This window comes from Mastigoproctus giganteus, chromosome 6 (assembly GCF_048544385.1).
Source record: "Mastigoproctus giganteus isolate SK-2022 chromosome 6, ASM4854438v1, whole genome shotgun sequence".
Taxonomy (NCBI): Eukaryota; Metazoa; Arthropoda; class Arachnida; order Uropygi; family Thelyphonidae; genus Mastigoproctus; species Mastigoproctus giganteus.
In genome coordinates this window covers 16244026-16388204 of record NC_143580.1, presented here as the reverse complement: position 1 = coordinate 16388204, position 144179 = coordinate 16244026, and the positions used below count along the sequence as shown (strand labels likewise).

The window sequence follows — 144179 nt, the reverse complement described above, 5'->3', positions numbered from 1 at the left end:
ATCCATAAAAAGCTATACAGTTAGTGGGACAGGGACATAAACTGAGACTGAGAAATTTCACATAACCATTAATTTACTCAAGCATGTAATCTTACAGTAAATGTCAGTGTGTAAAAAAGGCTTGAGACGAGAATCAAAGTATAAAGTTCTTGTAGCAACCGAATTGCCAGACAAAACACAGACAAATAAAAATAAAACATAGTATACTGATGTAAGAAAACAAAATATAATTCAACATCTGGATGTATTCAAAATACTCTAATAACCTACATCTGTAAAACTTAAAAAACATAATTAAAGTAGACTGATAAACTGTAGTTAATCAGTTACTGGCTTATAAACTGCAGAGAATAAGAGACGTTGACGATACATCTTATTGTTAAAGTTTACTAAAGTCTCATGTAAGATTGATTTTTGAGCTGTTGTTGTTTTAGGCGATCAGCAATTTAGGCCATATTGCGCCGTATAAAATATATCTGTAAATTGCATGTGTACCAATGGCTCGTTTGCTGTTTGCTGGATGAAAAAGAACCATGTTACCCTCATCTGAAAGCGATTAACTCATCACGTTGTAAAAAAGGTCCATAAATATTCTTCGTATGATCGACGGGATTCGAACTCACTTTTTTTCACCCTGTGTGGTGAAATACCGTGATCATATTAAATGCGCTACCTACGAGAACTGTTTATGGGCAAACACATCAGAAAAAATTGTACTATAAATGGATTGCATTCGCATATATGAGCGTATATTCGCATATACCCAGCAACATATTCGCTGGGTATATTCGCATATACCCAGCAACACAATTCTTGTTATTCATAGTGTTTTTGCGCTGTTGTTGCGCGGTTTTAGGTGCATCAGCGACTCAGCCCGTATGCCGCCGTATGTATTGTGTTCTGTGATCAAATTTCCTGTTTGCTGGATGAAACGCCCGATTTTCCGGGAGAAAAAACCATGTAACCCTCACCTGAGATCGATTAAAGATCATGGCTTCATGGAATTTTCTTTTATGGGCTCCCCCCCCCCCACACACATTATGAAAAAAAAGCCAATAAAAATTCCTTTTGTCATTATTCAAACCTGAGCCTTTTCCACATGGTTTGGGGAGGATTGCTTATATGTATTGTGCTACTCTCGAAGGTTGCGTCTATGCTAAATTAATCTGTCACATAAGAAATTCTTATACTACCAAAATAATTGTAATCACACACATTCTGGCATGGATTGGCATACACTACAGGTGCATTTTTTTATTATTATTGATGGTCCGATTGCAATATATCTTGTAATTGTCTCCTTACCAGCTCAATTGAGATAAAGTAAAATTCATTTACTGTTTAGTTTTTCTGTATGCTAGTGTTCCCCCCTTAAGCTACATGGTGATATATATTAATTGAATTATTAATTATCCATTTTATTCTTTTTCAAAATATTCTTAATGACACGATGCTATAGTCTGTCGCTGGTGCTATTTAACTGATCAAGGATTTTGTGTATTTTGTTAGATTTTCGGATAAGGAGTATGGAATCTATGAAATCCCCTAAAGTTTTAAATTCTCTTAATACACAAAATTTAGCCAACAAGTAAGTATTCTAATATCATTCCATCCATAGATTTATTGATAAAATTAATTTTAATTTTTCACGATAAAGACTTAACGTCGTTGCAGATAATTAAGTGGATAAAGAAGATACTTTATATCACATGAGATAAATAAACTTCGTTTATTTAAAAATATTTTTATGATATCACAAGGATTATTCAACCTATTACAATGTTTTTTAAAACACCAAACTAAACAATGAGTAGGCAACATTTATGGATAAGCTTTGGAATCCTATCTTCAAGCCAAAGAAAGAAAATGATCAAACTGGTTATTAAATTGAAAATAGTTTCCTACCAATCAGATCATATAATTGTTTTGTAATAATTAAATCATAATAATTATAAAACATCAATTTAGATCGACAACGTATGATTTGTATTTTCACTGGTGAGCCTAGATAACATTTTATTAGTTTTTTTTTTTTTTTTTTTTGTAATATTTTACTGTTATAAAACATTATGCCCGAAAGCGCGCAGCTGATGGAGGACCATTTCTCTGTGCAAGATGTCGGGAGTGCGACGATCTGAATTCAAAACTCGACGTACTGGTGTGACTAAATCTCTGAGGAAGCAAGTTGATGCCTATAAGAAACTTTACTCTGAAGACTCATCAGAGACTCGCGTATCTGAATCAATGTCGGGGGGGCACTTTCGAATCCGAAAGTGCCCCCCCCCCCAAAAAAAATGGATCAGTAGGGTAAAGGATGTTTTGGTTCCGCAGGACGTAGTCTTAATTGGGGACCCACTTGTAAGGGAGATAGGGAACATATTCTGTAGGAAAGACAGATAGCATAGAACTAGAGTATGTCTACCGGGTGCAAAAATTTATGGTGTAACCATTTATGGTTAAGGCGCATCAGCAACTTAGGCTATATTGCGCCGTATATATTATGTCTGTAAATTGCGTGTGTTCTGTAGTCGATTTGCTGTCTGCTCAACGAGAAATCTGAGTTTCTGGAATCAAAACCTTACTACCCTCGCCTGAAACCGACTACCTCAGCCACGCTGTGAAAAAAGCCCTTAAATTCATCGCGTCATTAACGGGATTTGAACTCGGGTCTTTTCCACTCGGAGCGGGGAGGACGATGACTCTACCAACTGTGCTACCTACGAGGGCTTATCAGCTCGTAATGGTACTCGTGGGTGCATGTTAATACATCTGGGGGGGGGGGGTGATAAATAATTTAAAGCTTAAACGAATTGGACTGGTTATTAAAAAATTGTGGATTAACTCATGGCCGTCCTTGGTTGATAGCCAGGAGTATTGTGCTTTTTATCAAGTATATACAGTAATGCCAGCAGTATTATAATGCTTTTGATCAAGTCAACTACTGCTGATGTAGTTAAGCTTACTGAGACTTGGAGTCATTCAGGGATATGAGATGACGATGGAATTTCATTTTGGTTTGTTCAGGAGAAATAGGGAGAGACATATGGGCGAGCGAGTGATGCTTTTCATGAAAAACTGCCTGACATCGGCAAGATTATTCCAAGTCAGATCAAGTAATGCGGATGTTCAGTCAGTATGGTATGAAATGACTCGAATGCAGTAAAGGGAAGATGATAGTAGGGGGGACTAGCCAAATGGCTGTGAAGAGCATGACAAAAATGTCTTTAGACAGATTGAATTGGCTAGTAAATATGTTTGTCTTATTAGCGGCTACTTCGGCCATCCTCGTATAGACTAGAAGGTTAGACCAAGGTGCACAGTATAAAATCTCATGGAATAACAGAAGGTTGGATCTCGAAGAGATCCAACCTTCTGTTATTCCCTATTCCCTAATCTCGAAATTCACCTATGCACAGCGGATTGGCAAACAGTGGAATAAGTTGCAAGGGGCACTGAGTCTTGCTAATTTCAGAGCTGAATTGCATGGCTACCTTGTGGGAATTTAAACAGCATGAATATTCTGATTTATTTTATTATTGTTTTTCATGTTTGGTAGATACCGATATATAACAGAAGGTTGGATCTCGAAGAGATCCAACCTTCTGTTATTCCCTATTCCCTAATCTCGAAATTCACCTATGCACAGCGGATTGGCAAACAGTGGAATAAGTTGCAAGGGGCACTGAGTCTTGCTAATTTCAGAGCTGAATTGCATGGCTACCTTGTGGGAATTTAAACAGCATGAATATTCTGATTTATTTTATTATTGTTTTTCATGTTTGGTAGATACCGAAAAAGCTCTCTTCTTAGCTTCTTTGCTCTTGCCAACCTAATGTTATTCTGTCATGACAATAAATCGATTAAATCAGAGGATTACAACGCTATGGTAAAAGGATTTATTTCTAACTCCTCCTTTTCCTTTATTTTACAGTAGAATTTTGATGCAAAAGAGTACTTTTCATCCTCGTGGACGTTCGCCCCTCCTTGCTCTCCGATCTGTACGCTTCTGATTTAAATACAAGAAGTTTTTTGACCCCCAGTATAACAGTGTTAGTCATGCTTTCCGCTTTCAACGATAATAACAGTGCTGGACCGCAGAGCCGGTTTCTTCCTCTTCTTGCCCTTCACCAAGTCAGTGTGACCCTGAAAGTTCGTACTGTAACCACGTACGGGAAGCAGAGGATTCGGTTGTGTTGCCCAGAATAGCAATTTTCAAGACTAAAAATAACATCGTCTTGTTTAATCACTTCAATCTTGGTGTGTGAATTTTAATTTTTGCAGACTACACATTTTTATAGTCTGTGTATATATTCTTAAAGTTAGACTAACAAAATTCAAAAATTAAAGTGTAAAGTTGGTTCAGAGAGAATATCTTTCCTAAACCAAAATTTCAGGTTATTTGCATGTATTATAAATGTTGTTTTTTTCGATATTTTTAATATTTTATGTCGATCTCAAACACGAAAGGTTACTAAACTATAATCACATACTTGCAAGTACAGATTTCGGATTTTGGCGCCCAAAGACACTTAATCAATAATCACTCTCTCTTTCCCATCTAAAAACCTATAAATCATATTTTTTATTTTACATAAGTCGTATAACCAAAAAAAAAAAAAAAAAAAAAAAATGGAAAAATACAACAGAAATCTACAAAATGTTAAAAACAACTTTCAGAGAAGATTCTATTTGTCCTTCAACGACTTTTCAATGGTTTGCAAAGTTCAAGAAGAGCCACTTGTCCCTCGAAGGTGACCATCGCTCTGGTCGCCTTCAACTTCAAAATCCAATGACTCAATCGCTGTTGTAGATGATCTGATCAGAAGTGATGGACATTTAACTGTCCACGAAATTGGTATTTCTTATGGGGCATGTCAATCAATTTTAACAAGACATTTGAGAATGCGACGCGTTTCAGGCAACTTTATGTCTGTCATCCCGCACTGATGATCACGGAGAGCGACGAGTTCTTTCATGTCAGGATCTTTGGCAACATGCTGATCCACACTTTGTTTCTTTCATCGTTACTTGTGATGACTCGTGAGTATATGGCTATGACTCGGAAACAAAGGTTCATTTTCTCAATGGAACACTACATTTTCTCCAAGAGCCAAAAAAAAAAAAAAAAAAAAACCCAAGACAATCTCGATCAAATGTGAAGATCATGCTTATCATATTTTTTTCTGAATCACAGAGTGTTGTTCATCATTAATCTGTCCCTCGTGGTCAAACAATGAACCAGGAACACTGCAGAACAGATCTATCAATTTCGCGACTTTTGGGGAAAAAACACGAAAAAAAAAAAAAACGGGGATCAGCGAACTGTCAACAAACAAAATGAGTTCATATCATCTGCAACGCGTCCAATCATTAGAGCCTGCGGATTATCCACTCCAGAGGACTTTTGCTACTTGGTTTCTTCAACAGAAACGGTTCGCAAATGCTGACTTCCAGCGGGATCGCTGTTCACGCGACCTCCCATTCAACGTCCTCTACCGCATGACGAAGGCATTTCGGACACTGCAATGCTATGTGATTCCGATTCGTCTTTGTGCCCCCTACACCTCCTGCAAGTTTGTCGCACTGGTAGTGAATCACCCTGTATAGTGTCCAGGAAACTACTTCAAAGGAGATTCACGGAATAGCTAGTGGACTTCACCTTACCCATATTTAAGCTCCTCGAACATTTTGGCTATACCTTATACATCGTCCTCTAATATGGTAACTTTAATTCCAACTTTTTGTTCATGTTGTCTACAGGGATGGCCAAAGATGTTTTACTTGCCTAGCACCCAATTAACACATAATCCGGGTTTCGGGATTGTGAAGGACCTGAATTTGTATTTTATGCATTATAAAGTATCAAAGGAGGTTAAGCTGGAGAAAGTTTTTTTAAACCGTATAGAATAATTTTCACAAGAAGCTGTAGCACCCTATTACCCTTGACACCATGATAAGCAACCCGAATGTGGGCGTCAGGTATTTTTAAAGCGAGATCTATAATCAAAATAAGAAAATTAGTATTAATTTTATATTTTGATACGCTGTATGAGGGGCGTAGAAAATCATCTTCCGGCTCTTGGGCCTCCAGGAATACATCTACTGCAGAAATGATGTCACTGTTGGTGGGGAAATGGACTCCAGCCAGATATTTTTTAAAATTAGGAAATAGATGAAAGTCTGGTGGTGTTAGATCTGATGAATATGGGGGTTCAAGATTTCAAAGCCGCACTCATGCAGTGCAGCCATGGCAATGGTAGGCTTGTTACCTGGTGCTTTTCCTGGTGGAACAAAACACCTTTGCTGAGTTTGCTCTTTGATGTTTCACGCAACTGCCTCACAAGGTATGTGTAATATCCCCTTATTATTATCTGGCCTTTATGAAGGTAATTCACTACTAACACTCCATCAGCATCCCCCAAAGCTGATGTCATCACCTTGCCAGCAGAAGGAATCGACTTAGCTTTCTTTGGAGGAGAGAAGAGCTGCGTTTCCACTGTTTGGACTGCTCCTTTGTCTCTGGCTAAAAGTGGTGAACCCACGTCTCATCCATGGTCACAAAACCTTGCAAAGAAATTTACAGGATCTGCTTGAAAACGATGCAAATATTCACATGTTTTGACAACTCGTGCGTTTTTTGATCTGCTGACACAACTTTGGGATCCATTTTGCTGACACCATTCTCATAGCGAGAACCTCTATTATTATCTGTTACACACGTTCAGATGAAATGCCCAAGACGCTGGGCTTGTACCGAACTGTCACTCATCAGCAGATCATGCACACTGTCAACAACTTCTAGAGTGATAGACGTTGCAGGTCATCCACAACGTGATTCATCTTCCAGCCCTCCCTCGTTTTAATTCTGTTGCCCACGTCTCAACTATGTAGTAGGAAGGGGCATACTCCCTTAATGTTGTAACCTTATCCTCATGAATTGTCTTTAGCATTAGTCCCTTTTTTCCCAAATATTGAATGACTGCATGATGATTGATTTTATCCATCTCTCCTCAATGGGACTTGTAATTAAAAAAAATACGTTATTGAAACTGCATGAAACCTGGTAAGTTACTATTTGAAGTGTTATACATTAAGTATAGAAATTTTTAACACTGTACCTCTACCCTTTTGTAGGGTAGGAGCAATATGGCTTTAGTTGCTGATGTTCCTAAAACTCTACAACAACCGAAAAGTAATATTGAAACGGACTAGTTGAGTAAAGGTATTTCTTCCAAGTACTCCCAACAGATTTCTGATTCTTTTGTGTAGCTGTTTTTCGACACGTTTTGCAGATAGTGTGTTCACCTCTGGCATTGAGCTACTTTAGTTTCCTTTTCGCAACTGAGGCTTGACGCCGTAATGCTCTGAACTAGTTTCAGATGACTAATATCGCGTAGCTTCGTTTTCCCACACTGACTTTCGTCTGCTTCTTTCTACAACCGACATTTTCATTTTGTCGACGTCAGCAGACCAAATGACACAGTTTAATGAACAACGAAATACTTTTCGTACGAAACCTGTCCATCTGAAAGAAATCCCAATGTTTCGTCAGCTTAGTTAATTAGGATTTAGACGAAAAGACACCAGCTGAAGAAGCAGCGCGTTAAAAATATCGCAGTCCCCTTTGGGCATTGTGCCAAATGACGTTTGTTATACACCGTTGCGATCCAAATGAGATCAATCCTTGAGCGAGCAGTAATTTCCATTACGGTGACGTTACTGAAACGAGGAAAATTCCAAAAAAAATTTACAATATTAGCAAATGAGTAAGCGCGTTAAGGATACCACAGATCAAAATATATCTTGTTGTTGTTGTTGTTAAAATTCTAAAAGTAGTAATAATAATAGAAAAATAGCCAAAATTAGTCGGCAGCTACTTTTAATACTCGAATGGTATTTTAATACACACGCATATACAAACAGGAATTTACAAATAAAAAAATCTCATCCTTATTTTTTGACTGCACCCCGAACTGCATTTGCAGTTCTAATGTAGCTTTGTTTTCACCGATTTGGGTTCCATGGGTTGTTTGAGTTAGTGCATAAGATGCATAAGAAACTCTAGATCTTCTCCAGAGATCAGCTAATTTAACTCAGTTTGAAAACATCTTAAATTTCTGGCATCATCGATGGGATTCGAACCCGGACATAACCAAACGAGAAAATATTAAAAATGATGGATGATGACGAAAAGTTTACAAGGTTAGGGTTCCTAACCTTGTAAACTTTTTCCGAAATTGCTTGAACAGTTTAACATAAGTGTTTTGTATCCGAAAGGAGTGATTGATACGCATGCGTCCAATATCGCAAAGGAAAGTGCAACAGCGCGAAGCATTTCATTGGCACATTAGCAATTTCCTGCTGGATAAGATCTTACGGTGTTGCAGAAGCGTGACATTGCGTTTCCAGGTAATGGCATATACAGAGGTATGCTATACTGCGGTCTGTATAACATGGAGCCTCTCTTAGTTTTCTTTTCTCCCCTTCTCCACCCTCTAAAGTAAACTCAAACTGGTATTGCAATCTACCTGTCGTGTGACTTATGGACTTCACCATTACTTCCAAGGGGTTAGGTGTTCCAGTCCACGTCTATCATATTTGTATTAGCATGTCAATACAGGCAGTGTTACTTTTGGAGTTATCAGGATAAAAAAAAGTAGTGAATCTGCCATTGCCAGCCCAGATCTGAATCCAATGGAACGTCTTTGGAATGTTTTGGAACAACAGTTAAGAGTCAGAACAAGTAGGAACTAGCTGCAGCCTTGCGGAAAGAGCGTAGCAAGATTCCACTTTTCACATAGAAAAAACTTGTAGATAGTGTTCCCAAAGAGGGTAAAGGGGAAAAAAATAAGTTTTTTTATATGTATTGTCTTCTGACATGTCTTGGGAAACTAAATGAAAAAACATCTGGGTAAAAAATTTATTTTTTTTTTTTCATTTAGTGTCGAAATACATGTTATGGTATGGGATGATTTTAAAGTCTACCAATTTTTATAAAAATTATTGTTGGAGCCCTATGTAATAACAAATTTAATCGAGCTTTGTTTTTTAGGCAGTTTTATACCATTTACTTTTCTTTTCAAATCTCAGTATATAAGTACCAGCTGTCAGCAACCTTTCGAATCTGAGTGGTCAAACGCGAGAGTACAGTAATACACGCGTTTGTGTTAACCATGATTCTAGTCCATGACTGCTTAATGCTGTGATGTTCGTATATTCTCTCTATAATCTTGTAAATTTGTCATATTGTTAGCCACAGATCCTGTTTCATCAGTTTTTGGTGATGACAACAGGTTCTGTGACATCAGAACCTAACCATTACCCTCGTGTGTAGCACAGTGGTTATAATCATCATCCTCCTACAGTGGGTGGAAAGGGACAAAGTTCGAATCCCGTTGGTGCGGCGAGGAGTTAATTTGGGTGCTTTTATCACAGCGTGGCTGAGTTAGTCGGTCTCAGACGAGATTTGCATGGATTTTTTCTGCCGGAGACTTTGGTTTGTCATTTTTTTTTTTTATTATTATTATTTTTTTAAGGAGCATTAGCAACTAAGGCCATGTTGCTCCGTGTATACTGTCGGTAAATTATGTGAGTTCTGTGGTGGATTTTCTGTTTGCTGGATGAAAAACCCGAGTTTTCGGGAGAAAAACTATGCTAACCTCGCCTGAGACGACTGACTCAGCCACGTTGTAAAAAAGGCCAATAAAAATTCCTCTTTTCATCGACGGAACTCGAACCCAGGTCTTTTCCACCCGGTGTGGGGAGGGCGGCATTTCTACCAACTGTGCTACCCACGAGGGTGGGTTTGTTTATCCACTAAACCGACTGAAGAATTACAGACAGACTATACTACCTGGCCATAGTTCCTCTGGCATTTCGCACACATAACCTCACAGTTATCAATTACTCAGCTAAAACAAAAACAAAACGCAGATACCGAGTGGTATTCTCTCACAAACATAACGTAAATAAATATTCCATCTGATTTTGCGCTCCTACAACAGCATTTTAAAAATACATAGCAACTGTCTAATCCATCCTGTACATGTACTATTGTTATTTTATTTTTTAAAATGACATAAAATTTGCAGATTTCTACCAGCATAATTTAGTGAGAAATTAGGAGTTACTCCAAAGCTTTTTCAAAGCGGTTGCTAATAATAATCTATTAGAGATTTCTCTGGATATTTATAATGAAACGTTTGTACCTCAAACAATTTCCAGAAAAATTTAAGGGTGCGCTTACTAAAATTTCGTTGACAAAAGTAAATACAATGTGTGACATTGCGAAAACGTAACATCGGTGATCGTAAAATCGCGAAAAAGCAGTGATCGTAAAATCTAGAAAAGGCAAAAAGCAGTTTTTACGTTTTTGTTTTCGCAATTTTACGATTGCGAAAACAAAATTAGTGATCTTAAAATAGAAGTTCCATTATATATATATATATATATATATATATAAAGCACACAAATAGGGAGAACAAGGTTTTTCTCATAATACTATAACATTATCTTAACAATGGACCGAAAAGTAATGAGTCATATCTTAAAACCTGCAAACTTGCATCATTTTCATACTGGCAACATTGACCTAATAACTTAAATGGAATGGAAATATGCCCGTATTAAATTTACAACAGTAATTCATTTGGTCATGAAGAAAATAACCATAATCGGTATTTATAAAACGAAGGCTGAGCGTCATAATTGTTTCTCTATTTGCAAACGCTAAATTTTATTTTTTCATACCTACATCTACTTTGTTTACATAAGTAGTTGAAGGTGACCAGTCAAGAGGGGGATTATTTTTATGCCTAAACGATAGCAAAGACGTGCTTTTCTCCCAAATGATTCAAGGTTTCTTATTCATCTACACTTCAGCCGTGATATGACACACCACTTGCAGGTAGCAACACATGTTATTGAGTTTATTCAGATACTGTTGCAAAATCTGATTTCATCATGCGTATATTCTTCTAACGTTAGTATATATAGCTTTAAATTGTTTTATATCAATAATAGAATTGCATGTATCACTTAGATTTGTGTACTAAATGTAAATCTTGTTTTATCCACAGTTTTAACTGATTTAAATTAGAAACTAGTCGAGCCATTTGAATTGGTTGTTTTAACTTACCACAAGTATGTCAGGTTTTCACCGTGTCCTAATTCACAAGTGACTTTTAGTCTTATATCAAAGACCTCTACTCCTGTACAGATATATTTTGTAGACAATGTGTAATATGTGCCAATTCTCATGCCAATTAAAATTACCATTTAAATCCAGTGGTAGATGGACAATTGCGATCCGCAGATCGAGTTATGATAATGATCGGACCTATATTTTTTAGTGACTGGGATATATTTGCGGCAGGGAGATATGTCTCTCCATGCCCTGGTTTAAAAACATATCAATAAAGTTATTATGGCGTTTTTAATCGTTTATATGACAGTTTACTTTAAAATGGTGCCCTCGGGTCTTTTCCACACCCAGTGTGGAAAAGACCTGAGGGTCTCTCCGTGCCCCGATTTAAAGACCTGAGTTCGAATCTCGTCAATGACGAGAGGAATTTTTAGGGGTCTTTTTTCACAACATGGCTGAGTTAGTCTGGCGAGGGTAGCATGGATTTTTCTCACCGAAACTAGGGTTTTTCTTCCAGCAAACAGAAAATCAACCTTAGAACATGCAATTTACAGACAATACACACGGAGCAACATGGCCTTAGTCGCTGATGCTCCTAAAGCTCAACAACTTTAAAATGGTGACCAGAATAAAGATAATATACAAACGTGCAAGGTGCTACCCAAACGTTATGAGGATGTATTTAAAAAAACAAAGATTCGTTTAACTTACCCTATATCCTCGTACTTGGGACTTTAAAAAAAAAAAAAAAAAAAAACACCGAGCCTAGCAATTTTTTCAGCTCTGGTAGCATATTTGAATTTTTTTAGTAATAACGTCAAGTATCTCCTTCAGTTTTTGCTGACTATAAGATATTGTTAAATCTGTTTCCTTTGAGTTTCGATTTTATCTTTGAGAAGAACGAATCGCATGGAGCAAGGTCTAGGGAATAAGGAGGAAATTACCGGCATTTGGTTCTAGGCCAGAAAGTGTCGGACAGACAGAATGGACCCTTTTGTTTGGACAGTTGTGTTTTTGATAAAGCATCTTCTCCGATGTCTTTTTGTAAGTATCATATGTTTCAAAAGATAAACTGTTAACATTCTATGCAGAAATAGAACTGAAAAACTGAAAATTTAAAATTTAAATCGATCATTTGTTAAAAAGGTTTTCTTTTTTATTGCGTTAGCCAGAATTAAATATTACAGAAAATTCTAATAGTGTCGGAGTACTTTTCATGTATACGCCCGCCTAAAAGTTTGGAATCACGGCGTATGATAACAGTTTTAGTTAATTAAGTTAAAGGATTCATATTCACAGCACACCTAAAGAGGGTTACCATTGAACTCAATGGAGTTTTTCCTAATCTCGCGGCATACCAATGTGCCGGGGCACACAGTTTGAGAACCACTGGTCTAGATGAACTCATAAAAGCACTATTGGGTTTAAGTCAGGCGATTGGGGTGGCCACACAATTTGCAATACCCTCTCCTGTTGTTTAATTGCTAAACACAAAGTTGAAGTCTAGAGTACAGTGGGGCCCCAACATCCGATAGTAATTCGTTCCACAAAACCCATTGTATGTTGAAAATATTGTAAGTTAAAACGAATAATACATTGATTCCCTGTGATCGTCCCCCAACAACACATAAAATAGGTATTTCTTATATGTTACACTTCATTTTTACATTAAAAATGAGGTTTTATAAAGATTATTAAATAAATAATCGTAAAGCATCTTAAAATAAAACACAAACAGTAAATTAGCATTTACCTCAGACTTGAAGTGCAGAGCTGATGAAATCAATGGTGGCGTAGTGGTGGTGAGACAATCAAGCGTCAGGTGTCTTTTCAGTCTTTTGCTGCTACAGCAAAGAAACTGTTCAAAGTGGACTATTTCTGACAACATTTTTGTAGCTTCCTGAAGTAAGAAATTACTTCATCTTCCATTTTGCCCATCATGAGTTCAGTGTTTTCAATTTCGGGGTGTTTTTTTTACCACTTCTCTTAAACGCTCCCAACAAGAAATGACAGTCTTCAATTCTTCAGGTGACACTTTTTGGGTGTCTTTTTCTTCCTCGTCCTCTCCAGTGTCACTCTCCGCAATTTTCTCCAACTCTTGTAGCTCCTGTATTGTTAGCTCACGCCCATGACGTCAATAAGGTCCTCCACGTCCTCTTCGCCAAGCTCCAGACCCATTGATTTACCAAGAGTGATAATATCATTTGTCAAGGCACCATCATCTTCAAATCCGTCAACGTTATGGATAATTAAACGCCAGATGTTTTCCAGGCTGAATTTAAGCACCTTGTGGAAACATCATTCCACGAACTTACAATCAGCCTCTCACAGTCCAGCATGTTGAAGTTCGATCTCCAAAAATCTTTGAGGGTGACAGCATTTTCACCAGAGGTTGCTGAAAAACAACTTGCGAACATTTCCGTGGTGACTCAGAGGTGGATCTAACGGCGGGCGCACCGAGCGGGCGCCCTGGGCCCCGACTTCTGAAGGGCCCACGCAAAACCCCAACAAATTAATTGAACATATTAGTTCAAAACTTTGTGATTATTATTATGCTATTATTAATTATATTATACATATATTATATTCAAATTTTATTGGAAATAAAACATTAATAATACATAATATTTTTTATTTATTTAAAAAATTGGTTAACATGTATTTTTATTTTCCCTGTCTCTCTCTTTTTTTAAGGAGCCCAATATTTTCTTCTGCGCCCGGGGCCTCAACCGATCTTAATCCGCTCCTGCGTTGGTGTAGATTTTCTTGAAGTTTGCAATCACTTGCTGGTCCATTGGCTGAAAAAGAGGAGTGGTGTTGGGTGGCAAAAATTTGACTTGAACAAAAGTCAAATTGTGCCTCAAGAGATTCAACAAGTTTGGGATCATGGCCTGGTGCATTATCCAGCAGGAGCAGTGCCTTCACAGGAAGCTTAATTTTTATCAAGATAACTCTTCACTGAAGGACAGAAAACTTCAAGCTCCCCCTCATTACAATCAGCCAAAATACTCCCAGCATGCCTTTGTCGACCTTTTGTTTTTTAAATACTCTGGGGGTGTTAGAGTGATACACGAGCAAAGACTTCAACTTAAAATCTCAAGAAGCATTGGCACCCAACAAGAGAGTGAGTCTGTATTTCATAGGCTTATGCCCAGGTAAACTAGCCTCATCCTTATGATGTATGTTCTCTGGGCATTCGCTTCCAGAAGAGGCCAGTTTCGTCAGTGTTAAAAACTTGCTGGTGAAGATAACGCTCCTGATCCACAAACTCAATTTCAATTTTATAGAAATTTCAACAAATTCAATTTTAAAGGTTTCAGCTGCTTTTTTTTTTTTTTTTAAACAGCACTGGATGCCTCTCCATGCCTTTCAACACTTGTGATATACGCCCCTTTTTTAAAGCGCTCGAATCAGCGTGTGCTGGCTTTAAAGTCTTCAAAGCGCACAGCACTGCCACTGGTTGATGGAGCTTTAAGTTTCAGATCGTCATAGATCAAAAACAATGGTACGAGTGACGTTCCGCGCGCCACGCGTTGAACAATAACGCTGTTGAACAATAACAAAGACTCTAGTTGGTTGAGAATTGTACGAGTGATGTTACGTACGCCACACGTCTGAAAATTTCCACCCATGTATCGTTCCAACTATATCGGAAAGCCATCGGTACCTGCAAATATCATCGATCCTTAAAATAAGAGATCGTATGGAAGATATATCGGTTCCTGAGAATATCAGATATCGATGTCATCATAAGTCGAAGCCCCACTGTATATTGTATTATGTTCAAGAATGTATTTATAGCCTCAGATCATTAATGTACCACCACCGTGCTTGATTGTAGGCACTAAACAACGTGGCACCATTTTTTCTTAATTGATCTTCTCACGTAAACTCTACGCGTGGATCCAAAATTTTCATTGGATTCATCCGTCCATTTTTTCAATTGTCCAATGTTGATGGCCCTTAGCTGAAGCCAACCGTTTCTTTCGATTTTCCGGTTTTAATAAGGTTTTCGGACCATTACACGACCGTGTAGTCCTGCTTGTTTAAGACGAAGTTTTACAGTGGATGTAGACACGGGAGTTTCTCTGTTCTTATTGAACTGAGCTCGGATTTCAGTTGCAGTAAGTCATCGATTGCGTTTAGAAATCAGCCTTATCTTGTGCTTCCATTCTTATGCGTGGTTGTCCTGATCGAGGTTTGCCCTTTAAACTACCGGTCTCCTTCAATCGTTAAATATTTGTTTGTACTCCTTTAAATGAAACACTTAGTTTGTTTGTTTTTTTTTAATATTTTTAATGGGATAACTTTCTTTTATATAGGGTTATAATAGCATTTATTTTTTCCATACTCAGTTCCTTATTTCTTGCCATGATTATCACGAAACACACAAAACTTACACTAAACACTCTTTCCGAAAAGAGTGTTTAGAAAGAATGTTTAGAATTCGGAAAGAGTGTTTTCTTCTATAATATTGAAACAATACTCCCATTCCTGGAATACATGTATTCTAGAATCGTATACAACTTTCTCACACATTCGGGAATCTTCTACAATACTCTACCACATTCAGGTGTCTTTCTTCTGCACTTTTCTGGAATATTCAATACAGTATTCTAGAAATGTCTTAAATATGTCTTAAATATTATTTAAGTTTTTTATGCATAATAGAAAAAATTTAAATAAAGATTGGTAAACAAGTTTGCCCTATTTTAATAAAGCTTTGAGCATTAAGAAAAATGAAACGTGATTCCAAACTTTTAGGCGCTAGTGTATAAATCGTTCATGTATTAAATTTCCGAAACTGTATCGGCTAATAAGGCACAATTATATTTCTATTTGTTTTCAGGTTTATAATAAAACTTTTTGGAGTGTTTAGTTTGGCTGTATGAAATATGAAACGAGATGTATTAATATAACAGAAAAATATTTCTTGAAATTCTGAAAACCAGGTTACAATCGACACCAACAAAGAAAATTAGAGCACCACCAAGCTGAGATAAAGAGATCTAGCAAGATGAATTACAAGTGAAATACAATGGAGACCTTTTAACATAGCGCCTACACTTTGAACGAAACACGCAATCTCGGTCACCAGCAGGTAGACGGATCCTTGCATTCATCAGACTGTATTGTCTGCTGGATGTCTCAAGCAACCAGTTCAGTCATGACGTAAGAAATGAGATGGTGCTGACAAGTCACGTTAAGCAGAAGTCACATATGTGGTATGCGTTTGTGTGAGGTCATCTGTTTAAGAAGCGCCATCTCAGTCCTTTTATTTTTATTTTTTTTTAAATTGTTGTCCACTGCCTTCGAAATGTGATATTTTCTTTAATCCGTATTTTTTAAAGATATCCTTCATAGGATATCTTTCTATTCTATGAAGATAGGAGATATCCTCCATAGGAGACGGGCAATGTATTATGCAAAAAAGGATAGAATTAACAGGACCAGGGTATATCTGCCAGGGGTGAAAGCTGATGATGTTGTAGGGCAGATATTATCTTTTAAGGGTACAAAATGTGATATTGTTGTACATCTTGGTACTAACGACCTTAAGAGTAAGAGATCTGCGGATTTACTAAACAAGTAATTTACTTAACAAATGAAATCAAGAACTGTTGCTTAAATGTTGTTTAAATTTAGAAATGTTATTAGGAATGCCTGTTGCTTAAATTAGGAATCAACTAAGCATATCTTTAAAATTCGCTCTTTGAATGAATTGTAATGAATTCTGAAGAAATTTAACTAAAGTTCACGGATACGTTTAGTACAAAATTATTTCAGATAGCAATAATTCTGTGTTGTATATCTCATACTTTGTATAAGAAATTTATTATAGTTACACACAGAGCGTACAAATAAAGAAGAAATATATAAGCTTTATGTCACCAGGCCGTCAGAGAATCAGATCTTTATTGTGCCCGACAGAAACGTAAGTTCAATAATTTGATTAATGAATCCCGTCAATTTCGCAGCCAACGTAATACCCCTCTCACAAATTCCACGGACTTCGTATTGAACCTAAGCAGCAAACAGTTATCTGCAGACCAAATAGCCGACCGGGCTAGCCAGGTGGGTAAAGTGCCTGCCTGGCAACCCAAAGGTCGCGGGTTCGATTCCCGCCTCGGGCTTGGATCAAAGTACTGCAAAAACCTTGAGAGGTGCATTATGGCCACAGAAGCCTATGCGCCAACAACTACCAAAAAAAAAAAAAAAAAAGCAGACCAAATAAACTTATTGACTCTTGGCATGACATTTGCCGTTCTTCCTAAACACCCGCCGATCACCGACATCGCCTTAGGTGTGGAAGCCAGCTTATCACGCCTCCCAGAAGATGTAGCCAACACAATCCGCTTGAAGACTGCAGCAGTTCTACACCGTGCTCGCCCCGTCTCTTCAAACCTCAACCGTACACAGTTTTCTGCCCTCAAGGCATTGAAACAGGATTCGTCCATCGTCATTCTACCGGCAGACAAAGGCCGCCGTACGGTTGTAATGGACCACACTGATTACATGGCGAAAGCCCTACTACTTTTACGAGATACTACCGTATACAAACCCCTGACCATCAACCCCAACAGAGTTTTAGAACGATGGGAATCAGAGGTGAATATCCTCATCAACAGTTGGCTGAAACAAGGGAAGATCACACAGTCAACCCGTAATCACCTCCATGCCTCCGGATGTCAGATCCCACGGTTTTACGGCCTACCGAAAGTGCACAAAGAAGACACACCACTGAGACCAATTGTATCCTGCTGTGGATCACCGACTTACGAGCTGTCTAAATTTGTCTCGAGACTTCTTTCTCCTCTAGTTGGCAAGACCACCCACACCGTCTCCAGCAGTGTTGAATTCATAAAAAGGATTCGCACTGTATCCATCTCGCAGGATCAAGTTATGGCATCGTTCGACGTCATATCGCTCTTTACCTCCATCCCTGTGGAACTTGCCATTTCTTGTGCAAAACAACTCTTGGACAATGATAGAACCCTCAACGAAAGAACTGGTCTCACACCCGATGACATTTCCGCCGCCCTCAGACTGTGCTTAACAGGGGGTGCGATCATATTTAATGACTCAGTCTACCAGCAGATACATGGCACGGCCATGGGTTCCCCTGTCAGCTCAGTCACAGCAAACATCGTGATGGAGGAGTTAGAGGGACGTGCGTTTACACACGCACCAGATCACATCGCCTTTTGGTGTCGCTATGTTGACGATGTGTTCGTGGTCATCCCTAGAGACTCAGGTCAGCGACTTCTATCATACCTCAACTCACTATCGCCCTTCATAAAATTCACGATTGAGCTGGAGTCGAACAACTCTTTACCATACCTAGATACACTTGTCCGACGTGAAGACACATACCTGAGGACTACAGTTTATCGAAAGCCCATGTGTGCTGGCCAGTTTACCAACTTCCGGTCAGCACACGCGCGAGGCCACCTCCTCTCCACTGCCCGAACCTTGCTTACTCGCGCCTGGACACACTCTAGCTCCGCTGATGAAAGACGCAAAGAGATCACCAGGGTCAAAGTAGACCTTACGAGGTGTGGCTACCCCATTGACGTCCTCGACAGGTGTGATCTACAGACACGTGACATCGTGACGACCAGCTACAACACCAACAGTGACGAGCCATCCACGAGGGCATTTATCCCATACTACCCCAACCTGTCACAACAGATCGGTAGAATCCTAAGAACACACGGGATAAAGTGCATCCAACTCCCAGGCAAGAAACTGCGTTCTTTCATTTCCAACGTGAAAACACCTGTCCCCACCCTTCTGCAGAGCGGTTTGGTCTATCGCATCTCTTGCCGTGACTGCACTAGCTGCTACTTTGGAGAGACTGGACGTCGACTCGAGAAACGTCTCTCGGAGCACAAAAGAGCGATCCGTTTAGCGGATGTAGAACACTCAGCTATCGCCGAGCATGTCTGGACAACCCACCACGACATCGACCCACACCGCGATGTCGTGGTGGTAGACAGATACCACCATTACCTAAAGCGTACCTGGTTGGAATCGTTAAATATAAAATCTTCGGATAAATCCTTGAACAGGAACAGTGGTTGCCAAGTCAACCCGATCACAGAGTCAGTAGTTCTATCATTGGACAAACGCTGGCCACGTCATCATGCGTCACAGCCACAAACGTCAACAAACAATTAAATCTCGCGTCTCACGCACCTGGCAGTGCACATCTCTATTCCAACTGCCATTCATGTATTTTTAATTCTGATGAAGGCTACCATATAGCCGAAAGCTTATATATTTCTTCTTTATTTGTACGCTCTGTGTGTAACTATAATAAATTTCTTAATGAATCCAGAGCGCGTAGGCCTGTTCCATTATGTTCATACTTTGTATATTCATATTTTGTATTGTTTAATCTCAAAAGAAATTCTGTGTACTTATTGTTAATTATAATGGCTCCGCAAGTTCAAATTATTTGCCAATTGTGCAAAAAGAAATGCAAAGACTTCCTTCAATGCAATGCGGTCTTGTGTACTGCATAAAATGCATAGATATGTCAACTGCGAACTGGAAAAAGATGTCACAGGCAGCGATCGACTCGTGGAAGGGCCCTTGTTGTATAAATCACAGGCAATCAAAGAAAAAGCAGACGAAACATGAAAATAACTTAGGCTCCAGCCCAGCTGATCCCTCAAGCCCTCCTGACGTTGAACCTCAGTGTTTTAACTGTCCCTCGTCGTCAATGGATACTCGGCAGAGTGGGCTATCCGAGGCCATTCCTCATGATGTGGCATCAGAGCAGACATATCGCTCCTTCTCTCACCTCCTTAACCAAGAAGTTTCACAAGATGAAAATCCAAATGAGCTGACCACAAAACTCATTTTTTAAATCTTGGACACTCACAAATCCATGATGGTCGCTCTTCTTGATGGAACTAAAAAAATCAGATTGGAAAACGAGCAATTTCGTGAATTTAATTATATTTTACTAAAGAAAATTTCGGATTTGACAGATCTTATTCGAAACTCCAGCAGATCATTAAGTCCTACATACAATTGGACGAAACCCATGGAAAATTCTACTTTCCAGCCAACCCCTGCTCCTGTTGCAGAAGCCACTTACGCATCTATTATAAAGCAACCTCCATACCCTCCAGTATATGCTCCTGTCCCCAGTCAATCTCAGAAAACATCTAAGGATGTCAATCGAACTGCAATTCTACTCCTAGATGTCATTTCCTCTAGGCGGCGGACAGATCTCATCGGAAGACAGCGGAATCTATCTGCCTCTAATCACACAGGCAGACGTTGACATCCTCCTCCTCCTGTTGTGGGAACAGCCACCAACTCTACAATCAGAGCAATTCCCAGAACCAAAAGTTCGACCAAGGGTATTTTTGTCTCGAGACTCGAACCCCAACTCTGCGATAGAGAAGTAGAGCAGCACATCAGAACGCGGCTGCAGATAGAAACAAAGGCAATAAAAATGATTTCTAAACACGAGTCGTACAGCTCTTTCTACATTCAATGCCAGTAAACAGATTTTGATGAATTACTGAAGGGCCACTGTTGGCTTGTGGGAACTATCATTCGGCCTTCCTATGAACGATCCCCGTTCCTGGTCCTAGGTTACCAGCTAATGACTTAGTTATCGAAACAAGTGAGCATGAATGACAATCCGTGCGTTTTTCAGATATCCAGAAATCTCTACAGGAAATAACGTCTACAAATGATTCATCTGTCTCTTCAGCCTACCAGAATTTGAATGACACTAACTCTTGTGAAAACATCTTTCTACCCTCTCACTTGCCAACAATTAAGCCAAACAACTTATGCCTTACTGCAGAATCAAAAGATGCAATTACTGTATTCTATAGGAACGCACGCAGTCTTGTAAAACATAACGATGAAATCCTCGCTCAACTGAATCTGCATCCAGACCTGATGGTTTTTACCGAGACCTGGTTCTCTCCTGAGGTTTCAATCCAAATTCCAGACTACTGTCTTTTTCAAAGTTGCAGAGGTGATTCAAAAGGTGGTGGAGTTGCTATTTATGTTCATAGTCATCAGCGATGCTCTGCCTTTCATATCTCAAATCTGCCTGATAAAGCTTGTGAATTTACTTTTATCCACATTGCCGCCGACCGGGCTAGCCGAGTGGGTAAAGTGCCTGCCCGGCAACCCAAAGGTCGCGGGTTCGATTCCCGCCTCGGGCTTGGATCAAAGTACTGCAAAAACCTTGGGAGGTGCAATATGGCCACAGAAGCCGATGCGCTAACAACTACCATCCACATTGCCTCTTTGGTGATCGGGTGTCTATACCGACCTCCCTCAGCTTCAGTTAACAGCTTCCTTGTAACTCTTGACAACACTCTATCTCATTTCACATGCAAATCCCTAAGCTTTCTACTGATTGGTGACTTTAATATTAACATTCTTCAAAGCTCTTCCTCTTAGGTGCAAGACCTCCTAGATGTCATTACTTCAAATGGTTTCTCTGTTCTTACTGACGGAGATATCCCGACTAGAATGGGAGTCCCACAATTCCCTTCTTGACTTCGCAATTGGGGAATGCTCTCTCACGTATGCAATACTTGATATAACTATTTCGGATCATCGTCCCATCTTAATGGCAATCGAAAACGAAATAAATGAAGCAGAGATCATGCACACGTTCAAATCTGTCACTCCAGACTCTCTCAATCAGCTTTGTCACGGCCTGCAGCAGTCAACGTGGAATGGAGTGCCTGCTACAAGTGATCCTGAAATTGCAACGAACTGCTTTTTTAAGCATATCCTAAATAGCTATGAAAAATACGTGTCATATATCGGGAGCCCAGGGAATAAAAAGGCCACCAGGACAAGAGGGAAAATATGCCAGTTCATCTCAAACAAGATTTGTAATATGTTAAAGAAAATAGACAACCTTGCAAGAATTGCTAGAGCAACAGGAATCGAAGCAGATAAAATTAAATACACAACGTACAGAAACAAAGTCACTGACTGCATTCGGTCAGAGAAAAGAAAATACTATAGTTCTCAACTTACAGGTATCATAACAAGCAAGAAAAAATGGACAGTTTTGAACAAACTATTACCGGGAAGGAAACTGAAATCACGGAGCTACGTTGGAGATGTAGTTGAAAACGAGGTACTCATTTCAGATGATGAGCTAAAAGCTACTGCCTTCTGTAACCACTTTATTTCAAGTGTGAATGAAATGAGAGAATCTGCCAAATACCCAATCAGAAACTCTTTTTTTTCTCGCTCCTCTCTCCGATCAAGAGATTTTAGAGGCAGGGAATCAATTGAAAGAAAAGGGAGCCCCAGCTTTGATGAAATATCTCCGTTTCTGCTGAAAAAGGTCCTTAGCTCAATTCTTACGCCACTGAAGTATATATTCAATCTCTCCTTTCAATCTGGTAAATTCCCTTCTCAATTCAAAAAAGCAATAATCATCCCTGTTCCAAAGGGAAACCGTTGTAACTCCATCCACAACTTTCGCCCAATAGCTCTACTCTCAGTTTTTGCAAAATTATTCGAAAAAATTCTTCATAACAGACTCATGGGTTTTCTAGAAGAAAATCAGCTCATCCATCAACAACAGTATGCTTATCGCTCTAAAAGATCCACTTATCTTGCAATTGTTGACTTCTGCTCAAGGATCATTAATAGTCTTGAAAAGAGTCACTATGCTATAGCACTGTTTCTTGACTTATCTAAAGCTTTTGATTGCATAAACCATACTATTCTACTTAACAAACTCAATAACCTTGGCTTGAGAGGGAAAATTAACCTTCTCCTTGAAGACTGCCTTACCGATCGGCCATTTGTCGTAAGAACAAATCAATCATACTTCGACATCTGTTATTTCTCCAGGGGGGGGGGAGTACCTTAAGGCTCACTTCTTGGACCTGTCCTATTTGTTCTTTACATCGATGAATTTCTCTCTCTTCTTCCATCTTCTCACCTAGTAGCGTATGCCGGTGATATTTCCATCCTAATCACAGATAACGACCCTAATGAGCTTCAACTCAAAATCTCTGCCTTGCTTTCTGTGATGCATAATTGGCTTCAAAAGAACCAGCTTATACTGAATCCAGAAAAATTAAAATATATGGTGTTTAGAACGAAAAACAAACCACTAAATATTGATTTAGACGTAACATACAAAGAAAAACAACTTGAAAGGGTGAATGAAACCAAGTTTCTCGGAATCTGGCTAGATGATAAGCTAAGTTAGGCAAAACAAATGATAACCCTACGAAAGAAAACTTCGTCACTAGCGGGAATACTCGCCTGGGCATCTGCCTGGGTGTCTCCTTCTCTTCTCAGACTAGTATTCCTTTCTTTAATTCAGTCGCACCTCACTTATGGAATCATCTCATGGGGTACCACCAGCCAAGAAAACCTTGCGAGAATCAACTCCATTCTTAATCGATGCGTTCGTTCAATTTTGGGCCTTACCTGGAACGCATCGGTTAGTTCGAGATAAAAGGAAGTGAGACTCCTAAGCATCTACCAGCTATTGCAGAAAGCCGAGGGGATCCTTATTTACAATGCTGTGAGGACAGCAGACTTTCCCCCTCTCTTCAGATCCTTTTTCATAACCACAGACGAAGAAGAAATATCGTCAATCTAAGAAATGAAGCCGACCTGAAGATTCCGCTTTCAGAAAAGCCATAGGTCAGAAAAGCATAAAATACAGAGATGCTAAAACCTGGAACAAACTTCCTGCAAAAATAAAAAATGTCACTTCACTAAATCAATTCAAGAAACTACTAATTGAACACATCACCAGGGATGTCTGATTCAAATTACCTTCCACTCAACTCCTGGATTTTAAAAACACCAACATGGAAATAATGTACAAAATTAACCCCGGGGGGCTCACATCTGGTGAGTATGGGCTTGGCATACCCAGGGCCCTGAGCTGGATATCATCATTCTTCTCTTTCTTGGTGATTCCCTTCTACTTTTGACTCTCTCTCTCTCAGGTTTACTCGGGAACTTTCTTTTTTTTTTTTACTAGTGCAGCAAAAGCCTCAGGCTTCCTTGCATCATATGGATATTAATAATAATAATAATAATAATAATAATAATAATAATGATGTTAAAGGAAGCAGTTGGCAAATAGTTTGTAAATTTCTGTGCATGTATCTCATCATTTTTCTTTTCTCTCCTCATTTAATTGTAAAAATGTTCATAATGATATTATAAGTAGTGATGCTTTTCGAAGTCTTCTGTAAAGAAATGTACAAAACACTCCAATTTATTTATGTCTTTCCTGTTGAACATTACCTGTACAATTTCAGTGTACATTTTTCAATTGTATATTTGTATATTCATCATTTTTTAAGGGAACACCGCCTAAAAAGCCATTGGTTTATGTGTTCTCCCTCCCTTTTTGCTGTTATCTCCCAAAAAAGTATAACATAAAATAGGGATAAATAAATTATTATTATTAAGTACAGGTCAGTGCAGTAAAAAACGTCGCGAGTTAGGGTTAAATTTGAAAGTGTCTGCAATTCTGCCCAGACACGATAGGAGGGAGTATATGATGAGAGCCTTGTCAATCAATTTGGCCCTGGAGAGTTTGTTCAAGTCTCATGGGATAGATTTTTTTTCAGCGTGGTCTGTGCTTGCTAACAGGAGAGACTGCTTCTACAGGGATGGAATACAATTAAATAGAAAGGGTGCAAGAATGTTTGCTGATTCTATCGAGACAGTGTTATGTGGGTCGGAAAACTGCTAGCTTGAGGGTGGATTCACAGACTAAAAGATTAACAGTGAAAGCAGGCAGAGGCGAAAGCGATTCATACAGCGCTTCTATAGAGCAGTAGCCTAGAGAGCTAGTTGCTGGGGATTTCAAGCGCTGCTGGGAGTCATCGTGGAACAAGTAAATACATGGGCTGTGTTAGGGTAACTAAGAGCAAGAACAGGTGCGTGTATACTTGCATGTACACCATTGCTAGAAGTATAGTAAATAAATTTGATGAATTTGAAATGCTGATCAAGGCATCAAAGGTAGAAATTGTTGGGATATCAGAGACATGGTGTCACAGGTATAAACAGTGCAGAATTGGAATTTGGGGAGTACAATGGGTACAGAAAGGATAGACAGGATAGAAAGGGAGGAGGGGTTATGCTTTTAGGTAAGAAATACATAAAATCTGAGGAAGTGCATCCAGTTGACATGGGTGGATAGTACAATGTTGAGTCTGTTTGGTGTGACATAAACACTGGGAAAGGTAAAATGAGAGTAGAAGTGTGTTATAGACCTAATGATTCTGATGAGTACAACGAACAGTTTTACAGAGAAATAAGAGTGGCCAGTAAATCAGAATGTCTTGTAATGGGGGATATTAACTTTCCAGATATTAATTGGAACTTGTGGATTGGTCAATCGCACGCTAGCAACACTTTTGTGGATTTATTGGAGGATTGTTTTCTACAGAAACATATTCGAGGAGCAACCAGAGAGAGAGAGAGAGAGAGAGAGAGAGAGAGAGAGAGAGAGTGTGTGTAATACTCTTGATCTGATTATCAGCAGTGATTATTCATGCATAAAGAATTTTCAGATAAAGGAACCACTAGGTGACAGTGATCACAGTGTACTGATGTGGGATTTACTTAAAAATGTAACTACCATCAAGGGTGAATGGAAAGGTTTTTGTTTTCGTAAAGGTTACTACAGTGGTCTCAGACAGTTTTTAAATTCTATACAGTGGGATCAACTGAAGATGTTACCAACGGTGAATTCTAAATGGAAAGCCTTCAGGGAGTTAATTTCCTCCATTCAGGGAGGATACTAGGCTTTTCATGCCACTAAGAAATACCTGTTCAAAGTTGAGGCCTAAATGGATGTCAGATGAATTAATGAGGCTTGTGGCAAGAAGAAAAATGCATGGGACTGATATAAATCAGGCAACACAGAAGCATACGGCAGATATACGCTAGTCTGTAATCAAGTCACAAGTGAGATTAGGCAGGAAAGGCAAATTACGAGAAATCTTTGGCAAAGCATGAAAAGAAAAACAGCAAAGAGTTCTTTACTTATGTAAACTACAGAAGGAAGAGGATGAATCAGATTAGTCTACTTAACATAGATGGTTCGACTATTAATGATCCTGCTCTAATAGCTGATAAACTCAATGAGTATTTTGCATCTACATTCACACATGAGGAGTTATTGAAGGAGGGGCATGTCAGAAGTTTATCAAACTTCAACAGTGAGCTAAGTGATTTTGTAATAACTGAGAGCAAAGTGGAGGAGAAATTTTTGAAGTTAAACATAAAAAAAGGCACCTGGGGCGATGGAATCTATCCAGTTATATTGAAGGAGGCAGAAAGCAATCCCTTGGGAGCATCCTTAGAGTCCGGGGAGGTCTCCATGGACTGGAGATGTGCAAATGTATCCCCAATTCACAAAGGGAGTGCAAAGGGTGACACAAATAATTCTGGACCTGTTAGTTTAAATTCTATTCCGGGGAAAATAATGGAGTCACCGCTTAAAGAGGTGATACGGGATCACCTAGACAAGACTGCAGTAATAGTTCAGACACAGCATGGGTTTGTTAAGGGGAAGTCTTGTCTGACCAATTTGATTGGATACTACGATGTGGTCACAAAGGAACTGGATGCAAAAAATAATTTTGATATCATATACTTTGATTTCAGGAAAGCTTTTGATACTGTTGCACATGGAAGACTGCTGTACAAATTGGAGTGGTATTGCATTAAGGGCAAGTTGCTGCAATGGATAAAGGGATGGTTGAGTGGGAGACGGCAGAGAGTGGTAATAAATGGACACTGCTCTACGTGGACTAATGTTATTAGTAGATTCCCCCAGGGTTCGGTGCTGGACCCATTGTTGTTTTGTGTATTTATTAATGACATCGATGAAGATATATCAGGCTTAATGTCCAAGTTTAAAGATGATAAAAAGGTTGACAAGGTTGTTAGTGACAGTAAAGACAGTATGCTACTACAACAGGATATAGAATAGTTAGGCAGATGGACTGAAAAGTGGCAACTAAAGTTTAACATTGACAAATGCAAAGTACTGCATATGGGTAGCAGTAACCCAGGAGAAACGTACCAACTGTGTGGTACTACACTCAGGGAGGTGTAGAATGAAAAAGATCTGAGGATAATTGTGCAGTCCGGTATGAGTTCTCTGAGCAGTCCAGACGGGCTGCCAAAGCAGGTCATGGAGTTTTGTCAATGATATATAGAAAATTTGTTAGCAGAAACAAGGTGATTATCCCTTTGTATAAGGCAATGGTCAGGCCACACCTTGGTTACTGCGTACAGGTCTGGATGCCTCATTTTAGGAAGGATGTAGAATTGCTAGAACGAGTACAAAGAAGGGCAACAAGATTGGTGAGAGGAACAAAGGAGTGCGCTTACGAAGAAAGGCTTAAGTTCAGCAAATTTCAGCATTTGGAGACAAGGCACCTGCGAAGTGATCTGATTGAGGTGTATAAGGCCCTGAATGGTTTGAGCAGGCTCAATGTTGACGGGATACTTCCGCTTGCTCAGATTAAGGACCTGAGGGTGCATAGATTAAAATTAAGGAAAGACAGTTCTAGAATAGATGTGCGGAAGTTTGCCTTTAGCCAGCGGGTAGTTGATTGATGGGACAGACTTCGATCTGTTGTTGTGAAAGTTGATAGCTTAAATAAATTTAAGGCTAAACTAGACAAACATTTGGAGTGACCGGATAGGTGAAATGGGAAGGGGTTTTTTTTTTTTTTTTTGGCTGATGCTGTATATGCTTGCTTTTTTTGCATCATAAGCTTCAACTATGCCAAATGCTAATGCTAATGATAGGTGTGTGAACAGAAGATTGGAGTGGAAAAACAGATATGTTTGTTGTTGTGTTTTAGGCGCATCAGCGACTAAGGATGTATTGCATCATCTATATTGTCTGTAAATTCGGTGTCTTCTGTGATTGATTTTCTGTTTGCTGGACGAAAAACTTACGGGGATTATGGGTTTAAAAACTAAGTTATGGGCTATAAAAATTTTGCTTTCGAAATCGTCCTCAGTTAGCTATGGGGGGGGGGGGAGCGCGCTAGTGTGTTATATACGGGTTGGGTTCCGGAAATGCATTTCAATGCACGTGGGTTTAAAAACTAAGTTATGGGCTATGAAAATTTTGCTAAGAAAGGAAAGTGCACCTTCCATTCTATGGTTGCCTAATTAAAATAAATTAAATGAAGAAAGATAAAAGCTAATAGCCGCGCACGAGCGACTTTCGAAATCGTCCTCAGTTAGCTATAGTGGGGGGGGGGAGCGCGCGAGTGTGTTATATACGGGTTGGGTTCCTGAAATGCATTTCAGTGCACTTGGAAACTTATTGTCTAAATTCCAAATGGGGGAGAAGTTGGCGGGAATCTTTTTGTTTAATACGTTGAGTGATGTATGGCGCTTAAACCACTCAATGATGAGGGTTTCGTTTTGAAGGATTTTATAGCTGGAATTTAATTTGACTACTGTGATGGCTGAATCGATGAGTGGGTTATGATTATAAGATTTGACTTGTTGTGTTAGTTCCGTACTTGCTAAATTCGATTTGAAGCTATTGAAGTGGTAGTATGCACGCGTGTTGGAAATTTTTGATGTCCCGAATTTTGCTGTTGTACTGCCTATGTAACATGCTTGGCAATTTGATTGGCATCTGATCAAATATATGATGTTGTTATGATCTTGTGTCCCATATTCGTGTGTTGTCTTGTATGAATTGCATTTGGAACTTAATTTGTTATAAGATGTGAATATTAATTTGATATCTGTATTCTTAAAAATCTGTTGAAGTCTTCTAGCATATTGTTGATGATATGGGAGCGCGATAAGGGGTTTATGTATCTTATTCTTATTCATGTGGTTATTAATTTTGCTTGGGTTATTAGTGTTATTATGAACTTTAGTGATGGTTTCTTTTATTAGTTGTAATGGGTATTTTCTGTCGATGAATTTTTTGGTGAGGTATTGCAATTCTACAGATAGGTCTGTTTGTGTGTGACTATATTTTACAGCGTTGTATATCTGGTTGTATAGAACTGCTTTTTTTGATGTATAGAGGGTGGTGTGAGTTGTAATGTAAGAATTTACCTGTATGTGTGTTCTTTCTGTATATTTTGATGCCTAAAGATGTACTTATTTTGTATATAGTGAGGTTTAGAAAATTAATTTTATTATCGATTTCTACTTCGAGGGTAAATTTGAGTCTTTCATGTGGTGTATTAAACGTGTTCAGTAAAGTATCGATGGTGGTTCTGTTGCCTATTAAGAGGACGTCATCTGCATATCTCATGTATAGTTTAATTCCTGGGGGAAAGGGTTGGAGTATTTTTTCTTCAATAGAAGCGAGGTAGATTTCGGATAAAGGGGCAGAGATACCGAGGCCCATGGGAAGGCCGAAAATTTGTTCGTAGATGTTATTTTGGAATTTAAATTGTTTGGCGTCAAGTAACAGTGATGTGAGTTCTAAAATGTCATTAATGTTTAAGTCGGTACGTTTTGTCAATGTGTCGTCTTTAATTAATAGTTCTTTAAGAGCCAGTAGCATGGATTCGATGTGTACGTTTGTGTATAGGGAGACGACGTCGAAGGACGCGAGAATATCGTTTTCAGATATGGTCATGGAAGTTATACGTTCGTGTGCTTGTTTAGTATGTAGACCCTAAACCGAGATAATCTCATTAAAGGTGAAATAATTTTGACGAGGAATATGGATAGGTTAGCATAGGAAGACTGTTTATAGGAAACGATGGGCCTTAAAGGATAATCTTGTTTGTGGAGTTTGACTATTCCAAAAATGTGTGGGAGAATGTTACTGCGTATGCCTATTTGCTGGAGGGTATGTAAATTAATTTGTTTGTTGGTTCTGAGTCTTCTTAGGATCCCATCAAGTTTATTTTTAAGTTTGTTAATGTTAAACGTGTTGCAAGCTCTGTATGTTGTTGAATATAACAGGATGTGTAACATTTTATTTATATATGTGTTTTTGTCCATGATTGCGATGGTATCGCCTTTGTCTGCCTTTTGTATTATAATGTTCGGGGTTTTCATAAAGTCTCGTATGTGGGTTAATTGTTATTGGTGAATATTAGGTTTAGAAGAAGAAGAAGAAGAAGAAGAAATCTTTATTGTGTACAAAATGCATATGCCGTACACAATACCTTTTTTTTTTTTTTTTTTTATTTGGTAGTTGTTGGCGCATCGGCTTCTGTGGCCATATTGCATCTCCCAAGGTTTTTGCAGTACTTTGATCCAAGCCCGAGGCGGGAATCGAACCCGCGACCTTTGGGTTGCCGGGCAGGTACTTTACCCACTCGGCTAGCCCGGTCGGCTTACACACAATACCCTTCACGGCTAGAAGCCAGGGGTTTACAGTAAAGGTTAACACAAGGTAAAAGTCTAATATAAAGGTTACAAAGGTTAATACACTGCAATAAACAAGGATGAGATAGGAGAAAAAATAATCTTATTACTAATTATACAAGTGTAATGAAATGAAAGCAAATGGAAAATTTACATATGAACGTAAATATACAACAGCATGTTATCATGCTAATTTATCCTCCAGGGAGCAGGCCTCTTACAGTGTTGGAGTCATCTGAGCAGGCGCAGAAAGTTGGAGCAATGTAGTGAGGGATCCATGGGAGTGATGGACAGGTCCTTGGGAGCAGGTTCTAATGCCCTGTGACATGGTCCTGAGAAGGAAGTCGATGGAGTAAGTTCTGCCTGTATTTTTTATCCAATGCGAACTTGTAGAGGTCGCCATCCAAGGAGTATACGTACTGCAGCATTTGCACGGGTATGAAGCGATCGGATAACTTTAACCGGTTTGGGGTGGCCTGGAGGACTGGATTGGCCCGAAGGCTTGGGACCGGGATCCTCCAACCGCTGTTGGCCCAGAAGTCTGGGTGCGAAATAATGCCAACCATCATTTTTACAGAAAAGACGAGTCTTCTCTCATGGATAATGGCAGGAAGACGTCTGATGTTTAGAGATGCTGCCATCTGGGTGGTCCTTCGTGCAGGGGGAAGTCGGAATTTCCATATGGCCCACTTCAATAGCCAAAATTCGCCCGCAAAAATCCGTCTTAGATGCGTTGCGGCAGTTGAGGTCCAGACTTCTGCTCCATAAAGAATGACCGGATAGACACACGTCTTAATATACCTGCACCCAACGGCCTGGTCATGGACATGCATATGTTGTTGCTTAAGCATCCACCGGAGTCGACAGAATTTTTTTTGCAGGTGGTCTATGTGTGGAATAAAGGAGAGCTTCTGGTTAATTTGGAGTTAAAAACAGCATTGGTTTCATGTATGATTCGATATTTATCTGGGTGGTTATCAAGTTTAGTTTGTATTTCAATCATGGTGTCTTTAGCTGGGCAGTGGTTGCTGTTAATGGCGAAATTGAATCCGTATTATAGAATGGCAAGTTCATTAGGGGAAAATGTTTGTGTAGAGATGTTAACAACCGAGTTAGTGAGTTTTTTTTTTTTTTTTTTTGTGTCTCCTGGTGAGTGTATCCCATTTCTTGGAGTGCTTTTGTGTGATCTGATTTAGAGTTGCCTGAATTCGTGTGTTGTTCTGTTGTACGTAATTGTACCAAGTCGTGGGGGTTAGTTCTCTTTTAAGTTTGAATTTGAGGGTATGTATTTGATCTAAAAGGAGATATTTTTCTCTGTACCTTTTCCTTAATTCGGCTTTAATTATGGCAATAGAGGCTTGGTGTGTGATAAAAGGGTATTTTTTAACAGTGTTTTTGGTGCAGATACGAGCGAAATTGGGGATTATGTCATACGTGAGACATTTCTTTAAGAATGTAATGTGGAGTTTGTCGGAAAAGTATTTAACTAATAGTTTTGTGAAATGGAGTTTCCTATCGTGCAGATCTGAATGCATTGGGGAATGTGGAAATGATAGGCATACGGAAGAGGTGTAATATATAATGAGCTAGTTTGGGAACGAGAGTAACTGCATACAGGCGCATGCGTGTTGTATATTTGACTAATATATATCACGCGCTGCTGCGATTGCATTAATGGCTCTGACAGAGATAAAACTTTTTTTTTCCTACTTTATATTTCTAAATTGTCAAGATGAAAACGAAACGATAATTAGATTAAAGAAACACGGAGGAATTTTGTAACGTTAATTTATACATTATTTATTTATATTTATACATTAAAATAAAAATTTAAAAAAGTATGAAATATAAATAAAAACACATTTCAAAATCAATGTAATTTATAAAATACAGTTAATTCATTTTTATGCATAAGCTAAAATATTAACTGATATAATAATCAAGCGTAAATATTTAATTTCGAAGCCAAACAGGAGAGGAGAATTCTCTTCTTAAACGTATCCCTCTTTTCACTCAGATGTTCCCCTTAGCCGAGTGGGCAGGCGCGAGGGCGCATAAGTACACGCGCTTCGAGTGACCGTGGTTCAAGATTTTCTTTATCTTGTGAACTTTGACCGTGTGGTCGTCCTAGAATATAAAAAGAAAAATTATTTATAACTAAAAGAAATATTATAGTGAGTTCGTAATCAATTTCTCAAAGCAGAATAGCTTTTAAAAATTTACCGAAGCGCAACTTATTAAAAAAAAATCCATTAACAAAAAGAAAAAAAATATTAATCGCTACGTAAAATTATAAAAATTTAATTCTTAGGTCTTCTTGAAAGCCTTGCCACTGCTGCAATTTCGGTTGCCAGGATAATCTCAACTATCTGATGACAGGATTGTTATAAGTGAAAATACGCATGCTCTCAATGAGCTAGTTTGGGAACGAGAGTAACTGCATACAGGCGCATGCGTGTTGTATATTTGATTAATATATATCACGCGCTGCTGCGATTGCATTAATGGCTCTGACAGAGATAAAACTTTTTTTTTTCTACTTTATATTTCTAAAATGTTAAGATGAAAACGAAACGATAATTAGATTAAAGAAACACGGAGGAATTTTGTAACGTTAATTTATTTGGTGAAAATGGAAGAAAAAAAAAACCCTGAAATCTTCTGGAAGCTGTTCTATAAATACTGTACATTACATTTGACATGATACAATTGTAGATGGCGTAATCTCCAGGGAAGAGCCATTTACGCAAAGTTAAAATTTGCTTCTGCCATTAACATGGGCTTTATTTATAGTAAGCCGCGCTGTGGACTGATGGCTGTATCGAAACGATGTTGAGGCTTGGGAGCCTCTCTCTCTCTCTCTCTCTCTCTCTCTCTCTCTCTCTCTCTCTCTCTCTCTCTCTCTCTCTCTCTCTCTCCAACACTAGCAAATTAGTAGGTCTTCCGCATTTGCACCTTCAGATGCCTGCCAAGTGGAACTTTTATTGTCCAGCTTTTGTCTGGGACCACAAAAGTTGCTTACATAACGTTTACATTCCTTCTCTTTCTTCAGGTGTGTCTGTAATATAAAGAAATGTGACGCGTTTGTAGTACCAACTAAGTAATGCTCATTAATCACAAATATACAGCTAAGTTCGAAAAGAATAGTTCTAAGATTTCTAGAAAATAATATTTAGTTTTTGTTTACGTTAAAAAACGACGAAATTTACTATCATTTTTAACTTCCAGGAAATAGTGTAGAAATAAACACTATTTGGAAAATTATTAAATAAATTTGATTAATTAATTAATTAATTTAGCTATTTCATTTTTAAATAAATACATTTTGTTGTTAATTAATTAAATCTAATTCGCATTGTCACATATATTTTACATAGGTCACTAATAGCAAAATTTATGGGACCTAGTTACATATTACTACTGGAGGAAAGGGGGTACAATCTGCTGAATGGCGAATTAGACTACCGTTGCAGGCCTTTTGTATTAACATATTGAAGTCCCATTTGCATATATAATTTTAATTAATAAATATCTTTATTAATTAATCCGGAGGACATGCGAAGCCAGCTGTTCTACAGAGTTCTTTTTCCAACAGGAAAATTGCTATCTCAACCCGGTTTCACAGCTTTTTCTATATCCATCACTGGGGGTTGCCCCCAAGTTTCGATTGTTAGCCCATTCGCATGGAACATGGTCTTTGGTGAGTGGATGGCTTGCTCATTCCCCAATGTTGCCACGTCCTCTTATGCTGACGATTTGGTGATTGTTGTAGATGGACCTTCAAGAGCAGCCTTGGAAACCACTGCCAACAACATCTTAAGGGAGCTTCTGACTTGGGCCTGCACTCACAAGCTTACAGTTTCTCCTATAAAATGTTGCACATTAATGCTGAAAGGTAGCTTGATGTGCATAGACCTTGCTTCCAAGAAAAGTCTCTCCAAAACCGCCGCTCTCTCAAACATCTTGCCATTATCTTGGATAACAAGCTCATTTTCATGCCGCATGTCCAGCACCTCAGAGAAAAAGTGAAGAAGTACACTACTCTTCTCGCAAGAATTATAAGAATGGATTAGGGTTTGAAGGGTAGAGGCTCTTAACTTGATGTATGACGCTGTTTTCATCCCTATTGTCACTTGCGGAGCGACGGTTTTGTTCCACCGTACAGATAAAACTCTTGTAGCTAAACAACTTCTTTACATGCCGAGAACCATCCTTCAATTTTCCATGGCGTGACAACTTCCACCGTCGCCCTTCAAGTCCTTACAGGGAAACCCCCCCTTGACCGCCACGTTATCTGCTGCGGGCTCTCTTATGCCATTAAACACAATCAAACTGCAGAAATCTACAATATCAGAACCCAAGACAGGCATTAATATCCATCGAGAGAATAAACATATCTGGGAGGCTCTTATCAGCCTGTGGTAGAACAGGTGGGCAGCCAGTTCAAAAGGTGAGATTACCAGGAAATTTTTTCCTAACGTGACTACTATGAATAATACAACCACTTCATGGCTGAATCCAAACCTGCAGACAACTTTTCTCCTCGCAGGACATAGAGCTTTTAACAGTAAATTGCTGGATCTGGGAATCGAGGAAGATGCGCTCTGTGTTCCTGTGGGGATGAGGAAACTTGGCACCACGTCATAAACATTTGTCGAATCTATTTTGACCTTAAACTGAACCTACTGCAAGCGCTGGGTATCACGACACTGCAACCTGCACATCAGCTTATCGCATCCAAAGATGCCTTCTAACCTTGATCTCCTATACTAAAGCTGTCTTCTAATGCCGCACCTTTCAAAAGAAAAGACTACAACCACCGTGAACACTACTACTTTGAACACAGCGCCTGCTTGCATTACCCGAAGTGCAGTCTTCCATCTGCAGCCTATGCCTCTTACCACAGACGCTTGTGATATCGCCACCTTTTCTTGGCTTGCTTCTTTTTTTTGCCGGTTCGGTCCATCCACATAGGTCTCTTGTGCTTAGCACCTCTGCTGCTTCGCTCGGCGGGGCGCTGAACAAGGCTTTGCACCTCTGTTGTCCTGGCTTCCGTGCTGACGGTATACTGCCCTCCGTGGGTTCCTCCGCCCTGTTCGGGTCATTCCTATGTGTGTTCATTGATCGCCCTGCAAACACTATGTATCTTTCTCCCTGTCTGCCTGTCATCCTTTTACTTTTCTTGGCACCCCTGTTCCACCCTTGTTCAGCGCTCCCACCTATTTAGGTTCACTCTTCGCAGTCATCATCACACGCCTTTCCTATCATCACCATCCCCTTCCTCCCAACCTTACCTGTTCTTCTCTATCCTATGTGTTTTATTCCTTTCTTTAGGCCGTCTCTGCTCTTGTCCTGGCCAGAGCAGAGCCAGCCTCGTAAATGTTCCTCTTCTGTCCTAGCCTGGCTTTTCGTGCCGTGGACGGATGCTGGAAGATGACTTCCTTAGTGATGGTTCCTACAAGTAAAAAAGTGGCCAGATGAACAACACAAATAACATGCCAACACACAACTCGCGGTACCCAACACAACTCACACTCATCTGGTTTTGAAGTCTTCTTCTGCATCTTCACAGTGCCACTAAGTGCGGTTTTGTGGAAAACCATTGGCACTCCATTACAAAAACACTATGTCCACTAATTAATAAATACACTGAGTACGAGAAATTGCTTGAATGGCTAAGAATGGGTACAAGGATTTCTCGTGTGCGTATCAAATAGGCATTTATTTGTCGAAGCAGATGGAAAATTGAATAAATTTTCATTTATTTTCTCTGATAGCATGGTTTTTTTCTCCCGGAAACTCGAGTTTTTCGTCCAGCAAACAGAAAATCGACTTCAGAGCAAACGCATTACAGACAGTATACACGCAGCAATATGGCCTTACATGCTGATGCTCCTAAAACCCTATAACAACAACATTTATTTTCTAATAATGGCAAAGCACGCATTGTTCCCCCTTTGGACATTTATCAAACTATTAGAACTACAGTATATTGTAGAACTATGGCATAGAAATATTTGCACTGCACTTAGCAGTGAGGCACAATTTGGCCTTAGTAGTCCTTGTGCCAAAAAACCACATAATACTTACCGGTGCAGTGAAAATAGAATAAAATATCATTTTAACGAATGAATGTTTTCTTAGGATTAAAAATCCTAATTTTAAAAACAAACAAATAAGGCTTTAGAACATATTTTTAAAATGAAAATGGTACTGGATTTTGTATGGACTGGACTTTGCCAAACAGAAATTCAACATTTTCTATTTTGAATCTGTGTTTTGAATTTGCCAGATCTTCTATGCTTAATATCACGAGTACCAACATGTACTGCAATATCAAATTTTTGGCCCTTAATAGCTGTTCTACATCATTAACTTTAATCCCTGGCAGACATTTCCTGGTTATATTCCACTTATTCACTCTGCAAATATATTTCCCATTTCCATGACAAAAGTCATAGACAATAGCTACTTCTTGTGGGACCAGTGCTTTTTCCTTTGAGAGCATCAACCCTGTTTTCCAAGTTCTCATATTTGCCTATGAGAACGCTGAATTTGCACTTAATCTCCTAACATTCTTTGCATTGACAACACACAAAGACATTCCCTTTGGCTGTATCATGTTACGCTGCAGTTGAGCAAACATGCAACAAGTAGTGCACATTATAAAACTAATTATTTAGAATTGACCAGAGCAGTTTTCTCCAGAGCCAACGTAATTCCGCTGTTTTGAGCTCTCTGATTTTCTGTTCTGGTCTGAGGAGTGACTATTTTAAATTTAAATTAAAAACACCACACTAAACTAAGAGATATACTGTATAAACACAATAATGCTGCACTATAACCGGGTTATGCGAAGTACAGTAGTAGGTACACTATGAAATTGAGTAATACATTGACGTTATAAGTTTACATGCATACTGTTGTGAATTTAAATTTATAAACTTAATAAAATACTTAGTTATGTTAATTATACTCCTACGAAATTACACAAAATAATGTTCTTATATCGAAACTGAACAATGAACAGTGGTGGTGGCAGAGTTCTATCCTATGCGACTCTCGTTTTAGAATAATTCACAAGGCTGAGTAAGAAGCAATTTCGCCTAATTTAAACCCAAATAATAACAGCATTACCGATTTTAAACAAAAATAGAAACATTGAAACAGTACTCTGGTTTTCCACTGTAAACTAAATCATGTCTCCACTCTTAACTGTTTTTTCTTATGGTTACGTTCATCTCAATAAATGTGTAAAACACTCAGAATAGTGTCCTGGTTGTCAGAAAACTCTCATTACTGTTCATCAATCACCGCCTTCACAGCTAAAAAGGAATTTAGTGTCCAATGTCTCTCACATAGTTCACTGAACCCTCTGGCTCAGCGCGTGTGTGTTAATTGCCAAAGCAAATAAAGCAATGAGGCATTAGAATATCGTGTTGATTTGTCTGTTTGCTGGACGAAAAACCGAGTTCGCGGAGAACATGTATTTTCCACCCACTGTTTGAACCCATGCATTTTCCACAATGGGTGGAAAATGCATGGGTTCGAACGGTGATATAATCACCATCATTCCCAGTGTGGAGAAGACGGTGATCATCCACAGTGCTACATGCGAAGGTGATCAATGGACCAATATTATTTATTTAAGGCACTGAATAGCGAGTACTGAATACCCCAGTTTGGCTACTCGCCTACATCATCCTATATCCCTTCTCTGGTGAGCTCAAAAGCTTGTGTTCTGCTCCAACGTAATTTATTTTTATATAGCTTTCTCATTTTTGAATCTTTGAATCCGTACAATCCTCCGTGACAGTATAGTGGTTTTGTCACTTGACACTTTGGAGAGGTCTGGTCCCGTAGACTGAAAAATTTCTAAAGTCCTCTTCAATCGAGGCTATGCTAGCCAATCGCAGGTTTAGGGGGTAGGATTTTTCTCCGTGAGTTATTCTGTATTTTTCACACACATCGAAATCGTCCCTTGAACATGCATTTCTACAGGTAAAAGGTATACAGTATACGGATATAAGCATATGCCTGGGAGACGTTAAATTAATAATTTATTTTTGAACATATTCATAGGTCAAAATACCAGTAAGGGAAGCACGATATGTGGGTTGAAATTTAACTAAAGTTAATTGAAAAATACATTCTTTTACCATATGTGAGGTTGTATAAGTTGTTTATCGAAATGAAATCATCTCAATACTTCTTCTTCCAGTCACATAGCTCTCTGAGGTGCTTTGTGGCCACCAACAAATTCCTCCAACTGCATCGATCATGTGCTATACGAGCGGCATCGCAAAATGATCTGCACAAAAGTTCGCTAATCCCATCCTTCCACCTAGTTGCAGGTCTTCCTCTGCACCTCTTCCCCTCGATTTGTCCTTCATTTATATTCTTCAACAGAAAGTTCTCTCTTTACTGTGTCCAAAAAATTTAAGTTTTCTTCTGTTGATGCTATGAAGAATTTTAGGCCGGCCAATTTTATTCGTTACCCACTCATTTGTTCTTCTATCAAGGTAAGAAATACTCAGTATTCTCCTTTAACACATTTCAAATGCCTCAATTTTCTTCCTCTTCAAATCCATCCACAAGTGGCAACTGGAAAAATTAACGAATCAGTGATTCTCAGTTTCGTCTTTAGGGACAGATCTTGATCTCTCCTTATTTTTGTCAAATTAGTGACCAACGTTTTAGCAATTGCCTGTCATCTCGTTACATCGTTTAAGCAGTCACTATTTTTATTTTTTCTTGACCCTAAGTAATCAAATTCATCAACTTCTTCGACATCTTGCCCATTAACCATCACTTTACTGGAACCGTGATTAACACCAATCATCATAATTTTAGTTTTACACACATTCAGAAACAATCCTTTTTCTCACTTACTTATGTACTCTCCTCAGAGTTTCTTTCAGATGGTCCTTGAAATTGCAAAATTAGCACAGTATCATCTGTTTAACAAGGTTGTTTATCTTGCCAGTCTCTAAATCTTCCAAAGCTTCACGCATAATATCTTCGGCATAAAGATTAAAAAGGTGAGGTGACAAAATGCAGCCCTGCCTGACACCGTTACCGATTTAGAAAAAGTCCGTGTTCCCATGTTGGTTCTCACACTTCCTTCCTGTTCCTGGTACAGTAGCTCAATCAGCTGACTTATGTGAATTGGGAATATAGTCATCGTTTCCCATAGTTTCTTATGTTGAACACAATCAAATGCTTTTGAATAATCTACAAAACGCAAAACGACCAGAACATTGAATTCTTTGCATTTTTCAATCAGCTGAAATTCGTCTTAAGGTGCTTGCGAACGGACTAAAGTGAAAACTTAACTCGGCGGGATAAATCTGGAATATTTCTTCGGTCAACCCATGGCTTACTATAGAAAGTTGACAAGTTCACTACTTTTTTGGTTTGTGAGGAAAAAAAAAAAAACAAGCAAAACATTATTCGAAAAAAAGCAGGATAAAAACAAGGCTATAACCCCAGGGGCTCACGTCTGGTGAGTATGGGCTTGGCACACCCAGGGTCATGAGCTGGATATCATCATTCTTCTCTTTCTTGGTGATTCCCCTCTACTTCTCTCTCTTTCTCAGGGTAATTCGGGATTTTTTTTTTTTTTTTTAGCTGGCGCACTTAAGCCTTAGGCTTCCTTGCACTACTTGGCTAGTAATAATAATAATAATCTTACGATTCGAAAAACGGGACTGTCCATCCAGCAAATAGCATACAAAAAAACTATTTGAATAAATACGTTTCGGAATTTAAGAGCGTGATGAATTATAGTAACTAAATATAGTAAATTAAAATTTTTATGTAATTTATAAACCATGTTAAAATTTTTGTAAAGTTGTTAAGACAATTTATAAATGAATTAAACATTTCCATTCTTATTTGCTGTTGGTTTTTCTCTGATAATGGTGGCACCACACACAAAAGATCGAGTTTTTTCTTTCTCTTTTTTTTCCTTAAACAAGAAGTAATCACCCATTACTGACTCAGGAATCTGAAGCTTCAAGTTCACTGCCGCCAGTATCAGGAAACTATTTTTATTTTTGGTATCCGTGATGCATCTGATAGATGGCCTTGTCTACATAGTTCAGGATTTCAGCTACCCGCATTGGAACACTGCCTTAGTTTATCCAACCCCCCCTCCTCGTCCCTGGAACTACCCCATGTACTAATCACTTGCTCTACAAACCCCATTCCGTATCGTCCCCTGTGTCGTGATGCTGACTACCACAACGGCAACTTGTGTCCTGACTGCTCAGAGCTGTTTGCCGTCTCCTCACACGTATGGGGTTCCTAAAATAAAACCGGCGGCACTTCCGCAATGAACGCCCATCTCATACTAAAGCAATCCCACCTAGTGGGTACTTTGTATGCTTGTTCGCACGTAGCAGAATATTTGAGTGTCAGTTCCTGCTTCGGCTTTAAGGTCTAGACATTTTTTCTCCTTTTCTTTTGATTACTTGAGTTCAGTGCTAAACTTGCAATTTAAATAACATTAATTAATAAAAAGTGAAAATTCCTGAATACCGCTAGGCCTAACTATTGTATTTAAAACTTAAGCATATTTATGAAAATACTTTGCTTTTATGAATATATAACACACTGAGTCAGTGAAAAGAATTTTGTAAGACGAATTGGCGTGCAGAGGAATGTTGATAGTGACTTACTTCCTGCATACCATTAACTTCATGGTTGACAAGAAACGAGGTAACATAGTTAACCTACTTGACTACCTTTCAAAAACCATCACAGCTCTAAAATTTCCCAAATGCAATTCAGAAACTTAAGAGAGGTTCGGCTGCGCCATCTACCGGGAAAACAGAATAATGGTTAAAATAAAACAGGTTTTCGAAATTTTAAAACTCTTTATATCACTAGGTTTTAAATTATATAAAAATCAAATCTAATATTGCCGTCTTGTAATTTACTATTTTTTACGTTCATTTTATAATGGATAAGCCAGATAAAAACCAGAAGAGTTTATAATTTCATTGTAACTGCTAGCATATACTGCCACGTTTGAACTGTGCTTGTTTTCTAAGCACTTATGAATTCGATTTTGCGACATGTATGTTTAGTCAAATAACAATCTTTTAATGTTATAGTACAGCCATTTATATTTTTCCACTATCTGGTAATTCGTAGGTAAAGGGTTCTTAAATTGGGGGGGGGGGGGGACCTTTGGAATGACTTTTTTTGTTATATTGTCATGATAAATAGTTAACAAAATGCTTTTATCAGAAAGCCCATCACCTGGGTTACACCTTGATGTTTCATCATTACACACAGCTGAGTAATTTATTGGAGTGTAGCCAAAGCGAAACTGCTTGTTTTTTTTTGTTTTTTTTTCTTCTCTCTCTCTCTCTCTCTCTCTCTCTCTCTCTCTCTCTCTCCTCATACCTATGCCGATCCTGTATCGACTTGAGCCCCATCCAAGGTTCTAGTATAGAGACTGGTTTAGTCTTTGCCACTAACGACACCTTGTGTGAAAATTTGTCAATGTGAAATATTTATTTATTTATTAAGAACTAACTATTTACATTGAGGAGATTGTAGTTCACGACAAAATACACCATCTGTAGTTGTTCCATTACGTGTAGTATTTATCGAAAGCCATTTTTTAAAAATTCAAACACCATAACGCCGTAATGAGTCCACAGTTCGGTTACAGTTTAGAATCGGTCCACGTCTATATGAATTTTTTTCCCTTATGTTTTGAAACACCCTTTCAAAACTATAGGTGAAAAATCGGATTTTTCATCCAGGTGCGTACTCTATAGCTGAGAAATATACATTTCTCATCTGCATGGTCAGTGATGTGTCGAGCGCCAAAACAACTTGAGGCTATAAGGCGTCAGTATATTGTGTGTACTTGTGTACTTCTTGTGTTCTTCGGTCAATTTATTGTTTTTTGGAGACGAAAAACAATAAACTGACCGGTGATAAGCCACGCAACCATCGCCTGAGACTGACTCGCTCGCCTACGACTGACTAATTCATGGGACGTATACAGGACACTCGGTCTCTAAACTTCGTGTGATATAAAGTTATAATTATCAGAGGAATTTATACAAATTAGGTAGGCTTAGTGAAACAAAGTGAAGAATGGGTTCGGCGTATAATCAAATTGATATTTATTTATTAACTAAAGTGAACTGATTACAGAACTGGCATGCAAATTATTTGTATTGACGAAAGTGAAAGGAGGTTTTGTTAAAGAATATAATCAAGCAATATTTAGAAAAAATATCATCAAGATGTTCACATCTCAGTTATCTTTCATGCCATTCAAATTGGATGGCAACATTCTCTATGAGGTGGAAATGCCTTTCAAAATCTGGAACTGGCTTGCATTTTGAATACTTTCAGAATTTCTCTGTATGCAGGATCTTTCGACAAAAATTTGTCTTGTCTGCGATTCAGTCATGTGTCTACACAGAAAGAAATTGTAGCGGCCAGCTTGTGGTCATCTGCTACAAATCTAGCGATTAGGACAATGCTAATTCAAGTATTCAGTTATTTGTTGACCCGTTTGTTATAAGGTGGTGGAAGCAGAAGGGGAAACTCGTAATTTGAAACGCTCATAGCTCTGTAACGTTTGAGAATGGAATAAAATTGAAGACATGTGAAGAGTGCAGATTGTCGCCTTGTAGTGATTTTTAGTTCTTCCCTAGTGTATGTGTTTATTCCGTTATTTTTTTACTGTTTGTAACTATTTGTAATGTTTTAATTGGATGTTTGATTTTTGTATATTTTATTTTCACCTGTATTGTAAAGATTTATCTCCGGCCCCTCTGGCCAGATAATGTACAGGGTGGGTCTTCTCTTATTCTGATAATATATTTATTTCTTTTTCAGGTGGTTTACCAATAAACTTTCACTCCCAAAATCACCTTAGGTGAATATGTGATAATTAGAATATTGTGATGTTTGGCTATCGTTTTGTGGAACACCATTTCTATCAATTTTTTTTACGAGTAAAGTGCAGATTTTCCATCATGATAGTGTTATTGTAATCTATGCTGAGTGAAAATGGTTTGAGTTGAATTCCAGTCGCGAAGTTAAGAGAAAATTAGTTCATTAAGGATTCTATTAGTGACAACAAAAGGAGCCATTCTGGATTATTTTCACTCCCTGGAAGACATATGCAATCTCAGGAAAGAGGTCGAATAAATCTTCCACGATGTGAAAGGTTCTTCCTCACTCATCTTGGAAATGCAGGTTTTTCATCCAGCTGCATGCAAAAGTGATCATAGCATACACATATACACTGGTGTGCAAAACGTAAGGACCAACATTATTTCTGAAGGTTACAACCACAAAATCTTTACTTAAGGTAGGTACTCTTTACTGATGAGAGTAGATTCAGTCTCGGCAGCAATTCTTGACGTCAGCTAATCTGGCGAGAGGTTGGCACACGGTATCACCCCGCAAACATCACTGAAAGGGATCGATATGGCGGTCGAGGTGTTCTCGTCTGAGGAGGCGTTATCTTGGATGGACGTACACAACTCCAGATATTGGAAGGCGATATTGTAACCGGTGCATGCTATTGTGCTAAGGTAATCCTTCCCCATATGCGTCTGTTCCGAGGTGCCATTGGCCCCGAGTTCGTGTTTACAGTTGATAACGCCACACCCCATCGCACTGCAGCTGTTGATATGCTTTTAGAAAGTGAGGACATTGTTCGTATGGATTGGCCTAGTTTAAAAAACTAGTGTATGTGAAGCTTAAAACTTCAGGTTGTTTTGTCTGAAATTTTGAGTTCCTGCATCCTAGATGTGTGGTAGCATAAGACTTCTAGTCTTAAAGTTTTTTTATATAGGAGATAAAAGGGAAGATACGTCGTCATCATTTATCTGTATATTGAATTATACAGGAGTCAGTTTTAAAGTGAACAACCAAAACAAAAGTGGCGATTTTAAACTTTAAAATAGGAACAATGCAGAATTGAGTAAAGAAACAAAAGGGAATCCTCTAGAATTGCTTTAAAAAGCTGTTAGGACAGCTAGATGCAGTCCCTTAGTGAATAGATATAAGCCGATAGGTTAAAAAATCTAGAATTAATGATATGGATGAGACGTACATGAAACGGGCTGTTTAACAGAGTGGCTTAGTTTAGACGAAACAAAGTAAACACGAGAAAAGACTTTCTGTTTGAAAAGGCACAGTAAACAAAGAAATTTGGATAATTATGAAATTGAAGGTTTAGATGAATAGGAAAAGGCAGGCACTGAATGCCTTTTCCTATTGGAGTGTTGAACCCAGTCAACAGTTTGATATTGAGGAGCCAAGATATAGTTTTAAAGTGCATCTGTTTTGGCATATCGTGCCTTGAAATGCATATAAACATTGTGTCTCAATAACTGAATTTATGTATAATTGTACCTAAGTTGTTTTTGCTTGTTGTGCATTTTATACTTTCACATATATTTCATTTAAATGTTTATATATACAATGTTGTAAAAATATGAATTATTTATGTGCTTTTTGACACTTTAAAAACATTGCAAAATTTTACTGTTTTCAATCACAGGCATCTTTTTGTTATGTGTCAGTCAGAAGCAGTCTCTCTGTTCTTTCCTGCCTCTGAAGAAGTTTGAAAAGTTCGTAGCTTGAGTATGAAAGGTTTATTTGAGGAGTGTGGTAACATGTTACATTTCAATTTGGTCCACTTTGGAGTCCACTTTTGCCAACAATGCTGTAATGTACTTATTCCATCCAAAGAAAATTTTCTTTTGGGCTTTCAGGAATGCATCTACTGCAGCAATGTCGTCGCTGATGGTGGGAAAATGGATGCCAGCCAGGTATTTTTTCAAAATAGGATATAGGTGAAAGTTCGATGATGCTAGATCTGATAAATATGGGGGAAGGGATTTTCCAAGATTTCAAAGCTGTACTATGACACTTTTTTTTTATTGTGACACATACGTTCATATGATGAATTAGCGGATCCCAAGGTTTCCCTTATCAGCCGCTTGTAAACATCTTGTGATGAGGCTAACGCCAATGCCGGCCAGGATCCACTTACATCTTGCCACACTTACACAGGGCAAGTCCTTGTAAGTGCAATTGAGTATATATCAGTGGCGTAGCTACCATGTAGGCAGGCAAGGCAATTGCCTCCTGGCCCGGCGTCTTTGGCTGTCTCTTGTTTTTGAAATTTTCATTAATTAAGTTAAGGGGCCTTAACATGTTCTTTGCCTCCGGGCCCGAAAAACGGTAGCTACGCTACTGGTATATATACAAGTTAGGTGAAGTATGGGTAATGGATGGGATTGGGTAAATTGAGTAGAAAAGAGAAGGATCACAGAGGGACACCATCATGAAATAGAAGTTAATAGAATGAAAAAGGAAAAGTAGTAGTAGTATAGAGAGTGGAAGTTATCTTCCTGTTACTTCTTCAATTTAGTCTGTCAGTTTTTGCTGGACGAAAAAAACCCCAGTTTCTTTGGGGGAAAACCTTGCTATCTACGCCTGAGACCGACTAACTCAGTCACGGAGTGAAAAAAGCCCATTAAAGTTCCTCGCGTCATCGACGGGATTTGAACCCAGACCTTTTCCACTCGGTGTGGGGAGGACGGCGACGATACCACTGTGCTACACGCGCAGACTGCATTGTGGCACTTAAAAAAAAAACAAAAAAAAAAACCAAACTATTATATTTAGGCTACCCGAATAATTAAATTCATCTCCCGTGTTGTGTGTCTTATGTCTATTAATTGTATGTGTTCTATGGTCGATTTGTCTGTTTTGTTGGACGAAAAAACCCCAGTTTCTGGGGGGGGGGGGGAACCTTGCTATGTATGCCTGAAAAAAGCGGTTAATGTTCCTCGCGTTATCCACGAGATTCGAACCTGGACCTTTTCCACCCGGCGTGAGGAGGACGGTGACGATACCACTGTGCTATCCGCGCAGACGCATTATGGTATTATGTGGTATACACGTTCAGTTGAGATGCTCAAGACGCTGGCAATGTACCGAACCGTCACTGGTCGATCACTCATCATCGCCATAATCCACAGCATGGGTTATCTTCCAGGTTCTCCTTCCTTTGTTCTAATTCTGCTGACCACTGCTTAACCATGGAATAAGGGACATCCTCCTCCAATGTTGTAACCATATCCTCATGAATTGCCTTTGCTGTTAATCTCTTTTTTTTTTTTTTTTAAATATTGGATGACTGCACGGTGACTGATTTTGCCCATCTTTCTTCATTCACACAACTTTACTTACTTCAAAATCTGTAATAAAAAGGGGGGGGGGTTGAAATTGCATGAAACATGGTGATTGCTATTTAAGTGCTGCTATACATTAACAAAATTTTTTTTAAACACTGTACCACTACCCCTTCATACTCAGACCATGTACTTTTCGAACCCCCTTTTTAACTTTGGATATAATAAAGTGCTCTGACATTGCTTTGAAATAAATTCCAGTTTTATGTATTAAAAAATAGGATCGGGAATAAATTAACCATCTTAATTTATTAATAAACATCTTTAAACGAAATAATACGGTTAGACCACGTGAGTAAGGTTTAAGATGTTTATTGAAGTGTAAAACATTAGTCTGCATTAAAACCGTTAGGCTACATTTTAAGCTCTACTAAACCATTAAGACTGCTGCTTAGAGGTCTGAAGACGAGGATTAACAGAACCTTGAAACGTAGACACTTCATTAAACGTATTTATGTGGTGTAACAGTGCATGTATTTCGTTCAGCTTCTTATTTCCTATCAAATTTAATGGCAAATTTAAATTATATACTTAAAACTTTTTAATTTATCATGCAAATAAATCTAATCTTTTGGTTTCTGCGACATTTATATTATTTAAAACAATAAACAAGAATAGATTCCAGTGTGATGACGTCATCAAAAAGCGTTAGTGAAAATTGAGTATCTGATTCACCGATAAATATTTTTCTAATCTGTGATCTGATTGAACATTTGTACAGTTCAAAGGCGACACGTCAGTTCCCTTAAACTAACGGTTCCCTAAGTGGGAGGAGCTCATTGCAGCAGTCATTGTGAACCCTGTCTAACGGTAAGCAAGAATGCGTAGTATCTGGCTGAGGAATATACTGAGGAAAAAGGTTGGTAAACAAGAATTTAATTAGTTTTGCTACTTTAATTAGTGAATGTATATAATTATAATATATAGATTATATAAAATATATTGTAAAGATATGTAATTTATGTGTATGCCGTGAATTATTTTAAATAAAGTACAAAGTGTACTTTTAGTCTCTTACAACCGGAATTAATTTTGAATTCCAACGATAAATAATTATTTATTTATATATACACGTTTTTCACACATAGGGCACACAGACCCTAAATAAGGGCGAGAACGCTAGAAGTTACAGAAAATACAAAACAGTAATAATCAATACAAAACTAGAATTAAAATATATACAAAATTTATATTATTTTGTTAATACATGTATAATATATACTTTATTAAGAAAACAGAGTAAGGAGCAAAATCTTATAGATAGATGGATTAAGAGTCAAGTCGATATTGTAATTATTCAATACCTGAAGGAAACGAAACAGAGGACTACCAGGTAAGTGATGACAGTGAGAAATTAATTTTATAATGAGAATTCAAATGGGATATAGCGAAAGGTATTTGTTCAATAAGAGATGGAGAATCGATAACAGTGTTTATGATACTGTAGACAAAAAGAGACCCATAGAGTTGTCGTCTAGACTCTTAGAGTGAAGAGGAATGATTCTGAAGCGACCACAAAGAGCTCCATAATTTCGACGGTGAAAGACAATGTGATTTCGATAGCATAAGAATTTAATTTGAATTCTTTCAAGTCTGTGAGAAAGATATTCCTGTTGTGGGAACCAAATAATATCACAATAATCAAAAATGAGAAGTATAAGCAGCTTGTAGAGGAGAATTATAACTTTCTCACTCTTGAAAATAGAGGAAGAACGCTTGATTAATCCAAGAAGTTTAGAAGTCTATATTACGTGATCAACGTGGGAAGAGGGATGAAGGTCAGATCGAAATAAAACCTTGGACGCATCAGTACTTGCAATTAAAGAGTTTCCAATATAATAATCAGTAAGGATGGAGGGTCTAACTACACGATTATCAAGTAGGGTAACCAGTAAAAAAATAAATAAAATACAAAAGCATATTTAATTAAGGGAACTGAAATCCGAAATACTGTTTGGATAACGTAAATAATGTATGTCTAACATCCATTTTAATACAAGATCAACTATCAAAAAATAATCCAATGTGAAGATTTTTATTTAAATATAATTTTAATTATGACTTTAGAACCTCCTACTAGTTTTGAACAAATTTTGTCTAGTCATAGGTTGGTAGATAAAAAAAAATAAAAATTTCCATTTCATTTGGGGGCTAATTATATATATATATATATTTTTTTTTTTGTTCACGAAATGTCTTTCTCAATCAGAGGCTACACTGAATGTCTGAAATAGCTGTGAACGAAATCGGATTAAGCCTGAAGGCTAGATAATCAGAAATTCTTTTCCAGGAACGGTTTAATCCATTGGGGAGGCGGATGGGGCGGGGGGGGGGATTTACAGGGAATTATAAATTTGTCTTCTAGGAATGGCTTAACGTTTCTCTGTCTATGTTAGTTGATGAGAAACTTGGGGCGAAAGTAATAATATTATGCAAAGAAAAATATGATTTCGTATTTGATAACATTAATGTAGATAGATGTACTAATTAACAAGTTCATTAAATACAGGAATAAGTCAGTTGATTACCGTCTGTTTTTTTTTTTTTTTTGGGAAGACGTTCATATAATATTACATTTTATATAAGAAAACTTACTCTAGGAATACAAAATTCAAAATATATTTTTAATTCAGACACAGCATGAGTTTGTTAATTGAAAGTCTTGTTTGACAAATTTGATTGGATACTATGTGTTACAAAGGAACTGGATGCATAAAATAATTTTGATATCATATATGAGGGGGTTGAAAAAAGATTTGTATTCACCCAGCAGTAATTGTGATAGAATTTTTTTTTTTGATACCTTGAAATCTCCATAGCAACCACAAAAATTTTGGTTTCAATCTATTAATTTTTTTTTCTTTGCAGCGCTGAATAAAGTGAAGTATCACAATGGATCAACACAAAACGATCCACGAAGAAATGGTCACTCTTTATGGAGAAGACTGCCCATTTTACAGGGTTGTTGCACATCGGTATATAAACCAAGGGTGGACAACTTTTTTAAATGGCGGGCCAAATAAAATGTCTGTGAGGTATACGCGGGCCGAATATTTTTTAAGCTTTCCGCTATTTTTAGGATTATTAAAATGGTGTATAATGAAAAAAAATGTCATAAATAGTTTTTATGATAAATAAATAAATAACATATTTATTGTAATATTTACACATACTCGTACATACAATTAATTTTATTAACAAGATAAATGAAATACAAATTCAAGATATTTTTAAAAAAATTGCAATTTTTATTTTTATAATATTTAATGGGAAATTTGATACTGTTTCTTTTTTTATCAGTGAATCGATATTTGTATTAGCAATGCGCAGAGTATAAATTTACGTCAGAAATTCGGGACCTGTTCTTGGATTTTACCAATGTTATTTTTGAAAAAAAATTGTTCAGATCTGTATGTGCTTCCAAATAATGATATAATTTTAAACGACCGCGGGCCGGATTACGCACGTTCGCGGACCGGAGGTTGCCACCCCTGGTATAAACACTTCAAATGAGGATGAACCGTAGTGCATGATGAAGGAATCCCATGACGCCCAGCAACTGCCCTAAGAGAAGAGGCAAAAATTGAGGCATTATTCCTGGAAGATCCCGTATTAGGGTCGAAGAACTAGCTGCAGAGCTCCAAATTATTGTAGGATTTTTGGAGAACATCATCCATCAACATATGAGTAAACTGTCTGCTAGATGGGTTCCCAGACTTCTGACCCATTTACCAGAAGGAAAGAGCATAATGTACACATGAAATATTGATGCACCAGGAAAATCAAGGAGTTTTTTTTTCACGTCTACTCATAGATGAAACTTCAATCCATCACAATGATCCTGAAACTAAAGAAATGTCAAAACATGGAAGCATGCGGAATCACCTCCGAAAAAGGCAAAGGTGCAACCAAGTGCTGGGAAGGTGATACTCTCAGTTTTTTGGGATCAGAATGGTGTAATTAAAAAGAGCTGTACTCTGACGGCGGAGTGTTATTCTAACCTCCTCATAAAGTTATGTGCTATTATAAAAGAAAAAAGACGGGGAAAGCTGTTAAAAGGTGTGCGCCTGCTCCACAATAATACTTCTGCGCATCCTACAGTGAGGTGTGCCCACGAATGTGGGTTTGAAATATTTCCGCATTCCCTGACCTTTCACCCTCAGATTTCTTCTTCTTTTCTGCCCTGAAGTCGTGGAAAACAGTGCTGTCGATGATTTCTGCTTCCGAGTCGTGTTTGAAGGACAGTCAATGGACTTCTACAAAACTGGCCTGTGAAACTGCATTGAGAGGTGACAAAATTGTATCATTTTGTCTGGTTGTTGAAAAAATGTAATATACAGTATTGTGTTTGTTTCAGAAACCTTCTGTCACAACTATTTCTGGGTGAATACAAATCTTTTTCGATCCCCCCCCCCCAACTCCGATACGTCGTGCATAACTATTAGTACCGTTTTTCACTAGATGTTGCTTTGTTTTGATGTTATATCGTTAACATATTTCTTATAACCCTCAGTTTTTGCTTATTTTCTATTTGTTATTTTTTATACTGTTTTGAAAAAAAGATTCTGTTCTGCCGGGGAAAGTGAAAGGGACGTATTTTTGATTGACAATTCTACAGTTTGATGTTGAACTCCAAGATCCTTATCGCCACATAAAGCTACACATCTCGAAATATTAAACAACAAATAGAAAAGGTTATGTTCAGATTTTTGATTCCACGTGCAAAATATTTACGAAACTGCTAAATGTTGGAATACTGCTCAGTAAAAAAAAATGATTTTGAGGAAGAGACAGAACCTGCATGGCAATTTTGCTCACACTTGTGTACTTACTGCCAAAAAAATCAAGCAATCGTTTAGTATAGCGTCCCCAAATCCCAGCATTTCGAGTGCATCAGCAGTGATGCGCTTGAAATGCTGAGATCCGGTTACTTAATCTGATTGCTCCTGACAACCAGCTGTGAGAAAAACCTGCTATTCGTAGCCTTGTTGCTTAACTGGCCATCTAATGGAAGTTCGTAGTCAGCTTGGGACGAAAGAGATTAATCGTATTTTTTTGATATTATTGCAACTTATTAGAAATTGCTTCACCCGGAACAGCCATCGTCTTGAACTAAAGAATAGTTTTTAGACACGTTAGCATTATGCATAATGCGCCTATTATTTTTACCATATACGTCCGTCCGCATGTAATAAATCACTCCAGCGGACGGATTTTCATGAAATATTATATTTCGGCCTTTTAAAAAGATTTGTCAAACCATTTCAAATTTAATTAAAATCTTACCAATAGAAATCCGTCAAGTATTGTTATTTTATTTATTATCCGCCCCCCCCATACTCATGAAATAACTGGACTCCTAGCGAATGGATTTTTATTAAAAAATTTCTATACCCATAGCCGAGTTTCTAAAAGGCCCAAATATAAATTTGGACATTTGAGAAAGATTTTCCAAAATTCCATTAAAATCTGGCCACTAAAAATCCGACAATTATAATCAATTTATCATTATTATTAGTTTTTCATACATATACCATATACAGTATTGCAACTATCACTGGATATATTATGTGTTATCATGAGCTAGATCAGGAGGTCTCCAAACTTTTTTGACATGCGGAGCCCCACATCACTCGTTTCACAAACTCGCCATCAGTAAAAGCCCTCCCTTCTTCAGCAATGATTTGAGATGCTCGCAAACTAGCTCTAATTAAATTTAAATTCTGATTAGTGAAACGTGTCATCTGTTGTTGTTGTTGTTGTTGCCTCTTGAAATCAAAGCTCAGCTCTTGTAATTTCTTGTTTCGTGACTATCCTTGAAGTTTATCGTAAGTTGAGGCATGTTTTGTCGTATAATGCCGTTTCAAATTATATTTGAAAGTGTTTAGCAATTGTTTTAACCCGCGCTTATTTTAACTTTACTATTTCACTTTTTGACACATTGCTCGTGTTCGCCAGAAATACTCGAGGCTATAAACTTATAACCTTGGGCACTCGCACTGTTGGGATTTCCGAAATTGCTGCAAGCGCAACAATGTTGCTAAATTATATTTAGACGCATTTACATTATATTTTGATTAAAAATATCCTTATATACGATATGTAGCAACCAAAAAAGATTTCTATGGAATAAATTTCGACGTGGCGGATGAAATAGTCTTTTGGGCCGGTTCTGGCCCGCAGGTTGGGGACCCCTGATTTACACTATGATTATAATGGCATTTCCCAATGCATGGATTTATGATCAAAGCTTGCTTTTATTCCTTCGTCCTCTTACTAGGTTTACTTTATTTCAATACTATTCTAATTACATCTTACCCGGATGCAGTCATTCCTGAAAAAATCTCAACTAAGAGAATTGCTGACTTAAAATATAATATTTCTAAAATTTAATATTCGAAAAATAGCCGACCGGGCTAGCCGGGTGAGTAAAGTGCCTGCCTAGCAACCCAAAGGTCGTCGGTTCGAATCCCACCTCAGGCTTGGATTAGAGTAGTGAAAAAACCTTGGGAGGTGCATTATGGCCACAGAAGCCGATGCACTAACAAAGGAAAAAAAAAAAAAAATTCCAAAAATACTTCTTAATAGCATATACACTCTATCCTATTCACACAATTGATTTGAAAATGAGAACGCAGATCCTCTACAAGAGAAAAATCACAATAAGTTAGCATTAGGGGTGGACTTTGGCCTAGGACCCATAATTTTTTTGGGGCCGTGAAACGGTTTTAGTATTTTATTTTAAATAAATTTATAATGTTCCTCTTGTTTCGCGCCGATCAAACAAAGCATCTTTGCACGCCGTGCTATCTGGTCAATCATCGCATATACCGCGCCTGTAGCGCTAGTCGCACTTTGATTAGTAGATTTAGTTACTTAATCAATGCCTCTGTTGTACGTTGGTATGAACTACTTGATTTAAGTTGGCAACTTCAATAATAGAGTTCAAATTTATTTTTATATTTAATAATAGAAGACCTTTTTTAAACCAGTTAACTGTGTCCTCCATTACAATTTCTAAAGGTGGGGGCCCGAAATGAGAATCTTGCCTAGGGCCAGATTTTTGCTTAGTCCGCCACTGGTTAGCATTTGTCCGATTTTACGAAAATTAGCGGGTTTCGACTACACAAGTTGTCTGTCCAACGTGTATTATACATGTTTGAATTTTTATACAAACATCATTGAACAGTAATCAAAATAATAAAAATAAACATTTCAGATGTGTTTGCATACCCCTAAGGGTATGCGTATCACAGGTTTAGAAAGCTAATGTTACATTCATGATTCCACACATTGCACCCAGTGGACAGTCCATATCAGGAGAAACACCTTCAGGCCATGACACCTCTTCTGTCTTTGACCACCGCAGAGGTGATAACGTACTGAGTAAACGTTTTCCAGGCATCCTCGATGGCCGAAATATGTCCATCAAACCAGAAAAGCATGTAGCTTAACTCTCTGCAGAGCTAATTTTCAGATTCACAGATCCATATTTGGTGTGCTTTGCATAATACCAACCGATGATAGCGTGCATTTATTTTTGTTTCAAAGACTTGTGGGCTAACGCTCTTCTACGAAAGTTCACAAGAAGTTCAGAAAGCAGCTATCTCTGTTTGTGGAAACCCGTAGGTTTGCCTGTGGCTGCTGTCAGCTCCAAACTCAGATCTGACAGCTAGATGAGGCAATCAGCAGCCCTCGTGGCGAAATGACTTATTAAACAGTGTTTTAGTCTACATAGTAGTATCTTGTGCGAGTGGCGCACCTCTGGACTCTGTTACCATTGTCGACCAAGTCATGTTTAATACCTAAGCAATAGGACTACAGGCATTATCTCTCATGGTATTCAATTGTCCGTCCCCTCGAAACTTTTAGCTCTTTCCTATATATGCATTGTCTGGCTTTTGTAACGAGTACCAAGCATTTTTACAGATCAGAATATTTCGTACTCGCACAGTCAGAAAAAAAGGGGGGAGGGGAATGCCCAAAGACTTTTGGTGATATTGTATATCCTATAACTTTTTAAATAAGCGATGTAATTTTCCACCATTGCGTTTATGTGTGTTGGCTGCATATGTAGCAGAACGAAGACAGATTGATATAATTAACATCTAAATCAATTTTTTCGATCTTGTGATTTTTTGTGACGATGACAGTGCAAAGACAGCTTTCACTAAAGAAGTGGTAAGAAAATACCACGAAACGTTTGACCCCCATTATGTACTTACCGTATTTCCAATTCGGAAATAAATATGATATTACCAACGTAGGAATGAGTGCTTTATCTTCAAACAACAGTTTACCAAGGAATACTTAAAATTGTACTTCTTTTTATAATATATATTTTTTTTGTTTTGCTTCTTTAAAAGGTAAAACAAAAAAAAAAAAAAAAGTAAACTGCAGCCATTATCAACCTACTGCTGGATGGAAGCCTCCTGAACAATTCATGTTGTTCAGGAGGCTTCCATAATCTGCTACATTGGTCCAGTGCGGGTTGGCAGATCGACCGTATTTAACAGTCAGGGGCTTGAACTCCGGTCTAATCAAAGAATATGTGCTACTGCACTCCCGCTAATAACCACTCGGCTACGTATTAAAAAAGTAAAGTGCAGCCATTATCAACCCACTGCAGGGTGGAAGCCTCCTCAACAATTCATGCTGAGGGAAATGGACCATAATCTGCCACGCTGGCCCAGTGCGGGTTGGCAGATCGACCGTATTCAGCAGTCAGGAGCTTGACCCCGGTCTACTCAAAGAGCGTGTGCTACTGCACTCCCGCTCCTGCCCACTCGGCTACGGAGGCCTCTGGCTACGTATTACCACACATCAACTCAAATATGTCTGTAGCACACCGCTTCACTGTTTCAGCAATTGTGTGTGGTTTCTTTTCTTTGGCGACGCAAGAAGTGGCCTCCAGTGCTGCTGGCTTCTTCGGGAGAAAAAGCCATGGTCATGAAGTGTGATATTCTTTCAAAACGGGATCGTTTTATTTTAAACGAGGACGCTGAATCATTAGAATGTGGGGGTGAACATTCTGAAGGTACTCTCCGAACTTTGATGTTTCATACATCCATTAAAACCCACGTTGCACATATGAATCCCCGGTAACATCATTTCTTTGACATGGCCAGTCCTTGGGCTTGCAAAAAATAACTTTAGTGTATATAAATCCTGATCGATACTTAAATTTTTAGAATGAAACGAACTAATAAATAGTCATAAAAGCTTAAGCTGGTGAATTGATAGATGTTTCTGCTTGAAAGAAAATTATACAATATTTATAGATATGCTACTTTGGGAACTGTGGATTTAATCCACGTAATTCAGCATAAAAAGATACAAATCTAGTGCCACCTACAAACCTAACAATATTTACATTTCGAGGGTTCACAAATTCTCAAAAGATGGAATTATTTAATAATTCTTTAAAGGAGCTGTTTACCTTTTTTTTTCCCTTTGTAAGTTGCCAACTTAATACGAAAAATATTTGCTTTGGCAACGCGTCTCGCGCATGCGTGATACACGCTTATTTGACGTCCCTGTTCGAAAGGAGGGCCGAAATGTTTGTTAATTTTGGTGACAGGCAGCGCCACCATGCAATTACTTGGAAATGTTGCGTCAGCTGATATATGAAAGTCAGCTGACGCAACATTTCATATATCAGCTGATATATGAAAGTCAGAAAGCCTCCCTCTCTTTTCTCTCTCCAATCTACAACTTTTTTCATTAGTACTGCTACTTTTGGATTATTTCAATAGGATAATATAGTTATTTACCATATATTCCCTGTAGCTTGACAAGCTTAAATAAATAAATTTTCTGTTTATACTTCGGGACGACCACTCTCTATCTTGTGAATTCCCGGTCAGAGGAATTCACTAGATAGAGAATACAAGAAACAGCACCGTATTCAGCAGTCACGGGCTTGAACTCCAGTCACTCAAAGCACGTGCACTTAGGCACTTTGGCTGGAGGCTTGGTGTTTGAAATTTATTTATTTATTTATTATTATTATTATTATTCACTCCGTCCTTGCCTTCGTCCTTATTATTCGTCCGTCCTTGTATGTACAACAAATTTCGATGTAAAGTTGATGACCGAGGAGTTCAGTCAAACAATAGCTTTTAACCTGAAGTTACTGAAATTATAAAAGTGGTTATAAACATTGGAGGCGGCTGGGGGGATGGTCACGAGCAGTGTCGTAACTATAAAAAGAGTGGCCCCCCCTCTGGTAAAAAAAAATGCTCTGGAAGCAGCAGCTATAAAAAAATATTGTTTGTAGACAGTAAATTTTATTATAAACATTACTAAAAACTTACATTTTTATTCAATTAATTTTTTTTCTGTTTTGATCAGGAAGGCAGTGGGCCCACTTTTCGTCGTGAGCCCCAATGCACCGCATAGGCTGCATTGGCATAGTTACGCCACTGATCATGAGGTAGTGACGTTTTTCCCGTTAATGAAAAACATTAATTCATTTCTAAACCAGTTTCAAACTCATAAGCACTTGGAGATGGTTTATTTTATAGTCTTATCTATCATCTGGTTTCAGTCCAAAGTATAGCAAGAATGTGATTGGTTAGTTTGGTCGACTGGCATTCTTACAGATTTATCCTGTAACTCAGGAAGTAGTACCGAGAGTTTGGTTAGCAGTCGTATCCGTAATTGAAATGGTCTTCTAATTAATTGTTTATTCTTCAAGAATGAAATTACTAACAAAAAAACTGTAGTATTTACACTGCTATTTAAGTGCGTAATGTTACATCGGTCATGTGTTTATCTTGGTGATTGTTGTGGAAATACATTTGCACGTGGGTTGACCGCGTGGCGGATGAGAATCGCCATTTTGTGGGAGTGAGAGAATCTCTGCAATAAGATTGTATTATATCGCACACTTTGGACTACCTTTTGCTGTATTCTGGAGTTAAGAAAAACATGAGTGATGAAGACAGAGATGTAGACATCGAAAGTGACGTAAGTTAGACCATATGGCGATATTTAACCTTAACGAAACTGAGCACCTTATTTGGAACACGACTGAAGCTTAGTTTGTATTGCTCTAGTCTTAGTAATACTAAGCCTAACTTTCTCGATGATGGAGAGCATTGCATTTGTTGTTTACTTTCATTTCAGGAGGACGATGTGAGCCCTTCTTCTTCAAATTCGAGTTTAAACAAGCACGGAAGCAACCAATTTCAAGGCCAGGTAGTAAGTGACTGGTACTTTTTGTTATCGTATTCTGCTGCGATATTGCCAGTGGTAATCGAATCTTTTTCTTCAGAATACGAGTAGAAAGTTAGGAAAAAAAAAAAAAAAAAAATCGCAGCTATAAAAGTAGGTTTTGCTTTTAATTTTTGCGATTCGTTTCTAATGATGTAGCCATCTTTAGTGTATGTAGCAGTTAATCCGTGATTACGATGTGCAAACTGGAGTTCGTTCATTTTGAAGACGGTCACATCACATGATTTTAAAGGTTGTATCCCTGTAGTGTACTCGGAATGAAATTAGGATGACATTATGAAATAGCGAGCTTGAGGTGTGCTCTCACTCAAAGAGATTGTTTCAAATAAGCCAAACGTCGTGTTCCCATGATAAGGTGAATAATGTGAGAGGTTAATTGTGAAACAAAACATTTTAGCTGATTTAGTTTCCATAGCGACGTGATCAGTCGTTTCCATCCTAGTATTAAATTGGGGAAAAAAAAAAGAAAAAAAAAAAAGAAGTCATATAGAATTCCCGGACACTTGTGTAGTGTGTATGCATTTGTGTAATTTTATGAGACTTTATTATTATTATTATTAGCCATATGGTGCAAGGAGGAAGCCTATACCTGCACCAGCTGGCTGATGCTTATGCTGTACCAGCCAAAAAAAACAAAAAAAAAAACAAAATTCCCTGAGAGAGAGAGAGAGAGAGAGAGATGTAGAAAGGACTCACCAAGAAAGAGAATGATGATGATATCCAGCTCAGGATCCTGGGTGTGCCAAACCCATACTCACCAGATGTGAGCCCCCGGGACTTGCGCGGGTATATTTAATGTTATTTTTGTGTTTTGCTATGTGAATAACTGCTTTGTTGAGTATTTCTTAGGAATCACCATTATTTGAAAATTTGATCTTCCAGCATATGTCATCATCTCAGTATTGAGTTAACAGCGAAGAATTTCTTTTCAGTATTATGTAGTGTCACTTTTATTTCAAGGGCCTGGTAAGGGTAATTTTCCGTGGACATTAGATGGAAAATTATTTTATTGTATAATACACTCAATGAAATTTAGGGCGAAAACTATAGAACATTTTGTATGTAACAGTGAGAATACTAGATTTGCTACTTTTTTTTGGTATGGGTTTTCTCATTGTTACATATAGAATGAGGTTATTCCCTACTTAAATAATAATATTGTATAATATAAAAATATATTTTCCCTTCCAAAATATATCTTGCATAGTTGATGAATCAGTGGCAAAATTTTCATACAGTTGCTTCTGTAAAGTCCCACTGTCAAGTATCTCTAATGGTTCTACCTTTACCACAACAGATGACATTTGTTTGCATTTTGAACCACCACAATCTTACTGGTCACTTGCTTCATTTGGGCTATACAAGTTGATGAAAGTTGAGTTGTCAGTACTACTCAAAACATGACAATCTAAAAGTTTAGCATTCAGTGAATTAGTTAATCAGCTTCACGTGTGAATCATAAGAACCAGAAACTCTCCAAGTAATTCATCTTTAATTATCAGTGTAATCTTGTTCATGAATAGTAGTAGACAATTCATTGACTTTCTAATGAATTTCCTATTGTGGCTGGAGTATATTAAAAATTTTAGGACTCTCGGATGAAATTTTCATCTTGCAAAATCAACTCTGATTCTCTGTTTAGGTAAATGGCCAACCAAAAGACTAAACTGGTTGATTATCAGGTGGTTTTAGAAAAAAATGAGGTTCTGAAGCGATTCCAAATTTGGAGGATCAACTGTACTGCATTTAATTTTGGGACAATTTATATGTCAAAATTAAAAATAGATTTTGTATAATTTTTTTTTTACCTCAGTGCAGTCATGTACTACTAGAAGCAACAAATAAATATCCCCTCCCTGCAAAATAATTTTTTTTTGGGTTTTCCACAAAATAAAAAATTATTCATTTTCCTTTCAATACAATTACATACTATTGGATGCAACTAAAAATGACCCCCCCCCCCCAAAGCAAATTTTTCTGTTTTCTTTTTTTTTTTACTTTAATTTATACTGTGTGAATACAGCAATTGCCTTCTTTTCTGTGTGCATTTAAGCAGTGGCAAATCTCTGGGGGACTACTTCAGGGGGGTCATGCACAATTGGTTTGGATTGATTATTAAAGAGCACAGGAAGCTGGTTTGTGAATCTTGTGGGGGGGGGACACAGAATCTGTAGTTTTGTTATTGCATTTAAATTATTCAAGGCTAGTACAAAAAAATGCATATCAGTTCAGTCATATGGATTCTTCCCAAGTATGGTATTATAAAGACCACTCTGTTGTATCCATATTGAGACTCCATGAGGCTAGATTAGAAATGTCTATGTTATACAGAATTTATTTTCTCTTATAAGAGGTTAATTTTAGAGTAAAACAGTTGATCAGTTTAGTGATAGCCAATTAGCAGTTCACAGGCTCGATCTGTCCTGAAGACAATTCTATTAGGCTGGCCTCCAACAGTATTTCATGTTATGCTGAAAATAAATAATTCTTTATGATAAACATAAAGAAACCAAAGATGCATGCTCTGTCTTCTAGTTAGTCCTTTTAAATTTGTATGGCCCAGTGAACCAACCTTTTGCGTTAGGTTTTACTTTTCTATACTAACAAACCTTACTGTTTAGTCTATTAAACTCTTAAGGGAACCAACTTTTCATGTTGTGTTTATCGTGTTGAAAATTGAATTTTAATAATTTTTCTGAAGCTTAAGTTTATTTTATGATTTTATAAAATTAACTCCGAATAATTGCATGCATATCATGGTTTTCTGTGTTTTCACCCATCACTGGGGGATTCTGTGCTACTGCAGCAACCCTCAGACTGAAATCAAGATTTGTTATTATACCAAGAAGAATAAAAAAAATAATATGATAATTTATTGTTTCACTTTATATATATTGTATTTTTTTATTCTTCGTAGGTTAATAGCAAATCTTAGTTTGTCTGAGGGCTTTGACTGTGACCTAAAGTGACCAGATTTGCTCATTGCTGTTTTTCAGAGATGTCTTGTAACTTTGTATTGATATTTAAAATTGGATCTTAACAAAAAAAAACCAAACTGCTAACAACAAAGCACATTTCTCTGCAGAATGAAATTTACTTTAAAGGCAGATTCATGCAAGCAGAGTTGTTTGAGTTATATTTTGCACATTTACACATTTTCTAAAAATTACAGTATACAGAAATTCAAATCTATCTTCAAGTATTTTCATTCTTCTCAACTTTCAACCCATGCAGGATACTAACTATAGGTTCTAATACCTTTCATGTTTGGAGTTTTCAAGAAAATAAAAACACATTTCAGTTTTTTTGCCCTTCTATAAATGAATAGAGTCACTTGCTCAGTGTCTCTTGTTTTAAGTTGTGCATTTAATGAATTGGCCAAATAGAGTGGCTAATAACTGAACAGAAAACAACAGAAGCATCCAACCAGTGAAATTTTAGGAGTACTGTGAAAAATTAATATACATTTTGAAAAAAAATATGGAGAATCGGGATAAACCTGCAGATAAGTCATGGCTATCAATCATCTGCATTAATAGATAAATTAAAAAATGGTAATTGAAAATCCTGTGGAAATTTTTCTGAGATGGAAAAAGAATCATTTAATTAACTACTGAGAATGATAGCAGCAAGAATTATGAAGGAAGGTTATTCTTATGGGAGTTACTATTCCAGTGAAAGAAAAATTGTTAGTTACACTTGTCATTATTCATTGCTGACTGCTGTCAGATATTGGAATATGTATTTAGAGTAGTTGACTCTATATATAATTGATATGTGTAAGTGAAAGTAAAAGAGAGAAGAAAAAGAATGAAGTATAGTGAAATAGTAAGGGAATAAAAGAAATTATGAAAAAAAATAAAAACCCCAGGATTATACATAAATGTATAAATAAAAAATAGATAAATATATTGTCATATAGCATACAACCCTGGTTTGTTTACAAGTGTTGCTAACTATCAAAATTGCATGAAAAGATTACAGTATAAAACCTTGGTTTCTAATATAAAGCAAAGCCAAATTAAAAATGGTGAATTAGGGAGAATTTTATAAAATTAAAGAATTTAAAATATAAGAAGCAAAGGCCAAAAGTAGATAAACATGCAAGAAATAAACATATAAAAGTAGATAAATATATAACGCAGGCATGTGGTTTACTGTTGCATGACCATATATTTATGTATGGCGAAGGTAAAGAAAGCCTGCACGAGAAGCACGCAAAAGTTCGATAAAATTTACTGGTAAAAGTACTTTGCCGTAACAGCATTTGTATTGCTGCTTGCTCAGTAAACATGCAGTGGATGTTATCGGTCAGGAGTAGAAATTGAATCCCATGGGAGATTGAAACCATCCCGAAGTGGAGGGGTAACCTGACCTTTTTTCTTTAGAATCACCGGTGAACTAGTGGATAAATTGTTTATTAAGAAAAAAAAAAAAAAAAAAAGGCAAAGGAAGCCCATACGAGAAGCACGGCAAACTTCGAAAAAGTTTACCTGTGAAACTATGTTACGAACATTTTTTACGACGCCAGAACTTCCAATATGACTCTGTTCATGTTTCAATTAGTGATTCTAAATAAAAAAGGTCAGGTTACCCCCTCCACTTCGGGAGGGTTCAATCTCCTATGGGATTCAGCTTCTACTCCTGACCGATAACACCCACCGTATGTTTACCTAGCGAGCAACAATACAAATGCCGTTACGGCAGAGTACTTTTACCGGTAAATTTCTTCGAACTTTTGCATGCTTCTCGTGCAGGCTTTCTTTACCTTAGCCTTATGTATTTTTATTTATACATTTATGTATGAATAACTACTTTTTTTAATGTAATTTCCTTCTTTTGTTTCCTTACTTTTCTACTTACCTTTACCATTTTCTGTTTCTCTTATATTTCTTTTCTCTTTTTCTTCTTCCTTTTTACTTTCACTTATATTCATTATGGTTGTTGGGTGTGTTCTGTCTGTCACTGGCCCTTGACCACGAATCTCCCTTCCTTTTTTCATCTTCACTTTCTTCCTCTGGACTTGGCACATCATGACCTTAGTCGCCCTTAAAACCGAAATCAAATCAAAATCCATAAAAACCGAAATCAAATCAAACTTTCTTCCTCTTTTCTCTCTTTATATAATATTTTGTTTATATGTGTATATATATATATCAAAAGTTCAATGCAAATTATGATGTTACATCCCTTATAATGGTAAGGAGTTGTTTGCACTTTTTTTTGTAATTAAAAAAAAAAAAAAAAAGTGTGCTTGGACATCATAATTTTTTTTCCCATTGCTGTTCCATAAACTCTCATAGTTTCTATTATTCACTCATCACAAATTTGAAAATTTGTGAGTGAATGATAGAATTTCTAGCAACTTTGTATTCATAAATTCCAAAATTACATCAATCATACAAGAATGGATACCAAACAGTAGTATAAGACAAGAGAGTTCATGTAAGTATGCATTTTACACATGCTAGTCACTGGAAGTGAATAATTTATTCAAGTGTAGTAGTTATCCCTAAGAGCCAACCTGTTTGGCTGAGTAAGTGTCTGCACGCTTCAGTACACCACTAGACCTGCACTCTGTTTCACCCTGAGTTGACACCAAAGAAAAGCCTATCTTAACCAGTTTACACATGTTATGTATTACTCCAAGATACAAAAAATAGTTCACTGTTAATAGCATTTAATGTTATATAAATTTGGATCTTTACATGTTTATGGAAGAATTGCCACAATACTTTTTTTTTTTTCCCATGATCATCTGTATGTAAAAAAGTAAGGTCACCTGTGATTGATATTAATCAATCTTTGACCTTGGAACAGAATGCAGTGTTTTTAAACATGGACAACATGTCACTTCTATGTTGCTACTACTGAGCATATTCTCCATAATTATACTGTAGTACCGTAAAATTCATTTGCAGTACTGTTTAAAATAGCTTGGTGTTATTACTCGAAATATTACTGTTTACTCGCCATCAGAATTTCAATCTGAAAAGGTTTTCTCAAAAATAAATGTGAGAACCAAAGAGATATTGCTAGACCAAATAGTATGAATGTCTATAGCTTACAGGCTTCATATAACGTCAGTAAATATTAAACATAATTTAGAATGGTACATTGCTCATTTGTTAATGTTAAAATAATGAAAAAAGGTCATTATGGAGTGATAAACCATACTATGTAATATTCAGATCTGATGTGTACTTTGGGTTTGATAAATGCCTGGCAGATATTACCTACTACTATGCACATCAATGAAATTCAAAGGAGGAAATGTTATTGTGTGGTGAATCTTATTGTTTGGAGCCATTATTGTTTAGCCCATTAGTCATAATGCCATGTCATTACTTTTGCACAATTCCAGGGTATATATACTTTGCTAGTTCTTTGGAATTGGTCTTTTTCATGTCTCAGTGCAATAATACTCTATCCCATAAATCTAGCTTTGTATATATCTTATTTGAGTAAAACAGGATTCTATAATTGGGTTGGCTGTGTAAGAGTTTTGACCTGAATCCCACAAAAAAGCTTTGGAACAAGCAAGCTGGAATGATGGATCCGAAAAATACCAGTATAGTCCACTGATTGTTTCCATGACAACTATGGTCCACGTGTGCTTTTAGTATATTCTCATAAGCTCTTTCAGTCTGTAAATGCAAAGTGAAGTCAGCTGTTGGAAGCAAAAAAATATACATGAAGATCTCCCTGTTGTAAATCCACTCTGATCTTTTCAACATCATTCTCTCTCTCTGCATTTGTTAAATGTAATTTCTTTATATAGTTTTCGTGATTTTTTTTTTTTTCTTTCTCATCTGCTTAGAGTTCAGCTAAGCATTTTCTTCATGTAGTTGTTGATCCATTAAAATGTTATTGAACATGATTAATATTTTTATTAGTTTGTCTCCACATACTTAAAATAGTAGTTCTACTTGTGTTTATGGCTTTACCACTGTTTTTTTAGATATATTTGTAAATGCAAGAATGCCTGATGGCTTCACCATGTGTCTGTCTGTTCTCATATAACAGTTCAACTCCTGATGGGGAGAGTTTCATGCAGTTTGCATATTTGATTCTTTTGGAACCATTTGGAGAGCCATTCAGAATTTCATTAAAATAGGCAAATATAAATCCAATAAATTTTTTAAAAATTATTTCCTTTTAACACGTATCAGGTTACTTATTTTTTTAACTATGGGCTGTATTTGGGGCTCTAAATGGAAAGTTTTATGAAACAGAATGCTCATTAATTAAACATCTTATTTTTAATAAAATGTTTTATTATACAATATTGCTGATGTGTATGACAAACCGGAATGATGTTCTGGTGCACCTTGGTCCATTCCAAACTCTAGTTATATTCAGTGGATTTACATTAAATTTGTTTAGGCTGTTGCATGAAGTATTTAGAAAAAAAATATACAAAAAAAGCTGAATGTGGATGTGTGTATATATAACCCAACTTTTTTGATTCCATTACTGTTTCTCTCTCTCTCACACACTATTTACAATATTACATCTCTAATTCAAATATTTAATCTCATAATTCCACTTTCTCCATTTTGCTTTTATGATCATTCTAATAATTCTTATCAATCTTAACATTTCTTCAACTTCTTATGGGACAGGAGTTGTGTATTCTGTTATTTTTATCCTTCTTAATTTTACATAGTTTTTCTCTTTACATATTCTTACCTTTTTGTTTTATTTCCTGTGATAGAACTTCACGAATCTGGCATGTTCAGGACCTAGCATATGGCAGATGTTTGAAAAATACTGATTTTTGAAGGCCATATAGCTTAAGTATTTAGGAGTAACTCATTATTTTTATTTGACAATACAGTATCTGTGAACCCTATAATCTATACAAAATGATAGCCATCAGAATTAAGCCAAAATATTAACTATTACTGCTTGATTAGTTCAGTGAGTAACATGTTTACATAAGTAATAATGGTCATGGGTTTGAATGCTGCCTCTGGTATGGGTGTTGTCCAGTATTTTTTAATATGAGGTGTGAATAGGGCAGTATGATTTCAGCAGTCGAATAATTGTCTTAAAAACTTAATGCAGACTACTGTACAATACTGTGAACTAGTATTGAATGGCTTGCAAAATGAATGATTTTATATGTTGCAAATCCAGTGTAATAATGATGTACAGTCTTCTCAGAAATATGTAAAAAGAGAAAGAAATTGTTTTGAAATTATTAATTGAACTTAATGCATATAGCTCCAGCATTTTTTTTTTTTTTTTTTTTAGTCCGGGCAGCCTGTTTTTTCCCTCTGTCCTTGTATTTGTATGGTTGACTACCCTTGGAAAAATATTTAAATTAAGTTTCAGGTTTTTGAATGCTGGAGTCTTGAGGTTCTGCTATATTTTTTAAAGGATACAATGGTGACGTTATGCCGAATCAGTTTCAGTATTTCTTGAATCCTTAATATACTGCTGCTTATTGACACCTAATACTTTCAAAGCTGCTTTATAATATATATTTCCACTTTTACTTAGTACATCCTCTGTGGTGTCATGGGTACTGATGCCTTCATTATAATGTGTTTTTTCTAAATTTTTTTAACCTGATATACCGATGTGATAGTTAACAGTGGGTCATGTATTTTTTTATTTCTTTCTTTCTTTATTTATTTTTATTTTTTTTTGGCAGCATACTTGCTTGACCTCTTGATGTGTGTACTAACATTCATGTGTTACTCCATTCATTTTTTTTTTTTTTTTCATTTATTGAGTAAAGTGGCCCCTAGCCAAAAAAAAAAATCTGTCAAATCTGCTATACATATAGAAATAGTATAGTACAGTATACAATTATTTACAATACAAATTTCACATTCACATTACAAATCAACTGTACTGTGCAATGGTCATCCCCTCAGCTACAGCACAGTAACCTGGCAAGTGCTTCTTGATTAGACCAGAATTCGAGCCTGTCACCACCAAATACGGAGGATGCGGAAAGGTCAGGGAATGACCACCGCATATTCCCGGAGCAATATGGCCTTAGTTGCTAATGCTCCCAAATAACAAACAAACAAACAAACAAACCTGGCAAGTAGGCTACAGCAGAAACCGATGAAGAGACACTGTCCACAGATGAGCACAAGCATCATATCCTAGAGACTGATTATCATAACAAGCTGGACAAGTAGGCTACAACAGAAACCAATGAAGAGACACTTTCACAGTGAGCACAAGCATCACATCCTAGAGATTGATCATTGCCGGTATTCTCCAAAAGACAAAGAATTCAATGAACAGCCATCTACCAGCAGCCAGAGAGCTCAAACCAGCAAAACCAAGCTGGAAGAAGGTGTTATTGCAGGATCAAATCCAAGAAAAACAACTAAGGCTTCTTACCAACTGTGTTGGCAGGAGCAGAAGTGGACACTCACCCATTAAGGAAACAGAGTACCAACATCCTGTCCACCTCTGCAAAGAATTTTCTCTATTCCTATATAAAAAATAACATACTGTTCCATGTAAAGAAGAGAGTACAGTCCACCAATTCATCCATTATTCAACCTTAACTCTTCCAATTGCAAAAGTATATCCCTTCTCACGAAAACTGAATTTGCAAAATTTTGAAAGGCAATCAAATTTTCCCTTGTTTTAATGGCTCACTCCCAGACGAGTTACATTATCAACATTATTCAGTAAATCCAACCAAAATCAGCATATTCCAAACAATTAAACACCACATGTTTCCAGATCACCACACGTACAGTTGCATCTTGCTACGATTCCAAAACTATTCAGTTTAGCAAAAAATGATTCATGACCTGTTAGTAGAATGAATAACGTAGATATGGTACTAACCAGATTGGTTTAATATAATTCACACCACTAACATAACGAAAAAATTTTAATGCTATATTCTACCCTTTTCCGAACAATTCCATTTGTTTTGCCGTTTTTGTAAAAGGAGCTCCCAAATCCTCTTATTTTTGTTTCTCAAGTCATTTAAAGTGTTAATTTCAATGTCCAGCAACTCGGATTTTATACCTCTTCTCAAATAAAAGGACAGGCTTCTAAACACTAACTGTAAATCAAATGGCATTTTGTCTGCTAACACTTGCAAAGCTTTTGTGGAAACCTTCTGCAGGCCATAACCATTTTGAGTAACATAACTTGATGTATAGAATAGAGCTTTCTGGTGTTGCTTACTTTGATTGCATGGCTAACCCAGATTGATGCACCATACGTAACGATCGGCAGTAAAATGCAATTATAAATCAAATGGAGTGCTTTCCCCTTTATTCCCCATTCCACCCACGTTATTCTTGAGATCATTGCAATAAATTTCTTCACTTTCTCTGATATATAATTAATACGCAGGATAAATTTCAAGCCACTAGCAGTACATATTCCCAAGTATTTAATCATTAATACCTGCTGTAAGGAAATCCCATTCAACCTTACGAGCAGAGGTCTACTAAGAGCCAATTTACCCTTCAACATCACGATTTTAGTTTTGGACGTAGAGATTGTTAACCTATGTAAATTACACCATTTGTATAATTCTTTCAATATGCAATCAGGCCTCATTTCAAGCTCCTTTCTGGTGTTTCCATGCAGAAGTATTACCATATCATCTGCATAAGCTGTTGTGTGTGAGTGGTCAAATTCTCTCTTGAGCCAATCTTCCAAAACCAAGTTCCACGTTAAAGATCAAACACAGATCCCCGTGGACAGTCTCGAGTCACATGACCCGTAATTGATCCAAAATTCGACTTAACTGTTACTGTGTGATCCTTAAAGTAATCTTTAATTATAGAGAAAATATTAAAAGAACATTTAGCCATGTGCAATATCATCAGTACACTGTCCCAACTAATGGAATCAGAGGCACTAGCAAAATCCACAAAAATTCCAAAGGTATATTTATAATTCGATTCCCGAACATTGCGAACTAGAGTGAAGCACATCCTCAGTACCTACATCAGGAGTGAAACCATACTGTTTGTTAGAAACACCAATATTACTTCTTTGGTAGAAATAATATTGGTGTTAAGCTAAAAGTAACAGCTAAAACACGGCTAAAAGCTTCTCATAAACTTTACCAAGACCAGGAAGCAATGCAATAGATCTATATGGAGCAGGTGAACTGGTTGGAGATTTTAGGATAATCTTGAGCAGTCCATCCTTCCAAGGAGATGGAAATACACCATCTCTTATACAGTTATTAAAAACTTGTAACAATTCGTTTGAATAAAGATTAGAGAACTTTTTTATTACCTCTCTCCCTCCAGTAGGTCCATACCCGGACATTTATTTTTAATGGACTTAAAAACATTGAGAAGTTTATCATGGGTAAAGGATAATTCTTCAATGTTTTCACCATATGACTCATTTAATGCCTGCATATTATTATTATTATTATTATTATTAGCCATATGGTGCAAGGAAGCCTGAGGCTTATACTGCACCAGCCAAAAAAAAAATTTTTTTTTAACCCTGAGAGAGAGAAAGAGAGAGAGAGAGAACAAGGGTCAGAAGTAAAAGGGAATCACCAAGAAAAAGAAGAATGATGATATCCAGCTCAGGACCCTGGGTGCGCCAAGCCCATACTCACCAGATGTGAGCCCCCTGGGGTCATATGATGATGCTCTAGATTAACACACGGGTTATCAGCCATGTTATCATTACCTATAAGGTGATCTAAGATTGCACTCGTGGAATCTTCCCAACCTACACATCTCAGTGGTGCCCTTGCCAATAGAATATATAACATCAGCAGCTGCTCTGAATTTGCCAGTACAAATTTTATAAACCAGTCCCCAAGGGTCATTATTTCCTGCTGTTTTCACCAACGTTTTCCAGCAGTCATATTTCTGTTTAGTGATAGCATGGACATATTTATTACAAAGACTTTGATAGTCTTTCTTTAATCGAATAACTTCCAAGGCACTTTCCGTACGTTTGCTCTTCTGAAATTGCTTCCTAGCCTTATTAACCTGTTTTTTCAATAGAGTAAGCTGAGGTGTCCACCACTTAACTGGTCTATGTTTTATCTCTTTCCGTTTCATAGCAGCTACACACACATCATAGATAAGTTTTTGCAAAAGCCCCACAGAGTTATCACCTGTCATGTTAGATAACTCAGAGATCGCACCCATGGCCTGCTGAAGACTTCTCTCAAAGTTATCCCAGTTTGCATGCTTAACAGAAAAGTGCCGTAATTGATCCAAGCCAACAATGTTTTTCCTGTGTGTATTGATTTTATAAAATATCGCACGACGATCACTCAACATTCAGTCAGATTTGACTTTCCATCCACAGACAAATCTAGCGGTGCCTCCGTGGGCAGGAGCAGCAGTGCGTAGCACATGCTTCTTGATTAGACCGGAGTTCGAGCCCGTGACCACCAAATACGGAGGATGCGGAAAGGTCAGGGAATGACCACCGCATATCCCAGGAGCAATATGGCCTTAGTTGCTAATGCTCCTAAAAACCAAACAACAACAACAAATCTAGCACCAATTGAGTTTGTAAAAGGTACGTCTATTTTTGATTCGCCATTTACTGTCCAAAAGGTGGACTCCTCCCCAGATTGATTGCGAATCATAAGCTTCTGCTCTGCTATCATATCATCTAAAGCCTTCCCTCTATCATCAGTAGTGCCACTGAACCAGAGTGAACTCTTGGCATTAGAATCAATTGCAAACAATACAGACAAATCTCTTAGCTTATCAAGAACACTATCTATATAAACTAAATATGGCCGAATGTCAAGAGTTGTATTTAAAATATATTGAAACAAGTGTACCAACAGTAGACTGAATGTTAACACAAACTGCATGACTGCTACATAAGGATTCAATTTTGGTTAATACTAAATCAGAATTAAAAACAATTATTGCAGCTCTTACTTCTGGACAAGGATTATATATGACCCTATAAGAAAGAGGGTAACCAACTACCTTATCCTTCACATAATAACGTTCTTGGATGCAAGCAACATCGATATTTTCTTGTTGACATACAATATTTATTTGATCCATAACAGATCGAGAATGCTGCACATTCAACTGCATTATTTTCAGACCTTTAAATGAACTTATATTGTGAGTGTACTGATTTGAGTTACAGTAATTTGGACTAATGGCTACAGTTATGAAAGGAATCAGCCATACGCAGTTTAATTAGTTTAAGCACTCTTTGATACTCTGGACACTTTTTGTCACGAACAGAATGGTCTCCCATGATTTCTAGCAATACAGTTCGAACACGCAGCCTCTTTGTTAATGTCTTTGCAATTTTTATATGTATGGCCTTTCCCAGCACAATGGCTGCATATAGGATCTTGTCGTCTACATGTTTTGCCCAAAACCCTGACAATTATTAACATACAGTCACAAGATAGAAATCATTTAACTTGTATGACATCAGTCCAACAAACAAGCGCTAAGATTTTTCTCATACATGTCACGTAGAAGATCATCCTTCTGAACTTCCTTACTAACATCATACACAATTAACTTCATTCCAGGTCTTTTGGGAAATCAAAAAGCTAATCCAAGCTGTGTCAATTGTTCTTACTTTTTTATTTCTTCTATGTCTTTTTTAGTTTGTGTCTCTAAAACAATGCCATGATCAAATACTTTTCTTACCTTCCGTATCCTGACCTATCTCAACGAGTTTCTCATTTCCTTATTATTCGTTTCAGATTTTATCGTTTATCCGTATCTTGCCTATAATTCATGCATACATTATCCGTTCCTTAAATTTCTCATTCTCTATTCCAAGTTCCAAAACCATGGCTTCAAGAAGATCCTATCTAGACAGCATCCCTCTGATTGATACCACTCTCCTTGGCAAAAAGGAAATCTTCCAAAATCTTTGTGTAATTTAAATGTTATTTCTGTAAAGCTATGAGTATTATCTCTTCCTAAATCACCATCTGTGCGAGGCAGTTTCTTTCCCCAGAAGAAGTCATGTTTTTTGATAACAGGATTAAACTTTTCGTTTTCATTCCTAATTTATTTTTAACGTGATGACAAGATACTCGCTTCAGTGTCATTCCCTATCTCAATTTTAGCTGAAGAATTTTCATTTTTCTCAGCCAAATTCATATCACTTTGAACATTTTTCTTAACTTTACGTAACTCCTTATCCCAATTATTTTTAGGCACACTGATCTTGACTTTCCTCTTATTATTTTGTCTTAAAACGGGAGACCTATTGCATGATGAACACAGTGATCCAACTGAACTTTCTTCCCCACCGTAGAACAACAGCCTTTGATGAGTTTTGATGGAATATTCAGGAGATCTACGTGGTGTCAAAAGTGCAATGTCCTTATCATCCCTATTATCCTTACTGTCCAATTCTGCTAACATGATAGCATTACCTGAGAGAACCTCCTCCCATTCCAACATCTCACCTACACCTCCAGAGATAGAGACCTCAGAAGGTTCTTTGCTTTGACTCAATGACAATTTACCTTGAGATATACTTGGATTCTGAAATTCTAGCTTACGCAAAAAATTCCAATTCTTCCTTAATCTATGTTTGAAATTTGAGGACTTAGTGGTCTCTGTAGCAACAGTGAGATCAGACTCATTAGCACCACTTTCAAGATTGTTAGAACCTGCAACATCTTTAAATTCAATGCCACAAATTTTTTCACATGCGAGATCAACCTTGTGTGTATCTGACTCCATTTGATAAACAGGTTTTTTTTTTTTTTTTTTTTTATTATGAGAGGACACTAATAACCATATAGGGGTCACTACCAGCCTTTTTCCTTCGTTAACATTGGCTATATAAGCCTTTACTATTTAAATCTAAAATTCTTTAAAATTATATATCTTTTCCGCTAAGAAGATATTTTGTTCCTAACTTAGATGAAACTAATCAGCCAGATATACCCTTCCACTTATTTGAAGTCCTCTTCATTCATACTTTGCAGATTTTAAAAAGTAGATCTTCAAATTTTGAAGTACCAGCGTTATGCTAAAGCATGGGCAGCTGGAACTGACAGAACAGAGAATGCTCTAACTGCCAAAACAGACTTATCATAAATCTAGCTTGAATATTACCTTTCCTTGGTTAGAAATCGTCAAACCTAGTAGGCCTTATCAGAATATATCCGTGTATCACAAGAGTATTTAAAGTAAGCACTTTAAAACCATATTTATAAACACTTTTAACAAGAACACATATAATAGTAACTATCACAACTAACCATCATTGTTATTGTGATATCATGTGTTATTCCAGTACCATAGCCAGCCTTGTGTACATGTAATAGTAGTAGAGGCATGTGATGCAATAAAGCAAGCTTATGTAGCATCAGCCAAAAAAAAAAAAACAAAAAAAACCCCCATTTCACACATGTATCCATTCCCTCTAAACGTTTGTCCAGTTCCTCGTTGAATTTATTTAAGCTTTCAACTTCCATAACGACAGATGAAAGTTTGTTCTAGCAATCAACTACCTGCTGGTTAAAGGCAACTTTCTGCACAATCTATTCTATAGCTCTCTTTCCTCAATTTGAATTTATGTCCCCTTAAGTTCGTAATCTGAGCAATGAGTTCAGCTTCATTTATCTCTATGCCATATTCTCATCATAGTTATTTTTTTATATTTCTGTTCGAATCTTGTTTTGCAAAGCTATCTTATATTGTAATATTATGTAATTTTTACTATATATTTTATATATGGAATAGTATACTATTCATAATTTTTCTGCAACATATTTTTCCAAAGAAATATTCTCTGTTGTTTCTAAATGCTGGTCTGATCCATATTTCCTTTTATGCTTTTCAAAATTAATCTTGGTTGTTTAACAGCTGTTAAATATTTTAAACCTTTACTGACAAAGAAAATCTTATTGTCATATTGAAAACTCCTCTGAAAATTTTGTCATTTATAGAGCATGTTAAGTAATACTTCTATGCAAAGACTGAGTTGCCAATACTAACTGCAAGGGTGCCTCCGTAGCCAAGGTGGGCAGGAGCAGCAGTGCGTAGCACACACTTCTTGATTAGATCGGGGTTCAAACCTATGACCACCAAATACGGAGGATGCGGAAAGGTCAGGTAATGTCCACCACATATCCCCGGAGCAATATGGCCTTAGTTGCTAATGCTCCAAAAACCAAATAACAACAACAACTAACTGCAAGTTTCTGGGAAAAAAAAATTCTCAATTTTAAATTGGTGTCAGTTATGATTTATGTCAGTTATGTCAGTTATACTGAAGTTATGATTATAATAGTTACTGCAGAGGTAATGAAGGAATGGGGGACTGATTTTTACTTGCATTTGATCTTCCCACCTATATAACGTTCTAGTTTTACAAAGCAAAATTTCTCTTTGACTGTGGACAAACTAATGAATCTCACCTTTGTCTATCAGCCAGAACTGTACCACTCTCTCTGCTCACAAATGGGACAAATCTTTCAGACCTTTTTATTTGCAATTGTCTGGTATATGGGTATCATTTTTATTGATTGATCAGTACATTCTTCCTCATCAGATGGCTAATAGACATCTATAGTGCCTTCATATCTGCATTCTAGAATTCAAGCATTCTAGTGGTTTCTGCAAAGCACCCAGCACTGTTTTGATGAGTCTCATAAAGTTACAAGATCAGGTCGCACTTGATGGTTGTTTGAATTGTTACAAGTTGCAGAATGTTTACGGGGTTCTACATGTTGAGAGCATTCGGAAGTATATATGTGATCAGAGACAAATGAATTTTTTTTTTTTTTTTTTTTTATCATTTCAAAGTGTATGATCTGCTTATTGTCTCCCTTTGTCCTTCATTTGAGATGTGTGCTTAGGTGTCCCCCAACCACATCTCAATTCTTTCTGCAGTAGCCATTATGATTGCAGCATGACAATGCACCATGGACAGAAATTCAAATTTGCTTTTTTTTATGGATACTTGCAGTCAGTAATGGCACCTAAAATTTTTCATTAAAGTATTACTTAACAATTTGTAGATTAGCAAAATTTCAAATATGGTTTTGACACATGTCAAAAGTTGATGATGTTGGAGTTTGAGCAGATATCATCTTTTAAAGGCACAAAATATGATATTGTTGTACACGTTGGCACAATTGACATTAAGAGTAGGAGATCTGCTGAATTTAGCAAGTACAGGTTAGTGTTGAAAAAAAGTCACGAGTTAGGGTTAAATTTGAAAGTGTCTGAAATTTTGCCCATACATGACAGGAGGGAGTACGTGATGAGAGCATTGTCAATCAATTCGGCCCTGGAAAGATTGTGCAGTGCTCATGGAGTTAAAATTTTCTCAGCGTGGTCTGTGCTTATTAACCGGAGAGACTACTTCTACAGGGAAGAGATGACTTAAATAGAAAGGGTGAAAGAATATTTGCTGATGCTATCGAGACAGTTTTCTGACCCACCTAACACTTTAGGTGGGTCAGAAAACTGCTACCTTGGTAGGGGATACACAGACTAATAGATTAACAATGGCCGCAGGCAGAGGTGAAAGTGATTCTTGCTCTGCTTCTATTGGAATAAGCAGCAGTGCCTGGGAAGCAAGGTGCTAGGGATTTATAGAACTTCTGGGACTCATAATGGAACAAGTAAATAGTGTACATGGGCTGTGCTCGAGTAACTAAGAGTAAGAACAGATGCTGTATACTTGCATGTACACCAATGCTATTTGAATTTGGGGAGTATGTACACCGATGCTATGGAATTTGAATTTGGGGAGTACAATGTGTACAGAAAGGATAGACAGGATAGGAAGGGAGAAGGGTTATGCTTATAGTTAAGAAACACAAAATCTAAGGAAGTGCATCCAGTTGGCATGGGTGGCTAGTGCAATGTTGAGTCAGTTTGGTATGACATAAGCATTGGGAAAGCAAAAATGAGAGTAGCAGTGTGTTATAGTCCTAATGGCTCTGATGAGTACAACGAATAGCTCTACAGAGAAATAGTGGGCCAGTAAATCAGAATGTCTTATTATTGGGAGATTTTAACTTTCCAGATATTGACTGGAACTTGTGGGTTGGTCACATGCACACTAGCAAGACTTTTGTGGATTTACTGGATGACTGTTTTCTACAGCAGCTGGTGTGAGAGGCAACTAGAAGGAGTAATGCTCTTGATCTGATTATCAGCAGTGATTATTCCTGCATTATTCCAATGCTAGGAGTTTGGTAAATAAATTTGATGAATTTGAGGTATTGCTCAAAACATCAAAGGCAGATATTGTTGGGATATCAGAGACGTGGTGTCACACAGATATAAGTAATGCGGAACTGGAATTTGGGGAATACAATGTGTATAGAAAGGATAGACAGGACAGGAGGGGAGGAGGGGTTATGCTATTAGTTAAGAAACACATAAAGTCCAAGGAAGTGAAGCCAGTCGACATCGATAGACAGGGCAGTGTCGTGTCAGTTTGGTGTGACATAAGCATAGGGAAATCAAAATTGAGAGTAGGAGTGTGCTATAGGCCTAATGACTCTAATGAGTATAATAAGATATTGTACAGGGAAATAGAGTGGGCCACTTAATCAGAGAGTCTTATAATGGGGGATTTTAATTTCCCAGATATTGACTGGAATTTGTGGGTTGGTCACTCACACACACACACTAGCAAGGCTTTTGTGGATTTATTGGATGATTGTTTTCTACATCAGCATGTTCGTGAGGCAACAAGAGGGAGCAATACTCTTGATCTGATTATCAGTAGTGATTCTTCATGCATTAAGAATCGGCAGATAAATGAACCACTAGGTGGCAGTGAATACAGTGTGTTGAAGTGGGATTTACTCAAGGAGGTAACTACCATCAGAGGTAAAGGGAAGGGTTTTTGTTTTCGTAAAGGCGACTATGATGGTCTGAGACAGTATTTAAATTCTATACAGTGGGACCAACTGATGATGTTACCAACAGCAAACTCAAAATGGGAAGCATTCAAGGAACTAATCTTGGAGGCTACCAGGCTTTACATACCAACTAAGAAATATTGTTCAAGGTTTAGGCCTAAATGGTTGTCAGATGAACTAATGAGACATGTGGCAGAGAAGAAAAATGCATGGGATACATACAAATTAATGGGTGACATGGAAGCCTATGATAGATATAAGTTGGTCTGTAACCAAGTCACAAAGGAGATTAGGCAGGCAAAGGCAGACTACGAAAAATCCTTGGCAAAGGATGCAAAGAAAAACAGAAAAGAGTTCTTTACATATTTAAACTCAAGAAGGAAAGGGATGAATCAGATTGGTCCACTGGATATTGATGGTTCAACAGTTGAGGATCCTGCTCAGGTGGCTAACAATCTAAACGAGTATTTTGCATCTACATTCACGCATGAGGAGTTATTCAGGAAGGAGAATAATGTAGGTAAAGTAAACATTGGCAGTGAGCTGGATGATTTTGTAATAACTTAGAGGAAAGTGGAGGAGAGATTGTTGAGGATAAACATAAAAAAGGCACCTGGGGTGGATGGGATCTATCCAGTTATATTAAAGGAGGCAGCAAAGGAAGTAAGCAAACCCCTAGCCATAATTATGAGAGCTTCTTTGGACTCAGGGGAGGTACCCATAGACTGGAGATGTGCTAATGTAACTCCAATTCACAAAGGAGGATCAAAGGCTGACACAAGTAATTATAGACCTGTTAGTTTAACTTCTGTTCCAGGAAAATTAATGGAGGCACTGGTTAAAGAAGCACTGCAGGATCATCTAGACAAGAATTCAGTTATAGCTCAGAAGCAGCATGGTTTTGTTAAGGGCAGGTCTTGCCTGACCAATTTGATTGGATACTATGATGTAGTCACAAAAGAACTGGATGCAGGGAATAACTTTGATATTATATATTTGGATCTTAGAAAGGCTTTTGATACTGTTGCACATGGAAGACTGCTGCACAAATTGGAGCAGTGTGGCATTGGAGGCAAATTGCTGCTATGGATAAGGGGATGGTTGAGTGGCAGAAGACAGAGAGTGGTAATCAATGGACACTGCTCAACGTGGACTAATGTTATTAGTGGAGTACCTCAGGGTTCAGTGTTGGGTCCGTTGTTGTTTTCGGTGTTTATGAATGATATTGATGATGGGATATCAAGTTTAATGTCCAGGTTTGCAGATGATACAAAGGTTGGCAGGGTTGTTAAGGACACTACTGACACTATGCTGCTGCAACAGGATCTGGAAAGGTTGAACAGATGGGCTGAGGGGTGGCAAATGAAGTTTAACATTGACAAATGTAAAGTACTACATTTATATGGGAAACAGTAACCCCCGAGCAACGTATCAACTCTGCGGTACTACACTGACAGTGGTGGAGAATGAAAAGGACCTGGGGGTAATTGTGTAGGCAGATATGAAGTTCTCTGAGCAGTGCAGATGAGCTGCAAGAGTAGCTCATGGTGTCTTGTCAATGATATACAGGAATTTTTCTAGCAGGGATAAGGAGGTGATTATTCACTTGTATAAGGCAATGGTTAGGCCACATCTTGAGTACTGTATACAGGTCTGGAGGCCTCATTTCAAGAAGGATGTAGAGCTGCTGGAACGGGTACAGAGAAGGGCAACAAGATTAGTGAATGGAAGAAAGGGTTGCTCTTACGAAGAAAGGCTTAAGTTTTGCAAATTACAGAGTCTGGAGACTAGGCACCGGCGAGGTGATCTGATAGAGGTGTATAAGGCTTTGAATGGTTTGAGCATGCTCAATGCCAATGGGATTCTTCATCTTGCTCAGAAAAATCACCTCAGAGGGCATAAATTCAAATTGAGGAAGGACGGATGTCGGATAGATGTGTGGAAATTTGCCTTTGGCCAGCGGGTGGTTGGTTGGTGGAACCGACTTCCATCACTTGTTGTTGAAGTTGATAGCCTAAACAAATTTAAGGCTCAACTGGACAGGTATTTCGAACGAACGGAGGGGTGAAATGGGAGTGGTGTGTGTGTTTTTTTTTTTTTTTTTTTTGGCTGATGCTGAATAAGCTTGCTTTCTTGCATCATATGCCTCTACTAATGCTAATTAAGAATCTGCAGATAAAGGAAACACATCACTAGGTGGCAGTGAACATAGTGTACTATGGGATTTACTTAAAGATGTAACTACCATCAGAGGTTTTTGCTGCCGTAAAGGTGATTACAGTGGTCTCACACAGTTTTTAAATTCTAATACTGTGGGACCAGCTGATGACATTACCAACAGCAAATTCTAAATGGGAAGGATTCAAGGAAGTTAAAAAAAACTAGTAGTAAAGAATAGTAGCTTCCAAGAATTCTTGGAAGCTACTAGTCTTTTCATACCAACTAAGAAATGCTGTTCAAGATTTAGGCCTAAATGGGTGTTGGATGAACTAATGAGACTTGTGGCAGAGAAGAAAATTGCATGGGATGCATATAAATTATCAGGCAACACAGTAGCCTATGGTAGATATAAACTAGTCTGTATTCAAGTTGCAAAGTAGTTTAGGCAGGTGAAGGCAGATTACGAGAAATCTTAACAAAGATTACAAGAAATCTTGACAAAAGGTGCAAATAAAAACAACGACTTATTTTCTTATGTAAACTCTAGAAGGAAGGGGATAAATCAGATTGGTCCACTTGATATCAATGGTTTCACTGTTGATGATCCTGCTCAGATAGCTAACAAACTGAATGAGTACTTTGCATCTACATTCATACATGAGGAATTCTGTAGGGAAGTTGAAGACAGAAGCTTATTAAACTCCAACAGGGAGCTAAATGATTTTGTAAAAACTGAGAGCAAAGTAGAGGATAAATTGTTAAAGTTAAACAAGAAAAGCACCTGGTGTGGATGGAATCTACCCAGTTATATTAAAGGAGGCAGCAAAGGAAGTAAGCAAACCTTTAGCCATAATTATGACAGTATCCTTGGGCTCAGGGCAGATCCTCACAGACTGGAGATGTGCAGATGTATCCCCAATTCACAAGGGGGTGACACGAGTAATTACAGACCTGTTAGTTTAACTTCTGTTCCGGGGAAAATAATGTAGTCAATGGTTAAAGAATCATTGCAGGATCACCTAGACAAGACTGCAGTAATACTTTGGATGCAGCATGGGTTTGTTAAGTGGAAGTCTTGTCTGAATAATTTTATTGGATACTACGATGTGGCCACAAAGGAACTGGATGCAAAAAAATAATTTTGATATCATATATACTTGGATTTCAGGAAAGCTTTTGACACTGTTGAACATGGAAGACTACTGTACAAATTGGAGAAGTATGGCATTTAGTTCAAGTTGCTATAATGGATGAAAGGATGGTTGAGTGAAAGAAGACAGAGAGTGGTAATAAATGGATACTGCTCTTTGTGGACTGCTGTTATTAGTGGTGTTCCCCAGGGTTCGGTGTTGGGCCCATTGCTGTTTTGTATAGTTATCGGTGATATTGATGAAGGTATATCAAGCTTAATATTTGCAGATGATACCAAGGTTGGGAGGGTTGTTAATGACAGTATGCTACTGTAACAGGATCTTGTAAAGTTCAGCAGATGGAGTCAGAAATGGCAACTGTAATTTAACATTGACAAATACAAAGTACTGCATATGGGTAGCAGTAACCCCAGAGAAACGTACAACTAGTGTACTTGGAATTGTATAGAATGAAAAAGACCTGGGGGGAAATCGTGCAGTCGGAGATGTTTTCTGAGCAGTGCAGATAAGCTACCAGGGCAGTTCATGGGGCCTTGTCAATGATATAGGAATTTTGCTAGTAGGGAAAAGGAGGTGATTATCCTTTTTTATGAGGCAGTTGTCAGGCCATGCCTTGAGTACTGTGGAGGTCCCATTTTAGGAAGGATGTAGAGTTTCTAGAATGAGTACAGAGAAGGGCAACAAGATTTGTGAGGGGAACTAAGGGATGCTCTTATGAAGAAACGCTAAGTTCTGCAAATTGTCTGGAGATTAGGCACATGCGAGGTGATCTGATTGAGGTGTATAAGGCCTTGAATGGTTTGAGCAGGCTCAATGCTGATGCAATTCTTCCTCTTGCTCAGAATAATCACCTGAGAGGGTATAAATTCAAATTGAGGGAAGGCAGTTGCAGAATAGATGTTTGGAAATTTCCCTTTAGCCTGCAGGTAGTTGATTACTGGAACAAACTTTCATCTGGAATGGATGGGTGAAATGGGAAGGTTTTTTTCTTTTATTTTGGCTGATGGTGTAGAAACCTGCTCTCTTGCATCATATGCCTCTACTAATGCTAAATACAGGTTTGTCTTTTTGTGTTATTTTTGCACTCCTTGCCAATGGCGGATTTCAGTATTCTGGAGCTCTAGTAAGTTTATACTAGAGCTCCAGAATACTGAAATATAGCTTCACAAAATATATTATTCTAAAAGAAATTGGCATAATTAAAAGTGGCTATACCTAATGTTGTGGTAGAATATACTGCTGTGATATATGTACAAGCAGTAATTTCAATCAATGAAATTTAAAAATTTTTTAAAAGTTATGAAAAGTTACTCTTTAGAGTAACTCTTAATTGCACTAGTGTTTGGCGGGGGGGGGGGGGGGAGAGACTGTGGCTTTGGGATCCTGTAGCATCTGTGCTCTGGTAAATCCAGCCAAGAACCCATCTGTTTCCTAATATATAAATATTGTACATACTAAGTTACTCATCTGCATTTAAGGATACTTTCTATTTACCATTGTAATGGCATCCTTTTTATTTGCTATTGCAGTGAGGGTAAAATGCACTTGTATTGCAAAAGAAGAGTTGTTACATTGTGAAAGTAGGCGCCTCCATAGTCAGGTGGGCAGGAGCAGCAGTGCGTAGCATATGCTTCTTGATTAGACAGGGGTTCGAGCCCGTGACCACCAAATATGGAGGATGCGGAAAGGTCAGGGAATGACCACCGCATATCCCCGGAGCAATATGGCCTTAGTTGCTAATTCTCCTAAAAACCAAATAACAAACAACAAAAATTGTGAAAGTAACTTTATTGCTAACTAATGGAAATCATTTTTCATTTGATTGAGGCAGAAGAAAGTACACAAATACACGAGTACATAGGCTGTTGTACAAGTACTTGGGGATACAAGCAGTATCGATTCTACAGGTAGAAATATACATTTTAATATACTCATATCAAGAAGTACATTATACCAGAATCGATTTTGCATAGCTTATATTATTTGATGCACAAAAATATTTCATACAACATGACATCAGTCAAGCACAAAAGATGAAGTAGATTCATAATAGATATTGCAAGATATACTACTGATTGCTGATTCACCTGCACGATGTTGCTGATTTCCTTATGTTTTTTTTTATATTTTTTTATAATCTAGAAAATGGATGAGTCAAGAAAAAAAAAATTTAGTTTGTTAGGGAACAAAACTATCTTTAGTTTATTTTGACTTTTTGCTGGTCTTGGTATTGGCATATAATTCCAACCCAAATGGACAGTGGATCTGCAAGAGTTGCAGAAAATTTTATAAATGTTAAAACAAATTCTGCAGTTTTATTTTAATTTTCAGTGAAATAGCAAAATAAATAAACTGACCTAAATGGTATAGCTTTGTGCAACAAATTAGTATTAATAGTGGCAAGCGATGTAAGAAAGCAAGCTTATACAGCAGTGGTTTTCAAACGGGGTGCCGCAACAACATTCTAGGGGTGCCATGTAATTTGGGTTTAAGTTACTTAAAGTTATTATTATAATTTTTTAAAATTTGTATATTTATTTCATTATAAAAAGGTGTACGGTATCCATCATACCGTATCTTTTTAATTTTGTAGTGATCTGTAATTGATCTTTATTTAGTACCTCTATATAAAGAAAAAAAATATTGTAGGTATATATATTAAAAGGTCAAAAACCACTGTGTTAGGCATTTCTTTTGGTCTAGGGGTGCCGTGAAAAAATTACTGGGACACTAATGGCTCTGTGAACTGAGAAAGTTTGGGAACCTCTGTTATACAGTATCAGCCAAAATGCACTCACCTACACCACCTCTCACATCACCTGTCCAACCCCTCTAATATTTGTCTAGTTTTCCTTAAATTTACTCAAACTACCCACTTCTATTTTATGGGTCACAGTCTTGAGACCAGATGTTTGCAGAGGACTTAAGAGGGGGGTTCGAAAAGGTTTATATTCACCCAGAAGTAGTTGTGATAGAAGGTTGAAACAGACACCAAGTATTACATTTTTTCAATGTAGTCGCAACAAAATGACACATTTTTGCAACCTCAATACACTTTTGCAGGCCAGTTTTGTAGAAGTCCTCTGACTGTCCTTCAGACCATTACTTGGCAGCAGAAATTATCTCATCATTAGCAGCAAAGTGTTTTTCCATGAAGAAAGGACTTCAGGTCAGGAAAGAGGAAGAAATCCAAGGGTGGAAGATTGGGGGAATAAGCAGGATGCAGCAATTTTTCAAACCCACGAAATTTTTCCATTGTTTTTGATATTTCTTTAGTTTCAGGATCATAGTGATGGATCCAATTTTCATCCATGGTGACTAGCCATGAAAAACTCCTCTTGCTTTTCCTGGCATTTCATGTGCACATTGTGCCCTTTCCTTCTCCTGCAAGGGGGTCAGAAGTCTTGGAACCCAGCTAGCAGACAATTTACTCATATGCAACTGATGATGAATGATGTTCTCCACAGACCCTACACTAATTTGGAGCTCAGCAACCCGTTCTTTGATGGCAATACGGGAATCTTCCAGGAATAATGTCTTAAATTTTTGCAACTCTCCCTTCTCTTACAGCAGTTGCTGGGCATCCTGATATTCCTTCATCATGTACAGAAGTTTTTCCACATCGTTGCAATAAATTGCCATCTTATCTTGAACTAGAGAGTTTATGTAAATTTAAGGAAGGATTGTATAGATATGAAATCTTACTCTCCATTATCAATATACAAGTAATGTAGTTTTGATGTAGACTTGTAATATACAAGTCTACATCAACCAAGATTCAAGAGTGTTAAGTGGTTTTGCACTGATTTTTATTGAATCTGACATTTCTAATTCTCTAGATATGAAAGAGATATGAAAGACATTGTAAAAGTAAGGGCAAGAAAAATATAGTACTACTGTACTTTGAAATAATGTACGCTGTTTATGCCCATTTTATACTGGAAGGCTAATTCATGTTCTCCAGAAAATGAGAATACTGTTCAGCACAGCTGAGCCAAAAAGATTCAGTTCCAATAACTCTCATGTAAAATGTACAGTAAGTTGCCACTAGTGATGGGGTATCCTCTCCTCCTCAGGACTTAGTATGGATTATTCAGAGTAATATATTAAAGCAGTCCAAATTTAGAAGTTTATAATTAATATTATAATGTTACAAATCAAATCTTTCAATTCTCTTTCCCCCCTCCCCATCAGATATAAGTTGATGAATATACTGATGTTGTTTATGAAGACACCAGTCAATAAGATTACATATAATAATCTTAGATAGTATGAATCAGAGCTGTAATACTCAATATGGTCTACGTTGATAATAATATTAGTAAATTAATAAGAGGAGTTTACCTCAATATAGTACGTGGAACACTTCTGTATGATACCCTCCAGAAATTAAAACAGAAAAAACGAAAAAATCGACAACTTACCGGTACATTAAAGTAAAATATAAATAATTAAATAATAAAAGTAAAATATAAATAATTAAATAATCAATTTAACACAATTCAAAATCAATTTAAAACAATTAAAAATTCAAATTAACGCAATTAAAAGAATCTAACGAAAATATTCAAAACGATTTTATTAATTTACTAATATAATAACCTTGTAGTTACTGAACAAATGAAGGGTGGGAAGGGGACTCTTCATCATTCCTCTCCTACTCCCAACCTGACAAAGGACTCTTTGGTTTAATAAATAAGTTGTTGAGCATTCATTGAATGCATTGTCAGCCTAATGCTTCTTATAACAAATGCAGTTATCAGAAATTTTGCATTCTGTAATCCCTAATATAACCGAGTTGCTAATCTTGTTCATGAATAGTAACACCAGATGGCTCCATGGCCATCTGACAAACTTCACCATGCCCGAGAAAACCTCTCTTAATTCTAAAACAACTGTATTGTACGTTACTGTGTGTTCACTTTAAAGTGGTTTTAGTGTGGCAAGAAATTTTATGGCTTAATGGGAAATCTCCATCTTGATCAGTAAATGGTAGAGTGGCAATATATATATATATATATATATATACAGGTAGTTATTGACTTTACGAGTTAATTTGTTCCTAGCGTGCGCTCGTAAAGCGGGAATTTGTTTCACATAGACACAAGGTTAAAAATAGGGGTTATGTTCTCAACAATGAAATTAGTTAGCTAATCAGTTTATGTTTAAACAATGACTGATTTATCCAAAGAAATGAAAATGTAGCCTGTAAAATCAAGCAAATTATAATAATAGATTTTCGACTTACAAATGTTAAAGAATGTTTATTCTTCATCATCGACTAAACGCACACTCGTTGATCACTCATTATTGGCTCGGCACTCGTTGGTTGTTGCACAAGGAGTCGTCGTCTTCAGAAATGTTTCAAGAGGCATTTGTTTCCAAGATAATCTACTCTTTTCTTTATTAATTTCACGATTGCATGCATAAGCATTTTTTAACAGCACACACATAAATTACAACTAACACAATTTGTGTGGAGTAACAAGTTTACGAAGTTTAAAAAAAAAAAGGAATGAAGAAAAGATTCTGAAAATTTTTTTTTTACGTTTTTTATACGATCTGAAGATTTCAGTAAAGGAGAAACACATTTCGCCATAATAACGTAAAAAAAACCACACAATTCCAGCTATCGGTATTTTCTCAAATTCAAGAAGATCGAGTTTACTGCCCGTTTATAATTGCTTGCAGTAACAGAAAAGCCCATAAATCAGAAAGTGCAAATTGTTTTATGGTCATGACCTCCAGAAATGTGCTTTAGAAAAATATCACAAAGGCATTAAAAATTGATTCTTATAACGGAACATATGATAACGATGAAAGTGTAGTGCATTTTAATGATTTGAATTGATAATTAATACAATTTACAAACCACGCTCATGACCTTTTATATGGGCTTAAAGGTCATGCTCGTGACCTTAAAAATGACATTTTAGAGAGATAAATAGCTTATCTCTAAGATAAGCTATATATCTTATAATATGTTTGTTTGTTATTTGGTTATTTGGAGCATTAGCAACTAAGGCCATATTGCTCCGGGATATGCGGTGGTCATTCCCTTACCTTTCCGCATCCTCCGTATTTGGTGGTGACGGGCTCGAACCCCGGTCTAATCAAGAAGCATGTGCTACGCATTGCTGCTCCTTCCCACATGGCTATGGAGGTGCCCTTATAATATATAATATAAGTTAAGATATAATATAATATCTTATAATAGATAAATATATAAATAGCTTGAAACGAATTACCAAAAACAATGTGTTATTGGGTTCACACTACGATATTTTAACAATATGATGGTGTCTCTGGAACGGAATAATATCGTAAAGCTGGGTACAATTTATTGTATAGCTATGCACGTGGTTTGAAATGCGTTATTTATGAATGTTTAACATTCATTTTTTGCAAGTAATGTTCCTATTTTCGGTTTTGTTGATACTTGGGGGGAAAAAATTCGTAAACCCGAGAACTCGTAAAGCGAGAACTGCCTGTATACATATAAATGAAGTTATGTATAAGAATATGAGGAATAGAAATAGAAAAAGAGTATCAAAACAGATTAATATATATTTATTATATTCTGTTTGGCCATTTGACCTAATGGGTATAGTGTTTACCCCATAATACTTATATTCTAAATTCTCCAATTTATCCAGTTGGTATTATATTTAAAAAATTAAAGTTTTTTATATATATATATATATATATATATATATCTTTTGACCTAGCTAAACTAGCAGATAACAAACAGAAACAGATAGCCCTGCAAATTGTTGATTGGATATATTGAATTGGTGCTAGTCCTTGTCAACATACCATTTATTTTATCCTGTAATCATTAATTAGCCTCATAATTACTTTTTATTTTATTTTATTTTTATTATATTATTAAATATTTGTTTATTTATAGGTTATAACACATTAAACCCACACACAGGCTACTTAGCCCTTATCTGTTCTTTTGATATAATGTATACTTTTATTCTAAATCATCATGGTAAGGCTCATCATACATCTGCTCTTTTGGCCTAAAGGCTCACTTTGAATACCTCTGTTGTACTTTATATATTACAGTACAATGAAACAAAAGCATAGTTGTAAGTATGAAGGATAATATTAAAGTAATATACAAAATTAGAATGAAAAAAAATTAAAACTAGAATAGAAAACGACTGCAGTTTGCCACAGTTTTTGTTCAGTCACCTAAGTGGTCCATACAGATTTGGAAAACAGGTTATTCTCACTGAGATGGGATATAGATTTTGTAATAACTGAGAGCAAAGTGGAGGAGAAATTGTTGAAGTTAAACATAAGAAAGGCACCTGGGGTGGATGGGATCTATCCAGTTATATTAAAGGAGGCGGCAAAGCAACTAAGCAAACCCTTAGCCATAATTATGAGAGCATCCTTGGACTCAGGGGAGGTCCCCACGGATTGGAGATGTGCAAATGTATCTCCAATTCACAAAGGGGGATCGAAGGGTGACATGAGTAATTACAGACCAGTTAGTTTAACTTCTGTTCTGGGAAAAATAATGGAATCACTGGTTAAAGATGCATTGCAGGATCATCTAGACAAGACTGCAGCAATAATTCAGACACAGCGTGAGTTTGTTAAGGGAAAGTCTTGTCTGACAAATTTGATAGGATATTATGTTATCAAATTTGATAGGTTACAAAGGAACTGGATGCAAAAAATAATTTTTATATCATATATTTGGATTTCAGGTAAGCTATGGCTTAATTTGACATTGTTGCGCATGGAAGACTATTGTACAAATTGGAGCAGAATGGTATTAAGGGTAAGTTGCTACAATGGATAAAAGGATGGTTGAGCGGGAGAAGACAGAGGGTGGTAATCAGTGGGTGCTTCTCTTCCTGGACTAATGTTATTAGTGGAGTCCTACAGGGTTCGGTGTTGGGTCCCCTGTTGTTTTTTATATTTATCAATGATATTGATGAAGGTATATCAGGCTTAGTGTTGAAGTTTGCAGATGATACAAAGGTCGGCAGGGGTGTTAATGGCAGTGTGCTACTGCAACAGGATCTAGATAATTTGGGCAGATGGGCTAAGAAGTGGCAATTGAAGTTTAACCTTGACAAATGCAAAGTACTGCATATGGGTTGAAGTAACCCCAGAGAAATGTACCAACTGTGTGGTACTACACTGAAGGTTGTAGAAAATGAAAAAGACCTGGGAGTAATTGCGCAGTCAGATATGAAGTTTTCTGAGCAATGCAGACAGGCTGCCAAGGCAGGTCATGGGGTTTTGTCAATGATATATAGGAATTTTGCTAGCAGGGAGAAGGAGGTGACTGTCCCTCTGTATGAGGCAATGGTCACGCCACGCCTTGAGTATTGCGTACAGGTCTGGAGGCCTCATTTTAGGAAGGATGTAGATTTGCTTGAGCGTGTACAGAGAAGGGCAACAAGATTGGTGAGGGGAATGAAGGGATCCTTTTACCAAGAGAGGCTTAAGGTCTGAAAATTGCAGTGGCTGGAGACTAGGCACCTGCACAGTGATCTGATTGAGGTGTATAAGGCCTTGAATGGGTTGAGCACGCTGAATTCCACTTGTTCAGATTACGAACCTAAGGGGGCATCAATTCAAATTAAGAAAATACAGATGTAGAATAGATGTGCGGAAATTTGCCTTTAGCCAGTGGGTGGTTAATTGCTGGAACAAACTTTCATCTGTCATTGTGGAAGTTGAAGGTTGAATAAATTTAAGGAGGAACTGGACAGGCATTTGGAGGGAATGGTGTGATTTTTTTTTTTTTTGGCTGATGCTGCATAAGCTCATACACATGCTTTCTTGCATCACATGCCACTACTACTACTACAGTCATTTGTATTCCATTGCAGAGTGCTGGTGGGCCTAGATTCCCAAGAAGCATGGTTATAACAAACTTTGAGCTCTAGATTATGACTTGTGATCATTATGATTATTAGCTACATGGTGCAAGGAAGCCTGAGGCTTATGCTGCACCAGCCAAAAAAAAAAAAAAAAAATTTCGAGTTACCCTGAGAGAGAGAGAGAGAGAGAGAGAGAGAGAGAGAGGAGGAGAGAGAGAGAGAGAGATGAGAGAGAGAAGAGAGAAGAGAGAGAGGAGAGAGAGAGAGAGAGAGAGAGGAGAGAGAGAGAGAGAGAGAGAGAGAGAGGAGAGAGAGAGAGAGAGAGAGAGAGAGAGAGAGAGGAGAGAGAGAGAGGAGAGAGAGGAGGAGAGAGAGAGTGAGAGAGAGAGAGAGAGAGAGAGAGAGAGAGAGAGAGAGAGAGAGAGAGAGCCAAAAGTCGAAGGGAATCGCCAAGAAAGAGAAGAATGATGATAGCCCATACTCACCAGATGTGAGCCTCGCATGGAAGTGTTGTGCAAATTAGTTCTGATTCTTTCAGTTTGTGAAGTATTGTGAATTTTCCCAATGTTTTAATTGTATTAGTTGCATCTTTATTATGATGTTGCTCTTTTTCCAGTTTAAATAAACTTTCAGCAAGTGCATCTTTTTTCTTTTACAAGAACTCCAAACATGGAAGGTATTACAACCAACGGTACATAGCACCATTTGTGGGTTGAAGGTTGAAAAGACAGAAGATATAACATTGACATTAGACTAAAATTTCTGCAGATTGTAATTTTTGAGTGAGTGCAAGCAAGGGCTTTACAATCACTCAGGGAAGCACAGCTACACAATATCCTGCAAATAGTATTGGCACAACTGCTACTTGGAAGAATGCAAGGGAAACTCACCACTTGCACCAAAATGGCAGAATATAAACACTTACTATGAAGAAAAAACATCATAAAAGAAAAGTACAGTAGAAGCACAGTGACAACTTCATGAAGGAGTCATTGGCCATGTGGAAATTCTCCAAACACTTGCATTTCTGTCATAGTCTCTTGGATTGCAAAACAATCAAGGATGCTCCTGTGTGAGCAATAAAGACAGATTCAACAACAAAAAAAAAAAAAAAAAAAAAATCCTTCATGTATAAAATGAAATATAATTAAAATTATAAAGCAAGACAAAATTAACAACCAAATTATAAAATTTATATTTTGAACAACCAGTGGTTGGTACAGTGGGCAGGTTTCCTTGTGTATTTTCAGGCAGCAATACTATTTGCAGGATACCATGCCACAGTGTTCTTTGGATGCAGGGCTGTGCAAGGATATCTGGGACCTGGGTGAAGAGTTGGAAAAGGAACCCTGATTTGAAAGAATTTTAAATTATAATAATTAATTTTATTGTGAATAGTGGCCAAAGCTATTTTTTTCTTATGTTAGTCTTGAGCAAACTAAGTTTTCTACTTAGTGCACTGACCTCATATTAGGGAGGCACCTTTGCCACAAGTTTCTTTGATATTGCACTACCGTATAAAATGCACTACTCCAGTGGAGAAGTAGATTGCTGTTTTTGTAGTGTTTGCTATTGCCCAGACTTTAATCTCAAATCTGCTTGAATATATTGCCACCTCAACCTCTAGGCAATATAAAGATTTTAGCAAGACAAGAAGTACCCACAATATAAGGTTGCGAAAGTCTTCACATTCCCTAATTGCTCACCTGGCATCTGTTAAATGCCAAACAAAAAGTTAATGTCTTGTAATTCATCGTACTTGTATATCAAAATGAAAAAAAAAAAAAAAAAAAAAAAAAAAAAATACTGCATAACAAGTTAGAGAATACTGGTGGCAAAAAGCACTGAAGGATTTGATTTCATTTACAAGTAAAAAGAGGTGCCTCCGTGGGCAGGAGCAGCAGTGCGTAGCATACGCTCCTTAACTGGGGTTCGAGCCCGTGAACACCAAATATGGAGGATGCGGAAAGGTCAGGGAATGACCACCGCATATCCCCGGAGCAATAGGGGCTTAGTTGCTAATGCGCCTAAAAACCAAACAACAAGTAAAAAAAAAAAAAAAAAAAAATTTCAAAAGTGTCAAGCATCAGAAGTTTAAATTCATTTCAATACTACTAACAAAAGTTTGTTTATAGTAACCAAACAACTGGCAAAAAAATCTTTGAAAAAATAAAATTATTTCAAGATTTTACTGAAAAAGCAATCTTGCATCTATAACACTGGCTATTATGATTATCTTCACTAATATATCAGCTCTTTGCAGTTAGGTTTTATAATAATTCTTTTCAAAAATAATTCTTAAAAGTTTCAGTTATGAAGTTGGGGGAACCCCCGGAGCCACATTACAATTAATACTATACACTATCACATTACAATTTCTATATATATATATATATATACGTTTACAATAGTTCGATTTTCTTAAGTACTGGTGTTTTTTTATGTACTGGTGTTTTTTACATATAGGTAATTGGCGTTAATACAATACTGGTCTTTAAGTTAGCCTTGTCTCGGTTATCTTAAATTCACATGGCCTATACATTTAGGATTTAGAAACTTATTGCGTATTGCTAAAGAAAATTTTCATGATAATTACTGATGAAAATTTTTTATGTATCTGTAGCAATAGGTAATCATCAATACTATTTTATAACTATATAATAATATTTATACAATTTATACATTTTTGCTTTACATCACGTGGCCGTCAATCCCCTACTTCATCGGGGGCTTTGAGTGGATTAACAGCCCATTCGATGTAATGCTTTATATACTTACCCGTTTCTGTTTGTATCTATCACAGCTTTGCTATTTTATTTAATTCTGGATACTAAGGACTTATGTTTATATTAATTTTCCTAATTATTGTTAGCTAAACTAGTATTAATTATGAATTAGTTAATTTTTTTACAATCTCTTCAGCAACTGTGATAGAATACACAAAGCCCAACGGGTAAGCATTTTATATTGTTATACTACAGTGAAATGCCAATGCGACTGCACCATAAAAATAACCATACATAAAAACAAATTAAAAGCGGGAAATTCCCTTTTCGACTCCACGACCTCCACTGGACCACATTTAAGTAAGTAGTTGTAGTATAACAATATAAAATGCTTACCCGTTGGGCTTTTGTATTCTATCACAGTTGCTGAAGAGATTGTAAAAAATTAACTAATTCATAATTAATACTAGTTTAGCTAACAATAATTAGGAAAATTAATATAAACATAAGTCCTTAGTATCCAGAATTAAATAAAATAGCAAAGCTGTGATAGATACAAACAGAAACGGGTAAGTATAAAAGCATTACATCGAATGGGCTGTTAATCCACTCAAAGCCCCCGATGAAGTAGGGGATTGACGGCCACGTGATGTAAAGCAAAAATGTATAAATTGTATAAATATTATTATATAGTTATAAAATAGTATTGATGATTACCTATTGCTACATACATAAAAAATTTTCATCAGTAATTATCATGAAAATTTCTTTACCAATACGCAATAAGTTTCTAAATCCTAAATGTATAGGCCATGTGAATTTAAGATAACCGAGACAAGGCTAACACCAGTATTGTATTAACGCCAATACCTATATGTAAAAAACACCAGTACTTAAGAAAATCGAACTATTGTAAACGTATATACACTGGCACGTATAATGTTCAATAACAATGGCATTAACGATGCACAAAAGACAGATTAAGAAACAATAGAATGATAATACAAAAGAATTATAATACAAAAGAATAATATATATATATATATACAGTAAACCCCCGCTATTCGCGGTATCTGTATTCGCGGTTTCGCGTATTCGCGGTCGCTGATTTAAACCTTAAAAAATGTGAATTTTAAAGCGCCGTGAACATTTTCCGCCATGAAAAAAACATGGGTGTGGCTAAAATCATTTTGCCCAGTCCACAGAGTAGTACAATCAGTCGTCGTATAACACGTGTTTACACTACACTAATTCGATCTTACACGATTTATAAATAGGGGAACGATATCTTATATAACACGAACTGAATTCGCATATGCACGATTCGCCTTTGTGTTTACAAGAAATGGCAGTTGAACGCGGAATCACCCAACTGAACGCAACACGATAGGAATGAAGAAGATTCTGAAAATGTATTTATTTTTTTTTAGCAGTGAAGGGGAAACACATTTCACCATAATAACTTAAAAACCAACACAATTCCAGCTATCGGTATTATCGCAAATGCAATTAGATAGAGTTTACTACCAGTTTATAACAGATTCCACTAGCAGGAACGCAACTGGAAATTGTTTTTATTGTTTTATGGTAGTAACCCCCAGAAATGTAAAATGTGAGCTAGTGAGGTGTTAATAGAGTTGTCTCTGCCTTTATGGTGCTGTTTATTCAGTTGCTACACGCTCACAGCTTTATGTGTATCAAGTGTGCCTCCTCATTTTGTAATTGTGCTTTATTCTCTAAAAATGAGTAAAAATAACTTAAAAGGTGTAAAAAGGAAGTGTCCTGCGCTTAATGGGTGGGGGGTGACAAAATCGCGAGCGCGGATGTTTCAAGCTAATCCTTGTTCAGTATGTGTAATGCGCTTGTCATAGAAGGTTTCATCTCTTGCTTTTAATTGATACGTTTACAAAAGTGAAAAATCTACCATTTTGCAGTGTGTTGATGTAAACAGACTTTTTCGAGCGTGTTAAAGTTAAAAGAAAGTGACTTTATTGTGGACAAGTTCTTTTCTAATCCTACAAAAATATGGCCGCGAATAAAAAGGGAATTGTGAAAAGATCAAAGAAGGTGATGACATTAGCGAATAAAACTGAATTGTTAGACAAAATTTCTAATGGTGAAAGTGTCTCCTCAGTGGCAAAACATTATGAAATCAATGAGTCAACGGTACGATCAACCAAAAAATCGGAAGAAAAAATCCGCCGTAGTGTCCGTGAAAACGCGCTAATTGCATAAAAAATTTGCTCTGTAACTCGTGATGTGAAATTAGAAAAAATGGAAAAGGCTTTAAATCTGTGGATAGAAGACCGAACTCAAAATAAAATTCCGTTAAGTTCACTTATCATTCGTGAAAAGGCAAAACTCCTTTATCAACACTTTAGTGAAACTGGCGGGATAAGTTTTTTAGCCAGCAAAGGCTGGTTTGAAAGATTTAAATATCGATATGGTTATTTTTCGCCCAGCAACCCATGTTCTTGAAAGGTTTCTTTAAAATGTCTAATAAATATGTACAGTATTACATTTAATAAATTGTTTCTTATTTTCATTTCGATGCCTTATGCTTTTTTTTTTTATGTACTTACTCTCTACGTTTGTCTATGTACATAGTCATATTATGTAGGTAAATACACATAATACGTACAGACAAAATTTTAGACTAATTTTTGTTATATATTTCATACTTTGGAACGGAACCCTTTTATTACCATGGGCGCCATAACTCAGTATTCGCATTTTCAGTATTCGCGGAATTTCTCAGGAACGTAACCCCCGCGAATAGCGGGGGTTTACTGTATATATATATATATATAGAAACCCGGGTCTACTCTTTGAGTAGACCTGGATTCAAGCCCCGACAGTGGCAGATTACAGTGCAGTTCCTTCAACATGAATTGGGTTGATAATGGCTGCAGTTTACTTTTTTTTTTTTTTACATATCCTAATATAATTTAGGGAAGTAGATATGACACTGATATGCTTCATTACCTGCAAATAATAATGTTTGCTTGTGCTTCTAGATGGCAATGTTTGGGAGGGATAACCTTGTCTGTATGTCTCCCACCTCTCTCTTTCAGTAACTTTTTGGTATGTGTGTGTGGACAATTTATAACAGCATCTCAGAGGAAGAAAACCTACAGTATTGCTATACGTACATATTCTTTGTATTTTGGTTGAAAGATATTAGATCAGGACAAAACTTATGACTCCATGCATGTGCTGTCTTACCTACACCACAAATCTGAGCATGTAGCTAACTAGGAAAATTGAAAGTATGCCTTTTGCTATTTCTGTGGTGTAGTGAGAACTACACAACTACATTGACAATTGCTATTTCTGCATAACAAAAATATTAGGGGTGTTTAATTAAGACGTGCCAATACAGGTCTTCATTAAGAAACAGATATATATATATATATATATATATATATATATATATTCAACATATATATACAATGTGTTTCAAAAATGATGGTCAATAATTTAAAGGTGAAAAGTACAAACTAAAATAAGCAAAAAAGTCCCAGTGAACGTCGGGCTGCGAATGAACCGTTTTCGAGATAATACACATTTTCTGTTAAGATCCGCCACTGACTATGGAAGCTAGTTTAGCAAAATGCTGTGAATCCTTTTCTAAGGGTGGTTTTATTAAACATAAGATAATATATTTTTAATTTTTGGTTTCAACACCACAGGATTTTACAGATGTTACTTGTTACAGGGTGTTACAAGAGGTGTTAAAATTGCTGTCCTTGCATCCGTACGCAGCTTTGTAGTCTTCTCTGCATTGAGTTGCGAATCCTCTCAGACGTTCCTGGGTCATTTCTGATTTGCTGAAAGGCTCCTTCAACCCGACGCTGCAATTCCTCAACTGTGTTAATGTCAGAAGTGTGCACCAAGCTTTTTACATGACCCCAGATACAAAAATCCATAGGATTTAAGTCTGGTGATCTGGGAGGCCACATTACAGGTCCACCTCTACCTATCCACCATTGACCATACCTTCTAGTTAGATACCAAGTCACACCTCAAGCAAACTGTGCCGTTGCACCCTCATGCATAAACCACATGTTCTGGCGTTGCTGAAGTGGAACATTATCATCATCAAGGAGGTTTGGAAGAACATTCTGCAGGAACTGAAGGTACAGCTCTCCTGTTAGCCTGTTTGGCAGAAAGTGTGGTCCAATTAGACGGTCTCCTAGTAGTCCTGCCCAGACATTGAACGAGAAATGTTGCTGATGTCACGACTTGTGAATTACATTAGGATTTTCGTCGGACCAAATGTGACAGTTATGAAAATTAAAAATACCATCACGAGTAAACCCAGCTTTGTCAGTGAACAAAATGTTGTTTAAAAATTGGGTGTTCAGTGAACTTCTGCCATCCACTGGCAGAAGTTCACTCTGGGAAGGTAGTTTGCATGTCCGCATACTCTTTTTGTTGTAACCTCTTTCCATGTTGACTATCCTTTGACAAGTGCTAGTATGCCTGCTATGTCTCAGAGCATTGAAAGAGGGGTAAGGGAAAGAATGAGCATAACCTAACCTAAACAAACAAGTCAGTAAAAAGTAAAAGAAAGTAAAGTGCAGCCATTATCAACCCACTGCAGGGTGGAAGCCTCCTCAACAATTAATGCTGAGGGAAATGGACCATAATCTGCCACGCTGGTCCAGTGCGGGTTGGCAGATCGACCGTATTCAGCAGTCAGGGGCTTGAACCCCGGTCTACTCAAAGAGCGTGTGCTACCGCACTCCCGCTCCTGCCCACTCGGCTACGGAGGCCGTCAAGTCAGTGGTGGATCCCAACTCTGTACAGTTCACCTTGTCAGTGGTGGATCCCAACTAGAAATGTCCATATCTCAAAAACGATTCACTTAAGGACCCATGTTTACTAGGCTTTTTTAGTATATTGTAGTCTGTACAGTTTACCTTTAAATTATTGACCATCACTTTTGAAACACCCTGTATACGTTGAATATATATATAGTGAGGATTCTTGTGTTGCAGACTTTGTTGGACTGTACACTTCAATAGATTTGGACTCCAGTAAATTACAATATGCCACACTTAAATAAGAGTTGAATAACACAGTTTGTGATTTAGATTACGAGTGGAAGTTGCCTGAAGCAGGAACTAAAATTACGGTATATTGAAAATGCCATAAAATGTCTTCAAAATATTTCATTATGGGAGATGGTATATGTTTCTGTAAAGATAAAGTGGTCTTCTGAACAAACTGGGCATTGAACACAATCTTAATGAATGGCATATATTTATCAATGCTTCTAAATTAAGTTTAAAAGCAGTTTTGTTGCACAGTGGAAGTGCATTTCAATCAGTTTTTTCCACTGGGGTTGAAAGAAATGAGTGTAAATAAAGTACCGTGACTGCTTGGAACGTCTGTGCTGATCTTAAGGTAATTGTATTACTCAGTGGTCTACAGGGACATTTGACAAAATACTGTTGTTTTCTGTTTGTGGGATAGTCATTCAACAGAAAAATGTTATATTGTGCAGCAGTGGGAAAAAAAGGAAAGGAATTTTTACTCAAGAGAAGTAATATAAAATATTTCCACTGGTTCAACCAAAAAAAGGTTCTTGAACTTTTGCATATAAAGCTTAGATTAATGAAGAATTTCATTATGGCTCTGAATAAAGAAAGAGATGGATTCTGCTACCTAAGGGAAGTGTTTCCCCATTGAACATATGAAAAACTGAAAGAAGGAACTTTCAGTGGGCCTCAAATAATGAAACTCCTCAAAGATGATGTTTTGTGGTTTTGCAGGATATTAAAAACTTCAGCTTGTTGGACATTTAAAGCAGTTGTGCGTGAATTTCTTGGTAGAAGGGAAGAATATAATTATGAATCTCTAATGTCAACTTTACTGCAAAATGTTATAAAGATATAACCTGTTCCATCTTTATCTCTGTTTTTGAAAATTCGTTTTCTTCGTTCCCATTTCAGATTCCCCCCCCCCCTCAAAATTTGGTAGTATTAGTGATGAGCAAGGGGAATGCTTACATCAGGACATGTCCATGATTGAAAAGCAGTACCAAGGCCACTGGTACTACTAACATGATGATTACTGATCTTTATTTTTAAGAGGGAAAGCAAAATGGACTATATAGCTCTATGAGTGGCAAACATTTCTAAGGAAATAGAATATATCTAGTACATTCTAAGTTTGATTAAAGTATTTTAAAATGAATGACTCATTTTTAAGATAGCATATATATGAAATTTTTAGAAATCTTCAAGTACTGTGTTAATAGACTAGAAAAGAATAGCGAAAGCTTAAAAAGCGGTACTCACCTTGAAATTAATCTGCGATGGTTTACTTAGGTAGCGTGGTTAATGTTTAAGTTGAATTGTTAAATTGAAAAATTAAAAGGGAGGGAAGTAGGTAAAAGTTGACTGAGTTAAATGGGTGCAAGGAAACAGAAGTGTACACATCCAATCCTTGGTTGTCATCGAAATAAAAGAAAGAAGAATAATTAAAAAAACTATGTAAGTGAATCCGGTGAAGCCAATAGTCTTTACGAGGACTTTCGTTAGTTCAAGAACGTCTTCAGTTGGCAATGTGTGGGGAGAGAACGCGCATGGTATTTTAAGAATAAAAAATTATACTGTCGTGATGCCGTTTTTGACATGTGGGAACTTTAATCTCGAGAGGTTCCAAATTGGGGAAAGATTGAAGGGGAGTTTAGAATTTAGAATTTTGAGGTTAGAGTGGTGCTTGTACCATTCGATAACTAGAGCTTCATATTGAAGTATTCTGTAGCTGGATTTTAGTTTAATGATGGAAATGGCAGAATCGATGAGCGGGTTGTGGTTCTGAGTCTGGGCATGAGTTGTAAGTTCTGTGACAGATTGGTTAGATGTGAGACTATGGAAATGGTAGTATGCACGGGTGTTGGATGTTTTTGATGAGCCAAATTTGGTAGTGGTACTTCCGATATAACATGTGTTGCAGTTTGGTTGACAATTAATGAGGTATATAATATTATTAAGGTCGTTTGTAGAATATTAAAATAAAATTAAATCTAACATCCCAACCAAAGACAAAAATAAAACTAACATCTGCATAGTCCTCCCTTACCACAATGAACTAGCAGGACAGTTCTGATGCCTATTTAACAACACTGATATCTCCCTTGTTTTTTCCACCTACAACAAATTAGGATCCTTCTTCAGCACCTATAAAGACACATACAAATATTCTACAAACGACCTTAATAATATTATATACCTCATTAATTGTCAACCAAACTGCAACACATGTTATATCGGAAGTACCACTACCAAATTTGGCTAATCAAAAACATCCAACACCCGTGCATACTACCATTTCCATAGTCTCACATCTAACCAATCTGTCACAGAACTTACAACTCATGCCCAGACTCAGAACCACAACCCGCTCATCGATTCTGCCATTTCCATCATTAAACTAAAATCCAGCTACAGAATACTTCAATATGAAGCTCTAGTTATCGAATGGTACAAGCACCACTCTAACCTCAAAATTCTAAATTCTAAACTCCCCTTCAATCTTTCCCCAATTTGGAACCTCTCAAGATTAAAGTTCCCACATGTCAAAAACGGCATCACGACAGTATAATTTTTTATTCTTAAAATACCATGCGCGTTCTCTCCCCACACATTGCCAACTGAAGACGTTCTTTAACTAACGAAAGTCCTCGTAAAGACTATTGGCTTCACCGGATTCACTTACATAGTTTTTAATTATTCTTATTTCTTTTATTTCGATGACAACCAAGGATTGGATGTGTACACTTCTGTTTCCTTGCGCCCATTTAACTCAGTCAACTTTTACCTACTTCCCTCCCTTTTAATTTTTCTATTTAACAATTCAACTTAAACATTTAACTACGCTACCTAAGTTAACCATCGCAGATTAATTTCAAGGTGAGTACCGCTTTTTAAGCTTTCGCTATTCTTTTCTAGATAGCATATATATTATATGATATTTGAAATTGGTCATTCATTAAGTTAATAAAATTTCAGTATATATTTTTCAGTGGAGATGTGATAGAGAAATAATTTTGGTATCAGCAGATCAATTTTCTTTACAGTCTGCAACTTGTTCTGGAGAAACAAAAAAGTTTCTTTGTTGGCGACTGTAATTTAAATTTTATCAATTAATTGTATAATTAAGCAAATTATGGCCAGTAATTCTGATGTCATCAAAATATACTACACATCCAAACACTAAAAATATTCTAAATGGGTTTTGTGATATGAATGGGCATAAATTCACTGAAATGTATTATATAAAAAAACTGCATATACTCTTTCATATTGGGCATGGAGATTAATGAGATTGCACAATATCATTAATCTGCAATTGAAATTTCTGTGAAATGAGCTAAAGCCTACAATGATCATTTTGTTAGAAATCAGCAAGGTTTTACCATGGTAGTGTAAGTTAAACTAGTAAATGACATCTCTTAAAAAAAGTATTTAAACTGATAAAATTACAGTACATGTGAACAGCATGTGCTAGTATATAGATTGTTGAAATTTAAAGATATTTGGGACTATTATCTTACTTGAGTTCATTAAATTATTAACTTCATTTATCATCTGGACCTATTATTTGTGCTGAAATTTTTGTATGTTAAAACTGGGCTTAGTATTATGCTTTTATTTTAATGTTTCTTACCTTAAATTCTGCAAAATTACTGCTTTTTTTTTTATGGGAAAGTTGTTTCCATGCATTGGTTTTGCCTAAAAAATGTAATTTATGAAAACCAAAGGCAAACCATTTTTATTAATATAATTAATAAAATTTCTTAATTAGTTAATTAAGAAATTAAAAATTAACTAATTTCTTAATTAGTTAATTTTTAATTTTTCTTTTCACTATATCAGAAAGGATATACTTGTTGTGGTATTTTAATATTAGGCTAAATCTGAATAAAATGAACACAGAAGAAAACAGCATGAATTATATATTTTTTTTGTAATAAGAAATTCCTGTAATTTGTGATGAATATCTAACTTTTAATTTAGATATATAATAAAACCATTCATTCTAGTGTCATGAAGTAACTAAATGTCTTCCCATCAATATTTGGTTCTCTTCAAAACAACATGCACCAACAAATTACCCTCCCAACATTCATGATAAATCAGTATCAAACTGTTTACACAAAAATCATGATTCCTGGAAATTATCTGAAACTTGCAGAGCTAACTAAAAACTGATATTACAATTACTGACTTAGATTAGATTATAACTGTACCTTTAAATTTTTGTATTAGCCAATTAGTTGATTTTTATTAGTCAATTTATTTTATTGCATATACTCTCTTGAAAGCTTGTTATGGTATCAGTTTTAAGCTTTCATTCAGTCATTTTACCACACTAATTGGTCAGAACATGCAAAGTAATTTTTGTAGAAATAGTACATTAATATTTTATTAATAGCGGTAGTCTATAATAATCTAGTAGTAAAAGTCTGTAATAAGTCCAGTAAGCTATTTTATCTAGGGGTGGACCCGAGGAAAGCTGTCAGTCACCCCCCCCTTCCTCCCAAACAGACAGTGAAAAGGAAAAAAAATAAATAAATAAAAAAAATAACTGAATAATTTGCTCTTGAGTCAAAGCAGTGACTGATTCATAGCCCTCCCTCCCAACAAAAAATCCTGGATGTAAACAGTTGTATCACAATCACCATAATTTTTGGATAAAATTGGGACAGTTTTATTAAACAACATATAAATAATTCTTATTAATCAATTGATGGGCCGACAAGTGACAACTGGACACTCCAAGCGTGAGAACAAAAAATTTACTGGGGAAAATTTTCCGTTGTTTAGAGAAATGCAGTTAGTAGTCTAGAGCAGTGTTGTCTATAATGAAACATAAACAATCGTGTAACCCTGTTGGCATCACGAAATCCATCTTATTTTTTACATGAATTATTTTATGAATGTGTCATTCAATGGTCTCAAAAGGTCTTTTTGGGACTCTGGAACGTCTAGCAATTTTAATCACAATTGTCAAAATGAGGGTCTCAGTAACAGCTAAGGAATTACTTACCATTGGTTATTCCAAAATTAAAACCAAATAAATGTATCTTATTGGATATAATTTAACTATAACTAAGCTTTCTGGTAAGGTAATTCAGTTCTAAGCAGGTTCCACAATGTTCTCACCAATTCAACTTCAGTATCCTTGGGTTCTTTCAGCAGCTCCTTGGAATCTAATGCTGCTGATGTGATGGGATATATTCTGAAGAATACAGTGACTTTAGGACAAATGACCTTGCATTACAACAATATCAGCCTTCCACAAACTTGTCTGTTGTTGTAATAAATAAAATGCACGGTGACCATTTCGTACACTTACTGTGGTAACTTCCAGATGTCATAATCTGTGTGTACTTATTAAATTGTACTCTTTGACTTTTTTTTTTTAGTTTAATTTGTTAGGGTTAAAATTATATTATTTATTCTATGATTTAAGCATCAAGTAAATTTTAAACTTCATTTCCTATTTTAGGCAGATAAACGAGCTCACCATAATGCCCTTGAAAGAAAAAGAAGGGATCATATAAAAGACAGTTTCAGCAGCTTGAGAGATGCGCTACCATCCTTACAAGGAGAAAAGGTAAATTAGTATTTATAATTGCATCCTGTTTATTTATATTCCTCTGTAATTGAGATTAAAATTTTCTTTGCAATGGGAAACAGTGTAGAAAGCCAGTATTCTGCAAAATTCACTTTCCCATATTTTAGTTTCCAATGTAGTAATTTTATTTTATTGAAATGAAATTCACTAATAAAGACTTCTTGGTTTTTATTAGTGAATCATGCTAGTAATGTTATGAGAGATTACAAAGTCATAAAAAATCATTTTCATATACAGGATGATCACAGAATTTATGGCATTCTGCTGGAGAAATTGGTTATTAGACTATGAGCAGTATGTAATGTTCAGTAGTTAGTTTATTTAATCTGTAAACTTTCCTAACAATAAATGTTTTCATTTGTATGACTTCACTCAATTATTTTATCACATGAATTAAAAATTGGGAGAGGGGAAAAAACCCTTCTCTACAGTTGTATTTGATCATGTATCCCAAGAAATGATAGCAATACACAATTTATTTATCCTACAGTAGGGTGGCACAGTAATGAGTACTGTGCCACCCTACAGTACTCATTAATAGATCTTGATTAAGATCTGTTGTCATGCCATAGGAGCAAAGTGTCCAAATTGCACAACTTGGTGACAAAACATCAAACTTGATTTGCCATAATAATGTAATATATGTGATATGATTAAAAAATATGAAAAAACTGGTTACCTCATAGGCTATTGTCTTAACCTTGATGTTACAGTTTGAGAAAACTACTATGCATTATGTCTTTACTCTCTGGGAACAATTTTGTCCCTCCAGTGACAGAGCATTTGGGATTATGTCCTTTAGAAATTATTATATTTATCTATGTGTCGACCTAAAGTAGCTAATGACATTTTTAATCAAATAATATCACAGAAGGTAAGTCTATTGTTCGTTAACTCTTTCATGAGTGAGTTCTTGGAAAGTGCATGGGCTCATGCAGGTAGTAAATTTCTTTTGGAATTTTGAAGTTTTGTAAAAATGAATGCTTTGTACATAACTTTTTAAATAACTAAAATTTTAGCTTGATTGTTGAACAATAGAGTGAAATTATTATCAAAAAGCCAAATAGAATGCAACAAAAAAAAAGGCAAAACTTGTGAAAAAATAATCATATTACTATTTGTTTTTCAATGCAGTAACATCTATATATAGCAAATGATTTAGTTTCATCAACTTATAGATAAGAATTCCAGAGAATTGAATTTATTCAGTTTTGGCTTTTGTATGTATGCCCAAATTGGAAAACTGCCACTAAGAGTTGTACCTCTAAGAGTTGTATCATTTTTCTGATTTTGAAAGCTGTTTTCCTAATTTCACTTATTATAAACTGTGTCAACAATTATTACAACACATATTTGAAGATTTTTAGAAGTTTGTGCATAAATGGACACATCTTGATCCCCATATAACACGGCTTCGCTCTAACACGATTGATAAATTGCGGCAATCCTCACAACATGGTACTTATATAACATGGTTTGAGAATTGTGGGAAATCTCGCATAACACGCTATTTTTGAGCTTTTGTGCTGGGAAAACCCTGCTATTATGTTAGATGTAATTTTCAATGTTTCCATTCCTTTTTGTGAATCCCTGCTGTTGACTCGCTAGTCGTTATCGCCTTTATTTTTCTAAAGCACATTTCTGGAGGTCAATACCATAAAACAATAAAAACAATTTGCACTTTTTGGTTTGTTAAGCTTTTCTGTTAGTGTAATAAATTATAAACAGGTAGTAAACTTGATCTTCTTGCATTTGTAATTGTAGCGATAGCTGGAATTCACGTTATTATGGTGAAATGTGTTTCCCCTTCCATGAAATATTCAATCATATAAAAAACAAATTTCCAGAAACTCGTTACTCCATATCTCACTTGTGCGTATAGTGTTTGTTGCAACTTGTGCATGCTGAATTCTTTGTTATTAAATGCTTATCAATTTTACTGTTTTAAATTTTACAACCAAACAAAAAAAAAGTCAGTGAATATCAATTAGTTAGTATGTACATATTACAGTACGTATTAATTAAGCTATGTATGTAAGCGTAAATTTATTTTTATTTTGCTAACTGGAAAATATTCTTCTGATTTTCATGTGTCATGTAACTTTGTTAATTGGTAAGGTAATAAAGTTAAATTTGTGCTTTATATCTTTAAAGCAGGGATCCACTGTATTTTGTTAGGAGATCCCTGGGTGCTATTGCGCTTGAGCTTTTTTGAGACCATAAAAAATTGACTTTTAAAAAGAGCAGAAGGTACACGAAATCTAGATGCCGCAGAAGAGATTGTACTTAGCAGCGATGAAGAGGAAAAAATTTAAATGAACGTACATTATCTGACGTATAAGTATCACAGTTTGTAAGGTAAGATGTTTGTTCAGTTATTACTATTTAAGTTACTACTATTATAAAAATAATGTTGAAATATTAAGTCATTACTACTATAAAAATTAAGTTTCCGATAGTTATAAAAAAACTGGTATATTTTTGTTAGGTTTTGGAACGTAACTCCCTTTTTGTACTGGTTCTTAGTCTTAGTCCCATATAACATGGTTTCGCATTGCACGAGATTTTGTAGGAACCAAACTACGATGTCATGCAAGGGTTATCTGTATACATATATAATCCACAGAGCCCACATAATAAATATATGTGTACTAGTAAAAGGGTTAAAAATTTGAAGACCTTGCTCTGTTTGGGGGAGGGGGGGGGGTCAAAAGTGCTGACTTCAAAACAGTAAAGAACAGGGGGAAAAAAATTTATTTTTTTTTTGTGCTGAAATAATACCTTACTTCTTTCTAAAGTAACGATGTGAAAATTATGTTTAAATATTAGAAATTCTGTTTAAGCACTATAATTTTATACTTTTTTTTTTTTTTTTTTTTTATAAAAGCTATATTTTGCATCTTATGTGTAATTTAATAACAGATTCAAAATTGTTTGATTATTCTGAATAAATAATGAACTCATGTTATCCTTTACAATTTCACAGGCATCTAGGGCACAAATTCTGAAAAAAGCAGCTGAATATATACAGTTCATGCGCAGGAAAAATTCTTCTCATCAGCAAGATATTGATGATTTGAAGAGGCAAAACAGGCTTTTAGAGGAGCAGAGTACGTATATATTGTTAATTCCTCTTAGATAATCATTAATATACAAGTATATTGAAAATATCAGTTTTGCATCTTATGTGTAATATAAGTATGTATTATGTCTAAGGAAAATAGCACGTAACACTAACATTTTATTCAAAATTAAAATTCAGGTCCAATTACTGTTAGCCATATTTCAATATGTGACCCATTCTGGAATCATGTATAACAGTGGAAATTTTTTCCTCATTCAGTAGACTTTCTCCTCTCATAGACCTCAATTAGGACCTCTCTATGGCACTTAGTTACCAAGCTCTGTACCCCACATCTTTGAAGATTTCCTCATATGATGCTCTTTTTTGCCAAGCTCACCAGGCATGTTGCCTATCTTTGGACCCTTTAAAAAAGCCAAATTTCTTTTTTTAGTTATAGTCCCCTCTATTAGTAAATATTAAATAAATTATTGACAGGACACCATGCACACTCCTTGCTGCTTATCTGCACCGCATGATGAACTTTGTGTTTGCCCATATTGTAATCCTCAAACCCTTTCCTTCATCTACTTTTTTTTTTTTTTTTTTTTTTAATTCAGCCATATCAAGTGTATAGGTTAGTTTGTGGTTGCTAGTCCCCAAGTTTAAGACTGCATTTTGCCACATTAAAACATAGCTGCCGCTTTTCTAACAATCGTTGAAGCCTATCCAAGTCATTACGAAGGAGTGCTGCTTGGTGTAGATTATTAATCACTCTCAATCTTTAACGTTACTCCCACTGTCCCTTTTCCATTGTCATTTATGAAAATGAAACAACCATGGTCTCAGTTCTTAGCCCAATTTGAAGAGCAGCCATTAATTACAACCCTCTGCCTTCTACTCTACCACCACCACCCTACAGTCTGTCTTAGAATCGTACCATGATTCCTTGTTCTCTTACTGGACTGAGTCAAATGCTTTTCCAAAATCCATATAAACAGTGTCAAAATTATTTTCTACATCAATCTCATGAGTGATTAAAAATAGTTAACCCGGTTGGTTAAACATGATTTTCACTTTTATAAAGTGAAAATGTTCCTGTAATGCATTTTCTGAATTAGCATTAGCATTAGTAGAGGCATATGATGCAAGAAAGCAAGCTTATTCAGCATCACACCACCACTACTCCCATTTCACTCCTCTGTTCGTTCGAAATACCTGTCCAGCTGAGCCTTAAATTTGTTTAGGCTATCAACTTCAACAACAAGTGATGGAAGTCTATTCCACAAACCAACTGCCTGCTGGCTAAAGGCAAATTTCCGCACATCTATCCGACATCCGTCCTTCCTCAATTTGAATTTATGCCCTCTCAGGTGATTATTCTGAGCAAGAGGAAGAATCCCATCGGCATTGAGCATGCTCAAGCCATTCAAAGCCTTATACACCTCTATCAGATCACCTCGCCGATTCCTAGTCTCCAGACTCTGTAATTTGCAAAACTTAAGCCTTTCTTCGTAAGAGCAACCCTTTGTTCCATTCACTAATCTTGTTGCTCTTCTCTGTACTCGTTCCAGCAGCTCTACATCCTTCTTGAAATGAGGCCTCCAGACCTGTATACAGTACTCAAGGTGTGGCCTGACCAATGCCTTATACAAGGGAATAATCACATCCCTATCCCTGCTAGAAAAATTCCTGTATATCATTGACAAGACACCATGAGCTACTCTTGCAGCTCGTCTGCACTGCTCAGAGAACTTCATATCTGCCTGCACAATTACCCCCAGGTCCTTTTCATTCTCTACCACTGTCAGCGTAGTACCACAGAGTTGATATGTTGATCTGGAGTTACTGTTTCCCATATGTAGTACTTTACATTCGTCAATGTTAAACTTCATTTGCCACCTCTCAGCCCATCTGCTCAACCTTTCCAGATCCTGTTGCAGCAGCATAGCATCAGTAGTGTCCTTAACAACCCTGCCAACCTTTGTATCGTCTGCAAACTTGGACATTAAGCTTGATATACCATCATCAGTATCATTTATAAATACAGAAAACAACAATGGACCCAACACTGAACCCTGAGGAACTCCACTAATAACATTAGTCCACGTTGAACACTCCACCAATAACATTAGTCCATTGATTACCACGCTCTGTCTTCTCCCCCTCAACCACCCCTTTATCCATAGCAGAAATTTGCCTCCAATGCCACACTGCTCCAATTTGTGCAGCAGTCTTCCATGCACAACAGTATCAAAAGCCTTTCTAAGATCCAAATATATAATATCAAAGTTATTCCCTGCATCCAGTTCTTTTGTGACTACATCATAGTATCCAATCAAATTGGTCAGACAAGACCTGCCCTTAACAAAACCATGCTGTGTCTGAGCTATAACTGAATTCTTGTCCAGATGATCCTGCAGTGCTTCTTTAACCAATGCCTCCATTAATTTTCCTGGAACCGAAGTTAAACTAACAGGTCTATAATTACTTGTGTCAGCCTTTGATCCTCCTTTGTGAATTGGGGTTACATTTGCACATCTCCATTCTATGGGTACCTCCCCTGAGTCCAAAGAAGCTCTCATAATTATGGTTAGGGGTTTGCTTACTTCTTTTGCTGCCTCCTTTAATATAACTGGATAGATCCCGTCCACCCCGGGTGCCTTTTTTATGTTTATCCTCAACAATTTCTCCTCCACTTTACTTTCCTCTCAGTTATTAGAAAATCATCTAGCTCACTGCAAATGTTTACTTCACCTACGACATTCCCCTTCCTGAATAACTCCTCATGTGTGAATGTAGATGCAAAATACTCGTTTAGATTGTTAGCCACCCGAGCAGGATCCTCAACTGTTGAACCATCAACATCCAGTGGACCAATCTGATTCATCCCTTTCCTTCTTGAGTTTAAATAGGTAAAGAACTCTTTTCTGTTTTTCTTTGCATCCTTTGCCAAGGATTTCTCATAATCTGCCTTTGCCTGCCTAATCTCCTTTGTGACTTGGTTACAGACCAACTTATATCTATCATAGGCTTCCATGTCACCCATTAATTTGTATGTATCCCATGCATTTTTCTTCTCTGCCATATGTCTCATTAGTTCATCTGACAACCATTTAGGCCTGAACCTTGAACAATATTTCTTGGTTGGTATGTAAAGCCTGGTAGCTTCCAAGATTAGTTCCTTGAATGCTTTCCATTTTGAATTTGCTGTTGGTAACATCATCAGTTGGTCCCACTGTATAGAATTTAAATACTGTCTCAGACCATCATAGTCGCCTTTATGAAAGCAAAAACCCTTCCCTTTACCTCTGATGGTCTCTTTGAGTAAATCCCACTTCAGCACACCGTGATCACTGCCACCTAGTGGTTCCTTTATCTGCAGATTCTTAATGCATGAAGAATCACTACTGATAATCAGATCAAGAGTATTACTTCCTCTAGTTGCCTCCCTAACATGCTGGTGTAGAAAACAATCATCCAATAAATCCACAAAAGCCTTGCTAGTGTGTGAGTGACCAACCCACAAATTCCAGTCATTATAAGACTCTTTGATTTACTGGCCCATTCTGTTTCCCTACAGTATCTTATTATACTCATCAGAGTCATTAGGCGTATAGCACACTCCTACTCTCAATTTTGATTTACCTATGCTTATGTCACACCAAACTGACTCGACACTGCCCTGTCCATCGATGTCGACTGGCTTCACTTCCTTGGATTTTATGTGTTTTTTAACTAATAGCATAACCCCTCCTCCCTTCCTATCCTGTCTATCCTTTCTGTAGACGTTGTACTCCCCAAATTCCAGTTCTGCATTCCTTATATCTGTGTGACACCACATCTCTGATATCCCAACAATATCTGCCTTTGATGTTTTGAGCAATACCTCAAATTCATCAAATTTATTTACTAAACTCCTAGCATTGGTGTACACGCAAGTATACATGCACCTGTTTCTATTCTTAGCTACCCTAACACAACCCATGTGTTTACTTGTACCGCAATGACTTCCAGCAGTCTCTGAAATATCCTGCATCTTGTTTTTCAGGCTTCTGCTCATTCCAATAGAAGCAGTGCAAGAATCTCTTTCACCTCTGCCAGTGGCTACTGTTAATCTATTAGTCTTTGTCTCCCCCCAAGCTAGCAGTTTTCCGACCCACCTAACACTGCCTCGATAGCATCAGCAAATATTCTTGCACCCTTTCTATTTAAGTGTATCCCATCCCTGTAGAAGCAATCTCTCCTGTTAACAAGTACAGTCCAGGCTGAAAAAAATTATCTGAGTTACCCTGGTATTGCATTCTTGATCACTGTCTCCATGATTTTCCCTATTACTGAAGTCAGGTTAATAGTTAATCACTTTACTCTTGCAACTGCCTTTTTTGTATTGGTGATGTATGGGCACTTCTCTAGTCCAAAGGAATCTCTCCTGGGCCCAATGATGCCCTCATGATTAACCTAAATGGTTTGGTGCACTCTTACTACCTTCCTCAGAATTACTGGAGTATGTGTCATCTGGAGTATGTGTGAAGAGTTTTTCATCTGTATATATCAATGCCAAGTTCATTTATCTGCAACATCAGCTGGGTTATCTAAGACTTTCCCCACACCCATTACACAAGATGTGATCTGATTCATTCTTTTCTTTATATTCATGTACATGTTCCTGTTTTTTTCTTTCTTAGCCAATGGTGTCTCTGTTGTAGGCTTCAGTAATTGCTCTGTAACTTGCCCATGCCATCTTTTTCTGTTCTTATAAACTGGCCAGCTCTGTATTTGTCCATCTTGGCATCCTTTTTCTTAATGGTGTATATATGTTCATCTCTTCTGTGATTATTTCTTTAAAGATGTTCAGTAGTTTCCCTGTATTTGTCCTAGACTGTCATAGTCATCTTTCTAAAATTAAAACCCGTGCCTTTACTTTTAACAGCTTCAACCTCTTTCTTCGTCGTCAGACTTAGAGCTGTGTGATTATTTTCTGCTAAAGTTCCTCTGTTGGTTGCCTTGTGATATCATTTAGTCCATGAACATGATGACCAAATTTAGAATATCCTTGCTCCCAGTACTTTCTCTAGCATGTAAATAACAAATGTCTAGTTGATTTAAAAATTTTGGTGTGTTTCCTTCCACTTGTTCCAGTCAATATGGGGCAAAGTGTAATTATCCATAAGAAAGCATTCACACTTGTTCCCACATTCCACCTGCATATAGACTTTTGTCATACTCTTCACAACCTTCTGGTCTATCATTTTTCCTTTGCTTCCAGCTATTTTACATCATGCAGATTCTGTGGTTTTTTTTTTTTTCTTCAAACAGGCCTATGGGGCTGGGAAATTCCATACTGCAATAATTACACTCAAACACCAGCCAAGCGATTAAAAATTTTACTATAAAATAAGATAAAATACAAAAATAAAAATACTATGATACAATATCGGGAGACTAAACTATTACAATAAAATAAAATAAGTTACGATAAAACAATTAAAAACAATACTAAAATCGTTAAAATTTGCTAAAATACCAACTCTTTCGGAGACTGCTGTCTCCTTCTTCAACAGTGTACTATTACTGCAATGACACATCCTTAAGTATCATTTTTATTTTTGTATTTTACCTTATTTTATAGTAAAATTTTTAATCATGTGGTTGGTGTTTGAGTGTAATTATTGCAGTATGGAATTTCCTAGCCCCATAGGCCTGTTTGAAGATATAGTGAATAATTATGGCCATTCGATGCTTCGACACATCCGCAAGTACCAGAAAAAAAAGAAAAAAAGAAAAAAAAAATGCTACTTAAGGATGTGTCACTGCAGTAATAGTACACTGTTGAAGAAGGAGACAGCAGTCTCCAAAAGCTTCGGTATTTTAGCAAATTTTAACGATTTTAGTATTGTTTTTAATTGTTTTATCGTAACTTATTTTACTTTATTGTAATAGTTTAGTCTCCCGATATTGTATCATAGTATTTTATTATATTTTATTTTTATTTTTGTATTTTATCTTATTTTATAGTAAAATTTTTAATCGCTTGGCTGGTGTTTGAGTGTAATTATTGCAGTATAGATTTTGTGGTTGCATGCATAAATTCCGAATCTGAGAATACTGAAACTTCTTTAGTTCACTCAGCCTGCTTTGATGAGGAGCATGACCTCTCCACCCTTCCCATTTTGCTTTTCTCCTCTGAACAATTATGAATGCCACAGCAATACTCATTATCCCCTATTTTTGGGTGGCACGAAGTTACTGTTAGTCCTATTGTATCATTGTTGTCTTTAACAGGGGAGTTGAAACTCACTAATTTTATTGATAATACTCCTGATGTAACTGTATACACAATTTAGATCAAGTGTCAAGTTATTACCATAATACAGCCTTTGAAGGTATGAACTTCAAAGGCTATATTAGAGCATTAGCTTTCCCTTAATTTAAAACATTGCTACCCTCAGCAAATCTGAATATCAGATGTGCTGATAAGCACTTACATATATTACCCCTTTCCCCTTGTAACCAGTAGTTTTCCTGAATCCTTATAGACCCTTCAATGATATTGGCAAAAGACCCATGCATTGTATTTGTCTATACAGAATAGGTTCCTTCTGCCTAAAAATACTGCGTAAAGTAAGCTGTAGCCTCTCATTGAATTATCCAGTCCTCATATTCTGATGATGGCGCCTCCGTAGCCAGGTGGGAAGGAGCAGCAGTACGTAGCACATGTTTCTTGATTAGACCGGGGTTCGAGTCCGTCACCACCAAATACGGAGGATGCGGAAAGGTCAGGAAATGACCACCGCATATCCCGGAGCAATATGGCCTTAGTTGCTAATGCTCCTAAAAACCAAATAACAACAACATAACAACAAATCATATTCTGATGAAATTAGTCAAGGTGCTCCACAATCTGGATGATGAATGTGTGCTGCTATCTGCTGTGCTTTAACATAACAGCCTTTTTGACAAACTGATTCATCAGTGTTTGATCTTTGTCTTTTAGGTATATTTGAATTCAACTTAAATCCTGTTTGATCATTTGTATATATCAGCGTTTCCCAAACTGGGGTCTGTAGACCAGTTCCAGAGGGTCCATGAAATGTTCAGAAGGTATCAAGTAATATGTGTTTATTTTCCTAAAAATATACTGATAGAATCACGAGTTTTGATACAGAACATTACTTATTTTCGATACGATTAGTATGTATACAAGTTTCTTCCCCAACAGAGCGCATTCAATCCCCACCATTAGTGCACTTATGAATCCTTGATGCAGTCACCTAATAGAAAACAGCTTGCAGAGTTATTCTGTGACTTGCAGACTGAAGTGACTCAAACATTTAATACTCTTCCCCACTACATATTTGTGTCAGAACGCAGAACAGCCAGAAGCTACTTCATCACAGAAACAAACTAATGATGATGAACAGCAAGAACCACCCCTTACCCGAGGGCACCGTTTATGAGAAAACTCTATTCCTAAAAACGGCCCTAGAGAACATATTTAAGGAAAATCCCAACAGGGTACCCTCTGGCCCGAAATTGCAGATTGTCACCATTTTCCACAAGATGGAGACAATCCTGCTAGATACTTATCTAGAAAGCAAAAGAGCTGTCACCAGGCTACGTGACAAGAATGCGGGGAAAGAGAAATGCCACAGTGTGTCCTGACATATTCTGATGTGCTGAGGACTCAACCTGCGACACAAAGACTAACACAACCACTGCTAATACCAATTCTACACCTAGGAGGACATTGCTTCCCATACCACATCTTGTGGTTCTTAAACAGACCACCACTGACATGCTTCAAACTAGCGAAGAGGTCAAGAAGAAGGTTATCGACTCTCTAACACAAGAATTCATAATAGCCAAGATTAGAGCCATCAGGAAAACACGCAACGCTTGAGTAATAATCAAGACCAAATCAAAAGACGATGCCAACCTGATATGAACAATGCCAAGATTCCTATGCGCAGGCTTTCTGCTAAGCTACCTAGAGAAAAAGGTAGATCAGGACCTGACCCCCCACATCCAAGACACCTGACAGGGACTAAGAGTGGAAATGGTGGCTCAACAAACTGGGTGATTGGCCTGGCCCCCAAGGCATGGAGGGTGATAATAAAACAAGAGAGGATTTATATAAAATGGAGCTCCCATCGGTTCAGGGAACACATTGCAGTGCCAAAGTGCTTCTGGGGTTGCTGATTCGGCCACACCACTCACACATGCGTCCAGCAGGAGTCAACTTATGGACACTGTGCTGAGAAGGGGCACAATTATGCAAACTGTCCAAATAAACAAAGTGACCCAGCCTGCGCAAACTGCAAGTGACAAAAACTGCCCCCCTCTACACACACACTCAGTCAGAGACAACAAATGCCTGGTATATATAAAAGCAAGAAGCACCCACGATTAAGAATTCACTGTACATAGGTCACTCCACCGTACCCCGACAAACTGTTACAAACAGAATAGATATGCTGTCAACAAAGCAGACTGGGGAAAATTCAAAGAGGCCATCACTAGAAATTCACAAAACTTGCCATCCAACCTGCTCCACAAACAAACTCTGGACCAACACCAACATGCTGTCACCAATGCAATTGTTAATGCAACTAATCAGGCAATCAGGAAAAGGATCCCTCGGCCGGGAGCCATCCCGTGGTGGTCACAAGAACTTGACCTGCTAAGAAGAGAAATGAACCAGAAGAGACGTGCCTTCCAAAGAGCAACGAATGACATGACCTGCAATTGGACCTACACCCAGATCCTGGCTGATTGTCCAATCTATGGACAGAGTCACCACCGACAAGGACAAACCTATTGAACAATGACCAACGGACGGAACTTGGGTCCCATGAGTGAATACCTAACCAGGACTGGCATAAATCACTACCCAACCTAGACCAAAACCTTAGATGGAAACACCCTCACTGGAACTCCTGAGTTCCCGGATGGCACAACCCTGTTGCCTTGGCACCTGAACTGCAGCCTCTTTGCATCCGCACTCTATTGGCGATCTGGGCCAGCCCCTTTGTCTGGCCTACTATTTTCCCCGGTGGAGGGGAGAAGACTGTTTTGCTGTCTCTTCCCCCCTCCCGCCTTTCTTTTGGTGGGGCATGAGCATGTCCCACTGTAAACTGCAGTTGTCTTCCCTATCAGCTCCATACTTCTGTCTATTCTCCGTCTTCAGTCTGTTCCCCCCCCCCCCCCAAATCTGTAACCCTACACAATCAAAAATTTAAACTAAAATCAACTTTGCCCACCTATTTGATCCTCTCCTCGTGCACCCCCACAATGTGAATTTTTTTTTTTTTTTTAGGTCCTAGCCACTGTAATCCCAGGAAATTAGGTGGCAGGACCTGCCAGAGTGAATTATATACTACTGGGTACCTGGTCTGCCTTCACGGGGCAAAAGTAGGGCAATATCGGGCCTCAGCAGGGGTATGGTGGCTAAAGGAACAGAAGAACAATGGTACATGACATTACACATATACAGAGTCCATACACTTTTAAACCTATGCAATTTCCAGTCAACTGGTACACCCACAATGTAAACTACGTGGAGATTGGGGGGGGGAACCCCTGGTGCCGTCTGACCCTAAACACACTTTACATATTTTGCTCCACAAAGGGGGAAGTCACATGGAAGTTCCTCCCTGATCTCCAGCAAATATACCCACTGAATCCAACATGGCTATGCCCTGGAGTGTACATCATGTATCTCCTAATAGGACATGGAGCGATTCGCCACAAATTACACCTTCTGGGACTTGAGGACAACCCAGCATGTGCATGTGGCTCCATAGAGACCTGGGGATATCAGGAGCTATACAAAGGCCTTCGCATTCAATTAATCACCCAAGTTCACTTTAACCCTAAAAACCTGGGGAAAGGCCTTCACATTCAATTAATCACCCAAGTTCACTTTAACCCTAAAAACCTGGGGAAACCACTTAGTGGAAAACGAGGCATTATACATAGCACTCACTAAGTTTGCCCAGAACCTAAATGCCAGATGATTGACTATCCCTCTGCCTGCAAACCTCGAATAGACGTGATAAGTACAGCTTCCCAGTGAACACCTCAATCATACATCAAGGATAACTGCTAGATCCATCATGTGATAAATCTGGAACTCATCCCAGCAGTGACAAAACTCCACTTTCCAAAATATTGATCTGCAGACAGGACAACGATCCCATGAGTGACTCCCAAAAATGACAATTTGTACAACCTACACGGATGACAAACGAACTAGTACCCAATACTGGATAAGTCTCCTCATCCCTAAATGACACCTTACAATCGGTGTTCATCAAACATGACTGAACCCTATCTTCTCCAACAATAAACCAAGGACGGGATTTGGCTCCAAATTAAGACCAAGAAGGTCCTGCACAGATGCAATTGTTCTCAGCCAAACCAAGTCTGGATTGCCTCCACCGGGCCTCAAGTCATCCTGGACGGTGGGGCCCCAACCCGACCCCACTCTTGTGGTCTGGTCTGCAGCCACCCTGCCTACAAGCCACATTAGCGATCTGAGCCAGCTCTCTTGCTTGGCTTGCTTTTTACCTCTTCCTGCAGGGGGATGGCTTGCTTTCGCCCCTTCTCGCCACCCTTCTTTTCCCTCTGGTGGGGCATGGGCATGCCCCACTGTAAATTAGAGTTGCCTTCCCTATCAGCTCCATATTTCTACCTATCTCCACCCAATCTTCAACCTCCCCCCCACTCTACCTGCAAGCAACGTGAATGCTCACACAATCAAAAGTCAATGAGCTAAATTAAATTCTCCTTCTCCTAGTGCTTCCCACTACACGATCATTATAAATTTTTTTTTTTAAAGGTCCTAGCCACTGAAATCTCAGGAAATTAGGTGGTAGGACCTGCCAGATTGAACTATAAACTACTGTGTACCTGGTCTGCCGCCACAGGGAAATGTTGGGCCTCAGCAGTGGTCTGGTGGCTAAAGGACCAGAAGAACAACAGTACATAGCATCATCACACATACACAGAGTCCACACGCTTTTAAATCTCTGGCTTTCCCAGTCAACTGGTACATCCACAATGTAAACTACGTGGAGATGGTGGAACCTCTGGTGCCGTTTGACCTTAAACACACTTTACTCTTTACATATTTGTGTATTTGTGTGAAAAGATATTCTCTTCTCTCTTATACACAAAATCAGAATACAGGTGACCCCCGCTTAACGCTGATCATTCGTTCCGGAAAAACAGAGCGCTAAGTGAATCCGCGCTAAGCGAGCGCCGCTTTCCCATAAGGTAACATATGTATTTATGAGCTGCGGTCGGTGCCATAGGATATTTCCTAATGAATAATAAACAGTAATGAAAAGATGCACAAATGTCGGTCAAAATATTTAAAATTCAAATATTTGCACATATAAAATATTCTGCATTGCATATGTATAATTATGTGGTAACTACTTGCGTATCAAAAGTAAATTTAAAATTCCAATTAAAATAATGAATTTAATTTAATTGATGAATTTAATCATGAAAAATGTGTGGATTTTGAGTTGAACTTTGGCCCTCTTCCAAATAAACTAAAAGGGGTATTAATTTTAAATCCCCCGCAGCGTTACAACCAACAATAAAGTCAACCGATCCTTCGCCGCTTTGAAACCTGGCATGTTTTTTTCTTCTTTCAATATGAAACTTCTTTTAGGCATTCGTTTCCACAAAAGTCCTGCTTCAGCTATGTTAAAAACTTGAGAAGTATAACACATAATACCCCTCTGCAATAATTTTAACAAGTTCTTTTTTTGAAAGTTTCAGCTCCTTGATCTGCACTTGCGGCTTCTCCCTGGATTTTAAATCTATTCAACCAGCCCTTACCAGTTTTAAATGGTTCCACATTTTTTTTTAGGCGAGTTTTCTTCAGATCATCATATTGGCTAATCTCTTTCTCTCTCTCTCTCTTTTTTTAATATTTAACTTAACTGAATTCTGCATTGGAATATTATCTTCAATAAAATTAAAGTCTTTCCATTTCAATCCTAATAGCTGGCCTAGTCCTAGTTGCTTGCAGTGGAACAGCTATCTTTCCCGCTGCAAAAATTAATTCTTAATTTTTGCATAATTGTTCTTACAGTTAAAGTTGCAAGTCCTAAATTATGGCACACACCCGTTTGTCGTTGACCGGAATCGATTCGCTTCAAAACATCTAATTTAATTTTCAAATTCAGCCTTTTTTCTTACATTTATAGTCTTCGTACTGCGCCCAGACGTTGTTGCTTTTTCATTCCTATCAGTCATTATTAGCTCTTCGAAAATGTAACTGCGTTGGTTGAATTAATTACGATACAATGTTCAAGTAAACTTTCCGTTACGTACGATGTCTAATACTCTACTGAGTGATGACTAGACTTCGGATAAATGCATATAACGCAAATATTACAAGCAATATACTTGATCATTTTTTAAAATGTTGATCTCGGAACTACGTAACAAGTCACTGTACTGAAACTAAATTAGCGTGCGAGAAAATTTCACTGAGCATGGGAAAATTTCTCAAGTCGGCGTGGGAAACGTTTTAATGCTGTTTTGCTATTCATTTTCAAGCTATCGACTCCATCAAATGAAACGATTTCGTTAATATGTCAAAAATGTAATCTGTAAAAGAGCGTTATAGTGATCTGTGACAGCGTTATAGTCAGATACGGGTTATAATATAAGAACAGCATTATAGCGAATCAGCGTAAAGCGAACCGCGTTATAACGGGGGCCTGCTGTACAGGATTAAGTTGAATGTGGAACCTGATTTGAGAGTACAAGTTAGTACCATCGAGCCAAATATTTTAGAACTGGTTTCTTTAAACAGCATCACCCTTCTCAATGGTTAAATTTATAAATGTGAAAATATTTAGTTTGAAGTGTCAATTGCATTTTTTATATATGTAATTTATTTTTTTACTTTTAATTATATACATATTTCAAATTATTTGTTCTATGTATAGAAAATTGATAATAAATATAGTTTTTATTATATATATCTATGTAAAAATAATAAAGTTGAGTTGTTTCACATAAATGTATGTATGTATGTATGTAGAAGTCTGCAAACCTTTTTTGATTTTTGAATGGGTCCATAGATCTTAGTAGTTTGGGAACCACTGGTATATATCATTACAACATACTGAGAGGAAAATTTTAGACAGTTTCATTAACTCTTAGGATAGGGCACTTTTATTGACATATTGTTTATGATCATAAGGTACACTGAAATTGTAACTACATTATCAGATAAGTCAAGTTTAACATTATATAAATAAAATTATTAATATAATCTCATGAAGAGTAGTTGTCCTAGAACTTTGGTATCAAAGCATACCTTATGAGTTAAAACCAGATACATAGATGTCAGCTTCAAGAATTTAGAGGCGGAGCTTCACATAAATTTCATTAAGACCGTCATATGGCAGATGTTATCAAAATTTGGTATTGGAATTTTCCCAATAAAATTTTATCTAGAGACTTCTAAAATTGGCTCAATGAACATGTTTCAAAGAGTATTTGTATTCTGTACGTTGACTTGTGGAAAAGACTTTGGGGTGAAAAATCAATTTCTGATACAACATACAGCCATTGCCCAAGACCAGGATGAGAATGGAACGCAGGCTTTTTCGAAAAAATATGGCGGTGAAGGAAGATAATTATAACCACTGTACTAGCCTTGAGGGGTGTCCTGTATATCCTGTTTTAACAAAATTTATCTGTTTCAATTCTTAAGTACTGTATACCTCAAGGGTATAGAGCAGAAGATGTAAATTTATGTAATTCCTACTAGAGGTTCAGGGTTTGAAATTGATATTAGTATTATAATGAACAGTGGCTATCCAATTTCATTTTGAATTTTACCAAACTCTGCCTTGACCACTGTAGCAGGTAGTCCATTTTGTTGAACTCTGCAATGCTGCCCAAAAGTAAACTGCATAAGATCCAGCCTTTTGTCATCCCTCCTCCCAAAATTGTATTTGTGCTTTACCGATATCCTCCAGGGCATTATATACCTCTGTCAGCGCCCCCCCCCCCTCAACCTTCTAAGCTGTTTTATTCACATGGACACAAGGACATCCTCTCACCAGCCTGGTTGCACTTCTTTGAACCCTTTCTAGAAGCTCTGTCTTTCTTCGAGTGTGGCCTCCAAAATCTGAACACAATATTCTGAATCTGTTCTTGCCGTTCTTTTATATAGAAAGGGACAATGTTATCCTTCTCTCTACTTCTGAGGGTCCTGAATATTATAGCCAGGACACTTTTTTTCCCACTTGTTTACTCTGTATGGAAAATTTTTCAGTTCATCTTGTAATGAGCTGTGTGTGTGTGTGTGTGACACTTCTGGTCACTGTTACAGAGTGGCATGGAAAATGTTAACACATTTGTACTGTCAGTTAAAACTGAACTATTAGTTGAATTTCAAATAACGTTAGTACAATTCTGTAATAGTTCCTCGAAAATTCACTAGAAAGCAAAAATAAGTTGCCACACACATATTCTTGTGAATCTCATGTACTCCTGTGAGCAATGCCCCACAATCAAGCAGAAGGCTAAAGTTTTGCTTTTTTTTTGCTTAAATAAGAGTAACTGCTGTGTAGAGAAGACTTCAGGGAATATGTAAGAAACTTAGCATTTGTTTATTCCAGCAATTTGAAGGAGGCTGTGTAAAGGAATGAAAACAACCTTGCATGGCAAGCGTTTGTTCTCCAGGAAATGTTGAAGTCCTCTGAGAGTAGTAATGCAGTATAGTTCAGGAAAGTTAAATGTAAAAAAAAAAAAAAAAACAGCTTGTAAACTGGGACTACCTCTATTTGACAAATTCTTCAGTTCGATTTGAAAATGTTCCCATACAGATTACAGTGCTGCATAAACTTTCGTAAAATAGTAAAATTAGCACAACACCTGGTTTTCAGATGAAGCTTATTTTCATCTGGATGGGATGGTGAACAAACAGAATGTGCAATTTTGGGCAAAAGAACCCCTTGCTAACTTTATGAGAAAGGCAGCCACAGAGGAAAGTGACCATGTGAGTAGTCTTGTTGAGTTATGGCCTAATTCAACCCATCTTTCAACAAAACTTATCTCACAATGTACCTGCAAATGCTTCAGAATGACTTCCTGCCACAGCTCGTGGCATTCAGATTCCTGTGGACTAGTGGTTTTGTAAGATAGTGCCATGCCATGTATACCTAATGTTGGGTTGGATTTTTTGCATACTGTTTTTGGCCCTCATATATTGTCATACTATTATCTTGATTGTTACAACTGCAGATATTTTCAGACACTGCTGAGGTCAGACTTGAAGCCACATGAGTTTTTTTTTTTTTTTTTTTTGTGGAGTTTCTTGAAGGAGAAGTTATTCTGCATTCGTGCACTTGAAAAAGCCACAGTTGTTTAGTTGTTATGACCAAGACATGTCATGTCATTTTATCATTACAAACATTGGTGTATGCCTTCAGGAGTTTGTTTGTCAAAATGCAGGACATATTGAACATATGATAAAATAAGAATACTTTCCAAGAAGCTGCACATGAAAAGTTAAAATGTTTGTAATAATTAATGAATAAATGAGTTTCGTAAGAAACATTTAACTGTGTCAACATTTTATGTGCCACCCTTAGTTAACTCCATAGAGCAGAGTTTCCCAAACTTTTTTAGTCACAGAACACTTTTCATCTCAAAACATATTCACAGAACACAAGTTTAGAGGGATCCAAAGAACTATTTCGTGATATTTTATTACATAGTATGAACTAGAGCTGTAATGCTCAATACGTTCTACGTTGATATCAATATTTGTAAAATAATAAGAGGAGTTTACCTCAATATAGTACGTAGAACACTTCCGTATGATACTCTCCAGAAATTAAAACGAAAAAATCAAAAAACTTATATTAGAGTAACAAATAGTTTAAAAAATCAATTTAATGCAATTAAAAATAAAATTAATTAAAAGAATTTGATGAAAAAAAAAAAGGAAGGACGGACGGAAAATCGTTTTGCAATTTTTTCGTTAAATTCTTTTAATTTTCTTATATTTAATTGCGTTAAATTTTTAATTATTTTTTTTTAAACTATTTGTTACTCTAATGTAAGTTTTTCGATTTTTTTCATTTTAATTTCTGGAGAGTAACATACGGAAGTGTTCTACGTATTATATTGAGGTAAACTCCTCTTATTATTTTACATATATTTTATTACATACGACGCACTGTACATCAGGAGCATCTATATTTCCAACGCACGTAAAGCCGAAAATCAAATAACTGTCATCATACTTTCATTTTGGTCTTTTATTAGTTGGTTCCTGTGTTTTCACTTTGCATTTTTGGAGAACAAAAGGCTGCGATTGTTCATCCTCACTTTGAAGTCTGACAATATTGTGTTCATTTTCGTCGACCACAGTTGCACTACTAGAAGTACTTTGCTTCTCGTTTTAAAGTTCCTTTTTTCATCCACAAATCTATGGTCACATATTTTAATAATATTTCGAAATACAGGCATACCTCGGTTAACGTTACCTCTGATAACGAAGCTTCGATATAACGAAGTCCACAATTTCAAGCCCCATTTAACATAAAAAATATTCCAGTTTAATCACCTGAAATCTAAACAAACTGAAGAAATTACCGAAACCTTTGGGGCTTCTCGTGGTTGGTTCGAGAAATTTAGAAAACGGGCCAGGATTCATACTGTAAAATTAACAGGAGAAGTTTCCAGAAAAACTAAAGGAAATAATTGAACGTGAAAAATTTCCACCAAATTTGGTGTTCAATGTTAACGAAAGCGGTTTGTTCTGGAAACGGCTACCAACAAAAAGCTTTATTTCTGTTGAAGAAAAATCAGCTGCTGGGTTCAAAGCAGCCAAAGACCGTTTAACGTTACTCTTTGGATCAAATGCCTCTGGCGATTATAAATTAAAATTGTTATTAGTTTACCATTCAGAAAATCCGAGGGCGTTAAAAGGTAACATAAAAATGAATTTACCTGTAATATGGAAAGCAAATAGAAAAGCGTGGGTTACCAAGGAGTTATTTACTGATTGGTTTGTTAACCACTTTTGTCCTGAAGTAAAACGGTATTGTCAAAAAAACAACTTTGAAGAAAAAGCTCTTTTGTTGTTAGACAATGCTCCGGGACATCCTACTGATCTTAACACGTTGGACACATGCATTCCTGTCAAAGTTGTGTTTCTTCCAGCAAACACAACTTCCCTGATTCAACCATTGGATCAGGGAGTAATAGCATCATTTAAAGCTTATTATCTGCGTCGAACATTAAGCAGTTTAACTGAACTAGAGGATAAAGAGGAAATGACAGTTAAAACTTTTTGGAAAAACTACACCATTAAAAACGCAATTGAAAACATTGATAGTTCTTGGAAAGAAGTCACTAAGAAATGCTTACATGGAGTTTGGCGCAAAATATGGCCAGAAGTTGTACTAGAAGAAGAAAATAACATCCAAGAAATTAGAAATGAAGTTATCCAGATGGCTCAATCAATAGGTTTCGAAAATGTCGATGAAGAGGATGTTAGAAATTTATTGAATGCAGAAGATGATGGTTTTTCAGTGGAAGATTTAGAAAACCTTGTTAGCAACGAAGACAAAGATAATGAAGACGAAGTTAAAGAAGTTCCTTCTGAAAAAGTGTTAAGAACCAAAGATTTAAAAAGGTGCTTAAATGACATTGAAAACGTTTTAAATTTTTTTAGTGAAAATGATCCTGATTTAGGAAGAAGTTTTATTGTTAAGCGATCAGTGTTAAATGCAATAACTTTGTATAGGCAATTGTTAAATGAAAGAGAAAAAAAGCATAAGCAATCAACTTTAGACTCATATTTTAAAATGTGATTTCACTTTGTATGTAAGTTGACTGTTTATTTAATAAAACTTTTCTTTTTTTCGAAAAAAAAGCTTTTCATTTTCTTTACGTAGGAACGTATCCCTATTCTGGCCATAGTATTTTTACCTCTGAAAACGAAGTTTCGCTTAACGAAGTAATTTCGTGGAACGCATCCTATTCGTTATTCGAGGTATGCCTGTACTAATAATTATCAAAAAAAATTTATACAAGGAAGTGAGTTTAGTTATGATATCGGTTCACTTCCTCCTGTCCTTCAACCAGTTTACTCCAGGCTAAATCGCATATGAATGGCATATTAGATCACCACATTGCTTCTCTATGCAAAAGCTTGCCAAAATAAAGTGTTCTGCAGTCTATGGCAGTATATTAATAACTGAAAAAAAAATTATGTTAAATATTATAATGATACAAAAGTGGTGTACGCTACAAATATGCAAAATTTATTTATTTTATTTTTTTAATTATTAATTTACGATTTTTCGCGGAACACTTGTTCACATCTCACAGAACACAGTTTGAGAAACGCTGCCATAGAGTAATGTTTAGGTTGGCATATAAAATAGACTTAAATATAGTGAAGGGATTCCTAACAAGTCTTTTCATCCATTTCAGAAACCCGATATTCCAAACTAAGGAACATATTCTGGGGGTGTGAAAGGGACCGAAGACCATATAACTTAAGAATACACAGAGTGGCTACTTCATTAGGTAACACCTACCCTTTTCATGAAAAATGGAACATTCCTTCAATAATAACAGCATATGTTAATACTGTGCAATATAAAGCATGTGGGCAGATATGTAGGGATGGATGTATGTGATTTAGCATTAGTAGTGGCATATGATGCAAGAAAGCAAGCTTATACGGCATCAGCCAAAAAAAAAAGAAAAAAAAAAGCCTTTCCATTTCACCTTTGCTCCAAAAGTTTGTCCAGTTCTTCTGTGAATTTATTTAAGCTATCAACTTCCAAAACGACAGATGGAAGTTTGTTCTAGCATCAGCCACTCTCTGGCTAAAGACAAATTAGTGATTTAGTGCAAGAATGGGTGAGATGAAAGATATAAGCGACTTTGAACACAGCATGGTTGTCAGCAGCAGATAAGCTGGCATGAGTACCTTGGAAACTGCAACTGTGCTGGGGTTTTTATATATGGCTGTGTCTGGGGTGTAGTGAGATTGGTTTAGTAACCAAATAACATCCAGCCAACAGTAATTCTGTGCTTGGAAACAGCTCGGTGTATAGAGGCTGACAAGACTTGTGCATAGTAAGCTGTAGTTGGTCAAATAATGTGATACAACAGTTGAGGTAACCAAAGAGGCATTTCAGAATGCACAACTTATTGTGGATGGATTATCAGAGCTGACTACTGAACTGGGTTCATTCCTTTCTGAAACAAGGTATGGTTTTAGAAACAAACATTGGGGGATTGGAATAATGTGCCTGTTTAAAATTGCAGTTCCTGCTGTTTCTTGTTGAATCAGAATATAGTGAAATCAGCACAAGTCCATGAACCCGGGTGTCAACAATGAAGGGTGGTGGGAGTATTTTTATGATGCTCATTGGGTCCTCTTGATACCAGTGGAGCAACATTTAGATGTTATAAGTTACCTGGAAATTGTTTCTGACAAGGCACATCCCTTCATGGTTATGAATAAGTTCTTTCTACAGGATAATGCGACACGTCACAAGGTTAGAATTGCACAGAACTTTTTCCAGTAATGCGAGAGTGAATTCAGGCTATCATCCCATCCAATTTGAAACAATTGTTGAAAGAAACTGAGTCAGTATTCTTTCAACACCCCATTGAGTCCATGCCACAAGGAATCTAGGCTGTTTTTTGGGGGGGGGGTTGGAATTACTTGCTATTTGTGGCCATTCAGTGTGTATGGGTGTCAAGCATTTTTGTACGAGTTAAGCATTCTGACCAACTCTTCTCATATGTTTAAACAGGTGTAGACAAATTATTGGCAGGAGTGAGAAATTAAGCTTTTTTTTTTTTTTTTGATGGTGCTGTTTAAGCTTTGTTTCTTTGCATCATATTTGCTTTGGTGCAAGAATATTTGCTGATGCTATTGAGGCAACGTTCGGTGGGTCGGAAAACTGCTAGCTCGGGGGGGGGGGGGGATTTACAGACTAATAGATTAACAGTAGGCACAGGTGGAAGTGAATCTTGCATTGCTTCTATTGGAATGAGCAGCAACCCGGAAAGCAAGTTGCTGGGAATTTCAGGAACTGCTGGGAGTCATGAAACAATTAAATACATGGACTTTGTTAAAGTAACTAAGAGTAAGAACAGGTGCAAAAGTCAGTAAACAATTAAAGAATCGGTATTTCAGTGAATTTTTGACATATGGTAACGAAGTTGGCACAGAAATGCATAGAATTATGTGGGGTTTTCTGAAAGAATGTCAAAATTATTTCCAAATATGTCCACCAGGTGGCGCTTGATCTGTAACCACGAAGCACCTCATTATAGTAAATGTTCAATGTGGCGGCCTTCGTTGTCAAGCATTGCCTGAAGATGAGTAACGACGTTATGGACAGCATGAAACAGCATTTCTGGAGGTATCATTGATACCTGTTGTCGTATAGTCTTTTAGCATTACCAATGACGTTGGGTGATCTCTGTAAACCTGTGACTTCAGGTAGCCCCATAACCAAAAATCGCAGGGTGTCAGGTCTGGAGACCTCGGTGACCATTAATGAAAGTGACGGCTTATCACTCGATTTTCTCCAAATGCTGAGAGTAACGGTTGTTTCACAGGAGAAGCAATATGGGGTGGTGCTCCATCCTGCACAAATGTCACAATATCCAAAGCTTGCCAGGCTAGGGATAACGCAGTTTCGTAACAGGTCAGCATAATGCTGACCTGTGACAGTTTCAAAACCAGAGCTACTGATTTCCAGAAAGAAAAATGGCACTATAACAAAAGAAGGGGTGAATCCACACCACACTGTTTTGACTGATGCAATGGAGTTTCTGTGTAAGCTCGAGGGATTTCCGTCGCCCAAATTCTGCAATTGTGTGTGTTTACAGCGCCATTGAAAGTGAAATGGGCTTCATCCATCCATAAACATTTGACAGCTAGTTGTCACGTTCTTGAATTCACTGAAAGAACCATAACGTAAATGCTTTCCACTTTGCAAAATCGGTACACCTAAGTTCTTGAAGGTGTTGAATTTTGTATGGATATCTATGGAGGACTTACTCTTAGTGCTCTCCCTCCACACACTCCCATATGGGGATGCCAGTTCGACGTGAAACTTCATGAGAGCTTGCTTCTCCACATGATGATGATGCCATTAGAGTATCCATGTCTTCCGCAACTGCAGCCGCAGTTGGAGCGCATGTTGATGGTCTTCCACTTCATGGACGATCTTGTAACGAACCAGTTGTGTCAAATTTCTTAATCATCATCTTTAGTCCTGCAACAGTCATTGGTCCTTTACCACGTCACATACCCTTCAGCTGACGGAAAGATCGCAAAGCTGCAGATTCAGTGTTAAGGTAATAACATTTCATCAACAGTGCTTTATCCGGTAATGATAACATGACCATTTAGCTTCTTTTCTTTTTCTTTTCCAAACGTTCACTAAACTGCATAGCTGTTGTTCTTGCAGTGCCTTTATAGCAGACACCTGCGTGACATCATTCATGGTACAGTGCCACCTGTCGGACATATTTGGAACTAACTTGACATTTTTTTGGGAAAAAACCTCATATAATTCTATGCACTTCTGCTCTAATCTCGTACATCAAAAATTCACTGAAATACCAATTCTTTTAATTGTTTACTGACTTTTGATCACCCTGTATATTTGCATGTACACCAATGCTAGGAGTACAGTAAATAAATTTGAAGTGCTAGTCAAGACATCAAAGTTGGATATTGTTGGGGGATATCAGAGACATGGTGTCACACAGATATAAGAAATGCAGAATTGGAATTTGGGGAGTACAATGTGTACAGAAAGGATAGGAAGGGAGGAGGGGTTATACTGTTAGTAAAAAACAAAAAATCTAAGGAAGTGCATCCAGTTGACAGATGGACAGAGCAATGTTGAGTCAGTGCAGTATGATATAAGCACTGGGAAAGCAAAAATGAGGGTAGGAGTTTGTTATAGATTCTAAATGAGTACGAACAATTATACAGAGAAATAGAGTGGGCCAGTAAATCAGAGTGTCTTATAATGGGAGATTTTAACTTCACAGATATTGATTGGAATTTGTGGATTGGTCACTCGCACACTAGCAAGGCTTTTGTGGATTTATTGGATGATTGTTTTCTACAGCAGCATGTTAGAGAGGTAACCAGAGGGAGTAACACTCTTGAGCTGATTATCAGCAGTGATTATTCATGCATTAGGAATTTACAGATTAAGGAGCCACTAGGTGACAGTGATCAAAGTGTACTGATGTGGGATTTACTTAAAGATGCAACTACCTCAGGGATAAAAGGAAGAGTTTTTGCTTTTGTAAAGGTGACTACAGTTGTCTCAGATTTTTTTAAGTACAATACAGTGGGACCAACTGATGATACCAACAGCAAATTCTAAATGGGAAGTAATCTTTGAAGCTACTAGGCTTTTTGTTCCAGCTAAGAAATACTATTCTAGGTTTAGGTCCAAATGGATGTCATATGAACTAATGAGACTCGTGGCAGAGAAGAAAAATGTATGCATATAAATTATCAGGCAACACAGTTGCCTATGGTAGATATAAGCTAGTATGTATTCAAGTCACAAAGGAGTTTAGGCAAGCAAAGGCAGATTATGAGAAATCTTTGGCAAAGGATGCAAAGAAAAACAGCAAAGACTTCTTTACTTATATAAACTCTAAAAGGAAGGAGATTGGTCCACTTGATATCAATGGTTTGACTGCAGGTGATCATTCTCAGATAGTTGCCAAACTAAATGAGTATTTTGCATTTACATTCACACATGAAGAGTTAGTCAAGGAGGAGAAGGCCAGATGTTTATCAAACACACACGGAGTTAAATGATTTCATAATAACTGAGAGAAATGTTGAGGAAAAATTGTTGAAGTTAAACCTAAGAAAGGTGCCTGGGGTAGATGGGAATCTAACCAGTTTTATTAAAGGAGGTGGCAAAGGAAGTAAGCAAACCCTTAGCCATAATTATGAGAGTATCCTTGGATTCAGGGGGAGTCCCCATGGACTGGTGATCTGAAAATGTATCTCCAGTTCACGAGGGGGAACATCAAAGGGTGACACGAGTAATTACAGATCTGTTATTTCGACTTCTGTTCCAGGGAAAATAATGGCGTCACTGCTTAAAGAAGCATTGCAGGATCATCTAGACAAGACAGCAGTAATAATTCAAACGTAGCATGGGTTTGTTAAGGGGAAGTCTTGTCTGACCAATTTGATTGGATACTATGATGTGGTCACAAAGGAACTGGATGCAAAAAATAATTTTGATAACATATACAGGCAACTCTCGGTTTATGTACGAGTTCTGTTCCAAGACACATGATTTGTTCGTTATGTGTATCTTGCTTTCCTGAACTTTTATGATATGTATCGTATAAGTTAGCAGCCATTTTAAAGCATTAAAACCATGCAATAAACATCAAATGGTCTATACAATAAGTTTTATTATAATATATGTATGCATTATGGTTTATCTTATACAATACGTAATGTAAAATAAGAAAAGAATAAAAAAAAAAGCAAGACATCGTACTTCTTAATTTTAATTAAAAACAAGAGTTACAAAACAGAAATAAAGAAAATGAGTACTAACATAATATAAATACTGTACATATGTATTCAACTTTTACTTGTCATATCTTCATTAGACTTCAAAATTCTACACGGTGTGGCATGTAAACCAATGTTTTTTTTACTGGCTAGATTAGTTTTATTAACCAAGAACAGTTCAGTATAATTATCATAGAATAATTTTCTGATAATTATATGTAATATTAAATACATTTGTTAAAAGTTTATTTATTTAAATCTTGCAATTATGTTCATTATACGCTTGGCATTTTGTTTTATAAGGAATATATACTGTCGACTTTAAGAAATTTTGAATTGTGATGTTCGTTATAGCGAATGTTTGTAAATTGAACGTTCATAAAGCGAGAATTGCCTGTATGTGGATTTCAGGAAAGATTTTGATACTGTTGCACATGGAAGACTACTGTACAAATTGGAGCAGTATGGCATTAAGGTCATGTTGTTACAATGGATAAAAGGATGGTTGAGTGGGAGAAGACAGAGTGGTAATCAATGGATATTGCTCTTTGTGGACTAATGTTATTAGTGGTGTCGCCCAGGGTTCGGTGTTGGGGGCCCATTGTTATTTTGTATATTTATCAGTGATATTGATGAAGGTATATCAAGCTTAATGTCAAAGTTTGCAGATGATACAAAGGTTGGAAGGGTTGTTAATAACAGTAATGACAGTATGCTTCTGCTACAACAGAATCTGGAAAAGGTGGACAAATGGGCCGAGAAGTGGCAACTGAAGTTTAATATTGATAAATGCAAAGTACTGCATGTGGGTAGCAGTAGTGGTGTTACACTCAGGGTATTGGAGAATGAAAGAGACCTGGGGTAATTATGCAGTCAGATATGAAGTTTTCTGAGGAGTGCAGACAGGCTGCCAGAGTAGGTCATGGGGTCTTGTCAATGATATACAAGAATTTTGCGAGCAGGGATAAGGAGGTGACTATCCCATTGTACAAGGCAGTGGTCAGGCCACACCTTGAGTACTTTGTACAGGTCTAGAGTTCTCATTTTAGGAAGAATGTAGGGTTGCTAGAATGAGTGCAGAGGGTGCTCTTACCAAGAAAGCCCTAAGTTCTGCAAAATGTAACACCTGGACAGCAGGCACATGCAGGGTGATCTGATTGAGGTGTATAAGGTCTTGAATGGATTAAGTAGGCTGAATGCTGATGGGATTCTTCCTCTTGCTCAGATTACGAACTTGAGGGGTCATAAACTGAAATTGAGGAAAGATAGTTGTCGAATAGAAGTGTGGAAATTTGTTTTTAGCCAGTAGGTAGTTGATTGCTGGAACAAACTTTCATCCATTGTTGTGGAAGTTGATAGCTTAAATTCAAGGCAGAACTTGACAAACATTTGGAACGAATGGATGGGTGAAATGGGGTTTTTTTTGGCTGTTGCTGTATAAGCGTGCTTTCTTGCATTATATGCCTCTACTAATGCTAAATGCTAATATTGATTATGCTAATACTGTATTACTATGGCAACACATGGTTTTGATTTTGCTTCATCAAAGTTCTACTGGAATGTCAAGCTCATCACAAGTAGTCCCAGATCCACATGGTATCTAACCATTTCTATATGCAGTTTGTTGAAGTAGACATTAATACCATATCTAATCTTTTTTGTGAAACAGATCTGCTCTTAATTTTTGTTGATTTATTTGTAATCCACTAGCAGAAATATGTCAATATGGTATGAGTGTAACAAGCATTACAGAAAAATACAGAGGAGCTGCAACCAAATGATAATTATAAATTGATTTATTCCAGAAGAAAGATATATTGCAAGGAAGGTGTAGCAATAACTTTTAGTATTGTTGTTGGGATTAGGTGCATCAGTTACTTCAGCCTTATTGCACCATTCAGTATTATTTCTACTGGTGTGTTCATGGACCTATTTGCATGTTGTGTGGGATGAAAAACCTGGAATATTCACACTTAAGACAACTTAAAAAAAAAAAAAAAAATGTGGGAACATAAGAACCTGTATTTGGGATTTATTGTAACTTGAAAAACTATATGATAAAGTACCTAAAAATCTGCTTTTTCAAACTTTATAAAGATATGGCATCAAGAATAATCTTAATAAAAAGTTTGTATAAAGTGGCAAATCTGTGGTGAGCATTGAAGAGAGAATTAGAAAATGGTTTGAGGTTAGACTTGTCCCTTATCACCACTTTTATAATATTCACAGACCATTCAATAATAGAAGGTACTGATAAAACATAGTGTGCGAAAGTTGGATGATTATATTAAACTTTAATATGCTATCAAATGGTAGCTTGCAGTATCTTCAAGAATCTCTGAGTACATTAGGTGAGGGTTGTAGACGTGTGAAATTGTTAAAACAAACATTATGGAAACTAGGAGAGAAGGAGAATTAAATGTAGATGAAATACCAAAATAATAATTAATGAAACTAATAATTTATAATATGGCCTTGCTATTGCTTCAGTGTGGAAATAAAAAAATATTGGTGTAACAAATACTGATTGAAAGATAAGTGAAACAAATTTATGGTGTGATATAGATTTGATGTAATATTTATTTGCATATTTAAATAAACATTAATTTTGATTAGATCTTTCCAAATGGATAGGTTTAGACCAATCTAAATGACATTATTGGGCCAATTAACAGTAACCTGTTAATTGGCTGGCAGACATTTAAATTTACATTTGTTTGTTAAATTTGCTTGTTTAATCTATAGGGGTAGTGGCCATGATATGCTTTATAATTTAATTAAAATCTATAAGAGGAAATGTCATATCTTTATGTAGGACCAGAATTCTCTTAACCCTCACAGTCAAAGGATTATGTGATTATATGAATCAATGTCCCAATTTAATAAACTCATTAAAATTATATAAATAGATATGTATTAAAAGATTGTCATGTATTCAATTCTCATTCCCAACATAATTTGAGTTTTTTGTTACTATTTGTTATAATTTGAGTTTTTTGTTATTTCTTTTTGTGTTCAGTTTGTATAGGGATATCCATTGACATTTGTGGATTGAAAGAAGTGGTTAAAGATTGAAATAACACCTTTTTCAGAGTTCACAAGAAATAATGCCCCTTTGAAGAAGTGATGCATGTGAGTTTCCTGTCTTTGGCATGGGGGGGATGCACCACTTTGGGCCATGTGTTTGCACTACTGAAAGCGAGTATAATTTTGTCTCCTCACAAGGGGTATGGCAAAGGCATGTTCAAAACAAGTAGTATTTGCTGTTTGGTATGGAGATTTCTAATTGCTATGCCACGATTTTCATTAATTTTTAATACAACTGCCAAAAGAAAATTTTCTTAAACTTTTTTAGGTCAAATATATATAAAAGAAAGATATTATAAATTTCAAAAAGCAATCCTCTGAGTAGTGCACACTTGTTTCTGTTGTGTGCAATGTAAGGTGGATGTGAAGTTTTTTTATTGACACTAATTTTTTGTCAGCTGCCATCATTATATGAGTTTGTTGCTATATCAGGTAAATTTTGAAGAGGGTGTATAGTAACATATACCAGAGATAGTGCTGTGAAAATCGGTGGGTATGTCATTTAGGGGAAGTGATTTGTAAAAAAAAAAAAAAAAAAAAGTTCAAATTTCTGCCACTAGGGGAGAAATTGGCACTGTAAACACAAGATGGAATACTTAGGATTAGATTTTAATCTCAGAACTTAGAAATATACAGATATTGTTCTATGTGCTTTCCTTCACTTGAAATGAAATTCTGAAAACAGAGGACTGTATGCGACAGTTTTGCATAGCATCTCATTGGGGATGTTGGCTACATGCTGTTTAATGCTTGCTTTCAAATTGTCAAGCGTCTGTATGTTGCCACGGTAAACTCTGTCTTTCAGGTCCCATAGCCAGAAATCACAGTGATTGAGATCTATTGATCGGGCTGGCCAGAACTGTGGAAAGTCTCTAGAAATGATTTCCGAATGTTGAATGGAGCAGTTCCTTCACTTGTCGACCAACTTGGGGAGGGGCATCATCTTGCAAACACTATGGTTTCAAGAATTGCCTTTCTTGCATAGCGGGAATAATGTGATCTCTTAGAAGAGTGCAGTACCGTGCACCATTTACTGTATACCCTTATGGGGCCATGAGGTGTAGACTCTTCCAAGAAAAATGGTCCGATTATAAACTCTGCTGTGAATCCACACCATACTGTAACGTATGGACTTTGTAGTGGTCTTTCATGCACAGCAGATGGACAAGAAGTTCCCCATATTCGGCAGTTTTATTCATTTACAGCCCCATGAAGAGTGAAATGTGCCTCATCATACCACAAGATCATTCAAGCCCATGTATCATCAAGTTCCATATGAGCCAGAAATTGTAGAGCAAAGTCTATTCATTGTTGCTGATCACAGGACTAGTTCTTGCACTATGGGAACCAGCATAAAATTATTCGAAGCACTTTGCATACGGTAGACCAAGGAAGGTTCAAGTCTCTTGACACACCTCTGGCAGGCACTACCGACTGGTAGTGTTTCACATTCTGACCGTTGCAATCCACTTCATCCACCACCTCTGTTCTGATACGTGGTCATCTCCTGTCTGGAATTACACCTAACTCCCCGGTTGCTTCAAATTTCTTTATCAGTTTTCAAAGCCCCACTGACGTCAAAGGCCCTTTACGCAAACCTTTAAGTTTCCAATATTCACATAGTGCTGCATTAGTGTTACTATTATTCTGATAGAACAGTTTTACTAAAAGAGCATGTTCCTTTTTTGTAAGAGCCATAATGGTTATCGATGGTGGCCTTTCTACTTTTATCTAACAGGATGTCATTTGCTTAAGCAGCAAGTCTTGAAGTAAATGGCAACTTTCACATATGCGCAGTACCGCTTTTCCCCTGGTGGCAAAAATTTGAACAAATTTTTTTCTTCTACAAATCGCTTCCCTATACCCTAAATGACATACCCACCGATTTTCACAGTGCTAACTATAGCTGTTTTTGGCACTAGGGTCTCCTGAATAGGGAAACTTATAACTACCCGGTATATATGTAACTGTAAAAATAATATATTTAATTAATAGTAAAAATAAAAAAAAAAGAAAGAAAAAAAGGAAGAGATGACTATGAACGTAAGTAGCTGCATAAGCAATAACCAACACCTCGCATAAATATAGAGGCAATATGAGAAGGGGGGAAACAAATAACGAAGACAGAAGTAGAAATGGAAGGAGAGCGGAAGGAATATTTGTCTAAAAATTTTGGAAAATGTTAAGTATGGGGCAAATACAGCCAAAGTTATAAGCCAATAAATAATAAATTTAGACTGGCACCACCTGGTTACAATTACTGAGGCTAAAAAAGTGAAATATCATTAATATGATATGATAAGCCAACCACAAAAGAAAAATAGATATAGGACAAATAACAAAATAAATGACTTGCATCCAATCTCGTCAGAGGATCCCTGGATACAGTAGCCATGAACATTACTGCATTTTGAACGTAATGCAAATTACTGCAATGGACAGAAGCAGACATTCACTGAAATGTTAGCCTGCTGAAGCAATAAAATCACATCACTGAGGCTTTAATGCAGTAACTGTAAAAACACAAAAGCTTAAGCATTCACCGCTAAAAACAAGACTGCCACCAAAAAGAAAGAAATGAAGTTGATAACAGAAAATAAACAGATTATAGAGGGCAGTATGAGCAGTGCAAAGAAATTAGCGCTCGCTATACCCATTAAAAAAATAACTCCAAGTAAAATATATTTAATAGTAAAAAGAAAGAAAGATGACCACGAAAGTGACTGCATAAGTAATAACCAACACTTGCATGCAATATGAGAGAGGAAAAGGAAAAAAGAAAACAGTGAAAAATGAGCAGAGAAACAAACAAATAAATAAAGATGAAAGGAATGTATCTAAAAATTTTGGAAAATATTAAGTATGGGACAGATTCATCCCGTTCTTTCTTTTCTTTTGGCCATCTTTCTTTTTATTTTTACTATTAAATACATTATTTTTACAGTTTCATTTCTAATGGGTGTAGTGAGTGCTAGTTGCTTTGAACTGCTCATATTGTCCTCTATAATGTGTTTATTTTCTGTTATCAACTTCATTTCTTTTTGGCAGCAGTCTGGGGCTCTGTGATGTGATTTTATTGCTTTGGTGGGCTGGCATTTCAGCGAATGTCTGCTTCTGTCCGTTGCAGTAATTTGCATTATGTTTGCAATGCAGTAATGTTCATTACTGTTGTATCCACAAACCCTATAATGAAATTAGATGCAACAATAAATTTTTTTTTCCCTTGCTTTTTTTTTTGTCTTATATATATTTTTTTTTTATCATGATATTTCACACTTTTTTGGCCTTTGTGTGCCAGCCTAAATTTATTATTTATTGGCTTATAACTTTGTTCGTATTTGCCCCATACTTAATATTTTCCAAAATTTTTAGATATTGTACATATTCCTTCCATGCACTTTTTTTGAGGTTTTTTTTTTTTTTTTTTTTTTTCAGTAAACACTGTATGGCACACATCACATTAGAAAAAAAAATACAAAGGGTACTAGGAAAGTTTTGCAATATGATGCAACAATGAATCACAGGAAGCTGCTTGTTGCTGCATGTTGAGACATGTTCATACGTGCATAGTAGCCGCCGCGCCAAGTCGATGGGCTCAGTTATTCATTAGTAGTGAGAGTGTAAAGTGCTTGCGATGGCATCGTGGTCACGAAATGAGATAAGGACAGTTTTGTGGTATAATTTCGTGCGTGGTTTAACCATAGACCAGTGCTTAGAAGAAATGACTCTTGCACTAGATGATGATTGTCCACATCGTACAACGATATTCAAGTGGTATAGAGAATTCCAAAGGGGAAATTTCATTCTGGAGGATTCTGAGAGGCCGGGAAGGCCACGAACGTCAGTTACGGAGGAAAACGTTACTGCTGTGAGGAAAATGCTTGACGAAAACAGGCGAGTGACCTACCAACAGATAGAGGATACTTTGGGCCTAAATGCACCAGCAATTCGTTCGATTCTGCAAGATCATTTGCAAGTGAAGAAACTTTGTTCTCTCTGGGTGCCGCATCAACTGACTGAAGAGCAGATGACACGACGTGTGACTTGGTGCCGGGGGATGTTAAAAAAGTTTGATAAGGGACAATCTCGGTATGTGAACAACATCGTGACAGGTGACGAGACTTGGCTGTACTATTACGATCTGCCAACCAAGGCTCAAAACAAAGTTTGGCTCTTTGATGATGACGACACACCCGTAATTGTCAGAAAATCCTGATCTGTAAAGAAGAAAATGATAGCTGTATTTTTCAAATCGAGTGGAATTGTGGAACGTGTCGTTTTGGACACGCAGAAGACAGTCACAGCTAAGTGGTATACTGAACAATGCCTGCCTAAAGTCATTGGATCTATGAAGAACCTGCGGCCAAAGTCAAGAATGGACACCTGGTACCTCCATCACGATAATGCTCCAGCTCCCCGCGCCAAAGCCTGCACCGAATATTTGACCACGACAGGACTGAAACTTCTCGAGCACCTTCCCTACAGTCCAGACCTCGCTCCCTGCGACTTTGTACTGTTCCCGCATGTGAAAATGAAGCTAAAAGGGAGGCGGTTTTCCAGTGATGAGGACCTTCTACGGGCTTGGTACAACGAGTGTGCTTTACTCCCTAGTGAAACTTGGCAGAACTGGTTTAAAGATTGGTTTCGGAGGATGGAGAGGTGTATTGAATGTAGAGGAAATTACTTTGAAAAAATTAAATAAACAAAGCTGTATTGCAAAACTTTCCTAGTACCCTTTGTATATATAAAATAAAAGCAGCTAAATGAAATTTTGTAAACAGACATCTTTTCTGTCACTTTTTCCAGAATACAAAATATAGACTTTAATCCCACTTTTTTCCTGTTTTCTTGATGGTTAACTGAGATTCTCAAATTTTCAATAGAAAAATTAAAGCCTATACTTTCTTTTGAAAGTAGCTGGAGTTTCAGCTGAGTGGATAGGGTTTTCAAGCACAAAAGGGATATAAATTGATTGGGGGGTTGATTACCCCACACAATCAATTTAATGTTAGACGATCAAGTAAAAATAAGAAAAAATTAATAGTAAAAAAAAAAAAAAAAAAAAACTTTTAAAAACTCCATGAAAAACAATTTCAGAGCCTCATCGCTAGCATACGACTCACTGCTCTTAACTCACATGTTCAGGGAACTCACTGCTGGAAGGGTTAAAGCAGAAGTTGCTTGCATATTTGATTGATCGCACAACTGTTTCATTTGGAAAGAAAATGCATATTTTACCTAGTGTTAATTTGAGCTTTTACTACTGTGCTACTGTTAAATATTGGGTTCGTTTCAAATAGAAGTTTCTTCAGAAAAAAATATTCAATAATATAATATATAGTTATTTTATATTGTTTTAGTACGGACATTGGAAAAAGCTAAATCTACAGGCAATTTTGCAGCTTCTACTGTGTTGGAGGCATCTTCGCACCTCAACAGCAAAGGTGATGCAATCTCAGCTTTCGATGGTGGATCTGGTTCTGAGAGCTCAGACATGGATGAATCTAAAGAAGGACGGAGGAAGAAGATGAAGACAAGTCCAAGTGGTACACCAGTTAGGACATAGAACCTGTAATATGAAGAAAATTAGATAATTTTTTGTTCACAAGAACTTTTGTTCCACACCATGTGTGTGTGGCCCGATAGAATCTTGTTCCTTCTTGTGTTAGGACACTTTATGGTGGAACTCTATTACTGATAAACAGGCAGTTGATTATTTAAAGATGACTGGAAAACTAGTTGGATCTCAAGTGTTTGCAGGAGCCTGTTGTTAAAAAATGTTTTTCTTACCTGCAGCATTTTATATGTACAGTACATTTATTAGTATTGATGTTTTCCGCCCATTTTTTTTTAATTTAATTTTTTTTTTTAATTAGAAAAGCAACCATCATTACAAATCTGGTGGAAGTTTATTTTCCCTGTTATATTTATGAATTCTTACCAAAGATCCCATTTTACTTTGTTCTAATTATGTTTTTGGGAGGGGGTATTTATATAGCATGTAAAGAAAAAAAAAAAAAATCATCCCCATTAAATTTGGCTGAAAACTTATCTGTGAATCTAAAAGCACAAAGCAGGGTTTCATATTCTCATCTGTATCAATAAGTAAACATTCAAAGGTGTACATTTTGAAGTTTCTCTCATGCCGTGATAGGTGTTTCATATTTATGTAATGTCTATATAGTGAATAAACACCCGTGATTGTCACTGTACAAGAGAAAAAAAAAAAAAAAATTTTTTCCCCCCTTCCTTTTTATCTTTATATCGCATTACAATTTTAGCTTTAGATGATTAGGCATTAATTAAACAGTGGTGGCCAAATTTATTACGAACTTTACTCATTTGAAAATCATGATGTTAAATCATGATTTCTAATAAACAAATATTTGATTGTTCCAGAAAAATATCATTGGATAATGCACTGCTAACTCGTTTGACTTTATATAGAAAGATAACTGAATATTGCAATCAGATAGTTGATCAGTGGCTTGTGCATGACCAGAGGCCTAGAAAGAAAGATATAATGGTTGCTCCAAATCAAGGAAATTTTCTTTGAGAAGTTACAAGACAAAATTTCATTATCTACATTGACATAATTAAGAAGGTACATGACAATGAAATAATCAAAGGAGACTGCTTTATAAGGATATAAGATAAAATTTCTGTTGTATTGGCATTTGAGATTGGCGAAGCTGTTCATAAACAAAAAATGGAACAAGAAGAGCCGAATGGTGTCAAAATGTAGTGAATACATTTCCAGGTTATCCCATTCACATAGATCAAGGTTGGCAAACCCTTTTTTCTGTCAGTCAAATCAGTAAGTGTATATTAACCTGCCAGTCTAAGAATGCTAACTATGGAATTTATAGAAAAATTTTCTACACACGGACACACATTGATTCACGTATGCACACAAGTCCTTGGGGTGGGACATGAATAGCAATATTCATTACAGTAGCAAATAACTGTGATATTTGCTATTGAACATTTTTAGAGAGTTCTTAGCGTCTAAGGGAAACCCCTTATTTTTTTTTAGCAAATATCAACAAATTGTTGATTAAATATATACACCATCATTGTTTTCTTCACTAATGCATAATACATTATTTTAGAAATAAAATGATGTATTACTTCATTTGCAGTCTTCCAGAATAGTTTCAAAGATACAGTGATTGTAATTGGCTTAAACAGCTTAAACTGACATAAAGAAAGATCAAAAATATTAGATATCACCATCTGATACTTTGTCCTAGCCACCTGTTTTTTTTTAGTCTTTCTACACAATTGAGGAAGACAATATGAATAAAGCAACACGGAGAGCACTCATTTTATTTGTAAGACTTTTTTTGTCTTGGCATACAATCCAGTTTACTGGTTTCTCCCTCTTCCCTCCTTTTTAAGTGCATTATTATTATTTATTTAAAACTGAAAATTATTATTACACAAATGGGTGCCATCAAAATGTTACTTGGTGACAAGTTTGGCACTGGTGCTAATCATTCACCATCACTCACGTAGGCAGATCAAGGCAGCAAGAATTTAGCAGATATTTAAAAAGGATACTGGCTAGTACCAAGTTATCACTATTATTAACCCTTTTAATGAATATGCATATTAATATTTTTTCATGTAAGGGACTTAAACGTACCTACATTTTTGCAAGGGTTTGTCAGTGCAGTATTGTCAGCAAAGTATGGTAAAGAGAGAGACTACAGAAACTCTACTGCCATACTGCTTTCCCATTAAGTACTGATATCACTTAAACCAGAGGTTCCCAACCTTTCTCGGTTCATGGCGCCCTTAGTGTCCCACTAATTTTTTTCATGGAACTCCTAGGCCAAAAGAAATACCTAACACAGTGGTTTTCGACCTTTTAATATACACCTATATGATAATTTTATTCTTTTATATAGAGGTACTAAATAAAGATCAATTATAGATCACCACAAAATTAAAAAGATACGGTACAATTGATATTGTACTGTACCCTTATAACGAATAAATATAAAAATTTCAAAATAATAACTTTAAGTAACTTAAACTCAAATTACACAGCACCCCAAGAATGTTTCAACCGGGGTGCCGCAAGAATGCGGCACCCCAGTTGAAAACCACTGACTTAAACATTGGTGCTATGGTTAGTTTTCTCAACCAGTGTATTGTCTATTATGATGACCACATGTCACTCAGTTACTGGGTCACACTATCTTATTAGCTGTACAGTGTTAATTTTATGCAACTGACCTGTGAACTGTGTAAATTATCAGAGTGAACCATGTTTGATTTGCCATTGGGGCTTTTCTTCAACTGGCAGTTCTGTTGTTTAAAAAAATCCAGAGCAGTGCCTTTTTAATTTTGATCAGAGCTGTTTTACATGCTAAAGTTGCACAATGCTGTAAAATTTTAAGTAATGGCATAAGAGGATATCCCCTCGGGCTGCTAAAAATTTTCCAAGCAGTATGTGAATTTCTAATTTCTATAAGGAATCTTTTATATGTGAAAGTTGCATGTTTGCTGGGGGTAAGTTGCCACCACGGTGATTGTATTTTCTGATAGATTAAGATGCCTGACTATTACAAAGTACAGTGCAGTAATTTTATACTGCACTGTATAAAAACTGCAAGTCTTCAAATGGCTATATGAATATTCCTATTCAACAGCTGTTTTTAAGCATAAAATTAAATGTTTGAAGAATAAAATATTAAGTTAGACAAATCTGCAAATGGCTAGCTAGTAAAATACATTTGCAATTTTGTATGAGTGAGCTGACATTTTAATGCTTGCCCTAAGTATGGGAATGCTCACTAATTTGCAATCAATTGTTCATTGTTTTCTAGAACATTGAATACAAATGAAGACCATTAATGCTGATAGAGCACTAGTGTTCATCATATACATTTTGCACTTGTGAGTAGTAGAATGCTGTTGACCAAACACATAGAGACCTTGTCAATAAAAGGGCTGACTAAGCCCACACATTCTCTGTTTACTGAACATGTAAGGGAGAAAGTTGGCAGTAGTTTTTGAGGGCTCTTTCTTTATGATTACCCAAATTACATCTTTATAGATACAGATTCTCTTGGAACTGTATAAGAGACATGCTGCCATATATCAAACTGTATTTACAAGTAATAGGAACCATTTTGATAGTTTTGAAAATTATCTAAGGAGGATGATAATTTACACAACCATAATGGAAAAAAATTATCTGGAATTTAGATACAGAAGTTGAACCTGAATAAAACAATATATATATATAAATAGGTTGTTGCAAAAGAATTGAAATTTTTATATATTTTTTAAATTATTTTATTTTTGACGATAATCTCGTTTGGCTATAAAGTTCAAAGAGAGGTGAAAAAATGTGTGTATATATATATATATATATTTAAAAGTATTACGTACATAGTTTTTCAGTTTTTACAAACTTCATTTCCTAGAAAAAATGCCATAAACCCACTTGAGAAAGGGTTAAACATCAAAAGGTCCACAGTGTAATTGATGTCTGCTTTGTATTCTGTAACCACTTTTTTTTTTTTTTTTTTTTATGCTGGAATTTGAAACCTGCTGAAAAAAAGAAGCAACTAAAGACAGAATTTCTCTTTTAAGTTACGTATGCATAAGCCAATAATCCAACCCACAACCTATTAAAATTTCCGATATATATATAAAAAAAAATGCACACTTCTGATTTTAATACACATATAGCAATATAAAATCTGCTAACATTATAAAAATGTTTCATGTTATATAATTGTAGAAGATTAAAATGAGTAATTTCATTACTTTTTGTGATACAGTATTATATCATCTTCCACAGCCCATAAAGCAATATATAACTTAGAACACCTAAAGCAGAAACTATTAAAAATATTTCATTTTATGGTGAATCAATAGGTAAATGAAATGTTGCAGTAAATTTGGCCATGGCTGTAAATAAAACACTTGTTAAATTTTGGAATGAAATAATTTATGAAGATAAATAAAGACACATTCCACGATGCAGGTGTATTAGATTGTTAATTTGTGAAAGCCTCTAAAATGTACAATGAAGATTACAAAATATTAATATTACAGTTGTAACTCAAATTAAAATTTCCTTTTGTCACATGTTTAAAAGTTTTTTAATTCATCTGGCCATATGCTAAATAGTTAATATTTTAATACTTGAATTAAAAATACAAAATTACTATAATATATATCACAATCTTAAACCTGAAAATTCATGTTTTTGAAATGAATATAAGTTGTGTTGGAGACGTAATTCATTACTATTAAATTAATAAAGTAGCTTTGAAAGGAATTTTTAATTTATGCAAAACAGAATTTAAATTAGTTGTAACTTGTTGCATACTTGTGATAAAATAAGCCAGTTATTATGGTAGCAGTTTTAATTTATTGAAATATTGCCATGCAGAGACAACATTTTAATAAATTTATTATATGCATGATAGCATTTATTAAATAACCTGGAATGTGTATAAAAAAATTTAAGTTTCCTGTTTTTTGATAGGCTTGTCTTGGAAGCAGACTGATAAGAGAGGCTTATAGTAGATTAAAATAGAGTTATTCAGTTAATAATGATCAATTGTTGGTATCCCGTGATACATGTGTTACTACAAAAACCCGAAATTCAGTAAATATTAGGTTTTTACCAACAATTTGCTGTGGTAAAAGCCCAAAATTGATGTTTACAAGAGTGTTTTGGTAAATCCTAGGATTTACTAGTCTGCTTTGGTAAAAACCTGAAAAATCAACACTTTTCACTTTATTTCTTTTACCATTGTGGTACAGTAATGCTTTATATTTGCTAGTGTGTTTTGGTAAAAGGAAGATGAAATGACTTGTGAAAACCAACAATCCCAAATAAGTAAAGTTATTTATTTTTTTAGGAAATTATACTTTACAAATTATAGTGTAGAAACTGATATGATTGAATATAGTGAATATCACTCTCATGCCCTTGTTTAAAAATTAGAAGAGAGATTAGTAGTACAGGCATATGATGCAAGAAAGCAAGCTTATACAGCATCAGCCAAAAAAAAAACCTTCCCATTTCACCCATCCATTCATTCCAAATGTTTGTATAGTTCTGCCTTGAATTTATTTAAGCTATCAACTTCCACAACAACAGATGGAAATTTGTTCCAGCAATCAACTCCCCACTTGCTAAAGGCAAATTTCTGCACATGTGTTCGACAACTGTCTTTCCTCAGTTTCAGTTTATGCCCCCTCAGGTTTGTAATCTAAGCAAGTTATTGTTATTTGGTTTTTTTTAGGAGCATTAGCAACTAAGGCCATATTGCTCCGGGGATATGTGGTGGTCATTCTCTGACCTTTCCGCATCCTCCGTATTTGGTGGGCACGGGCTCGAACCCCGGTCTAATCAAGAAGCGTGTGCTTCGCACTGCTGCTCCTACCCACCTGGCTACGGAGGTGCCATCTAAGCAAGAGGAAGAATGCCATCAGCATTGAGTCTGCTTAGTCCATTCAAGGCCTTATACACCTCAATCAGATTACCTCGCAGGTGCCTTGTCTCCAGACACTGCAATTTGCAGAACTTCAGCCTTTCTTCGTAAGAGCATCCCTTTGTTCCCTTCAGTCTTTTTGCCCTTCTCTATACTCGTTCTAGCAACTCCTCCTAAAATGAGGCTTCCAGACCTGTAGACAGTACTCAAGGTGTGGCCTGACCATTGCCTTATACAAGGGGATAATCACCTTCTTAATCTTGCTTGCAAAAGTCATGTATATCATTGACAAGACCCCATGACCTACCTTGGCAGCCTGTCTACATTGCTCAGAAAACTTCATATCTCACCTTTCATTCTCCACACCAAACAGTTGGTATATTTCTCTGGGGATACTGCTACCCATATACAGTACTTTGCATTTGTCAATGTTTAACTTCAGTTGCCACTCTCGGTCCATCTGCCCAACTTTTCCAATATCCTGACGCAGCAGTTACTGTTATTAACAACCCTGCAAACTTTGACATTAAGCTTAATATACCTTCATCAATATCATTGATAAATATACAA

General features: G+C 36.8%; 1 protein-coding gene across 4 annotated transcripts; it reads left to right on the top strand.

The window, feature by feature from the left end:
* The first annotated feature begins 57550 nt into the window (after window positions 1-57550).
* On the top strand, window positions 57551-137975 carry LOC150084008 (protein max-like). Of its 4 annotated transcripts, none has more exons than XM_090374984.1 (5): window positions 57551-57744; window positions 102257-102364; window positions 105372-105495; window positions 123942-124037; window positions 137544-137975. In XM_090374984.1, exons 1-5 carry the CDS (start codon window positions 57706-57708, stop codon window positions 137705-137707), a joined length of 531 nt encoding a protein of 176 aa, XP_090231110.1. In that variant the 5' UTR covers window positions 57551-57705; the 3' UTR covers window positions 137708-137975. The 4 variants fall into 4 exon arrangements, with proteins under 4 accessions (XP_090231110.1, XP_090231109.1, XP_090231112.1 ...); XM_090374983.1 differs by having other exon boundaries at window positions 137502-137975; XM_090374986.1 differs by lacking the exon at window positions 123942-124037.
* The last annotated feature ends 6204 nt before the right edge of the window (window positions 137976-144179 follow it).

Bases quoted from the DNA above. Each gene is read 5' to 3' on its own strand.
- LOC150084008 (XM_090374983.1), top strand. From the start codon at position 57,706: ATGAGTGATGAAGACAGAGATGTAGACATCGAAAGTGAC. The intron at 102,365-105,371 runs GTAAATTAGTAT...ACAATTTCACAG, and splicing joins CATCCTTACAAGGAGAAAAG to GCATCTAGGGCACAAATTCT. The intron at 105,496-123,941 runs GTACGTATATAT...CATCCATTTCAG, and splicing joins CAGGCTTTTAGAGGAGCAGA to AAACCCGATATTCCAAACTA.